A 144,179-nucleotide genomic window follows, 5' to 3' on the forward strand; every position below is an offset into this window, starting at 1 on the left:
AAAATTAATCACTTTAGTTGGGAAATTTTGTTCAAAAATTATTTTGGTCCTTAAAGTTTGAAGTTGGTCATTTTAGTCCATTTATTTTGCACAAAAATCATTTTAATCATTTAAAGACTCACTTAGTTCAGTAACTTTGTCCAATAATCACTCAAAACTACCAACTTATAGGATTAAAATGATTTTCGAGTAAAGTTACTAGACTAAAATGATCATTTTCAAAATTAAATGACTAAAATGATTTCGAGATAAAGTTATTAAACTAAAATGACCAATTTCAAACTTAAAGGATTAAAATGATTTTTGAGCAAAGTTTACAGTGAAAATTACATTTTTGCCTAAAATTTATTGTATTTTTCAATAATTAGCAACTAGTTATATATAATTCTAAAAACCAAATTGAAAAACACATTAAAGGATAACATGGGAAAAATTATTGTTTTTGAAAAGCTTACATGTCAATATTATAAGAATTTAATAAAAACATTTCTATAAATTTATATAATTGCATAAGATATAGATACATAAATTATTTATAAACATATATATATGTAAATAATGTTAATTTCAAAATATAATAATTTTTATTTCAATAACAATGTATTAAATAATATTTTTTGAAAATGGTAAACGTTTATTATATTTATTTATTTAAAATATTATAGGATATATATATAGTTCATTCCGTGGTGATTCATCCAACTTAAGTGACTTTGAAAAAAACCTTTTTTATAATTTAAATTTTTTTAGTAAATAAATAGCAATAATAGAAATATAAAATTTAAACAACATATATGAGACATCACAAAGATATCACTCTCAATTAATTACTTCTGAACTCAAACCATAAACACACTATATCTTACATTTTCCATTAAATGCAACCATTTAGTTATATGGTCATAACTCACATCCAAAAATTAGATTTTTCAAGTTGGACAAAGCCGCAAAGTAAAAAATTATAATTAAAAAAAAAAAAAAAAAAAAACCCAAAATCTTCTTTGCACAAAAAAGAAAAAACAGAATCATGAATTTACGAGATTTGGATATTTTTAAAACGCTTCTTTAAGATCGGCTTTTTTCGGGCGTGCCTTGCGCCGCTCTTCGAAATGCACGAAACGGTGAGGAACTTCTTTGGGTGTTAATATTTGCACCACGTTTCTAGGTATACACGGCTTCTGATTTTGACACTTGGCAAAAAGATCTAGAGGAATAGCCTTTTCTTTTAGTCAATGCCACGTGTTCGTACTGGATTTTTTTCAGACATTTTTTTTTTTTATCATTGGTCTTCGGTCAAAGAATAATGAAAGAGTTTTCTTTCTTTCCCTTTTTTTTTCATGCTCTTTATGATTTTTTTTTTTTTTTTTTTTTTTTAAATTTGCGAGGGGATGGTATGATGTGGTATGATGAGATGAGGGGACCAAAAATGTGCCCTTTTTTCTACTCTGTGTTGTAGAGACGAAGGGCCCACTAGGAGTTGGATGGAGATTTAAGTTTTATGGCTAACATCATTGACATTGTAGGGCAATAGGACCATGTGGGGTAGCCCCCCTAGCCCCAAATGCCCTAGCAGTACTATATGGATATGATTTTTTTTTTTTTTTTCTATCTTATAGGTTATAGGCTTATATCATTGAGTATCCAAACTCACCTAACCAAAAAGAATAGAGAGCAACCAAGGGGGAGTCTTTTGGCCTAATATTGTTAAATTGGGAGTTTATTTGCGTTATAGGCATTGTTTCAAGTTATTTAAGGAATTGAGGAAAGAGAGTGAATTTCGGCAATGGTGTTGCCGAAATTCAACAAAAGTATGAGAGAGAAAGAGAAAAAGCGGGAGAGAGAAAACTTTGAATTTCGATAATCACATTACTGAAATTCCTGTTGCCCAAACTTGCTAACCGAAAACCAATTGTGGCAATGCCATTGCCAAAATAGGGGAAAAAAATAATTTTGTGGCAACTGTGGCAATGCCATTGCCAAAAATGGGAGGAAAAAAAAATAATGGTTGCCGAAATCTACGGAGAAATTAAAAAAAAAAACGCTACGTCCATAATATTTTTACAATATTTTCACAACAAATCATAGGTAATTAGTTATTATTAGTTCAAATTTGAATTTAACACTGAGATTACTTTTTTAATCCAACAATAACAACCTGCCACTTAAAATTTGTTGTAAAAATATTGTAAAAATTTGTGCACATATCATTTCTTAAAATATTAAAAAAAAAAAAGTGAAATGGATTTGTGGCAATGGCATTCCCGAAATAGGAGGGAAAAAAAAATTTCCTATGATTTCGACAACACCACTTTTTCTCTTTCTCTCTCATACTTTTGTTGAATTTCGGCAACATCGTTGCCAAAATTCACTCTCTTTCCTCAATTCTCTAAATAACTTGGAACAGTACCTATAACACAAATAAATTCCGGATTTAGCAATATTCGGCCAAAAGACTCAACCAAGGGGTATCCTAATTATAGATAAAGAGATTTTTTTAATATTGCATTGCCTCCTTGAATCATAGATGCTCTACAACCTCTATTGTTTCTTCAACTACAAAATACAAAAGAGATAAAAGTTGGATAAACGCTTGGTTTTGGTGGTTTATTTGTTATAAAAGTAATATTGAGAAAGGTTGGATAAATGGTTGGTTTGGTTGTTTATTTGCTAGATAAAAGTAATATTGTATCTTTTTTTTTTTTTAACTTTAAAAATTTATAGATAAACAAATAAACATTTGGTCCTATTAACATGTGTCTTTAGACATTTGTTAATAAACTATTTTAAAAAATTTTAATACTGTTATTATGAGAAATATAAAAAGTTATTAAAAAATCAATTACCTTTTTATTTTTTTATAAAAAAATTTAATCAATATTCTTAAAATATCCGTTAACTTTTCTCATAAACAAAACGAGAGGAGAAAAATACCGAACCAAGCTAAAGAGGCTAATGCCTTAATGGGATTTTTTCTTAACCTCCCAAATAATTGCTTTTTTAATTTTTTTTGTCTTAAAATTAAGTAGACAACGGTCAAATGACAAAGTAATTCCACTTATGACTTATGGCTTATGACTTAAAAGTATCATCCCACTGACTTTGTGGCCTTTGACCTATGTTCGCAGCCTATGTGCAAATTTCTTTACATTTTTTTTTTTTTTTTTTACATGTAATTTTCAAAGAAGAGTACAATGAAAACGTATGAATCTTGCACTCAAAATAAATAAAATGAGTGATATATATATGATAGCGTTTCCATAAATTTTTTCTAGGGTGTCATTCAAATTCATGTTTAAGAAGTTAATAATTTTCTCAAAAAAAAAAAGTTAATAATGATCTTTGTGTAAATAATTTTTTTTTTTTAATTTCATCTTGATCATTAGGATAATAAAAAAAGATATTTTCTCGTAACCCATGATCCAAATGAAGAATTTTCGAGTTAACACAAGTTCTCTTAAAAGATGAATCTTGAACGGAAAATGAATCTTGTGATACACGTGATTTTCCTTGTCACAAAGTCCATAGTACTAGGAAGATAATAAAGTATAAATTATAAGTCCAATGGGCAAATTGTTTCTTAATATAACGAAGATGTCAATTATTGTTGTTAAGATTACATATTGGAGAGCTTTCTCAAAAAAAAAAATTACATATTGGAGATCATCTATTGTCTCTTACTATATATAATAAAGTTATTAATTATTGTTGTTAAGTGAACTTTCATTATTATTACTTAGAATACTTTAATTTATTATTTATTAGTTTTTTGTTTATACTTTTTTCAATATTTTTATTTAACAATTCAACTCAACTTTGACAACTTATTGGTCTTTGTAATTCATTAAAAAGAATTTTTATTGTGTCTTTTGCATTACTCTATTAAGAATTCAATACAATAATACAATCATTAAAAAAAAATCAACACATTAATTTTTATTGTGTCTTTTGCATTACTCTATTAAGAATTCAACACAATAATCTCTCAAAACCTCACAAGTACACCCTCTGACTTGGCCAAGGAGTATTAAGCCAAGCACTCCATTTGGCCAAGGAAACTTTTCAGAGTACTATCTCAGACCCTCACAAGTAAGATGGCAATTTGTGTTTGTGGATTGGGTTTATGTCATGTCGAGCCATAAATATTCAATTATATGGGTGGACCCAAACTCAACCTATTTAATTAATGCGTCAAGAATTCTCAACCCTAACTTGGTCTGTTTATTAAACAAATCAACCCAACCCAACACATTTAATTAACCCGGTTAATTAACAAGTCTTGTAAAAGTCAATACGAATGACCCATTTAATAACTTTTTTTTATTATTAGGTCATGCATGACCTGAATAACCTGTTATTAATTTCTATATATCTAAAATTAAAATACAATTGCAATTATAAATTAAGCAATAATAACAAAATAATAAATAAATAAATAAAAGTTAATACATTTAGAAGCTAAACAAGTCAAACAGATTCGTATGTTTAACATGAACACGACATATTTATTAAATGGATCAGCCGTGTTGACTCGAATATAACTTGAACCAATTTAGCCTTAACACATGACCTGTTTATAAATGGGTTAGTCATGTCGAGGTCGCAGGTCATGTCAGATTTTGCCACCCCTACTCATAGGTACACTTTCTGACTTGGCCGAGGAGCATTAGGCCAAGGACTCCATTTGACACTCTCAGGTGCACACTTTTTGACCCTCTCAAGTACACACTTTCTGATCCTTTCAAGTATCTTCTCTCGAGAACACCCTCCCAATAACTCATAATGTACTTTGCTTCACCAGAGCCTCCTTTAATTAACAAATTTATTGAAGGAAAGTCAACCAAATTAGATTTGAACCCACTACGACACTTTAGGATTAGCATAAGGTAAAATTTAGATACAATTCATTAAAATATTCGATTAAGTTCAAATATATAGTTATATTATTTGTATCTTATTGGTCAGTGTAACTATGTGTTTGAACCTAATGTATTGGATATACCTCAATTTTGTATATTTGCGTAAAAGTCGAACATATTGCAGAGATAAGAAGCTCCTGCCACTAACAAAAAATTGTTATCAATTATAAAAGAGAGAGTCGTGTTGATGCATATACAATGTTTACATAAATTTCCTACTAACGAAAAAAGAACAAACCTATGTTTAAACACTGGAACAACTAAATTCTAATTGGAGATTTCTAAAGTTGGGTAGTTTAGTTGGAAATCAAAAGCATAAACAGCAATAAGTCGGCTATTTATTGGTAAATATTGGACACTTAGAATATGACAATTACAAAAAGTCTAACAAGTAGGGATGCGATATCTTTCGGAATATTTTTTCTAATTATTAATATAGTTTGTTGTTTGTTACATAATAAAAATGGTGCCAATTTTTGAACTAAGGCGAAAGTAATGTTTCTTCGATCACAACAAATCTTATATTTACAATCTTTAAAAAATATGTTTCTAGCAATACTTTGACAATTAACCCACAACAAAAATAAAAGTTTTTTTTTTCTTTTCATTTTTTCATTTTTCCTTGAGAATAAGCCAAAAAAGTAGATGACATTTAACATTTCCTCTTGGCCGGCACAGGCCAGCTGATTGGTACTTACAAAATAAAACACCCAATCACCCATGCCAAAAGTCCAACTTTTGTGTGGACATGGATGATTGATCTAAAAATGAGAGCAATATATAGCTAGCAGCCAACAAAATGCAGCCCCTCCTTTCATACAGGCACCAACTACCATTACGACTGCCTCGTACTACCTATTTGACAAAATAATGGGCATCTTCTAAATTTTGATTTTTTTTAGTTGGATAATTAGGAGAAAGGAAATTTAAACTGAGCCAATGCTCCCCCGCCAGTGGCTAGTCAGAAATTTAAAAACATTGAGTGTGAGTTTGTTTGTGTTTTTTTCTTGGGTTCCGTGCACTGTTTATGAGACCCGCAAGTTTTTTAATAAAACAAACGTAACTTTAAAATTAGGTCCCACGGGCACTATTTATAATTTAAAAATTATTTTGTTACAGTGTTTTCAACAATAAGCAGTATCTAAACAAACCCTAAGAAGCATCAGTTAATTGGACTACAAATTTTTTGACAAAGCTAGTAGAGATTGAACTCTAATATCTGAGCCATCACAAAAAGATGCTAGAATCAGTGAATATCCATTCCTAAAATCCCAAATTGTATCGTCTAGTGTTTCTGTCATGGAAGTCATCATATATTTTTTTTTGAGAATTAATGCCACATTTAGTTGACCAAGTGGGGGGATATTAATATTATTATACTACGAAAGTTTCATTTCCGCCCACCTTTTTTGTCCACTTGTTGAATATGGGCACATGACCGGTCTTTGACTGTGACAGATAAGGATACGGTCAAATTTTATATAATCATAAAGGGGAATTATTGATGCTTACGGTATACTTATCTTCACAAACTAAAGGCTGGATTCCTCAAAAAAAAAAAAAAAAAACAAACAAACAAACTAAAGGCTGGAAAAATCTTATGGAATTTGTAAAACATCACGTCTAAGGCCCTCAAGTTTAATGGATTGGTGTTAAGACTTAAGACTTAAGACTTAAAGACTTAAGAGCTATAGAGCTAAATCGTACGACAATGGTTTTCTTTTTTAAAAATATTTATGTAGAGTAAAGGTTAAAATTTTTCATATCTTTACTTGAGATTAAGTCATACTATTTATAGAGGTTTTTTTTTTTTTTTTTTTTTTTTTTGTCTTTGCCTATTTTCTAAGATCAATATATATATATATATATATATATATATATATATATATATATTTTTAAATTAATCAAATTATTTTAAAAATAGACAAAATTTGGCTACAAGCTTAATTGTAATCTAAAACTACAACTTCCACTTAAAAAAAAGTAATTTATCTACATATGTTGGAAATCGAACAGCTGAATTGTATGTTTTTTATGTTTTTAACATATGTGTAAAATTTCTTATCAATAAGATTTTATTTACTATTCGATCTATAAACTTATTTTTATGCATAATTTTAGAGTACGAAAACTTAAAATTTAAACATTTGATTGATGATATAGTTATTGATCTTTGATCTTTAGAAATTTTGCAAACATGGATGATATAAGAAGAAAATGTAATCTAAAGGTAGATTTGTCAACGTTCACATCCAATAAAAATATATTGAGTAACTGACAAATTGTGTTTTCTAAAAATCTACCCCTAATTTTTCTAAAACCTATTTTAGTATTTCTCTTAAAAAAATGTAACTAATAAGTTGTGATTGTGATGCAACTCTAGAGAGTGAAATTTTTAACTAATCACAAATTGTTGCATCATATTACCATGTTTATATAGTACATTCGAAAAGGCCAAGTACAAAAATATCACGTGTTGTTTAATGGGTATTGCTATCATTATTCAAAGACCAATGGAGATTACAAAGTGTCGCTAAATAAAAATTACAAAGAATATTCAAGAGTCAATCACATGTAAATACATTGATATTTTAAATTTAAAGTGACATGGGCAATCTAATTAAATATTTCCATTTCTATATATATATATATATATTAAGCCAAAGTTAAGAGAAAATTCAATTAGATTTCAATTAGATTCTTAATTTTGCACGTGTCCAATCTAATTTTTAATTTTTATGCAAAGTGAGTTATCTATACATATATTAGTAGGCAAAACTCAGAGAAAGTTCAATTAGAATTTGAAATAAATATCCAATTTTATGTCATGAGTCTAAATTTATGTGGGAACCACACTATAATTATTCACTTAAGTCTATGCCATATATCCACTTAAGTTTTTTAATCTTTGTGCCAAACGAGTTAATAAATGCAAAATACTAAGAATCTAATATTAATAAATTACTCCCTCCGTCCCACTTTGTTTGTCCTGTTTGAAAAAGTCAAATTTTTTAAGGGAAAATCATTTATTGTCTTGTCTACTTTTTAAAAATGTATAAGTTTCCAAAACTACCCTTAAATAAATTTATCAAAAAATTGAATTAGTAAATTAATAGGGGTATAATAGGAACTGTGGGGGTAAAATCCGTCAGCCGATGTTCGGCCATAGTACATGTACCAAGCCCAACCACGACAAGAAGAAAAGGCATGGGCATAGGATATCTCATCCCAACCATGTTGGGCCGGGCCTGCTTAGGGGCGTCCGAGGAGGAGTACCTCCTCGGACTCGCCAAGTGGGTGTCCGATTCACACTCCATATATGGCGAAAAGTCACCCAATACGAAGGAATAGTGCGTGACGTTCAGGAAGGGGGGCAACCACAACTGCCGCATTAAATGCCAAGGAACTACTTTTCCAGCCGCATTAATGTGGAAAAGACAGGAACGCAGAATTATCTTGGCCAGTGCAACTCACAGAAAAGAGGAAGGATGACCTATGGGACAGGCACTCAAGTAGAGGGTCAGATGGTTGACAAGTGTAGGGTCATGATCTTAGGAAGGATGCTATATAAGAGAAGGAAATCCCCATGGAAAGGGGATCGCAAGCGGGAATAAGAAAAAGATAGAAAAAGAGAAAGGAGTTAGAGACAAGAAGCAGAAGATACAGCCCCAGGGACTGTTATTCCAAAAGTTTGGAGGAATATCCTTACGTCCAACTGGTTGCATGGCTTGTTCATAACTACGTTTCCTCTGTCAAAGACCTAGTTCTTTAACCTACTCTCTACAAATTCATTGTTGAGGGACTTTTGGGCCAGAACCACCCGCCTGTTGGGCCTGAGCCCCAAAACCGCCCCCTACAGGAACATTAGTAAATTAATGACTTTTATTTTTAGAAACAAGACAATATTTTGGGACATTTCAAAATAGAATAGAGGACAAACAAAGTGGGATGGAGGGAGTATAAAATTAAAATTAAAAATAAAATCACATATACTCAATAAAAATCATCACACAACAAAGATTACCTCATGTTCTATCTTATTAAAAATTAGGAAAAAATGATCACAAGTAGTATTAAATTTAGATAAGAATTTTAATAAGTAACTAATTACGTTTACTTAAAAAAAAAAAATCATTTAACTGATTATTTATATTTTTATGATAAAAATTTTGTTTAATTTTAAATGTATACATACGTATGCATGTGTTATATGCTTTATTTATTTATAATAATTAATTTGACTAACTATTTATATTTTTATAATAAAAATTGTATTTAATTTTAAATGCATCCATGCGGTTGCATGGATTACATGCTAGTTGAATGTAAAAATGAAAGAGTCCAAATCCAATTGGAGTCTAATTTGTGCCATGTGTCCATCTAATTTTTGTTACAAGTGAATTATTGGATGCAAAAATCAAAGAGTCTAAATTCAATTAAATTCTAAATCATATATATATATATATATATTTATATTTATATTTATATTTATATAATGAGAAACCATTACATATTTTAAAAAAGTATAGTTTAAAAAATGTGTAAGTTAATACTATATATAATTTGAACTATGTAATTGTGATTGTTTCTAATTGTACCCATACATATGCATAGGGTTACATACTAGTTTTACTTAAAATAAAAAAACTTCAGATAATTAAATGATGCAACGTGTCTCTTAAAGAACAAGACTTAAAGCCTCCCCATTAAAAAAAAAAACAATTAAACTCTCTCCATTCAAATCATGACACATGTCGCCAATCAAAATCAACAATGTGTCATTAACCTTCTTAAGAATCCTATAAATAAAGGCTATTACCAGTATTGTAGGAGAATATTCAGAAGTATCAAAACTCTATTGGTTTCAAGTTTCAAAACCTTCAAGTACTTCAACTATAGAAACTTTGTCAAATTCAAGCTTCAAAACTTCTAAGAACTTTTACATTATCTTCACATATAAAAAAATGTTCATCTCTCTAAGTTTTAAAGTTCTTTTGGAATAAATTTCCAAAATCTCCAAGAACTTCAAAAATTTATACCTTGAAAGCCATGTCAGATCAATATTCAAAACTTTGAAGAACTTCTACATCAAGATCTTCGAATATGAAGAACATTCATTCAAAGTCTTCGAGTTTTGTTGGAATCAAGTTCCAAGAGCTCCAAAAACTCTAAGGACTCTAATCATTCAAAGTTTCATCATATTCAAGCTCTAAAACCCCGAAAAACTTTCCCCACTAACCTTTGAGGACGAAGAACATTCAAAGAACATGAAGTCTCTAACGAGCGTACAACTAGATATTCATCACAATTCCATTGCAAAGACCTTTTAATCCATCTTCCAATCAATGTGGAGGACAATTGTATTCGAATCAAGACTACATCGAAATAATTCTTGAATCAAAGATTTTTCAAGGAAATTGAATAAGATATTTATTTTATTGCAATAGAATCTAAATACAAAGAATTGTACCTACTCATTCATAAATACAAATTTCATTTGCAAAACTATTTCAATTATTTGATGCTTGAAAATTTGTGTTTACGACAACATTGGTATGAAACATTAAGTGTCCATTTGAGATAGTTTATTTAGTTTTTTGCTAAAAACTTTTTGTTGAAAATGTACTAAAATATATTTGTACCTTGAAAAAATTTTAAAAAGTGAGAGAAAAGCCAGAAAAAAGTGAAGATTTAAAAAACTGTGCATAAAAGTTAAAAGCTAAAACTAATGCCAAACAGACTCTAAATACTTTTTCTCCTCAAAGAAATAAGACCGGATTGTCTTCTTTTATCAAACGAGAAAAATATGTGAACTTTCGACCTTTTTCCCTTGATTATTATTATTTTTGAAGAGAAGATATGTTAATGGTTCACTACAAAAAACGCGTTTTCAAGCTGCGTTTTTGAACGACCATTTGTTGGAAACATGGAATACATCAAGTGGGCTAAGCCCAACTGAACAGAGGCTGTAAGAGGTCATCAGCTTGTCCCATAACAATCAACCAATAAACATCAATACAAACTGTGTGTGAGATAGGAGTGCCAAAGTGACGAAGAAGCTCAATACGTAGGTGCTGTCAATTGCTAGACTTAGAAGAGGGAAAAATTCACCTGCAATCTTCTGCCTTTTCATGCTTTCCTCCCATTACTTGCATTCTGGGGGTGTGGGTGTGGGTGTGATTGTTGGTAGTAGGGGTGTGCAGAAAACCCACCGACCCGCTAAATCCGACCCTTGGGTCGGTTTTTAAGGCTTGGTGGGTTGGGTTGGGTTACCGAAAAAATTATTATAGTAGGTCGGGTTGGGTTTGGGTCATAAAATTACAAACTCGTCAAACCCGACCCGACCCACCCATATTTAATATATATTTTATATTTAATAATTTTTTTTTAAAAAAATCAATTGTAGGGCACTTATATATATATATACATATATATTTAAATATATATTATATATTTAATAATTTGCATTTCCTCAATTCCTTCTACTAATACTAATTTAATATATATATATATATATATATATATATATATAATATTATATAATTAATAAATTTTTTTAAATAACCAATTTTTCCTATCCTATATATAAAAGCCAATTAGTTCACACAAATTCTAATAAATTACTATTATTTTTTAGTCATTAGTGTTGAGCCTTCAAGGAGTTACATTGATACTAATCTTTAGGTTTTTTTAATATATTAATATTTATATTTTTTTTTCTACTCAATTTAATAATAAATAAAAAATTGTCAAACCTATGGGTTCAACTCGACCCAACCTGACCCACGTGGGTTGGGTTGGGTTGGGTTGAATTTATGTGATGGGTTAGGTTGGGTTGAATTTTTTTTGACCCACCATGGTGGGTTGGGTCAAAAAATTCCCTCAACCCGACCCAACCCGACCCATGCACACCCCTAGTTGGTAGTACTGCGCCAATTAATGATGACGTTGGCGTAAATTTTTAATTAAAAGGTAATAGGAAAAATAAAAAAACATACTAGACCAAAAAATTGATGCCAAACAAACGTAAATAGCTTTTTAAGTTGTGCCTTCTCAAAAAAAAAAAAAAAAAAAAAAAAAGTGAAAATGGGCTACCCATAAAATATACTAATTATAAAGTAAAATTTTTTCTAAGTAGTAATCACTATTTCAATATATAATTACACGAATGTAACTCGGTCATGTCACCCAAATGACCTCAAATAGTTAATATAATAAGGGTGGATTAAGTTTTCTAGTTTTGGAAATATTTTTTCGAGAATTAAAAAAATTATAATTATTTTTTAAATTTTCGAAAAAAATTTCTTAAAAATAAAAATTAATGTGTACCTTTACACACGAGTAAAATCCATATAATAAAAGCCTGTCAGCACAAGCCGGCGACAGAGAATGAGGATAACTGAAAAAACAAAACATTAAGGCAAGTTCTTCCTTGGTCCTAGATTCTGTTCTGGTTCTCAAATCTCAATCCTTCAAAACGGTCCAGTTTCGCATCTCAGAACGATGAGGGGTCAAGGTCAAAGACCTTGCCTTTACGTCTTCGCATGGAGCGAGGTGGCGCACCGATAGCACCGCCGTGTATGAGCGTGTCATCGGCCTGGTGGTGTGTCGAGAAGTCGAGGCCGTCGTCTGCGGCGGCGATGGTGAGTTTTTGGGGGAAGCAAGTGACGCGGGGCATGAAGAAGGTGCGTGTGCCGCAGAGGAAAGATATAAAGCAAAGGAAAGTGACCATGGTGAGGTAATAAAGGTTGGATCTTTTGGTTTTGAAAGGCAACAAATAGTACAGAGGATTTGGCCAAGCCATTGAAACCAAACTCTAAAAGCCCCCACAGAGAGAGAGAGAGAGAGAGAGAGGGGAAAGAGGGTGTGGCGTAATACGTACGTGTGGGTTGTGTGTATGTATGGTCCATGGAGTTTGGGTCCTTGACGGTATGGATTGCGCTGAAAGTCTATCTTATCCGTATGGATTGCGCTGCAAGTCGTCTGTCTGCGTCTGCGTTTTTTTTTTTTTTTTTTTTTTTTCACGTTTTGCTAAAAGGCAGGACAATACATAACAGTACTGTTTATTCACGGTAATAAACTAATAATACTGTTCATGAGACCCACAGTCATTTTATTAAAAAAAATTAAAAATGGGTCCCACAGTACTATTCACATTTAAAAATTATTTTGTTACAGTGTTTTCAATTTTCAGTTTTCAATTTTAGCAACAATAAGTTCAATCCAAACAGACTCTTAAGTGTTGGTTTGTTTGTCATCAATTCAATTGTTCCCGTAATAAGTTATGTAATCAAACCAAAGAAGAAAGAGAAGTTTATGATTAGAATAATAGCTCAATCATATCAATTAAAATTTATAAATAAAAGAAAGAAAACATTTTATTAGTATATAGAAATTATTTTATTGATTTCTTAGCAATATGAGTAAATTAACTATCTTACTAAATTAATTAGTTACATGATAATTCTCAAAAAAAAAAAAAAAGTTACATGATTAAAGTACATTAATTGTAAGTGTAAAACATAATTATGTTAAGCTACATGGCTTTTTTTTTTTTTTTTTTTGAGAATCAAGAACTTGAACTTCATTAACAAAAAACAAATCAGTCATAATCGGCACAGAGTACATGAGAAAGGTGTGGAGGAACATTCTTCGTCTAAATTGAGAAACCTCTAACATGTCTAGCATGTTGAGCTAGGTTATGTGCTACCATATTGCCCATTCGACCAACATGAGAGTACCTAATATTGCTATCTGCCACCATGGATTTCACTGAGCTGAGGATATGACCAAATGAGGACAATGATGCCTCTTCGGACTTCAAAGTTTTAATAATATTTGCGGAATCCCCCTCTAGTGTGAAAGAAGTGAAACCGAGCCCCTATGCAAAAGAAATAGCTCTAGCAGCAGCCATTACTTCTGTTATGTCTGGAGAAAAAGGAAGACTTGCTTGCTTTGATAGGGAAGCAAGTGCTTGTCCTTTATTGTTCCAGATAACAACTCCAAAACCTGTTTTGCCCATATCTCTAAATTGAGCTCCATTAAAGTTAACTTTGATTTCCCCTTTCGCTGGTGGTGACCATCGAATCCGGGATTGAGAAGGACCTCTGAGTTGTGCAGCATCATTGGTATTGGCTTGTTGAAAGACTGCCAATGCTTGAGTCGCTGTTGGTGCCACCTATGCAAGCAGAAAATCCTTTGGATAGGTTTGAACCCGGTTTCTACGATGCCAAAGCGTCCACATCACCGAGGCCAACAACTCTGGATTTTTCTATTCTTTGACTGTGTAAGTGAGCACTTCCTGAATGGATGAAAATACTCCCGTCTACCTGAACAAAAATGTAGGCATTGATCCCCACACCTGTGTGATCTGTGAGCATCCCCAGAGTGCGTAGAAAATAGATTCAGTCTCGAGCTTGCAAAGTTCACATGTGTCTTCATTTAAAATATGCCTTCGTCGCAGGTTTTGTTTCACCGGTAAAGCATTGTGACTGGTCCTCCATAAGAAATTTCGGACTTTGCTTTGCACATTAAGACTCCAGATTAACTTCCACACTTCATTATCCGGCTGCACTGACACATCTTGTGGATATGTTGCTTGGTCAGATGTGAGGAACCTTGAACCCGATCTCACTGTGTAATTTCCTGATGGAGTGAAAGGTCAAACAATGATATCCTCCACTGCATATGGACACAATGGAGTGCTTGAAATCAACTCTGCCTCCCATGGGGTGAAAAGTCCATTCAACATGTTGGAATCCCACTTCTTTGTGACTGGGTCTATGAGTGCAAAAACTTTCATATCCTTAAAAGTAGGTACCACTTGAGATTTAATTCTCGAATGAGCTTTAAAAGGTAGCCAAGCGTCATTCCACACACTAATGGCATCACCACAACCCACTCTCCACCGAGCTCTCTTCAACAATAGATCTCGCCCTTTTAATATGCTATGCCATGCATATGACCCCGAACTTGAGTGAGAAGCTTCTAGGATAGAGCAGTGTAGAAAGAACCTCGCCTTAAAAACTCTATAAAATAGAGAGTTTTTTTGGTGAAGTAATCGCCATGCTTGTTTAGCTAAGAGGGTATCATTGAAATTAGCCAAATTCTTTAAACCCCATACCCCCTTCTGACCTTGGCTTACAAAGGGTGTTCCACTTTGACTCAATGTACCTTCCTTCTATCACCTTTTTGGCCCCACCAAAACTTTCTCATGAGACTCTCAATATCTCTACAAAGTTCCAAAGAAAGTTTGAAGCATAAGTTACATGGCTTAAAAGTGACATGTAGTTCATAAAATTTACTATATTAAAACACAAAACTATGATAAATGTTCAAAATAAATTATCATAATGTTTAAATGGAGTAGTATTTAAATTTCTTGAAAATTAAGTAATTGAAATAAATTATGATAATCCTAATGTTTTGGTAATAGACTTTTATTTAAATTAAAATATCTCAAATATGTAACCACTTGTCATATAGATAAGATAACTAATTGACACAACTACAACTTTTGCACCTCATTTGTTTTGCTGTACATTTGAAAATATTTTTAGGTGTTTGGTGTGACATGTAAAAATTTTCAAATACAACTCACTAAAATCAGTGGCTCATTCATAAGAGTAGGCAGTCTAGCAACTAGATCACCGACCACTAAATATGAGAGAGCTACTGCGTGTTTTTATAGGCAACCAATAAACATCAATACAAAATGTGTGTGAGATAGGAGTGCCAATCATTCACATTACTACCTTACCACAAAATACATATATATATATATATATATATATATATACATAATCCAGTAGGACTTACCCAATTATTACTACTAATATTATCTGTTGTCTCTACCTAACCTTTTTTTTTTGTTTGCTTCAATTATATGACGTTACCTTTTTATCCAATCTATTTACAGCAAAATTAAGATAACTTCCAAAACTCGAATAATTATTCAGTGTACCCAAACCCAACCCATATTTTTGTATATTTCCATTCCTGCGCTAGATGAAGATTACGTGGAAGCACCATTATCTGAAGATTACAATTTACATCTAATAAGCATAGGTTAAAAATTATATTTTGTTAGACTTCTCAGCAAAAAAAAGAAAAAGAAAAAAAGAAGATGGTGTTTTTGAATACAAATGAATGTCAGTCGCATACTAATCGTTGATCACCCTCCAAACGTGACAAACTATTCTTGGGATTCTCTGCCTCGTAAAAGTTTAACATACTTGTCTTTCATTCTTCAATCGATTGCAAAATTCAAACACGGTTTGGAGTTTGGACTTTGAAGCATTGAAAAAGGTATGGTCCAACACAACTCATTTTATGTTGAAATACCACACGTGTTCGTTCGTTCTGCCTTCAAATAATTTAAAATGTGAACGACATGGGGAATCTACAAAATATAAAAATAAAAATGATAATTTTCTAACCATAATCACATGTATTGTAAATCTTTTATCACAATTATGAGTGACAAAGGTGCGGTTTGGATTGGACTGAAAATGACGTTTGCGTTTTGTCTGTGTTTTCCTTTTTTTTTTTCCTTCTTCTTCAGTCGCAGTTGTTGACTAAGTCAGCAGTGAACAGTGCATCCGTGCACTATTTACGGATCCACAAATTTCGCTTTTCAACAACTTTTTCATTAAAAATGGGTTCCACGGCACTATTTACATATTTAAAAATTATTTTGTTATAGTATTTTCAATTTCAATTTTCAATTTCAACAAAAATAAACTCAATTCAAACAGACCCAAAATATAAATATAATAGATTCATAGGAAAGTAATGCTTTAATTATGGAAAAGGTTAAAGTAATGGTTTATGTAAGGAGAATGTTAAACGGTATTTTTAGAAATTATTTTTAAAAATATTTTATTAAAAGAAGGATAAAACAATAAATATTATTAATAAATTTTTACATTTTTTTGAAAATAATATTTAAATTTTCATGATATAATTTATTAATAATTATTTTAACGATATATTTTTAATTATTAACAGATTATTTGTTGTTTTTATAAAGACAGCCATTCCATGTATCCAGCCAGGCAGCCACACGCTTATCACATGGTATTCCCTACCGACCAGTTGGTAAATACTAAAATGTCCAAAAACCCTTTATGATCAATAATTTTTATATAAAAGCTGCTGCCTCTCTCGTCTCGTGTCGTGGCTTTTCCGAGTTTCAATTCTTCGTCAGATCATCATCGATCGAGATTAACAGTGATAACAAATGGCGGAAAAATCAGCAACACTCTTCTCTCCCTACAAGATGGGCAACTTCAACCTCTCTCACAGGTCAGCTCACTACTATTTTCTGATTTACTTTTTTTTAATCTCTGGGTGTGTTTTGGAAAACAAATAAAATAAAATAAAATAATTTGAGATGCGGTTGCGCTTGGCAGGGTGGTACTTGCTCCAATGACCAGGTGCAGAGCTTTAAATGGGATTCCACAACCAGCGCTTGCGGAGTATTACCAGCAAAGGTCAACTCACGCCGGTTTTCTCATCACCGAAGGCACTTTGGTCTCCAACACAGCCGCCGGGTAATTTCGTCTATTCACTTTTTTCTCTTCTTTTTTTTCTTTAGTGCTATGCTATGTGTGCCCCACTAACCATCACATCAACCAATCACTTTTGGGTTATTTATTTATTTATAATAAAAGCCTTTTCAAAAGTAAATATGAAAAAACAATTTTTATAATAATTTTTATGATGATGATGGTTGGAGTGTGAGTGTAACATCTAATGACGCGTGTTAATTAAAAAGAAAAAAGAAAAAAAAAAGTAGTGGTTGTAAATTAATGTGAAAGTTTTAAAGTCATGAAATGTTTTGATCATAACTTGTAAGTTATGTTAATCATCAATCACATTATCAATTGTAAAAGGATTATAAATACTAATTAGTAGTATCACTTTTTTCCCTCAATTGGGAAATGATATTATGTGTAACAAAAATACATAACGTTTTTTTTTTTTTTTATTAAATGAAGATGGGTTTCATACTTGTGAATTCCACCGTCCACCTCTATGTGAGAACGGAAGTTGTGTGTAGTTATTATTCAATCCTCTTTTAATTTGGGCATGATAAGTAGTTTGGATCTTTGTGGATTTAGGACAGAGTGAGAGTGGTTTTGGATTTGGATGGCCATGGGCTTACAGTTACTATTTCAATGTCTGAAAGTTGAGTGAAAGGGGTTTTCCAAATGCAAGTGGTGTAAGAAGAAAATGCAGAAAGAAATCTGAACGCACCACATATTGAACATGAATAAGAATTTATATAAATAAATGAATAAAAGGACGATATCACTTGATTAAACTTTAACCATTTTGCTTAATAAATACGACAGAAATTAATGTGTCATTTTAATGAATTTTTGTTGTCCACAAACCTAAACATCTTGAAATCAAGCTTATCTTCTTTGGCTATTGCAAGTTAATGTCCTCGATCAATATGTCACAACAACACTAACTATATATAGGTTCAAATATATATGATCTTTTTTGTTTACGTACAGAAGATTATTTTGAAAGTTTTTAATAATGGATATTTTTTGTTGATGGAAGCAGGTTCCCACATGTTCCTGGGATATATAATGAAGAGCAGGTGGAAGCATGGAAGAAAGTGGTGGATGCAGTTCATGCCAAAGGTGCCATCATTTTCTGCCAATTGTGGCATGTCGGCCGTGCATCTCATCAAGGTGCCCATCTATCTATCTATCTGGAAATTGATGTTATATGATAATTGATCCAATTCTCATTAATCTCAAATGATGCTTCTTTCATAACTTACTTTGGATTCAAGATTCATTGCTTTCTTCCTAAAGACAAGATGATTGATGTTATTATTATTATTATTAGTAGACTGGTAATTTCGTTGTTGTTGTTGAAGCGAGCTGACCATTTTAGCTGGTGTCTTTGACCAATTGATTAGTTTATCAACCTGGTGGGGCGCCTCCAATTTCATCGACGAGCAAGCCCATATCAAATAGATGGAGAGTTCTCTTGCCAGACGGGTCCTATGGCATATACCCGAAGCCTAGAGCCCTGGAAACTTATGAAATATTGGATGTTGTGGAGCATTATCACAGGGCAGCATCGAATGCCATTCGAGCAGGTTTGTTAATTTAACTTATGTCTTTATCAGTTTGTGACTATGTCATGCGGTTGCTTTAGTTCTAAGCTTCTGATGACTTTAGCTTAATTACTTTACCTGCTTAATTCTTTTAATTGGGGTGAAGCCCGTTTTAAGTTTTAACTAAAAGGGTATTCAACCATCATAACTTTGTATGACTCTGCTTTGTAGTAACATGGGGCACGTTAATTGACTATGAGTGTGTCTCCTTCTAGTGGCTATTGAATAGATTACAAGTGAAATCATGATGCCAAATGTCAATGTCATACCCGTGCATATAGTTTTGGACTTGATACCTATTCGTGGTCCCCCAATTCTTTAGTTGCTCACAGGTGCATCAAAATATTAAAGATAAGAAGAGCTTAGGATTTCAGAAATTTTATAAATAGCAAATGGTTATTATTATTTTGAAAATTTAAGTATCACTTAGTAAGCGTTTTATTTTTCTTTAACCAGTTTGCAATGAGAATTCAAATTGTTTGTAAAAATTAATTATAATACAGGACATATAATTGCCTCAAGGTTATCTTTTCACACTGCACCTTTGATTGAAGTTTGATGCAATGGATTTGTTTGTCTTCCATGGTGCATCTTACTGACAAACAAGCAGTTGTTATTATGTTCAAGTATCATCATATATTCTTCATGTAATGCAATTTATCAAAAAAATATAAAAATAATCTTCATGTAATGCAGGTTTTGACGGAATTGAGATTCATGGGGCACATGGCTACCTCATTGACCAATTTTTGAAGGATGGGATCAATGATCGAACAGACGAGTATGGTGGCTCAATTGACAATCGATGCAAATTCTTATTGCAGGTGGTTAAAGCAGTAGTGGCAGCCATTGGCGCAGAACGAGTTGGAGTGAGAATTTCTCCAGCAATTGATCACCTGGATGCCACAGAGTCAGACCCACTTGGCCTAGGCTTGGCAGTGATTGATAGACTTAACAAACTCCAAGTAGAACTTGGCTCAAAACTCACTTATCTTCATGTGACTCAGCCTCGATACACAGCCTATGGGCAGACAGAATCTGGAAGACCTGGCACTGAAGAGGAGGAAACTCACCTAATTAGGGCCTTCAGAAAAGCTTATCAGGGAACCTTTATCTGTAGTGGTGGCTTCACTCGAGACCTAGGCATGCAAGCTTTGGCTCAAGATGAGGCTGATTTGATATCTTATGGTCGCCTTTTTATCTCAAACCCGGACTTGGTCATGAGGTTTAAGATCAATGCACCCCTAAATAAGTACATTAGAAAAACTTTCTATACACAGGATCCTGTTGTTGGGTACGTAGACTACCCGTTTCTGACTAAGGGAGGAAAAGAGGGATTGTCCCGTCTCTGAACTGAATAATTGCTTGTATGTTACTCTAATAATTGCCTATGTATGCTCTTTGCATGTCTTGTTTTGGGCTTAAACTTGATATACTTTCGTTATGGAGACTGAAGACTTAAGAGTGATAATAGTTAACGGAAGTAATTTTAAATATGCATTGTACACTACAAATTTCTGAAACAAATCTTCATTAGTTAGTGATATGGCATGGAGCTTTTATGCACTGTAAGTCTGTAACGTACAGGAGATTTAAATCATTTCATATTGCTGGCTAAAATGGGTTGCTATTGGCTGATATGCCCCGATTTTTTAGCGGTTAGTACAAATCCCTATGATATGTTATGGGGTTTTCAATTCTGTTCTAGAAATTATTTCAGTCTGTCCATTAATACGAGATCAAATTTGAGGGGGCCCAAACATAACCAAAAAAGAATTCATGAAAATCATAAAATAATGCTAAAGCATGGTAAACAAAAAGCAACATTTTTACTTGGTGAATATTCAAACCACGTGAAGGCATGAAGCAAAAAAAAAACGCAAACCACGAATATTGAAAAGCTAGCTACTTGTAGCTTGTTTGAATAGTTTTATATAGACCAAGCTTAATGTAGGCTAGTTGATTTTTATCAAGTTAATTAATATCATAATCCCATATTTCTTACACAATTCGGGATCACACTGCAAATGAACTATTATCAATATCATCTATACGTGATGATTTTTCAAAATTTTATTTGAGGATGTTTATAAATTGCTACATCAACACTAGAAATTAACATTAGCTTGACTAACATCATAATCCCATATATAACAATTAATGTTTTTAACTTTTCATTCCATTATTTATTTAATTCTAAAATTTGATTCTCTACTAATTTAGAGTTTATACAGAGGTTAAAATAAAATAATAAACATTACATCAGGACCTACCATAATTGAAAACAAGAGTATTATGAAAATATTATGTCATTTTGTGATATCCCAATACTTTCTCATAAAATGCTTTTACTTATAAGATTAAGTCATATTGTTGAGTTTTAGAGCATTTTTATACTATTAATTCTAACCGTACTCCCTCCTATCAAATTAAAAATGGGTCTCACTAAGGAAATTTGTGATGAAACTCATGATTAGTGTGAGTGGCAAGAGTATCACGTTGCTATATTTTAGGAGTCTTGAATATTTTGAATATAAAATGTATTATGTTTTAATGTTTTAATGAGTTAAGGTTTTAACATAACAAAATCCATTCAAAGAAAATATTCTTGTTCCTTTATTCCTCATAAAAAATAGGTAAAGTTCATGAGCCCATTTGGCCGCATAAAAAAAAAAAAGTAAAATACTATTTTGGAATCTAAACTCTATCAAAAATTTGTTTTTTGTCCTTAAACTTTAAAAAATTATGTTTTCATCTTTAAACTTTGTAATTAATTTTTTTTAGTAGTTTAGAGACAAAAATAGAGATGACAAAATAACTTTTTTCAATAATTTAGGAATGAAAAAAAAACTTTTGGTTTAAGGACATAAAGTAAACTATTTTCAATAGTTTGGAACGAAAAAAGAAATTTTCAATAGCTTAGGGACAAAGGAACCCATTAAAATTTAGGGATAAAAAATAAACTTTTGGTAAAGATTAAAGACCAAAAATAGTAGTTACTCTAATAAAATTAATATTCACTTTCTATTTTATTTCAAGATGCACTAGGATTCTTAAAAAATAGGGTTAAAATATTATTTTGGTTTCTAAATTTTATCAAAAGTTTGTTTTTCATCTATAAACTTTAAAAAATTTGTTTTTCGTTCCTTAAACTATTGAAAAGTTCATTTTTCATCCTTAAATTATTGAAAATTTTTACTTTTTTTCCTTAAAACTTTAAGAAATGTTTTTCTTTCATTCAGAATTATTAAAAAAATTATTTTTTATCCCTTATTTTTGTCTATAAACTATAAAAATAACTCTTAATAAAGTTTAGAAACGAAAAACAAGCTTTTAATAAAGTTTAGGAACTTATATAATATTTTACCTTATAAAATATGAAGGATTACTTTCTATAAAATTTTAATTCTTTTTATGATGTGCGAAACACATAGATAATAAAATTATTATTATTATTATATTAAAATTGTTTTTTTGGGGGGGGGGGGGGGGGGGATTACATGCTATTTTGTAAAATTTATATTGTACACAATTTATTTGGAAACTTGAGGAGTAAATACAGGATAAACAGGCGTTTTGTCGGGAAAGAAAAGCCCAAAGTTCTGCTCTACGCCGACTGGCTTTTGATTCTCATTGAACATGGCAAAAATGAAGCCTTCTATGTTAATGTTTGGTCTTTTTGGAGTCCCATTCTTGACAAGAATATGCTGTATGAAGTTTTTATTATATGTTGCTGCAAGTGATGGAGTTGTCAACTCACCATTCCCAGCTGAAGGCCATCCACTCTCAGACACTGCCACATTCACATCAGCTACACCAGCTCTCTCCATTGCTGAATAAAAAGCATCAATAATGGCATCAAAAAGGTTGGAATAGCCTAAGGCCCCATCCTGAACCACAATTCCGGTTGCTGTAAACTGTGCATAATCCAAGTGAACGCTTGCTGTGTCGGATGAATAGGTAAAGTAAGGATACACATTGATCATAAGTGGGGTTTTCTGAGCCGATAAAAATTTGAGAATGTCAACCATAACAGTGCTTGCCTCAGGTGTGAATGCACCTGCTGAAGGAGGATAAGAGGTTCCCAACACACTTGCTGGCACAACTGTGGTCACCTTGACATTAGCTAGATTCCTAGCAATGAGTATGTTTTGGAGAAATTGCATTACGGGCAAAACGTAATTGCCGAGGGATCCAGGAATAACCTCATTGCCAACAGAAATATACCCAAAAACAACATCATTACGGTAAGGTTGCACATTGATTGCAAACCATGATTCTACGGCTGCTTGGCTAGCTGCCAAGCCAGGTAAATCTTCATTTCGTATGCCCAATGTTACAACAATTTGGCTCCCTCTTAGTGCTTCAAGTGCTGCGGGATTGGGATCAAAGAGTCTCAATTTGCTAATACCATACTGTTTGTAGAGTTGAATTACTTCAGTAGGAGGGGGTAGGTTATCTCCTATCATTCCATAGCAAACACCAATATCAAGGAGGGTTTGTGCGTGAACAACTTGGTTTTGACTCTGAGTGGCTGCACACAGAATGAATGCAATCCAGAAGATCGAAATTGTTCTTATTTTCATCACGGAATGCTTGTCCTGTCATTAATGAGAATCAATAATCAAATAGAGGAATAAATAAAAAATATTAATTTTCAAAAGATTGCTTAGTTATTACATAATTATATACATATCAGAAATTGTTCTTGTTATATACTTTCATTTCCATATGGCCTATTAACAATTACATACAATATCGATCAGTTAAGAAAAACGTAGAAGATGCAACAATAAAGCTGGAGAGATTAGAAGACCTTTGATTCAAAGTCCTACCTTCGATCGTCTTATATATATCATTTTCAAATGTACCAAACCTCGGAATTTATATTATAATATAAATCTAATTAGATCTAGCACCTGTAGTATGTAGCATATATATATGGATGCCGTATACATAATGATTCAAACTTAAGGCAGTGTATTAATTATCTGCACGTCGTTGTTATCCACGCACTGACGCACACATTAATTTTTTTAGCACACCACGCACACATCAATTTGATTGCTTTGTTAAGCCATTTGCTTAATTTTAATTACTCGCAATTCATTCATATCTTTACTTAATGGAAGTTTTTTGCATGCAAATTAAAGATCCTTTAATACAATACAAATCCTTACAATTTTTTGTGTTTCACTTTATATTTTACCAATCACAATTTATCATATATTTCATATTTGTTAAACTTTTTTTATTTATTATTTTTATTATAAAATAGTCAGAGTTTAAAATAGAAAAATAAATAAATATATGACAAATTGTAATTAGTAGAACACAAAATGTGATACTGAAAATTTGTATTCCCTTTAATGAATAATTGTAATTGGACATTAATTTGTAATTTGTAAGTCTAGTAGTATATAACAAAATAATTTCTTCATCATATTAGGTATGTAGCATTCTTAATTAAGAAGAGACTTAAATTAATTGGATTTTTTTCCCTATTATTTACGGATCCCTGTATGGCACAACCACAACAATGGAAAAACATATATCCATAGTTCTGTTGGCAAACCTCTCGAAGTAAACTTCATACGTGGCTAATGTTTTGCATACCGACGAATATTGCACTTTGTGCATTCAAAATGGAAAACTATAGAAATATGAAGTACAACCAATATCCTTTATGAACTTTGATATTTAATTTTAAAATTTAAATGGATGCTAATTTTTAGTACCTTCTTTGTTGCCTTAATCTTTTTTTTTTTAATTAAAAAAAAAAGATAGTTTCAACTTACGATGTCCGTTCCAGATAATTATTTTTTTATCATTAGCTCAAGACACAAATTAGTTTTTTGATGTAGGTGGGACTCAAACCCCAGATCTCTTATCATAAGAGACTTTACTAGTTGAGTGCTAATTACTAGAACCCACAAATTATGGTCAATGACCCAATTGGTTTGATGGCACCTCCCTATGTACTAAGTATATATCTAGAGATTGAGGAGGCACATTGAAAAGAAATAAAGGAGAACCACAAGGAAAATGATGAACCTACTTCAAGCTATGGGCAATCCATGAATGAAAATGACAAAGAAATTACCATGCAAGAGAAGATGAGAGTAGCTCGAAGCTAAAGCAACTATGATGAGGAAAATGTGACAATAAATTAGGAACAAGTTGATTGGGGAGAATACAAGAAGAGAAAAATGAGATAAGTAAGGTGTGCATGCTTAAACAAGGACAATGATCGAGTTGACTAGAGATGATCAAATTTAAGTTCCTATTTGGGCTAATCAATGAATATGGTAGGTGATTCATGTAAAACTAGTTCAAAGATAATACACATTGATGTGCGAACTCATCTAGATCTTCTATGATCTCTTGCTTTTCCCTCCCTTCCTCAAATCCTCAAATTTTCTTCAAGTTTCTTTTTGTATTCGAATCATGTCCTGCTCTACTATCTCTAAGCTCTTGTCGAACTTGAAACTTCTTTGGACTAGTGTTTCTTCTATCTTGTTGTGCTCATAATTATTCATTTGTCTCAAAACTCTTGTTTGTGTTTGAAACTTCATTGATCTAGAGTCTTTTTCAACCATCTTTGATCTTTATATAGAGGTGTTAGGAATTCTAAAACATTGATGGTCATCCAAAGGCAAAAGGTGCATAATAAAAATGATAAAAGGAAGTGAATGAATGTTTTATTTGAATAAATATGTGCCTCCATAAGAAGAAAGAACGAAATGAACCCATGGCTTAATCAACTCTTCCTTGTTAAATTAAGATTAAAGCATGCTAGTGGATTATTTAAATTACTTGAATATGCTAGAATGTTCTTGATATGCTTGAATGTTGTTCATATCATTCTTTACTTATTCTTAGTTGTTCATCATATGTTCATGCATGATACTAGTTTTGATCTTAAATCCATATCCAAAATATGAAAAACATATTAATTTCATAATTTTTCCAAATACTTGAAAATAAGGTTTATTACATGCACACACATTAAATTCAAGCAAATCAATGAAGATGCAATTGATTGATAATATTGGATGATGTGACATAAATGTTGGTCACCATGATCTAGAAGACTAATTTCACTGGGTAAGGTGGGTGCCTAACACATTCCCATCTTATAATATAACCTTTGAGCTTAGATCAAGGATTAGTAGATTAATATTTATCCATGTAATTTTCAATCTCTAGATTGTAACTTGGAAACAAAGGCATGTACTCTATCTTAGATTATATCTAAGATCAAAGCCATGTAATTTCCTATTATGAATGTACATTCATTCTCAAATCAATAAAACGATGAATTTTTTAATTACGGTTTTCTTATTTATTCCAATAATTAAATATGTGACGACTCTATTGTAAAACCCTTAATCTAAAGGGAAAAATATAATTAGTTCAATCCCCATTTTAAGAGGCAATAACATGACTTCACCCATTTACATGAGTTTAGCCCAAACTAATCAATTACAAAATGGGCCGGGAGCACGGTCTCTCACAGTGGCAATTCCACTGGAGATATTGAGGGCTATAGGCTTCAATTAGGTTATGGTGGCCAACCATGTCATTGTTTGTTCATTACTTTTTTGTATATAATATGTCTAATATGTCGTTATATTGCATGTCATGCATCATTTATTGTTTAGTTACTGTTATTAGTTAGCACGTGTAATTGTTAGTTATAGAACCTGTACAGCACGTGTCAAAGTCAGTTAATTAGTTTGTTTGATAGTTTTGTTCTTCTCTGTACATATATATACAAAATTTGTATCTTGATTTGTAATTAATGGGAATTAGTTTTTCATCACAAGTTTCTGATATGATATTAGAGCAAGCTTTCTAGAATTCTCTCTAAGTTTCTAGACATTTTCCCAAATTCCAATCTAGGGTTTGGTTTTCTCTTCGAATTTTCTCTCAAATTTTCTTTTCCTTTCAACTTGTCAAAGCTTTTTCTTGTCATCAATGGCTTCCGTTGCTTCTTCATCTGTTCCCACAATAGAGAGTGCTCCTCCATCTGCTCAAGATTCTCCAATGGATGATCCCCTATTTTTGCACCATGGAGAGAGTCCAAGTACTGTGCTTATGACTCAACCTTTGTCAGGGAGTGAGAATTACTCAATTTGGGCACGAGTAGTGAGGAAAGCTTTGCTCACCAAAAACAAGCTAGGTTTCATAAATGGCACACTCACTTTGTCATCTCCATTGGTGTCCACGCCTTCAGCTATTCAAGCTTGGATCAGGTGTGATAATATGGTGGGAACTTGGTTGACAAACTCAGTTTCTCCTAAGCTTCAAGCTAGTATCATCTATGAAGACATTGCCTTGGCAATCTAGAATGATTTGAGAGATCGTCTTGATCAAAAGAATGTTCCTAAGATTTACAACCTTCAAAAGGAAATTGCAGAAGTCCATCAAGGTGAGACTTCCATTATTGATTTCTTCACTCAACTGAAGGTTCTTTGGGATCAATTGCAAAACAATAGTCCTTTTCCTTCTTGTACTTGTGCAAATGCACATATAATGTGAATAAGAGACTTAATGATTTGCAATCTAGAGAATCTATTATGAAGTATTTGATGGGGATAAATGACTCTTTTTCACAAGTAAGGACACAAATCTTGCTTATGGACCCTTTTTCCTCTCTCAATAAATGTATTCCTTGATGATTCAAGAAGAAGCACAAAGGTCTGCTACTTATTGTTCCAATCCAAGGGTTGAATCAGCTACCTTGGTTGCCAAATCACAGAATGTCAATGTCAATTCTAGGTCAATTATGTTGGAAACAATGGGAATAAAGGAAAAGATAAGCCAATTTGCACCCACTGTGGTAAGTTTGGTCACACCATTGATAAGTGCTATAAGTTACATGGATTCCACCTTGGTTACAAGTTCAAGGGCAAAATTCCAATGGCACATCAAGTAACTCTCTCACAGCCCTAGGATCTATCTTTTTTGACTTCTTCAGGACTTGTGACACCTGTTTTCACTCCAGAGCAATATCAACAACTTCTTGCTCTCATTGGCACTCCTAGTTCTCCATTGGATCCATCTATTCAAGGGAAAGACACACTCACTAATGCCATGGCTAATGTGGTATCATCTAATGCTCCTACTATGGCAGGTATGGATTTCAGACACTCAATTTTTTCTGCACAAGTAGTTAATAGAAGGGCATATGATTCCAATACTTGGGTCATTGACATTGGTGCCACTGACCATATAGTGTGTTCTGTCCACCTTTTGACCATTGTTACTGTTATTACTCAATCCATGGTTCAACTACCTAATGGAGAAACAACTTCAGTAACACACATTGGGATTGTTATTTTATCATCTTCTCTTACTCTTCATAATGTCCTATGTGTGCCTTCCTTTACTTTCAATCTTTTCTCAGTCAGTTCCTTTACTAAATTTCAACCAAATTGTCTTGTACTTTTGTCTACTTTTTGCTTCATATAGGACCTTATCTCTTGGAGAACGATTGGAGTGGGACATGCAATTGATGGACTGTACTTGCTATAGTGTGGCATTTCTCATCAACCTTCTTATACTGCACTTTCAGACTTACTTGTCCACCACAAATTGGGTGATGTTTTCCATCCTTTCACTGTTGCCATGTCTTCAGGCTCCCTTTCTGGCATGCAAGACTTGGACATCCATCAGATGTTAAACTTCAAGCTTTAGGTTAAGTTTTTCCTTTTTTGCAAAAATCTTGTAATGATCTTTGTAAGGTCTGTCCTCTAGCAAAACAAAAACGTTTGCCTTTTCCTTTCAATAATAAACTAAGTTCCTATGCTTTTGATTCGATTCACTTAGATGTTTGTGGTCCTTATGGTATTCCTACTTTGGATGGTTTTAAGTACTTTTTAACTGTGGTTGATGATGCAACTCGAGCAACTTGGGTGTAATTGATGAAATCCAAATCTGAAGTTAGACCTCTCATCTCTTCTTTTTATTCTATGATTCTTACACAATTTGGTTGCAAAATTAAATTTGTTAGAACTAATAATGCTATGGAATTTAACATGCCAGATTTCTATAGTTCTAATGGCATTGTGCATTAACATAGTTGTGTTTATACTCCACAACAAAATTCTATTGTGGAGAGAAAACATCAACATTTGTTGTCCATAGCTAGAGCTCTCCATTTTTAGCCTAATATTCCTATTCAGTTTTAGGGTGATTGCATTCTAACAGCTGCCTATTTGATTAACAGATTACCATCATCATTACTGAATAATAAAACACCTTATGAGCTTCTTTTTAAACAACCTCATTCTTATGATCATTTGAGAGTATTTGGTTGTGAATGTTATGCATCTACTATTGCTCACACTAGGACTAAGTTTTCTCCCAGAGCAAGGAGATGTGTTTTTCTTGGTTACCCTTTTAATGTGAAGGGTTATAAGGTGTTTGATCTCCATTCTCATTCTGTCTTCATCTCCAGGGATGTTGTATTTCATGAGTTTGTGTTTCCTTATAAATCTTATTCTTGTTCTTTTTTGCCTTCTCAGTCCATTCCTATACCCTGTTCTCCTTCTGTTTCTTCTGATTCTTTTGATCCTATTCTTCCTTCATCAACTTTACCTGTTGTTCCTCTTTCATCTGATCATGTTAGTGATTCTATTCTTCAAGTTCACACTAATCTTGATGATGAATTCTTACAAGATGTTCTTGTTGAACCACCTGAGCCTTTGGTTGATCCTATCCCCCTTAGAAGATTTGCTAGGATTCATAAACAACCTTTCTACCTCCAAGCCTATCACTATAATCAGGTATCTTCATTTCCCATTGCTGATGTTCTCCAGACAGGTACTTACCATCCTTTATCTTCTCATCTTTCTTATCACTCTCTTTCTCCTTCTTATAAGCATTTTTGTTGTTCCATATTTTCTATTGTTGAGCCCTTATACAATTATCAAGCTGTTTTTGATCCTAAATGGCAAAAGGCCATGGCTGTTGAAATAGCAGCTCTATAGGCCAATCACACTTGGACTTTGACACCTTTGCCTATCAATAAGAAGCTCATTGGTTGTAAATGGGTTTATAAAATCAATTACAAGTCTGATGGTTCCATTGAAAGGTATAAGGCTAGGTTAGTTGCCAAAAGTTTCACACAGAAGGAAGGGGTTGATTATAATGAAACTTTCTCACCTGTTGCCAAAATGGTTTCTGTTAAATGCCTTTTGGCTGTGGCTGCTATGAAGGGTTGGTATCTTGGGCAACTTGATGTTAATAATGCTTTTCTACATGGGGATTTGTCTGAGGAGGTTTATATGTCTCTTCGACCAGGGTTTCAGAGCCAGGGGGAGATGGCTTGTAAGTTGAACAAGTCTCTTTATGGGCTTAAGCAAGCTTCTAGGCAATGGTTTGCCAAATTTTCTACCACCTTGGTTTAGTTAGTATTTAAGCAGTCCAAAGCTGACTATTCCCTCTTTACTAGACAAAAGTGTCATTGTTTCATGGTTTTATTGATCTATGTGGATGATGTTTTGATAGCATGTAATGACAAAAGGGAGGTGGATCAGTTCAAGGTATTGTTGGATCAGAAGTTTAAATTGAAGGATTTAGGTGATTTGAGGTATTTCCTTGGTTTGGAGATTGCAAGGTCAAATAAGGGTATATCACTTTGTCAAAGGAAGTACACCTTAGAAGTGTTGAATGATGCTAGTTTGTTAGGGTGTAAACCAGCTAATATACCAATGGAGCAAAATGTGAAGTAAGTATGAAGGGGAAGAGCTCAAAGATCCAAGTGCTTACAGAAGGCTTATTGGAAGGCTATTGTACTTGACCATAACTAGACTAGACATCACTTATGCTGTCCATAGGTTGAGTCAATACATGGCCAAGCCAAGGAAGCCACATCTGGATGCAGTTCATAGAGTTCTACAGTATTTGAAGAATGAACCAGGGAAGGGTATCTTGTTTTCAGCTAGGACAGAGTTGAATGTAAAGGGTTTCATAGATTCTGATTGGGCTACTTGTCCTGACACTAGAAGGTTTGTCATAGGTTATAGCATTTTCATTAGGGATTCCTTGGTCTCATGGAAATCAAAGAAATAATATACAGTGTCTAGGTCCTCGACAAAAGTAGATTATAGAGCAATGACAGTGGCTACCTGTGAGATAATGTGGATACTGTATTTCCTTAAAGATGTTGGTGTTGAACAAAAAAGGGAAGGCTTGATGTTTTGTGATAGTGAGGCAGCCTTGCACATCGGATCAAATCTAGTGTTTCATGAAAGGACCAAGCATATTGAAATAGATTGCCATATAGTTAGAGACAAAGTGTTAGAGAAGGTCATTAAATTGAATCATGTTAGAACTCATTGTAAGCTTGCAGATTGATTGACTAAAGCATTGAATTTTAATATGTTTTCAAGTCTTATTTGCAAAATGGGAATGATTGATATACATTCAACAGTTACCCTTGAGGGGGAGTATCAGAATAAAGATAATAAGCTCAAGCAAGGGCAGATTGGCTTGACAGAATAAGATAGATGTAGCAAGGGTAACTGTAGAATAGAGATGAAGCTAAACGACAGTGATTGTAGCTTAAAGCACCAAAACAACCGGTAGTTAGTGTTAGTTACTGTTATTAGTTAGCACATGTAAATGTTAGTTATAGAACCTGTACAACACGTGTTAAAGTTAGTTTGTTTCTTTGATAGTTTTCTTCTTCTCTGTACATATATATACAAACTCTGTATCTTGATTTCTAATCAATCAAAATTAGTTTTTCATCACAAGTTTCTGATAATCCCGATTGGGATTGGTTTATTCTTCAATGAAGGGAAATGTGATTACAAGTAGGTATTTATAGAACCATAAAATTATTCTATTGGTCCACATAGCCTAATCTTAATGGTTTTATTATTCTACACACGTGCATTAATGATTCCAACATGTGTTAATTGTGATTAACATGCTTTGAATTATAACTAACTAACTATATTCCTAACTAACTAAATGTAATATTGCAACAATTATTATCTATATACCTATAGGGGTTCCTAACATTTCCCTCCCTTTAAAAACACCTTGTCAACATGGTGTTCTTGTGGTTGACATCTTCATCAAATGAGATCTTCCAATGAATTAATACCTTAGTGACATTTTGATCACCATATTCATGCACTTATCTTCGACAAGTGGTCCCATGTACATGAAGGTTCCTTCTTTGTTGATCTTCAAACTTCACTCAAATTCTTAAGTCTCTCATTGGTTCTTTGGACCTTGGAATGTTCTTGGAAATCAAGACCTCATTTGATTCTATAACCATTAGAATTGTTGACGCTTACATCTTCGATTTTTAGATCATTGACACTTGGATTGCCGATTCTTGAATCGTGGACTCTTGAGTGGGAGCCTCCATTGTTGTATCAAGAATTGGTTCTTGGTCCTCCAGCTTAAAATTTGTGGGCTCTTGCATTTTAGATTCTTGGGTGGTAGTCTTCATTGATGTATCAAGGATTGATGCTTGAAAGTGATCTTGTAGGGTGTATATGAAATGCATCCAATTTGTACATAAACCTGATGCCTCCGTATCTTGGAACCATTCTCATGCTTCTTCTTCCGTGTAATAAGAGGCAATGGAAACCATGCGATGTGGTGGTGTGTTGTCTAAAACAAAGAATTCATAGAGCTTGACAAGCCACCAAAAAGGATCTCGGCCTTTGAAATAAAACTCCACAAAAGCTTGATGAGTTGGAATCAGATAAGCAGATTATTTATCATAGTTTCTTGACTTCTTCAACTTTCACTCTGTTCCTGTATCATGTTGATTAAGAACACTGGTGAAAATTTCTCAGTTTGACCACATCCATTCCTATGTCATCCAAGTATGTGATTATTTTATCAGGTGGTGGGTGAGGGTGTTTTAATGTTATAGGTGGGGGGTAAGAAAATTTAAATAAGGAAAAAGTTAAGGATTTGGTCATCTCAAGATTGACAACTTTGATACCACTTGTTAGGAACCTAGAGGTTTCTAATCGGGATGGATATGAATTATAGAAAAATGTATGAGAATTGTAAATAAATTGACGTAATTCGAGATAGTCACCCTTAGGTTCCTAAGCACACTAGAATGTGGTTTCAAAACAAAATTATTAACGCTTTCCAAAGAATCACAAGATGAGGCTGTCTTGAGTAAAAAATCATGTGTTAGGCTACTGGATATATGCTAATTGATAACTAGATGCATTAGTTTACTTGTACATTTTTAGTTAGTTAGGCTTGGCTTAGTTGGGTAGTACTATTATCTTAACTGTCAAGTCCAACTACAATTCTGTTAGAATAGTATAGCTAAGTATAAAGGCTGATCTGATTGTAATCTGATGGTATGAGAATAATGATACAATTGATTAGTTTCTCATTGAGATTCTGATTAGGAGGTTGATTCCCTTGAAAGAATCATTGGAGGCCTAGTTCCCTCTAAGAACTACAATAACTGTGAGATTGTGAGTTGAAGTACAAGAAGGTTTTATCATTTTGGTATCAGAGCAAGGTGGAGCCCTGTTTCAGGAGACTCGTTATTCCCTTTTGAGTGACTTTGTTTCTTTGGTTTAATAGAGGTTGGATGATCATGTGACGGCCATGGAAATGATCTCTAGACGATTGGAGCAATTGGATTCTAGTATGAAGGCAATGCAAGTTGCAATGGAAGGAAGGTTACCAACCCAGCAGCAACCTGAGCAACAACAAGAAGAACATCTTCCTCCGATAGTAGAGATGGTGCAATCGCCAATACATCCACAGCGGCATAATCAAAGACCTGAGGTATGTGCATTGGTCTCTAGACCTATTAAGCTTGAATTCCCAAGGTTTAGTGGGGGGGATCCTTTAGCTTGGATTTTTAGAGCTATGCAATTCTTTAGCTATTATAATATTCGTGAAGAAGAGAGAATCTTGAATGCTTTTTACCATTTAGATGATGAGGCTCTAATTTGGTTCCAAGATTGTGAAAGAACTTTAGATTTTTGGGAAACTTTTGTTAGAGCTATTCAAACTAGATTTGGTCTTTCCCCATATGATGATTCTATGGAAGCCTTAACAAAATTGAAGCAAAGCACCACTGTTGCAGCTTACAAAAGCCAATTTGAGATGTTGAGCAATAGGATAAGAAATTTGCCGGAATCCCATAAGTTGAGTTGTTTTATGAGTGGTCTTAAGGATGAAGTGAGATTAGCTATAAAGATGCAGAATCCAAGATCTCTAAATACAGCTTTTGGGTTGGCCAAGATTCAAGAAGAATATTTGCAGTCTTGTAGGGAGACTTATAAACCTGTCTATGAGTTTAACAAGAACAATTGGCAATCATCGTCATCAGCTGTGGTTAAAATTGATAACAAGGGTGATATTAGATCAAGGATGCCTATAAAAAAGGTGTCTTCAGCTCAGATGGAGGAGAGAAGAAAGAAGGGGCTTTGTTACTATTATGATACTAAATGGCATCGAGGACACCAATGCAAAGAATTAAAGTTGTTTCTCATGGAAGGCATGGATGTTATTGGTGAAGGAGAAGTGCTAGCATTGGAGGAACAACCAGATTTTGAGCCTAAGCAATTTGAGATTACATTGTATGCTTTGCTGGGTGGTCCCTCTCCAGGAACTATGAGGGTTTTGGGGCAGATTAGGGGACATTGGGTTGTTATTCTCCTTGATACAGGAAGCTCCCATAATTTTCTGGATTTTACCTTCGTACAAACACTGAGTTTACCCTTAGATACCACAAGAATTCTTGAAGTTAGAGTAGCAAATGGTGCCCTAATCAAAACCAAAGGAGAGTGTAGAGATGTATCAATAAGCATACAAGGAAATGATTTTGGGTTGAATTTACATGTGCTGACTTTTGGGGGAGGGGGGGGGGGGTGTGATGTGGTGATGGGTACTCAATGGCTTAGTACTCTTGGTCTCATCAAATGAGATTTCAAGATCATGGAGATGTCTTTCTTCCATCAAGACAAGCAGGTTACATTACATGGTGTAAAGCCAATATGGTCCCTTATGCAAGATGGAGAGAAATTCTTCAAGAAACCAGCTAGAAAGGGTCTTTTATTACAGATTATGCAGCAAACTGGTGCAGATCAGATGCAACAACTTGTACCAGAGGTGCAGACTTTGTTAGATGAGTTTGCTACAGTTTTTGAAGATCCAAAGGGACTGCCTCCTTCTAGAGGTCATGAACATCAGATTATGCTTAAGCCAGGTACTCAGCCCATTTGTCAAAGACCATATAGGTATCCCTATTACCAAAAATCTAAAATTGAAGCTATTGTTAGAGATTTGCTTAAGTCAGGTTCAATTAGATGTAGCCAAAGTCAATTTGCATCTCCTGTTTTGTTAGTAAGAAAGGCTGATGGGAGTTAGAGGATGTGTGTGGATTATAGGGCTCTTAATAAGGATACTGTGAAGGATAAATTTCCCATTCCAATTGTTGATGAGTTATTGGATGAGTTGAGTGGAGCTTGGGTGTTTTCAAAATTGGACCTTAGGTCTGGTTATTATCAAATTCGAATGAAGGAAGAAGATATTGAAAAAACAGCTTTTAGGACTCATGAGGGCCATTATGAGTTCCTAGTTATGCCATTTGCCTTAACGAATGCCCCTTCCACTTTTCAATCCCTAATGAATGAAGTGTTTAGACCATTTCTTAGGAAGTTTGTGCTGGTTTTCTTTGATGACATTCTTGTGTACAGCAACAATTTGCATGATCATGTGGCACATTTGAAACAAGTTTTACATATCTTATTTGATAATAAATTGTTTGCCAAAAGAAGCAAATGTGCTTTTGCTTGTTCTGAAGTCGAGTATTTGGGGCATATTATTTCTGGTGAGGGAGTCAAAGCAAATCCTAAGAAGACAGTAGCTATGCTAGAATGGGCTGTTCCTAAAACAGTGAAAGCTCTAAGGGGTTTTCTTGGTTTGACTGGTTATTACATAAAATTTATCAGGCATTATGGTCAAATTGCTTCTCCACTTACTGACTTACTAAAAAAGGATGCATTTGAGTGGACTGACAAGGCAACTAAAGCTTTTGAGGATCTTAAACGAGCTGTCTCTCAACCTCCTGTGTTAGCATTGCCTGATTTCTCAAAACCATTTTTGATAGAATGTGATGCTTCTAGTTATGGACTTGGAGTTGTACTGCTGCAAGGCAATAGACCCTTGGCTTTTCATAGTCAAGTTTTAAAAGGGAAGAGTGTTCATTTGTCCACTTATGAAAAGGAGTTGTTAGCCTTGGTCCAAGCAGTTAAAAAATGGTGACTGTATTTGTTTGGCAGGCCCTTTGTAATCAAAACAGATCATCAAAGCCTTAAACACCAATTGGAGCAGCGAATTGGCACTCCTATGCAGCAAAAATGGGTCACTAAATTGTTGGGGTACTCATTTATTATTAAATACAAGAAAGGAAGAGAAAATGTAGTGGCTGATGCTTTATCTAGGCAAGGTGACAAGGAAGAATAGGAGGGTCAGTTGGGTATCTCATTGGTTCAACAACCAAATAGTTGCTTGTTTTTCATTTCTCACTGCAACTCAGCACTTGATCAGAATGTTGGAAGCATGTTTTTAATATCTTTACCCAGCCCCACTTGGATTGAGGAGCTTAAGGCTAGTTATGCAGATGATCCAGGAGTGCAAAAGATTTTTCAGTCTATTCAAGACGGGACTGCCATTATAGGGAAGTTTAGTGTGACAAATGGCTTATTATTGTACAAGGGATGGATTTACTTGGGTGATAGATGCAAGTTGAAGGATAAGGTACTTGAATTGGTCCATGATAGCCCTTTGGGTGGCCATTCCGGTTTTCTAAAAATATTACATAGAGCCAAGAAAGATTGGTTCTGGTGGGGTCTGAAGAAAGACCTGAAAGACTACATTAAGTGTTGTGAGGTGTGTCAACGAATCAAACATGAGACAACTAAACCAGCTGGGTTGTTGCAGCCTTTGGCTCTTCCTTATAAGCCTTGGATTGACATTAACATGGACTTTGTGGAAGGTTTGCCTAAGTCTCAGAAACAAGATGTTGTGTTGGTAGTAGTGGATAGGCTAACCAAGTTTGACCATTTTATTCCTCTCTCCCATCCTTATTTTGCAGCAAAAGTTGCAACTCTGTTTATGCAGCATGTGTTTAAGCTCCATGGCATGCCTATTTCTATTGTGAGTGATAGAGATCCAGTTTTTACCTCAACATTTTGGGGAGAGTTGTTCAAAAAACAAGGTGTTGAGTTATCTATGTCATCATCCTATCATCCACAATCTGATGGGCAAACAGAAGTGGTTAATAGAAGTCTAGAGCAATACTTGAGGGCATTTGCAGGTGATAAGCTTAAGCTGTGGGTTGAGTGGTTACCCTTGGCTAAGTTTTGGTTCAACACAAATTTCCATACATCAGCCAAAATGACTCCATTTGAAGCCCTCTATGGCTTTGAACCACCAAAATTACTGGATTATATCCCTAGCATCACTAAGGCAGCAACTGTGGATGAGTATTCGTTGAACAGACAGCATGTCCTGATCCTTCTAAGGAGTAATTTGATTGTTGCACAAGACCAAATGAAATTGCAAGCTGATAAGCACAGACAGGAGAGGTATTTTGAGGAGGGAGACTGGGTTTTCTTAAGGCTACAACCCTTCAAGCAGAAATCCCTTCAACTAAAGCAAGTTGGCAAGCTAGCACCTAAGTTCTTTGGCCTTTTCAAGGTTGTTACAGAAGATTGGAACAATAGCATACAAGCTGGAGTTACCACCTGAATCTAGCATACATCTAGTCTTCCATGTGTCATGTTTGAAAGCCAAACTTGGACAGCACATCACTCCAATTCCCACTCTACCACCAGTGGATGATTAAGGTCACCTTTCACCTGCACATAAAGGAATTCTGCAGCAAAGGACAGTCCAGCTGAGGAGGAGGCCGGTAACTGAAGTTCTAGTCCATTGGGATGGTTCATCATCAGAGGATGCTACTTGGGAGCTGTTACCTAAGCTGCAACAGCAGTACCCACACCTTGTGGGCAAGGTGCTTTAAAAGAGGGGTGCAATGTTAGGCTACTGGATATATGCTAATTGATAACTAGATGCATCAGTTTACTTGTACATTGTTAGTTAGTTAGGCTTGGCTTAGTTGGGTAGTACTATTATCTTAACTGTCAAGTCCAGCTGTAATTTTGTTAGAATAGTATAGCTAATTATAAAGGCTGATTTGATTGTAATTTGATGGTATGAGAATAATGATACAATTGATTAGTTTCTCATTGAGATTCTGATTAGGAGGTTGATTCCTAGAAAGAATCATGGAGGCCTAGTTCCCTTTAAGAACTACAATACCTATGAGATTATGAGTTGAAGTACAAGAAGGTTCTATCATCATGCAACGTCCAGCTTATATGGTGGCACAAAAGAGGGTTTCATCAAGTCTTTAAATTGCGCTTAATTGACTTCTACATAATTGATAATTTCACTTGAGCGAATGTCGAGCAAATAAAACTCAAAATTTCTCTTTGCATCAGTGTTTTGCTTGAGTGAAATTTCCAGAATTTGAATTTCTTCAACAGATAGTTATCAGAGTTGTAATCTAATCAAATAAAACAAATTCAAATTCTTTTGACTCTAAATTTTGTGATTGAAATTAGCCAACGTTAAAACCTAACATACATAACTTCTAAAATACTGACACAGGGAATAGATTATAGATACCAACCCGTACCCTTCTCTCTTCAAAATTGGATGTTTGCAATTGTCTTTTTTTTTTTTTAAATAAAAAATTTATTGAAAGAACATTTGTACGTTGATAAGATAGCATGCAACGGTGGAGCTAGATGATGAACTAGGGACAGAAATTGTGCATGCAATGGTAAAGATGATAATATTTTTTCAATAATTGCAATGTCATCTTCTTTTCCTGCTGCTAGCTTAGAGATGTACGTATACTGTTATGGTCCATCAGTCACTAATCACAACTTTATCTTCACTATAAATGTGAGAATAGGAAAACTTTTAGGGCCCGTTTGGATTAGCCTGTTTTCATCACTCAAATTGAGTTCTCATCACTCAAACTAAGAATTCTGTGGGACCCACTGAATGCTAGAGTGTTTGGCTTGATTTTCTCTCCTAGTTTTCATCACTCAAACTCAGTTTGGGTTAAGTGAAAAACATGAAAACCGAAAACAGCAAAATGCTGTTTTCTGTTTTCACCCTTCAAACTGAGTTTGAGTTCAGTGGCATTTTCATAAATCTTTTGACCTCGTGGAGCCCACCCGTATGACTTGTCCTAAGTAAAGTCTTTCTCTCCAACCCGTTCTCTGTCACTTCTCCTTCTTCATTTTTTTTTTCTTTCACCTAGAGCTCTCTCTTCTCACTGACCCAGAGAGAGAGCAAGACCAGAAAAGAAAAAGGACGTCAGCGAATCGGACTGAGCCAAGACCAGAGACCAGAGATCGGTTCAGCCCAGTTCCGCTGCCACCAGCCAATGACCCAGAAAAGGAAAACCACGAGACTATGATCGCCGGTGCTGGTTCAGCCCAGTTTCGTCGCCACCATCAAAGCGAGAGCCTCGAAACACCAAGACCATGATCGCTGGAGCTGGGTTTTGATTTTGTCGCCGGTGCTGAGTTTTATTTTTATTTTGATGAATGGGTTTTGATTTTGTCAATGGTTGATAAATGGGTTTTGTTGATAGTTGCTGGGTTTTGTTAATGAATGAGTTTTGTTGATGGTTGCTGGGTTTGTTGTGGTGGATCGGTTTGTAGTGGTTGATGGTGGCTAGTGGTTGGGTTAGTGGTGGTGGATTGGTAGTGGTTGATGGCGCCGGTGAGTGGCTGTGGGTTGAAGGGAGGGAGAAGATAGAGAGATAGAGATGGAGAGACACGGGTAGCAACAGACGCAACGGTGGGTAGTGTCAGTGGTGGGGTCCACGGGTTTTGGGAAAAGTGGTAGAGATATGTAACTGAGAACTCAACCCAAACATGTGATTTGCAATTTTTGAGTGAAACTGAGTTTGAGAATTGAGTTATGAGTTTTTGAGTTTGAGTTAAGAGAATTAAGGTATGAGAACTGAGTTTGAGTTAGCTCTAAACCAAACGGGGCCTTAATTCCTTCTTGCTTCGCTATCATGCATGTACTACCTCTCTCATACGAATATTCCTATTCTTATTCATCATTCCGTGTATGGGTGTTGTGCCTAAGCTAACCATAAAGTTGGTAAAAGATCCACTTGCTGTTAGCTCAAGCCAAAACCCATTCTAGGAAAAGGCATTAGCTAGCTAAGGAGGCTTCTGAATGTCCATTAAAATTTGAATCTGCGTCAAATTTACCTACATCCGTCACCAAAATCAAAATTAAAAGCATAAGCATGAGAATCTTGGGAAGAGCCATTTTAAGCACTTTTAAGATGCCAAAAGATTTATAACTCAACTAATTGACATTTTTAGTATTTTCAAATGGGAGATCCTTACTCTTCAACTTTTGAATTATATATATTAACATGTTCAATTTAGTTTTCAAATGCTAGTATATTTACTTATTGATTTATATACAGTTTTTTAAAGTTTCATTAATTTTTTTGAGGTAAAATTTTACTTTCACCTGCTTTTTGTAAATAAAATAATTATGAAAAAATAAATCTAATCGGGCATTATCTGTACTTGCTAAGATATATCGCTAATCAGGTTCAACAAATTAACAAACAATTTTGTAAACCAAATTATAGCAAGCAAGTATTATAGTGTACATACAATATTTGTAGTTATTGACTCATAGTTTAAAAAGTAATCTATAATATATCTTCCATGACCAAACATAAGGTACATACAATAATAATAATAAAAAAAGTCTTTTTGTTCCAAAATTTTGCAATTGTACAGGGGAATAAGAACAAAATTTATGTACACTATTTATGTTTTGTTTTTTAGATTTCTTTTTTAAAATTCAATCATATGTCTACTTAACTGAAAAATACAATTTTATCTCATAAGAAAAAAGTTATATAATAGAATTTTAAGATGAGAATCTAAAGAACGACACCTAACTACTAATATTTCCCTTTCAAAAAAAAAAAAAAAAAAACCTAATTACTATATTTAAGTCTTACCCGAGAAATAAGGATGATTCATAAAATAAAAGAACTTAGAAAATCAGTATTCACTGCAGAGTCCTACCCGTGGAAGAGGGGCATTCCTAATATCCACACAAAGTTTGCTTGGCTGCAATTCATCAAAGTCAGAAAGACTTGCGAAGAGACTTCTTTTTAGCTGTCAAAATGTCTTCTTATGCCGTCTTTTGCACCCTTTCCCACGTTCTCGTGGACCACATCTTGATATTTTCTCCAATCTCCACCGTTTATGGAAATTTCTTTGGGACTTCACTCCCTGACTAAGTAAGTTCCTACTTACTTAATCTTATCCGATAGACTATAAAATAACATGCTTTGGGTCAATTATATACTGTAGATATTCAAATAATACGTACTGAGGAGTCTTTTTATTTTTATTTATTTATTTTCTCCAATCGGACATTAATTAATTAATTAAGCTATTGTAAGGAAGAGTAATGCAAATTGATTTTGAGAATATTTCCAATTTGATGAATTGGATACATTATCTTTAATTACTCCAATTAAAGTTGTTGAGTGCAAGAGCTTTTTTATGTGGTAAAAGAACACAAACACACAGCTAATTCATTTCATGTGGAAAAGATGATGATTTTCTTCCCGCGCGAGGGATTATATGTGTATTTAGTTTAGCACTTTTTCTTAGTAGGCGTAAGTACATGGGCTTTTGCCTATTTTCACAAATTAATTAATTAAGCAAAAAACTAATCCAAACCTGCATGCTTCTTTGTTTCTGATGATCACGAATCTAAATTAATTTCACCCCCAAAATCCTAGTCCTGTGATCAGTTTTTCCCAATCACATTTTTCCACTTTCGATAATTAAGATATATATATATATATATATTTTTTTGCAGAAAAAAATGTTTTATATAATGCATATAATTAAGTGTTATTTGGTACAACTTATTTTTCAACATTTTGAAATTTTAGATTATTTTTAAAAGTAATACCTAAAAGAAATGAAATTTAGAAAACATGTACCATAGTAAATGCGAAAGATATTTCGAACAAAAAGGGACTTCTTGTTGTTTTGTGGAAAAAGATAACAACAGACATGGAACACAGCTAGCTCAATATCTGTCTGTTTCTTTCTGTAGTAATTGCCCGTGAAGTCCTGCATGGGCATATCAAAATCAACGAATTGCTACGCCAAAAAAAATATCCATATATCCAAAGTTCGGATGGTAAAGGAAGCTCAAACTCATTTGTCCGTTCAAACCCACCCACTCTAATTAAACCCAAACCTATCCAATTATTAGTTGGGTTAAATGGACACCAACCCAATTAGACCCAATAATTATTAGGTTTTAACTAAAAACCCATTGAACCCCATTTTAACTCAAAAACAATATACCCAAATTCAACCTAGCCTTTCCCATAATTAAAAAAAAAAAAAAAAAAAACACCCATTTGTTTCAGTGTTTCTTTTCAAACCTAGCCATCATCTTCTTCTCTACTCAAACCCTAGCCCTCTCTCTTTCCCTCACTCTATGTGCTTCTCTTTGAGCACGAAGCTCTTCAATGGAGGCGTTATTCTGTTGGCCAAACTCGTCGGAAGAATAAACTGGCGCCGGCAAGAGAAAACCGAAAGCGTTGGCGAGTGGAAAGCTGGGTTTACGAAATCCACAATGTCGTTTTTAGCTTCCAGTCATAGAAAGTCGCCGGTGGAGATTATGATGTGGCAAGTAGCGAGCAAGTGCTTCCTCTAGAGCTAGATGAAGACGACGACGGTTTCTTAGTAGCCAAGAATCCGAGCTTCGGGTTTCCTTCGTCCGATCAGAGAAGACACAATAGCGTCGATGTTCCGTCAGTAACGACGTCGCCGCGAAGGTCGGTTTCGATGGTGGCTCCGCTTTTTCTTGTATGGCTTTTGTGATCATGGATTTGGGGTGAAATTTGGCTTTCGTGATTTTTTGTTTTGTTTTTTTTTTTTTTTTGAGTAGATTTCAACTGTTTGGTAGGTGGGAAAATGTGAGAAAGTACCAGAAATTTGTTTAATATTTTGGTCATTTTTGAACATTTTAGAGTACTTTGGTCATTTTCACTTTAGTGGCATTTTAGTAATTTTGGTAATTGAGTGGGTTGGGGTTTATTCATAATAATTGAGTTGGATTAAATTTGGGTTAGAAACAATTAGTTAAATGAGTTTTAATGGGTAAATGGATTTTATATACCCAACCCAATTATATCTACCCTAAACCCACCCATTTGACACCCCTGGTTCTATATAATTGACACTAAGACCACCTTCCTTCAAACACACTCTAAAAGCTAAAAATAAACATAGGCTTATCTAATATTTGTGAGGATGATACTTCCCTTATTCTTCATTTTTTGTCTCTTCAGCAGCTCCCATGCTGCTGTGCAAGACTTCTGTGTCGGTGACCTCACGGCTCCTCAAGGCCCTGCAGGCTACTCTTGCAAGAATCCTTCAAAGGTCACAGTGAATGATTTTGTTTTCTCTGGCCTAGGCACTCCTGGTAACACCTCAAATCTTATTAAAGCCGCAGTGACACCAGCATTCGCTGCGCAATTTCCTGGTGTCAATGGCCTTGGAATTTCTTTTGCTCGTTTAGACTTGGCACCTGGCGGAGTTGTGCCATTTCACACACATCCTGGAGGTTCAGAAATCTTACTTGTTGTGCAAGGAACAATCCTTGCCGGGTTTGTTTCCTCAGCTAACACTGTATACTTTAAATCCCTTAAGAAGGGTGACATTATGGTTTTCCCTCAAGGATTACTTCACTTCCAAGTAAATGCAGGAGGGTCTGTGGCTATTGCATTTGTTAGCTTCAGTAGTTCGAGCCCAGGTCTCCAAATTCTGGACTATGCTTTGTTTGGGAACAATTTACCTACTGAATTGGTAGCAGCAACTACTTTCCTTGACACAGCTCAGATTAAAAAGCTTAAAGGTGTTCTTGGTGGAACTGGTTAAGGTCTTCGGAGATCATCTGCCAATAAAAATGTTTCCAGAGATTCTCTTAATTAATTTTTTTTTTTTTTGGTTTGTGTTCATTCCCATGGTTTCTTTGTCATGATTGAGAAGGCCTGTAAGAGTAGGATTCTTCAAGTCAGTAGCAGTTTCTAGCTAGCTAGGTTTATTAATAAAAAGAGTCTTGTGAGTGAGTGGCTTTTGTGTTGCTTTTGGAACTTTGATTGTAGATTTCTAATGAGTGCATTTATGACTAGTATGCGAGCCAACATTCCGTTGATGGCAAATGCAAATGCCTTTGACGAAGCAAGATAATGCTTGATATTTATTTTGTGTTTTAATTAAATGGGATATACTTATCCCACAAGCCCTAAGATAGTTGCAATTTCTATTCCAAATTGCTCACTAAGTATATTAACAATAAAATTCTGTAGGGAGAGACCATTAAAATCATCATAGTAGAAATGTGGCGATGATTATTCTACATATGAGGAATTGCATTTGAAATTTTAAATTATCCACCATCAAATTCGATAACCTTGTCAACTATTTTGTATGGTCCAAACTTCTTGATGGGTCATGTATTCCAAGAGTCATTCCCTTGCAACTTTTATTTAGAATCATATGTACTACTTCAACGAGCTCAAGAGTCAGGACTGCTCTATATATTTTGGAGTCTAAGGTGAGAACTAAAATGGGGTCTTCTTTATACTTAAGTATTAATTAAATTAATATTTATTTAATATTTTTATATTATAATATATTTCATTTAAAATCTATTTTCCTTGCCTTTTGAGATGTAAATTGACTAATTAAATTTTTGTATTCAAGTTCTTCTAATATCTTATTTTCAATCGATAATATAGCTAATCCACTTATTCTTTCATGGGACAATATCGATCTTAGATATAATTTTATTAATTTTAATTTTGATAAACTTTTTCTGCAAAAACAACTGAAACAAGTATTGTTAGTAAAAACCTATAGGCAACGCATGTATTTGGAAATGAATTTAATCTTTTTATATAATTTAGTATGTCAATTGGATTATAATCTTTTAATTGTAAAATTTCTTTTAAAACATTTAACTCTGAAAATAAATCTAAACCATCTATATCATAATAACCATCATGTTTGAGAAAATATTCAAGTTTAAGACAGTATTTTTGTATACTATTATCACCTAGTGATTTCAATTTTGTGAAGTTAAATAGAAAACCAAAAATATCTTCATATATTTGAAATTGTTCAAATCTATTCTCAATTGAACTAATTGCTTTATCTACTATATATAAGAAATAATCAATTCTAAAAGATTTTTTAGCAGAACGTGTTGTCTCATTATGAACATTTTCATCATTTCTTTCTATGAATTATATGTTTCTCACGAAATACAGGTTTTATTTCCATTTCCAATGCAATTTTTTTTTAGATGCATTCATTACAGATATAAATCCATTTTCTCTATATCCTTTAAAATAAGAAATGAGACTTTTTAATTGATCTATAGCAATATCAATGTGCATGTCTTTTAATTGTAAATTTTTACTAACAGAATTGACAGCAGATAATATGTCATACCAAATAAGAACTTAAAGCTTTCAATTTCATATGTTGCCAAACAATCAGCTTCACTTTTTATTTTAGGATCTTCACTTGTTTGTGCTAATTGTAACAAAGCATCTCTTATTTGTGGATCTTGGAATTTTATTGCTTTTACACTTTCAATATGACTTTCCCAACGTGTTAGTGATAGTGACTTAGGAGTTAAACCTAACACATTATTTTGTAAAATTTTCCATCTTTTTGTAGAAGAAGAAAACAATGTATATATTCGTTGTATAACTCCAAAAAATTATATAACTTTTGGACAAGAATTGGCCATATCACATAGTACAAGGTTAAGACTATGACAACCACATGGTGTGTAAAGTGCTCTAAGATTTATATCAAGAAGTCCTTTTTGTACCCTTGATGTTTTCCTTTCATATTAGACCCATTATCATATCCTTGTCTGCATATATCATTAATATCAAGCTCAAGAATATTTATTACATTTATAATTTCATCAAAAATACCTTTTTCAGTAGTCTCATCAACTTTTACAAATTCAACAAAATGTTTTACTATTTTTATTGGAATTGTTGAAATATCAATACATTGTAATATGAGAGACATTTGTTCTTGATGACTTGCATCTAGTGTACAATCAAGTATAATTGAAAAATATTTTGCTTCTTTGATCTTTTTGATAATTTTACATTTAATCTCATTTGCTAATAGTTGTATCAATTCATTTTTTATTTTATGTCCAAGATAATGATTATAGATTCCACCATTTTGAATACGTCTAATATGTTCTTGCATAACTAGATCAAATTCTGCAGTCATTTCAATTAGACTTAAAAAATTTCCATTATTTTCTTCATAAATCTTTTCATTTTTTCGTTGGACTGCCAAATTATTTTTGTTAGTTTTTAGACTCCTTAAAACCACAATCAAATTAACCTAGATAATTAGCCAAGTGATTACTTAGTCAAATTAACAAATCTAGGTTAGCACAAATATATCATATCAATGTATAGCAGCAGAAAATAAAAAACATAACGATATGATAACCTAGGAAAACCAAACCGGTAAAAAACTTGGGGAGGATTTAACCTAACTATCTTCAAGGTAAAAAGCAAATCCACTAGAAAGAATCAAAGTTTTACAATAGCGACTTAGACCACTAACATCCTATTGCTACCCACCAGTAGAAACTTATTGACACGACCACGTGCAAGCTCCGAGACCACGGACTCCTTCTTTCTTTGAACTTTGCAAAACACAAACACCCACGTTTGTGACTTTGAAATCTCACTCAAAGGTTTAGCAACACAAACTCTCCTGTTTGTGACTCCAAGACCACCCTTGAAGGTTTAGATCATCAGCACCTTTGATGACTAGAGAAGACAACAACTTTTACAACACCGGATCTTGAGATTCTTCAAGGAATAACACCGGTAGAAGATATGAGAGAGCTTTTTAGGAACAAAATCCTAAATTCAAAAGAGGCACACTCTTTTCTCTCCGAAAATCCTCATTTAAACGTGTTTAGGATTTCCTTTATATATTGGGTGAAGTAGATTAGAAATCCTAATCCTTAATGGGCTTGAACTGCTATTTGGTTTAATTAAAATTCTGCAGATACGACTTTCGATCGATCGAGCCTGTCTTTCGATCGATCGAACTAGACAGATTATGAAATCTTCTTCTTGCGACTTGTATGTTCTTGAATCTTGACTTGAATCACTTTGAGTATTGTCTAATAATACCTATAGACTCTAAGATCTATATCTAGACAAGTTTGTGTTCACGATTTGCCAATTGTTCTAAACTTTTAGAACCTAACAATTTTTACCAAGAATCTTTACTACAACAATAATTCTTAATAAAACCTTTTTCCAATGATCTTTCTCTTTGTTAATTTGTTCTTGGATATTTTTAGCCATTTTTTTATTTTTTGATAATCTCATTTTCATATCTAGCCAAGTGTTCATGTTAGTAATATGGTCTCTAGTTGTTTCATGATTTCTAATTTTAGAACTAATATTTTTCCAATCTCGAGTTCCTTCATTACATAGTTGGCCAATACATTTAGACTCAAACAACTTGCAACCAAAAAAAAAAAAAAAAAAAAAAAAAAATACTTGGTCCATATCTTTTGAATACACTAGCCATTTTCTATCATGCTTCTTCCCATTTGATAATATTCAAGTGTAATGAATAGTAGACAAATTTCTAGTGTCATCACCTCTAGGAAAAATTATATCATTGTCTCTAATTGGACATCTTTCTACTAATAAATCTCTTAATTTTCTGTCAATATTTTTCCAATTACCTAGATCATAGATATTTGAAGGAATATAATTCAACATGTCATTATTTTTTTCATTTTCTTCTAGTTGAACATCATTATGGTGAACTTGTTCATTTGTGACATTTTCATTTTCTTCTAAATTTTTTGAAGTTCATTATCAAGATTTGTTGTATTACAAATTGAACATCATTGTTATCTTGCAATTGTATCATTTCATTATCTTCTAACTCTTTTTGGTGAATTTCTTCATTTGTGATATTTTCGTCTAAATTTTGTGTTATATTTTGTTTATTACTAGTAACAAATTTATTCATTGATCTTTTTTGAGACTCAATTATTATTTTTTCTTTTTTAATTTTTTCATATCCAGATGCATATTTTCTAATAGACATTTCTAATCAAACAATATATTTATAAAGACTAAAATAAAAATTAACTTTCAAGTGTAGAGCAAATGAGAAATAGAACTTGATTTATATAAAAAGTACTGTTGTAATTTTACCAAACAATAACAAGTTTTTAGCAATCTCAATCTGCATAAATAAAGACTTATTCATTATATTACCAATAACTAAAATATATATATATATATATATATATATATATAAACACAATATTAAAATAAAAAAAAAATTCAAGCCCAGCCAAGAAGATGGCCACACAAGTCTTATTAATAAGACCCACCCACAAAAAACACAAAACAAATCATATTACACCTATAACCAAAAAAAAAAAAAAAAAAACTTGAAGGCCCAACAACCAGCCATAACTAAAGTAGAAACAAGCCCAGTCTTATACAAATAAAAGTAGAGAAAGCCTAAGCCTTATACCTCAAAAGTCAAAACGCCTCTGTAGAATCAAAATGCATCTGCAGCAAAAAAAACGCAGTCCTCAGTCCTTAGTTCAGAGTTTTCAGATCAGATGTGATCAGATGATTTAGATCGGAGAAGCTTGAGCCAACAACAGTGGAGAGAAAGAATGAGAGAGGCGGAGATCAAGAACTAAGAGAAAGAAGTAGAGCAAGAATGAGAAAGAGAAGCGGAAATTTTTTTAGGGATTTGAGATTTTTTATTTGTTTTGATTTGTGATTGTTTTGTGGTTAATTTCTCAGACCAAATTTGTAGTTTATCTTGTTGAATTTTGGTTTGTCTAGAGGATAATGATGTTATTTTTGGGACAATTGATTTTGTTTAGACCAAAGATTATTATTATTATTATTATTATTATTTTTTTTGTGCTACCAATGTTTAATCGGATATACCAGAAATTTTTTTTTTTTTTTGGTCAAAAGGATGTGCCGTGTTTTTTTAGATTCATCTGAAACTAATTTTTTTTTCCCTACTACCCCTTCTTTTCTAAAACTTTGGGACCCCCCTTCTATTTGGAGGCCTTAGGCAATTGCCTAATTGGCCTAGTGGAAGGGTCGACCTTGTCAAGAGTTAAGTAGGGACAAAATCCTATCATGATTAATTTGATCGCAATCCACCACTCTATTCCAAGTAACCTTAAACCACAACACAACTTCACTAAAACGACCCTCATCTTCTTTCTAACCAACTTTCTTATAGACACAATTTTTTGATAACTTATTAAGATGACAAGTCATGATTGAAATGATAGACAATTATTTTCACTTTGATCCTCTTTTTTCAAGGGTTTAACAAAAGTGTAGAAACAAACACTAATAAATCCGTCTACCCCTAATTTTAGGTAGCCTTATTTCAAGGTCACTAATAATAACCCCCAAATAAATAGAAATTTTGCTAAAGTGCAAGCTACACCTCTAAATTTGGGGTGTTTTTAGATCTAACACCTAAAGCATTAAATTTTCAATTTTACTCCTAAAGTTATATTATGTTTGCATCAGTAGTCATTTCATCCATTTTTTCTGTTAAGTGTTATATAAGTCAATCGCGTGTGTTTAATTTGTCTAATAAAATGATTTCATATCATTTTCATTATGCTACTTCATTTTTTAGCCTAAATTTTTTTAAATAATCAAATAAATTTTCTAAAAAAAACAAAAAAAAAATGAAATAATTAAAAAAATTCAACATTTTCCTACTTTTATTTTATTTTTTTTAAAAAAAACTTAAACTAAAATCATCATGACATTTTCTTGGCACCCAAACCAATGCTAAGCAAGGTCTAAAACTTATCTACAAACCCATAAAATTGATGTATATTGTCCAATTTACTATAAACATACATAATGACACCCTAACTTTTAACACTCCTATAAAAATCCTAAAAAGAAATAGCAAAATTAAAGAAGAATAAAATAGGCGAGGAGAGAACCCAAGTCGTCATCAACCTAGCTAATTAGGTGACATCATTGCAAATCCACTAATTGAGAAAATGTTTTCAACTTCATCATTCATCGATAATGAAACAGAAATGTTCTTTAGATTCCTCAACTTGGTATGTTGACAACCTAGATTTGCCAACAATGGTGGTTGTAAGTTCCGTGATCCATATCCCTTTTTATGACACATCAGCATGTTGATTTCTTCTCGCGAAGGCAGGGTGCTTCTACTCGAATATTGCTACTTTAATGACAAAAAATATTTATCAAAGTAGTACAAACCAAAATCATCAAACCGGCCCCACATTGCAGGTCCACTCATTGGATAGTCTCGACCCATCTAAGTGGATAGTCTCAGTCCATCTCGACCCACTAGCCAAATTGAGTGAAGCTAGCTGATCGAACACACAAGTCAAGTACCATTAGACATGCTGTGATCAAGAGATGATGCCTTGGGGGAATCCACTTGCCGAGTAATAACCAGCGTTAGGCACGAGTTACTAGAAGGTCATATCAACAACATAAAGTAGGTCTCCTCTAACTAGTGATATGATATGGAAGGACCCACTGACATAGGGAATATTCTCTCATCATGATGACCCTACTGAGAAAGGGGTATAAATAGAGGAGGAGATGTAGGAAAAAGGAATTGGAAAATTTAGGGAAGAGAAAGACATGAGAGTACTGAGGAAAAACACATCCCGGAGAGAAGGAAATACTACTCGGATTTTAGAACAGAGGCTCCGTTGCCTAATAGCCACCTTGGCTGAGCTAAAAACCAGAGAATTAGGTGCCAAAGTAACATTAAATCTTCATTAGTGACCTGAAGAAACACCTCATAAACCTCTCATTGTGGGATAAGCCCAAACCAAAGTATAAATAAATTGGGGATTTAGAACCAAAAGCCCAAGATTGTTGGGAATGAACCACCACAAAAGTGATTTCTTAATTAATCTTTTTTTGCAGTACTAGTAAACTACCCACAAGAATTTATTCTTATTCAAGCATGTGTTACAATACATTCCATCATCCAATCATCATGCATTTAAAAGTTCATATGCATAACAATATAATCACACTACATGTGATAGGGTACAGAATCATACAAATTTAATTATAAAAGATAAATTCTTAAATACTACATGAATTAATCTCACATAGAAATGCACCATATAAGTAAATTACTTTGTTATTTATCATGGATTTTCTTTATATATATATATATATATATTGAGAAATAAGAACTACATGAGTTATTATTACATAATTTTAGAACTCATTTCTAACTAAATGATTGATTATTATTATATAAAATTCATAATGTTATATATCTATCCTTATATATAACATTTCTAATTAAAATTATCAATAAAAACTTTTCTAATTTTTTTTATAATTCCTTATTTATTAATGAAGAGGGTGATTCGAATTCAAGGATTTAAATCTTTTAAAATACTTGCATTAATAAGGTTGTCCTAAAATAATTAATTCCAAATTTAAGATTAAAAAATCAATTGCATGTGTTTGTACACCTAAAAGAAATTTCATTTTCAAGTCTAATTTTGATATTTAAATCATCTGTTTTAGTGTTAATTTTATTCAAATGGTTAACACCCTAACTTATCCAACTTAAATAATGTCTCTAATTATATTGTGCTTTAAGTCTTATTTTGATATTTAAATCATCTGTTTTAGTGTTAATTTTTTTCAAATAATTAACACCCTAACATGTGTGGACACAACGGAAGGCCGGAGTCGCCACCTAGTTATATGGTCTAGGAACCATGAATATAGTGTCCTTTTGAGAAAGGACCTTTGATCTTACTATCAGGGTTTAGGTTTGGAGTTTAGTTATGCTTTTGGAAAGGTGTTAGGCGCCCAAGATCGCCTAACCCTAAGGTTGGCCTCCCATCGTTGTTTCCTTTGTCTTAACCTTATTAAAAACCATCTAAACACTTGTATTCTAAACTCACAGACACACACTAACATGCATCTAACAAACAACATGGTATCTTTCATTCCAAACAAAACATACTTATCCATTTATCCAAACAAAAGAGAGCTAAATACACAAAAGAAAACCCTAGCATCCATCTAACACAAAACCCTAGCATGCATTTAAACAAGGCAACAGCCCCAAACATGGCAACAAACATATCATCATACAAAACATATCAAAACAAAAAGAAACATTAACATATTAGAAACCCTAATCGAACATCTAAGAAGGCTCAACATAAATGCATGATCAATGTTAATGCATGACTTACCCTTTACCCACCTCTCAGCAACACAGCACCTATGGCATCAATGCATGAGTATGTGAATAAATGGCATGTCATCAAAACAAGGACAAAACTAAACAAACCCTAATTCTAACATGTGATAACAAAAAAGCATGTTAACAAGGTGAGCAAATATTTTACGAGGCTTAAAACATGTGAAAAAAAGGCCATGGTGACAAACATATAAAGACAGAAACAAAACAAACAAAAATTAGGGTTTTCTAAGTAACGACATCATGCATGCTAGAACAGGTCTGTGTATGCATGAGTTCATCCTGCGTATGTAGGCTAGATCATGTGTACGCAAATCCTTACCCATAAACCCTAATCAACACAGAAATAGAGTAACAACCAAAAACATAAAATCTAACAACCTAGCATGCTTAAAAACATAAGGAAAACCTAAAACTAACCTAAACAAACATAAATAAATGTAAACTAAACACAAAAGCAGATAAAACAAAGATTAAAGACAAAAAAGAAAAAGAAAAGTTTAAAAGAGTACTTTAAAGCAAAAGCTACTAGGCTTGATTTTTTATCATTCCCCTCAGTCAGATCTATCTCAATTCAATGAAAAAGTGATTAGTAATCTTAAACTCAAAAGACTGGGGCCAAAAAAGGTCTCAATCAAATAAAAATGACTTGAGGGTGTTTTGTGAAAAACTCCCTTTTGATTCACTCTTTTCTAGTGAATCTTAGGTTTTTCCCATAAGATTTTTCTGTGTTTTGAAAATATACCATGTAAAGCTTTATATAATGGGAAAAAATGGGGTTTGGAATAACTCCCAGATGATGTGGGATTTGTTCCAAACCTTAGCCATTATTACAGAAAACTTGTCTTTCTTATACTTCTAAAACCTTAACTGCGTGCGTAGGATCGTGCCTACGTACATATGCAATGGCTCACGTACGCAAGCCGAGGGTTACTTTGGTCAATTTATTTCCAAAAATAGATTTTTGCTCATTAAAAAGACTATATTTTCTATTTTAACACTCCTCAAGTCAATTTAATATCTGATTGGGCTCTAAACTGGCTTTAGGCCTTAGAGTTTAAGCATCATTGGGGAACGGGGGCTCGAGTTATAAGGAGTACAAAATGTGGTGTCTACAATATGAAAAACATGTTTTGAACTAAATTTTTTGTAGTGATAGTCAATCGAAAAAAATAAAAAAACTTACAAACTAATTACATAGAATAACCAAAACCTAGGGGTGTCAATTCGTGTTAGCGTGTCGAGTTCGTGTTGTGTCGAGATAGAGGTATTCGACTAAATGACTCAATCCTAACCTGACCCATTTAATAATCGTATTATGATCCTTCAACCCTAAACCGACTTGTTAATAAGGCGGGTTGACCTGACCCAATCCATTTGACACAGTTAACAAACGAGTCGTGTTGGGTTGACACGAATGTAACACAACCCATTTCAACCTGCATAATATTAAATATAATATCCATCTAGAAATAATTTTTTTACATCCTAAAAGCAGTGCATACACTTCAAGTCTTCAACTCACATTCAAAATAAAATAGTTTAACAAAAATGTAACATTCATCTAGAAATAAGTTCTTTACACTCCAAAAGAAGTGCATACACTTCAACTTAAATTCAAAATAGCATAGTTTAACAAAAGGGTCATGCTAATGAGTGCCCTTAGGGTATTGGTTAAAAATCCAGTTAAAGAAAGTTTTTATGGGAAAAGAAAAAAAAAAAACTATTAATGTTTTGACAGATTTTTTCATTTCCCATAAAAGTGATGTCAAAACTTTCCTAAAATGAATTCTTAATCAATGCCCTAAGGGAACTCGTTAGCATTTCCCTAACAAAAATAAAATAACATAGTTCAAAAAAAATATAATATCCTTGGAACTCACCAAATGCTAAATGTCAATATTGAAAGAATTGGAGCAAACAGTAGACTAAAGTTTATAGAACAAAAACATATATAGAAAAAATTACTGTAGAATTTTGAAACACCAAAAAACGGGTTTTCTTTAATTCTAAAACTCACTAAACATATGAGAGAGAGAGAGAGAGAGAGAGAGAGAGAGAGAGAGAGAGAGAGCAATAACCAGTTTGAGAATTTGAGTTTGAGAATTGGGCATGAGACTATAAGATAGTAGAGTGAGTATTACGGCTGAAATAAAAAAATAAAAAAAAATAGATATTTATAAGATGGTTTAGAGATTTAGGGTTTGAAGGGCTTAGAGATCCAGGATTTGTAAAGTTTCAATTTCCAATTATATCCCTTGTAAGTTTTTGTAATTATTCACTTTTCTTTTTAAATTTAAAATATATATGTTGGATATAAAAGGTATTTGACAAATCTAAAATAAAATGAATATTTATTTGTTATATGAGTTAAAGGGGTTGTGTTAAATGAGTTATTTCGGGTTGACACAAATAAATTGACGTATCAAACGTGTTTATTGCGGGTTACGCGGGTTGACCCGTCTATGACACATTTCTTATCATGTCGCTTTCAGGTCGACCCATTTATGACCCGAACCCATTAAGACCCAACTCTAACCCGCAAAAACCCATGTTGGGTTCATGTCATGTTTACGGGTTGAGTCGAACATTGACACCCCTACCAAAACCTAAAACACAAAAATAGTTCAAAAGTTGAGAATTTTAAAAAATAAATAAATAACGTACCTAAGAGAAACCTAGAACTTAAATGGGTGTCCTTTGTTTTGCTTCTTTATAGTAGACTTCTTTTAACATGATATCCATACATGAAATTTATTTAATCAAAATTATCATATACAAAATACATATGAGCAAGTTGCAACTTGAAAAAAAAAACAAAAACAAAAACGTGGGGTGCAAGAAGGATTTTTTGAAACGACCATTGGTGAATATGTATAAGTTTTTACATTTTGATAATCTATATATATATATAAAACCGAAGCCTCTGACCTCTCCACAATTTTACACATCAGCATTATCTATATATATATATAAAACCGAAGCCTCTGCTGGCACTACAATTTTCCACGTCAGCACAACACAATATTTAAAAAATAAAAAATAAAATTAAAAACACTATTTTTCTCTCCAAAACCCGATACTTATCTTCTTTTTTTCTTTTTCTTTTTTTGGATAAAATCTGATATTTTAAGCAGAGTTTAATCTAAAGATTATTATTTTTTGAATATAATTTGTTTATTTCAAAATCTTTTGATTAAGCTGAGTTTAACAACAAAAAATTAAATATATATCACCATATGCCACAAAGATGATTATTAAAAAAAAAAAAATCTGCAATAAAAGGATAAGTATCTGCTTTATTGCAATAAACCCAAAAACAAAGTTAACTAATTTTTTAAAAACCCTACAACCAAACTTCTTGAACCCTAAGTTATAGAATATAATTTGTTTATTTCAAAATCTTTTGATTATGCGTTAATTTATTTTTTGCTATTATATATTAGATAACAACAAAAAATTAAATATATATCACCATATGCCACACTCATACATAACATTATGTCCTGGTGCTATATATATACGTATTTCTATTGTTTCAATAATTTTTATGCTCTGAACCATTCGATTCTTTAATTTTATTTGTTGGCATTTTGAAAGTTTTAATATCTACATTTTTGCGTTAGTTATTGCAATATCTAAACATGTTTAGCAGATTTCAACGGTTATACCATGAATTATATATTCTTTTAAAGATAACATATTTTTCTCTTGTATTTCTCTATTGTGTAGTCATATATATATATATATACATATTTTGTTTCAAAATTTTCTAGGCAGTAAATCTTCTTATTCTTTAATATTTTTTGGCATTTCGAAAATTTTAATATCTGAAACCAATTGGTAGATTTTTCACAAGATATTGCACGTTCAAACAATGACTTTTTTATCAAATCGTAATAAAAATTGAAGTGAAACAGGAGAAATTCATGAAATAGTATAATTTCATAATCAATTTTAAATTTTATATAATTATTTTAGTCTATCACACAAACAAGTAGGTTCCCGTGCATAGCACGAGTTTGCGACTAGTAGATTTTAAGTTGGAGTAGGATTTAAATTTCTGAAACTTAGATGATAAAATTTTAGCTAAATTAAATTATAACTAAATCTTATCCCTTGATTTGAGAAAATATATCCTATAACAATTAATGAAATAATTTTTTAAATAATTAATAAAACGTAAGATGCAACTTGGGGGGGGGGGGGGGGGGAAGCATTAGTGTTGTGTGGAATTTTGGATTTTAGTTTAAAAATTCGTTTTTATTTTATTTTATTTTTTCTAGGGAAGGTAGTTAAAAAAATTTTATAATAAACTTTTAGTTTGAATAGAATTTAAATTTGTTAAAATTTAAATGATAAAGTTTTATGTAAATTAAACTATTATTAATTTTATCCCTTAATTTGAGGAAATATATCCTAATAATTAGTAAAAAATTAATTTAATAATTAATGAGAGTAGTTGTTTATTAGGAAAAAAATTTATTCCAAATAGAGAGAGAATATCATATAAATTTATCAACTCCTATGAATCTATACAACATGTATATCTTTCTAATACAAATACATATGTGTAAGTTTCAACTAAAAAAGAAAAAGAAAAAAAAGTGGGGTGCAAGAGAAATTCTAAGGAAATACCATTAGTAAATATATATATATATTGAAATTTTGATAATAGATTTTTAGTTGGAGTTGGGGCATGTTGTATGTTTTTTTAAAACACTTATTGTTACTTTACCTAAAGAAATTGATAAGAACAAATAAATTGTTGTCTCTATCAATTGAAACTTAGATGCATGTTGAACATTTTGTTAAAACACTTATTGTTATTTTATCTAAAGAAATTGATAAAAACAAATAAGTTGGTGTCTCTATCAACTGAAACATAGATGCATGTTGCATGTTTTATTAAAACACATTATTATTTTATCTAAAAAAATTGATAAGAACAAATAAGTTGAAATAATGTTGTAATTTGGTGAAGTTACTTGGCGCAACTATGACTTCTATGCTCAACTTTTATTATATAGTATATGATATGACATGATGTGAAACTAGGTTCCAATAGCATATAATTTTTATTTAACTTTTGGCATGTTATTTTGAAAAATTTTCAACAATAAATTTAATTAAATGATTTTCTAATAATCCCTTTTATGCCTCTAAACTCACTAAAAATATTAAAGTGCAACCAAAAATGTGGAAAATAGGAATTTCTTACTTTCTATTGTAGGAACAAACTAATGTGGCTTTCCATAGTTTTTCTAGATTATTATCATTTTTTTCAACATTTTTAGTCATTTATCAAAACCAATATATACACACACACAAGACTCATCACATGTGATTTGCATGTGCGATTAGGCTTTTTTTTTTGGATTTAGTGAAATAATGTTTAAAAATTCTCGAAATAGTGTTATAATTTTTAGGATCTTTATTTACGTGAGAATTGATAAAAGTTTGAAAGACTTAAAACCTAGGAACTTTTTTAAAAATAGTAAATTACTTTTTTAACCGGTTTTTATTTTTAAATTTAAAATTATTTAACTAAAAGATAAGGGTATTTTAGAGAGTTTAAGAATTTGAGTAAGAATATTTTAGTATACAAAACGATGAAACCCAAACAAGAAATCATGTTATATATATATATATATATATATGAAAATTTTGGTTCTCGTGATCTTTGTGTTTAAGAATAGATTAATGTGGCATCTCATAATTTTCTCTTAACTTTTCCAAATTTTTATAATTTTTAATCATTTGTCAAAAACCATAAAAATTATTTAAAAAAATTAGAGACAATAAAAAAATCTGGGAAAATGTGAGTTACATAATTTCTATGTAAGGTAACAAAGTAGTGTAGCTTCCCATACTTTTCTTCCATTTGTTTTAAATATTCTCAGTTTTTTGAATTAATTACCAAAACTAATAAAATTTACAACAACCTTCACAACTCATCTCATATATAAATGGATTGCCCTTAAGTCTCAGAGGAGGATGACCCAAACCAGATGGTGTGCGCCCCACGCCCATGAGTGAGCGACCCACCAATTTACTTGAGAAAATTTAAATAATATATATATATATGCTTAAAAAATTATTGAATATTTCAATAACGTATTTTAGTTATAAGGAGCAAAATAGTGCAAACAATAGGATTTGAATTAGGTCCAGTGTATCCAGTGCACTGGACCAGTTGATATGGTAACACATGTCACCATCTCAACGGGTTCAGTAGCACTTGACAATGGACCCAAACAATGTATTAAAATGAGTCATGGGTGAGCTCCACTGAAATCACTTTCTAGATTCTGTTTGGAAAATGCTTTTATTATTATTATTATTATTTTTCATTATTTTAGTCCTTTTGGATTTGGGTGTTTAACCCTATAATTTAATTTAAAGTTGTGACTTTGTTGGACTATAAAATTTGGTGGCCAATATTATATTTTTATTTTGTAACTAGTTGCTAATCTGTATGATGCACGGAAAAGCTCTTGATTCTGAAAAAAAAAATATTTAACTTTTTTTATAGTTTAGAAGTGTTGTCTAACATTGAACGTTATTGAGTTGCAAGTGCATAGTTACCGAAACCTACAAAGTAATTTATAATTCTTAAATTAATAAAGCAAAACTCCCGATAGTTATATATATACACACACACACACTCAAAACTAATATAAATTGCAAATATATAAATAAAGATCAAGATATAAGGAAGATACACCAAGTTTTAAATTTGAGTAGCAATATGACTTTCTCATAGTAATAACAATATAGACAATTCAAAACATGGAACAATATCAAAATTATAATACCTAATTCCATTATCTTTTATGTTGAATCCAAACAAATAATTAATCAACCAAAAATCATAACTTTTAATAAGAAAACAAAAAAATCACATGAACTTATATAAAAACCCCAAGACTTAAAATTTCAAAAATTATAGAATCCCCAAATTCTACATCAAAACCAAACCAAATTCAACAAATTTATATATAACATACCAAATAAAAATTTATCATTCCCTAGGCTGGAAGACATAGGTTGCAGCTTTAATTTTTCTCCAAAAAAATAAAAATGTTTTATCTACTATGTACAAAAAAATAAATAAATAATTAATAGAAATTTCAACCCAAAAACCAAAACCACGAAAACAATGTCAATATAAATATGGAGATTAACTTAAATACTCAAAAGAAAATCAATTTTAAACATAACAAAAGAATAAGATAGAAAGAAAATCTCAGGCACATATGAAAGCAAATAAAAAATTTGACATAAATGATAAAATTTATTAATAACAATATAAACAAATATCCACATATGTTGAATTGAAATTTTATTAATAATAAAAATATAAACAAATTCGACATAAAATTCATTAATCAAAGAAGAAAGTTAAATCAGATTCCTTGTGTTTTTATTTATTTATTTTTATGTTAGTCTTTTTTTTTTTAATCCTAAAGTGAAGTTAAGTTTAGGGTTTTAATGTGGTAATTGCTAAGGTTTTGAGGAGGGAAAAGCGACTCCTAACAGGAGTCCTTCTCTCTTTTTTTTCTTAATCCTAACTTCTTCTTTTTTTGTTACGTAAGTCTCTCTATTCATTTTCCTTTTTTTTTTTTTTTTTTTTTTTTTTTTTTTGGAATCCTAAAGTGAAGTTAAGTTTAAGGTTTTGAGGTGGTAATTGTCAGGATTTTGAGGAGGAGACATGAGTCTCTCTCTCTTTCTCTCTTTTTCTTAATCTAACGTGAGTCTTTTTTTTTTTTTTTTTTTTGAGTCCTATCAAAATTTTGTTTTTATATAAATTATCAACATTTAAGTTCGAGTATAAGTTGGACTTATTAAGAGGTAGAGTTTCACTCTTTGTTAAGTTTTTATTAAACAAAAAAATTTTGTTTAAAAACAATGATAATGATGAGTTTGAGTTTAAATTAAACTTGTTAGAGAGATAGAGTTTTACTCATTGTTAAGTTTGGACTAAAAAAAAAAAAAATTTTATTTAAATAAAATGATAATTTTATTTAAATATTGTGCTGATGTGGAAAATTTTGAGAGTTTTAGAGGTTTTGATTTTATATATATACTAGCATTATGCCCGTGCGATGCATGGTTTAATCAAAATTCATATGTAAATAGTTTTTTTTTTTTTTTTTTTTTATATTAATTTACTTAAAATTATATAATAGAATAGATAATAAAAATAAATAAACATTTTACTTTTAAGTTATATAATAAATTCATACCATGTGAAACTAAGGAATTACGAAATGCATATATATATATATATATATATATATATATATATATAAAAGTAATAACTTATTAAAAGAGTGCAATAAATATGTTTATTTTCAGAATGCATAAGATGATTTATTCTTTTTTTTGTATATTATTTTTTGTCAATAGCACAAAACAAAATTTGTATACTTTTCTTCAAACTTATGTGAATTTGAATTTGTCATTTATTTTTTTACAAAATTTGTCATTATTTAATATATATTAGTTTTTTTTGGGTTACTTTATCCTAATTTTTTTTTTGGGTTACATTAATGTTAATACATATTAGCTATTAAAAAAAAAACATATTAGCTATTATTTGATACTCTATCAACACACAAAAAAACAACAATTAATATTTAAATTAGGTTAAAAGTAAAATTGTTACTTTATTAAAAAATTGATACAATACTTATTGTTACTTTATCCAAACAAGTCGATAAAAACAAATAGAATTAGAGTTGATAGGATTAGATGGATTATATGAAAAATTTGGATTGTAATCAAATTAAGATTTTTATCAACTTAGAGATTATAGGTGAAGAAAAATTATATATGTTTTTTTTTGAATTTAAAAAAATTCTACAATTTGGTGAAGCCACTTGGCTCAATCACGGCATTGAGAGATTTTTATTTATGTTTTTTTTTATTTACTTCCCATTCCAGTGTGTCATTATAATAAAAGCCTTTTCAAAAGTAAATATGAAAAAACAATTTTTATTTTTTTATAATCTATATATATATATATATATATATATATATAAAATCGAAGCTTTTGAAGCTTCCACAATTTTCCACGTCAGCACTGCATTAAAAAAAATAATAATAAAACAAAAAACAATAAAACCAAAACCAAAAACAAAAACGTCATAAACCCATTCCCTACCCGACTCTGCCTTTTCTTTCCATGCTTTCCCTTCACCAATACTCTGCCATTACCTTCCTCCCAGCTTTCCCTTTCACGAATACTCTGCCATCAGCTCCTCCTCAATAACACCCACGGCAAGCCAATCAGACCCACGACAATTCAACACCCAACCCATCCGGCCTACCTTTCCCGATCCTCTGCCTCTCCCTCTTCACGGCAAGACCCAACAGACACCTTCTTCAGACCACCGATTTGCCATAAACTGACCACCGATTTGCCACAAACTTCTTCAGACCATCAATTTCGTGGCTTTCCTATTGTCTTTAATTAGTTTTTTTTTGTCAATTTAAGGATTTCGTCTTTAATTAGGTTTTTTTTTTGTCAATTTAGGGATTTCAATTCCTAACCCCTTTTTCTCTCTATTCTTTTTTGTTGAAGTCAGGGAAACACTCATAGAAATTAAAATTCTACAGGTTTTGTAAGAAAGTGGAGATGTATTGAAGAGCCTCCCATCCTTCAAAATCTGACAACAATCCGGTTTTGCTTTACCTTCAAGTTTTGTTTTATTTTGCTATCTAGGTTTTTTAGCACATCTGTATTCGTTTGCTTTATTTCTAACTGTTTTAGTGTTCTCTCAATTTGAATTGTAACGTTTGCCTCTGTGATTTTAGTGTAGTTATATCAGTTTGTGCAGAAAAAATACAGCTGGTAGGTTTATGTTTTGACTGTTTCAAGTTCAGACTTAGAATAGTTTGGATTACTTAGCTTTTTTTGAATTTTAGTTTAGTTATATCAGTTTTAGCAGAAAAAATACTTCAATTTGTAAAAAGAAGGTTGTGTTCCTAAACAATGCTATTTTATGCATAATTGTTAAAACCTAAAGAAATCAACTATGATCAATCTATTTCCAAGCAAAAAAAAAAAAAAAAAAAAAAAGAATTATTGAGGTTTTAAAGATTAGTGAGATTTTTGTTTTAGGGGATGGAGTAGTGTTCTGATTAAGTTTTTGTGGGTGTGCAGGATAAGAGAGTGAATTGGCACTCTACTCCATTTGAGGCAAGGTTGGAGAGAGCTTTGAAAAGTGGTTCTGCTGAGGCTTAACCTACTCATACTCTTGGTGTATGTTAGACAAGCTTATAAGTGGTTCTGTTGGATTGTTGTTTTATGTTCTCAGCATCTATATTTTTTTATTCTTTTGTAAAATTCGATTTGGTTGTTTGTGACATCTGCTTGCCTGTTGTAATTTCATGATTTAATATAATTGAATTTATTCTTTTTAATTGTATCCATAATTCTTTCTGCAATGCTGATTTATGATTTTATGAAGATCAGTTTGGTTTTTATATATTCTGGAAGACATTCCCTTCAGCTCCCAGGGAAAGTCCTACATTTTGTTTCTTGATTTACAGCTACCAAAACTTTGCCTCTCTCTCTCTGAGTTTCAGTCACTAGATCAGAATTTTATATAGTTTGATGACTTTTGGTCGGAGATTCCAGTAATGGTGGTACATTTTTGTCTAATCACAACTTGATTTCCAACATCACAACCTTTATTGGCTACTTTATGTAATATTAACAATTCTTATTGTTGGATTTTCCTTTACTTCTTCTGATGTTTCCAATTCGAGTCTAAAATTCATTGTTCCATGTGTCAAGACTTGGTATTTTCTAAAGCACTTTGTGTTCTGCCACTTTCATTATAAATATGATTATGCTAATGGAATTCTAATGTGCTGTTTTAGCTGTGTTTCTTTTGTATCTGTAATTGAGTTTGTGCACACACTTAGATAAGTCTTAGGTTTGGAACTTCAGCTTCAAGTAAGTCACCTCATTGTCATAGCAACTTATTCTCACTCTCACGCTTATTACATAAATCTCATACTTTGCTATTTCATTTGCCAATATATGTTTTTGTTCCATAGTTGAATAAAGAATTTGATGGAGTACTAAGTTATCCTAGATCTTTCTCATGTTCTCAACTCCAGTTTCAAGTCATTAGATTTTATGAGTCCGTGGATGACAGATGTGGTAGTGTGGACTATATATTATTGTAACTGAAAAATATGTGCCATATCAAATTATATGGCAATCAAAATTGCTTTTGTTTGATATACTGTCCATCGAAGTGAATGTAATTATCTTGTTGAGGGTTTGTACAATATTTTTTGAAGTGAGTTATATCTTCAATATTTTAAATAGATATTAAAATGGTGATAATCAATTTGAATTTTTTTGTGTGGAAATTGAGCTATGGGTTTGAATTTGTTTAGTGGAAACTGTGTGAGGTGGAGTTATTTAAATAATTTATATTTCCCCTGTGTATGTCTAATAATTGCAGCAAATATATGGTTGCTGTTTTAAATCTGCTTTTATTCTTGGAGTTTTAATATCATAGTATATTGTAGTGTTCTGTTCACAAATTTGGATTCTTTTTTCTTTCAATATGGTGCAATGGATTTTTTCTTCTTTTCGTTTTGCGTTTGTGATGAAGAAATTGCTGTATATATATGTTTCTTCTTTGGTATATTTTGTTGTTAGAAGTATGGCTTTGATTATGTGTGGTTTATATGTAAAATATGTATATTGACGTCTTGAATTGAGGTTGATTTTGGGTACAGTTGAGACTTTTTAAGGGGTTGGGGTTTCATCCAATATTTTCTCAGCTAACTTATTAAAGTCTTGGATCCCAATTCAATGGAAATCCTCCACTTGGGTTTTGCCCTGTTTATGGGTTGAAAATATATATATTTGGGTTTTTGGTAATGCTGGGATCTGACTTTGGTATGAGATATATATTATATATATATATATATATATATATATATGAAATTAATGGGCAGCAATGCATTGTTTTTTTTTTTTTTTTTTGAGAAACTGTAGCAATGCATTGTTTATTAGCTTACCAAAACATGTTTATTAGCTTACCAAAACAAGATCCCCCCCCCCCCCCCCCCCCCCCCCCCCCCCCACCCACAAAAAAAAGGGTGCTACTGTTTTCCCAATTAGGTAATAGTTAATAAGATGAACCTGTGGAAACATTGTGAATGTAGGTTTTTTTTTTTTTTTTTTTTTTTTTTTTTTTCTTCAGCTCACATGGTGAATGATGGGACCCATGTGAAAATTGATACATATTTATAAACGTGGATTAGGAAAAAGGAAATAAGGTGAACCAGGGGAAACATTATGAAAGAAATTGACAAAGCAAATCAGCTTGATAAAATGACAGAAGTAAGTATTCTTTAATTTAGCAAAATTACAAATATGATATTTAAGATGTATATGTTGTAATACATTCCTCAACCTGTTCTATTGCCAAGTTTACATCAGTGATACTTCAAATGAATGTAGCAACAACTTATTAATTGAAGAAGATGGTGATTGTACAAAATTTCAAAAACTTGATGTTCAAACCAATGTGCAACTCACTCCAACATTTGTACTCAAGGAAAACAAAAGGGCTTATTCAGGGACTACTACAAAGCAACAAAGGAAGAAGATACAAAAAACACTTTAAAGTTGTCTTTCAATCTCTAAGATTTTCTATGCACAATTTGGTTTTAATGAATTTGTGATTTTGGTACTAAAGACGTATTGGAACAAAGGAAATTTTTTTGCTTTTATGCACAATTTGGTTTTAAATTGAAACAGAGAGAAATTAAACTCTTATATTTAGTTATTTGAGGATACAACTTTACTTCAACGTTTTTTAAATATAATGAATGCATTGAATATTTTGTGGAAGATACGAAATAAATGAAATTGAAAAATAACAATCGATGCTGAATTCCAATAGCTAATGTCACATCATTTGGAAAAAATTGGTAGCTTTCCCATGCATCGCACGGGTTAGCGACTAGCAATTTTTATGATGATGGTTGGAGTGTGGGTGTAACATCTAATGACGCGTGGTAATTAAAAAAAAGAAAAGAAAAGAAAAGAGGTTGGTAATAAATTAATGTGAAAGTTTTAAAGTCATGAAATGTTTTGATCATAACTTGTACGTTATGTTAATCATCAATCACATTATCAATTGTAAAAAGATTATAAATTCTAATTCGTATCACTTTTTTCCCTCAATTGGGAAATGATATTATGTGTAACAAAAAATACATAATTTTTTTTTTTTTTTAAACATTGAAAGCTCGAAATTTTTTTCAATCACTTAATTTTAAGTGCGGAATAGTGTAAATGAGAGCGGATAAACAAACAAGCTACTCTAATCCATAATCAAGACAACATAGTAGTAAAAAGGAATGTAAAAGAGTAGGGAAGAGAGATGCAAACACAAGATAACACGTTGATGTGTTATCAAAGAGGAAACCAAAAAAATCGGCGAAAAACCTCTACGCCGCCCTCTAAGCGGTAATCTATCTCCTAGACAATCAGTTGGGATACATGGGTTAGCAAAAGACCCTCTAATCCTAATCTACCCGATGTACTTAAGCCCTCAAAACTCCTACTCCAACAAGGCTTCTCGGAATCGTGTCTTGTCTAGCTCTCCGGATTCCGCAACAAGCTCCATGTTGCATCTGCCATCCTTAGCTTCTTCCAATGCTTCCCAACAACACCAAAATCTCATTTGACACTCTAAAAGGGTGTGGTAAGTGTTTGGGCTATCAACCTCTCAATGGTATGGAAATGGAAAAGTAGGAGTTGAGGAAAATCCACAAGCAATTGTGTAGAGGATTGTGGGTATAACAATCTCTAACTCTCAAGGTGTTTGGCTAGGGTTTTCTCTTAAAAGCACTCCTCAACATTTATGGGTAATGTGGGTATAAATAGTATAGGCACAGAAAATGTGTATTAGAATTGACAGTCTGGCAAAACAGAATGTTTCGCGGGAAGGCCTTACCCGCGAGATACTTGCGAGGCACAGCTGTCTCCATCCTGTCTAGACTCTTCGCATTCCAACATGTGCAAGTCACATGGGTCACTTCGCGGGATGCTTAGTCGCGAGATACCCACAAAAACTCTTCAGTCTTCAATTGCTTGAGTCTTCACACTCCCTCTCTCTATCACACAACCCTTACAATCAAATCCCACAATAAATACTGGGTACAAAAGATTGAATAAAATTACAATAAAATTTGGCACGGAATTAAAGCTAACAAAACACATAGTTGTAAATTACAACTTTAAAATCTCCCTATTTGGCTATTCCGTGACAAAACCTCTAAAACAGACTCTAGACTTAAACGTGAGTTTGGGAACAGTGGCAAAACTCACTCACACCTAATCTAGAAGCTGTGAAACATTTGCACGTATGTACCTGTAACCTGAAACACTTGCACACAGACAAAACTTTCATTAAGCTTATGGCAAGTTGAATACATGGTACGTATATGAGCAAGTAAAATGCGATCAAGTTAGTAAACATAATAGAACATGTAAGCATATCTTGATCAAACAGGATCAGTCATTAAAGAATGACTACAGTAGTTACTATCTTCTCCCCCCCCCCCCCCTATCACTGCACTCCCCCTATCACTACACTCCCCCTAACACCAACACCATCTCCCCCTTTTTGTCATGGAATAGCTAGTCTTCATGTTCCTCTAGCTTCCTCTGAATTTGGTCCAATTGAGTCTGAAGAGATGTGAACTTGGTGTCGAAACGAATGTGTTGGGAGTGCATGATGGTAGCTAGTCTAGATATTTTGGTAGTAATCTCTTGGAGAGTAGCCATGATGTTGTCTAGCTGTTCATCATAAACATGGGATATAGAACTTGAGCTTCCCTGAGTAGCATGACTTTCTTGCTTGGTATTCTTCTTAGTGTGACTCATGCTTGCATGGAGAATGCGGATATTAATTGGACTTGGACTTGGATATGGGTGTTCATCTTCCGAAGGATGCACACCTTTAAGCTTCGAAATCCTTGAGATAAGGCGACAAAAAGGAATACAATTCCTTGAAGCTGTCCGGTCAACTGTTTTTGCCACAATGTGGAAAATATGAGAGCACACATCAATCTCCATGTCAGTGATCAGATCATGCAAGAATAATGCTCGACCAAGATTCATGTAACTGGTGCTGGACAGAGGGTAAAGGTTGCTAAACATGATCATCGTGAGCAACCTTAATTCAGGAGAAAGAGATGCCACACTTATTGACTTCCCATTGGAGGAGAATTCCAAATTAGCTCCTAAAGCTTCCTGAAGAATCTCCTCATCCGGATTCAGTTCATCATATATCGATGGGATATGTAATATTGGCCTGTTGATGTGTAGAATTTTGGCCAAGTAGACGGTGTAACTGAGAACCGCTTTCCTCTCACACAACACTTGATTTCCTCTCCTTCAACAATGGCATTTGCATAGAATTCTTTTACTAAGTTTTCATATGCATCCTCAAGATTTGAGAGAAGAAAATTCCAATCTTTGGTGGCAAACCATATTGGAATATTCGTGTCTAGGAGAGAGGGTTGATCAACGGCCCTTTCAACCAACAATGGAGCATCTCGAAAGTGGCTTGTGTAGGTCTAAAATGCAGCATAGGATCTGAACAAGTCAGGTTCATACACTCCTGTTGAAAAACGAGTCCTCTTGACCTCGGTGAAGGGTCATCAACATCAATCACTAGCTCTTTCCCTTTGTTGCAGCCTCCTTTCACAACTGAGCTTTTAAACGGAGACATCTACATATGAGAGCACAAAATAGAAAAGAAACAAGTGCAAAAACACAAACACAGAACACAAAACTTGATTAGATTCAAGTTAGTTCAAAACAAAAGTAAGACAACTTAAAAACAGAGCAAAAACAACTCAGAACAGAGCAAACAGACACAAAACAACATGCTATAAGTGTTTAACTACGTAAACAAAAGCAAAATGCATAAAGTGAATCACTATGCATGTGTGTGTCTATGTTGAGCATGTGCTGATGCATGTGTGTGTAGCATGTGGAGCATGGGGATGCAGCATGAGATGCATGAGATATGTCTAGTGATGCATGGCATGGCATTGAGGCACAAAATGGACATAGTAAAACACACAAACATTGACCAAAACATGATAAACATGATCAATCAAGATAAAAACCAAGCATTGGAACTCAGTTGAGTCCAATTCAACACAAGAATGTCACTAGGACATTCTGTCAAACACCTAGCATGCAACAGTGAATTTTAACTATGAACAATGCATGAACATGGAGAAATCTGCCTCAACACAAGCTTAGAATGCCTCAAGGGGCCAACACAGATACACAAATATCAAATGGGACTCAACCCAATCAAAGATTTTGAAAAATTTTCACAAAAACTCAGAACCCCAACCTATTTTCGAAAAATCCCCAATTTTTGAACCCTAACTTAAATTTCTGCATAATCTCAAAAAAACATGAAGAAATGTTTTAGAAAACATACCTTGAAGTTGGAAATGCAAAAAATAAACTTGAGAATGATGGAGTTTGAGTAAAAAATGGTTTTGGGTTGAAGGGGGTTCGAGAGAGTCTAAGCGAGGGAAATGAGAGTGGTTTGAAAACCTGTCACATCTGCCTTATAAATTGAAAACACGCATTTTTCGCGGGTTAGAAAGTCACGAGATTAGACGCGAGACACATTGAAGCTTTCGCGAGAAGCTCTTAGTCGCGAAACAGTCGTGATACAGTCGCGATAGCCTCTGTATGAACTTTGAAAATTTCCAGTTTTTGCCTAAAAACATTTAGCGAGAAGAGTTTAGTCGCGAAATACTCGCGAGGCAGTAGCAAGACTTTCTGTATGAAAATGTGACTTAGTAATTTCCCTTAAGCACATTTCACGGGAAGCTCTAAGTCGCAAGCTTCTCACGAAAAGACCTCTGAACTAGTTTTTGAAGAAAAACACAAAAATGCATTTTGAACAAAAACTGAAAGCATGAAAGTATAAAATCACTTTCAAAAACATATAAAACACTCAAAAATCTTTTTAGGTTTGATCCACAAGTACTTAAGCATACACATCACATTTGAACATGTACAAACACACAAATGAGATAAGCATTAATTGAATCGAAGTCTTGTGTGTTGTGGGTGAGTATCAAATGTGGAATAGTCCTTAGACCAGAGTGAAGCTTCAATGATCAATTCAATTAAGTCATACACAACTGGTACGAAATCAAGTGGACTATTTCAATTATAGAAATGAGCATATATGACCTCCCACAAGAGAATGATTTCAAATCATAGAAGTTTTTCAGTTGGCTTTTGCATAAATCATAACATTTGGTCCTTTTTGAATAATACATCTCTTTTTGAGATTGGTGCTTGAAATTTTTGATATTTCAACTTTTAGATTTAGCCTTTGGCTTTTTTAAGCACCATATATTTTGATACAAAAGTCGCTTTCCCTTTTTCCTAGTCAAATACTAGTATGTGAGATAGACTTTTGCAGCTCATTATCACTTTTTCATTTGGAGATTTACATTTGGTGAACTCTATAGCAAAAACATAAAAATAAAGTAGGAAGAGATATAGGCTCAAGTCTATGCAAGTATCAAGACCATCAAGACTATTGACCAATCATTCATGATAAGCTTGAAGATCTATTTACAACAATCATACATAGTTTTCAAGATTTCTCCTACAAAGATATATGTGCATACATAACAAGCTAAGCTTGTAAATGCACTACGCCATTAGTACGAAGGTACTAGACCAAACTCACATATGATATACACAACACAAGCAATCAAACTTTTTGAAGATTTTTCAATTTTTATGGGTTTTTGAAATTTTTTTTTAACACACTCAAAAACAGAACAAGAAAAGTAAGATCAACAAAAACAGATATAAACCAAAACCAAAACCAAAAAAAAATGCTAATAACTAAGCATGTGAAACCTAAACACCAAATGTGCAATAATGAACAGAATAGGTTCACATAAGAGATAGAGTTCAAGGAATGATACCGACACCAATGGTCTTACGCAAAGACTCAAACCTTAGACCATTAAGAGGTTTAGTAGGAATGTCTGCCTTCTGGTTGTCAATGTTGATAACTCTAAATACACAGTCTTTTCCTCCACCAAATCTCGAATGAAGTGGTACTGGATCTTGATATGCTTTGATTTTGAGTGTTGAACTGGATTTTTGGACAAATTTATGGCACTCGAATTGTCATAGAACACACACATAGTGTCTTAAGTGATTCCATAATCATGTAGAAGCTTCTTCATCCATAATAATTGTGCACAACAACTTGCCGCTGCAATGTATTCAGCTTCAGTCGTTGATAGAGAAATTGAATTTTGCTTTTTGCTCATCCATGACACTAAGTTATTTCCAAGATAGAAGCAACCACCGGAAGTCCTTTTCTTGTCATCAATGCACCCGGCCTAGTCAGCATCAGAATATCCAGCTAGGCACTCATTCGAGTCTCTTGAATACCAAATTCCATAATCAGATGTGCCATTTATGTAGCGGATAATTCGTTTGACTGCTGTCAAGTGTGACTCTTTGGGTGCTGCCTGAAATCGAGCACATACTCCTACACTAAAAGCGATGTCTAGTCTGTTAGTAGTAAGATAGAGAAGACTACCGATCATGCTTCAATAAAGTGTAGGATCCACTTCTACACCTGCTGCATCACGACTCAGTTTTGCTGAAGAACTCATGGGAGTAGAAGTGTGTTTCTTAGAGTCTAGGTCGAATATCTTTACAAGATTTTTGGCATATTTCTCTTGAGAGATAAATATCTCATTTTCCCGTTGTTTCACTTGAAACCCTAGGAAGTAGTTTAGCTCTCCCACCATGCTCATCTCAAACTCCCTTTTCATTTCTTCTAAGAATTCATGAGCTAGGTGATCAATTGTGGATCCGAAGACAATGTCATCCACATATACTTGAGCAAAAAGGAGAGATTTCTCATCTCTTTTGACAAACAAAGTTCGATCGGCTTGACCTCTCTTGAAACCATGATCCAAGAGGTATGTGGTGAGGCGATTATACCAAGCCCTTGGTGCTTGTTTCAGCCCATATAATGCCTTCTTCAGCCTTAACACATGATCCATAAAGTAAGGGTCTTGAAACCCCTTTGGTTGCTCAACAAACACTTCTTCGTTTAAAAACCCGTTCAAGAAAGCACTCTTTATGTCCATTTGATATAACTTGAAGTTCATAATGCATGCTATGGAGAGAAGAATTCGGATTGACTCTAGTCTTGCAATTGGAGCAAAAGATTCATCAAAGTCTATGGCTTCAACTTGAGTATATCCTTGAGCCACCAATCTAGACTTGTTTCGGACAATTTCACCATCTTCATCAGTCTTGTTCTTGAAGATCCACTTGGTGCCGATTACATGTGTATCCTTGGGCCTTGGTACCAACTCCCATATATCATTTCTAACAAATTGATGCAACTCTTGGTGCATGGAATCTACCCAATTCTCATCCTTCAAAGCTTCCTCCACTTTCATTGGTTCAAATTGAGCAAGATAGCAGTTGTATGTCACATGATTCGCACTATAGGGTGGTCCTTTTCTCAACCGAATTCCTTCATCTAAATCACCAATGATATTGCTTGAGGGATGATTGAGAGTTACCCTTGACGATGGTCTCTTAGAAGTGAAAGGTTCCTCATCACGAGAGATTGGAGGTTGAACTTCAGGAGGCGTGAGTGGACTAGAAGATCCTTGAGTTGATCTAGTCTCCCTTCTTGATATAGGAGGTGTAAACTCCTTTTCCAGTGATTCTTTCTCAGTATCCTCATCTTGAGACATGTTGTCATCACCCTCATTCTTCTTAAGATTCGGTCCTTCACCATCATCATCAATATCCTTTTCAGAGATAGTGTCATCGATGACCACATTTATCGATTCCATCACTGTCTTAGTGCGCTTATTGTACACTCTATATGCTTGGCTATTTGTTGAGTAGCCTAGGAATATCCCTTCATCACTCTTAGCATCAAAATTTTCCAAGATTCTCCCTATCATTGAGAATATAACACTTGCTTCCAAATACTCAGAAATATTTCACCTTCGGCTTCTTTTCTCTCCAAATTTCATACGATGTCTTCTTTGTTCCTGCCCGGAAGTAAATCCTATTCCCAATGTGACACAAAGTATTCACTGCTTCAGCCCAAAACTTCTATGGAATGCTTTTGTTTAGTAACATTACTCTTGCCATTTCTTGGATCACCCGGTTATTTCTTTCAACCACCCCATTCTGTTGTGGAGTTTTTAGAGCTGAAAATTCCTTCTTGATGTCGTGTTCATTGCAGAATGCTTCAAACTTTGCATTTTCAAACTCCTTCCCATGATCACTTCTGATTTTAACTATGGGAACTCCCTTCTCATTCTGTAGCCTCTTGCATAGCCTTTCCATCTTGTCACATGCTTTTGACTTCTCTCTAAGAAATTCCACCCAAGAATATCTTGAGAAATCATCAACCACCATAATATAGCGCTTTCCACCCATGCTTTCTGTTCTTGTTGGACCCATTAGATCCACATGTAGTAACTCCAAAGGGCGAGAAGTAGCAACCACATTTACTTTCGGATGGCTTGACTTTGTTTTCCCAATTGACATGGACCACAAACATTTTTCTCAATTTTTCCAAACTTTGGTAAACCAACCACAGCTTCAAGCTTTGAGACTTTTGTCACTTGTTTGTAATTAGCATGTCCACGTCTTTGATGCCACAACTCCAAAAGATTCACTCGAGCACTTTGACATGCTATGCTTGGTTTGGGAATGACCCCAAAATAATTGTTGGTGGTCCTAAGTCCCTTCAAAACCTAAACACCTTCTTCATTTAGGATTAGACATCCTTTCTTTGAAAATTGGACTAAGAAGTCTTCATCACAAATCTGAGTGATACTCAGCAAGTTCACTTTCAATCCCTTAATGTACAACACATTAGTTAACAAAGGCAGTCCTGGAATATCCACGGTTCCCTTTCCAAGAACTTATGAGTGACTACCATCTCCAAATGTCACAAAGCCATCTTCCTTCTCTTTAAGAGTTTTGAACAAAGATTTATCTCCAGTCATATGTCTTGAACAACCGTTGTCTAGATACCACAAACATGAATTAAATACTTTCAATGCGATATGAAAAAAAGACAATCACGAGATAGGCATTCTTGACCATCAAAGCAGGACTCATCTTTCTTTACTTCATTCATAGATGAGTGAATCTTTCTTTTCAAACTGTCTAGTTTGTCACACAAACGTCTATTCCTTTTCTTATATTTGTCAATTAAGGAATTTGACTCACATAAGCTTTTATGAATATCATGATTCCTATGAACTAGTGATTTCAGCATGTGTATAAAGATTCTAGCATGTTTCTTTGATTTGAATAACTCTAAAAGTTCATTACTAGAACAATCTCCAAATATGCTCATAAAGCCATTTTCACAAACACCTTTACTATGCTTTATGTTGGCCTTTACCATATCCCTTTCCATGGCAAACCAAGAGAGTCTAGGATCACACTCAGGTATTAAAACCACAGCGAGTGTACCCGCTCTGATACCAATTGAAAGCTTGAAAATGTGTTAAAAACACAAGAGCTGTTTAGACCCCCAAATTAAAGTTACGGCTCAATAGATTTTACACTAACTTAATTCTAAGTGCGAAATAGTGTAAATTGAGTAGATAAAAAAACAAGCTACTCTAATCCATAATCAAGACAACACAGCAGTAAAAAAGAATGTAAAAGAGTAGGAAAGAGAGATGCAAACACAAGATAACACGCCGATGTGTTATCAAAGAGGAAATTGAAGAACTAGGCGAAAAACCTCTCCGCCGCCCTTCAAGCGGTAATCGATCCACTCGACAATCAGTTGGGATACATGGGTTAGCAAGAGACCCTCCAAGCCTAATCTACCCGATGTACCTAAGCCCTCCAAACTCCTACTCTAACAAGGCTTCTCGGAACCGTGTCTTGTCTAACTCTCCGGATCCCGTAACAAGCTCCATGTTGCATCTGCCATCCTTGGCTTCTTCCAATATTTCCCAGCAACACCAAAACTTCACTTGACACTTTGAAAGGGTGTGGTAAGTGTTTGAGCTATCAACCTCTCAATGGTATAGAAATGGAGATGTAGGAGTTGAGGAAAATCCACAAGCAATTGTGTAGAGGATTATGGGTATAACAATCTCTAACTCTCAAGGTGTTTGGCTAGGGTTTTCTCTCAGAATCACTCCTCAACATTTGTGGGTAATGTGGGTATAAATAGTATATGCACAAAAAGTGTGTATTAGAATTGACAGTCAGAGTCTGGCAAAACAGAATGTCTCGCGGGAAGGCCTTACTCGCGAGATACTCACGAGACACAGTTGTCTCCATCCTGTCCTGACTCTTCACATTCCAGCATGTGCAAGTCATATGGGTCACTTCGCGGGATGCTTAGTCGCGAGATATCCGCGAAAACTCTTCAATCTTCAATTGCTTGAGTCTTCACACTCTCTCTCTCTCTCTCTCTATCACACAACCCTTACAATCAAATCCCATAATAAATACAAGGCACAAAAGATTGAATAAAATTACAATCAAATTTGGCACGGAATTAAAGCCAACAAAACACATAGTTGTAAATTACAACTTTACGAACATGAAGATGGGTTTCATACTTATGAGGTCCACCGTCCACCTCTATGTGAGAATGGAAGTTGTATGTAGTTATTATTCAAAGTATAATAAATCCTCTTTTAATTTGGGCATGATAAGTAATTTGGATCTTTGTGGATTTAGGACAGAGTGGTTTTGGATTTGGATGGCCATGGGCTTACAGTTACTATTTCAATGTCTGAAAGTTGAGTGAAAGGGGTTTTCCAAATGCAGGTGGTGTAAGAAGAAAATGCAGAAAGAAATATGAACGCACCACATATTGAACATGAATAAGAATTTATACAAATAAATAAATAAAAGGACTATATCACTTGATTAAACTTTAACCATTTTGTTTAATAAATACGACAGAAATTAATGTGTCATTTTAATGAATTTTTATTGTCCATAAACCTAAACATCGTGAAATCAAGCTTATCTTCTTTGGCTGTTGCAAGGTAATGTCCTCAATCAATATGTCAGAACAACACAAACTATAGGTTCAAATATATATGATATTTTTGTTTACGTACAGAAGATTACTTTGAAAGTTTTAGTAATGAATATTTTTGTTGATGGAAGCAGGTTCCCACATGTTCCTGGGAATCTGGGATATATAATGAAGTGCAGGTGGAAGCATGGAAGAAATTGGTGGATGCAGTTCATGCCAAAGGTGCCATCATTTTCTGCCAATTGTGGCTTGTCGGCTGTGCATCTCATCAAGGTGCCTATCTATCTATCTGGAAATTGAAGTTATATAATTGTAAATTGATCAAATTCTCATTAATCTCAAATGATGCTTCTTTCATAACTTATTTTGGATTCAAGATTCATTGCTTTCTTCCTGAAGACAAGATGATCGATGTTATTATTATTATTATTATTAGTAGTAGTAGAAGCGAGCTGACCATTTTAGCTGGTGTCTTTGACCAATTGATTAGTTTATCAATCCGGTGGGGCGCCTCCAATTTCATCGACGAGCAAGCCCATATCAAATAGATGGAGAGTTCTCTTGCCAGACGGGTCCTATGGCATATACCCGAAGCCTAGAGCCCTGGAAACTTATGAAATATTGGATATTGTGGAGCATTATCGCAGGGCAGCATTGAATGCCATTCGAGCAGGTTTGTTAATTTGTCTTTATCAGTTTGTGACTATGTCATGCGGTTGCTTTAGTTCTAAGCTTCTGATGACTTTAGCTTAATTACTTTAACTGCTAATTGGGGTGAAGCCCGTTTTAAGTTTTAACTAAAAGGCCATCATAACTTTGTACGACTCTGCTTTGTAGTAACATGGGGCACGTTAAGTGACTATGAGTGTGTCTCCTTCTAGTGGCTATTGAATAGATTACAAGTGGAAAGGCTGCATATATGTGAAATGCCAAATGTCAATGTCATACCCGTGCATATAGTTTTGGACTTGATTGGTCCCCCAATTCTTTAGTTGCTCACAGGTGCATCAAAATATTAAAGATAAGAAGAGCTTAGGATTTCAGAAATTTTATAAATAGCAAATGGTTATTATAATTTTGAAAATTTAAGCATCACTTAGTAAGCATTTTATTTTTCTTTAACCAGTTTGCAATGAGAATTCAAATTGTTTGTAAAAATTAATTATAATACAGGACATATAATTGCCTCAAGGTTATCTTCTCACACTGCACCTTTGATTGAAGTTTGATGCAATGGATTTGTTTGTCTTCCATGGTGCATCGTACTGACAAACAAGCAGTTGTTATTATGTTCAAGTGTCATCATATATAATCTTCATGTAATGCAATTTATCAAAAAAATATAAAAATAATCTTCATGTAATGCAGGTTTTGACGGAATTGAGATTCATGGGGCACATGGCTACCTCATCGACCAATTTTTGAAGGATGGGATCAATGATCGAACAGACGAGTATGGTGGCTCAATTGACAATCGATGCAAATTCTTATTGCAGGTGGTTAAAGCAGTAGTGGCAGCCATTGGTGCAGAACGAGTTGGAGTGAGAATTTCTCCAGCAATTGATCACCTTGATGCCACAGACTCAGACCCACTTGGCCTAGGCTTGGCAGTGATTGATAGACTTAACAAAATCCAAGTAGAACTTGGCTCAAAACTCACTTATCTTCATGTGACTCAGCCTCGATACACAGCTTATGGGCAGACAGAATCTGGAAGACCTGGCACTGAAGAGGAGGAAACTCACCTAATTAGGGCCTTCAGAAAAGCTTATCAGGGAACCTTTATCTGTAGTGGTGGCTTCACTCGAGACCTAGGCATGCAAGCTTTGGCTCAAGATGAGGCTGATTTGATATCTTATGGTCGCCTTTTTATCTCAAACCCGGACTTGGTCATGAGGTTTAAGATCAATGCACCCCTAAATAAGTACATTAGAAAAACTTTCTATACACAGGATCCTGTTGTTGGGTACGTAGACTACCCTTTTCTGACTAAGGGAGGAAAGGAGGGATTGTCCCGTCTCTGAACTGAATAATTGCTTGTATGTTACTCTAATAATTGCCTATGTATGCTCTTTGCATGTCTTGTTTTGGGCTTAAACTTGATATACTTTCGTTGTGGAGACTGGAGACTTAAGAGTGATAATAGTTAACGGAAGTAATTTTAAATATGCATTGTACACTACAAATTTCTGAAACAAATCTTCATTAGTTAGTGATATGGCATGGAGCTTTTATGCACTGTAAGTCTGTAACGTACAGGAGATTTAAATCATTTCATATTGCTGGCTAAAATGGGTTGCTATTGGCTGATATGCCCCGATTTTTTAGCGGTTAGTACAAATCCCTATGATATGTTATGGGGTTGTCAATTCTGTTCTAGAAATTATTTCAGTCTGTCCATTAGCACAAGATCAAATTTGAGGGGGCCCAAACATAACCAAAAAAGAATTCATGAAAATCATAAAATAATGCTAAAGCATGGTAAACAAAAAGCAACATTTTTACTTGGTGAATATTCAAACCACGTGAAGGCATGAAGCAAAAAAAAACGCAAACCACGAATATTGAAAAGCTAGCTACTTGTAGCTTGTTTGAATAGTTTTATATAGACCAAGCTTAATGTAGGCTAGTTGATTTTTATCTAGTTAATTAATATCATAATCCCATATTTCTTACACAATTCGGGATCACACTGCAAATGAACTATTATCAATATCATCTATACGTGATAATTTTTCAAAATTTTATTTGAGGATGTTTATAAATTGCTACATCAACACTAGAAATTAACATTAGCTTGACTAACATCATAATCCCATATATAACAATTAATGTTTTTAACTTTTCATTCCATTATTTATTTAATTCTAAAATTTGATTCTCTACTAATTTAGAGTTTATACAGAGGTTAAAATAAAATAATAAACATTACATCAGGACCTACCATAATTGAAAACAAGAGTATTATGAAAATATTATGTCATTTTGTGATATCCCAATACTTTCTCATAAAATGCTTTTACTTATAAGATTAAGTCATATTGTTGAGTTTTAGAGCATTTTTATACTATTAATTCTAACCGTACTCCCTCCTATCAAATTAAAAATGGGTCTCACTAAGGAAATTTGTGGTGAAACTCATGATTAGTGTGAGTGGCAAGAGTATCACGTTGCTATATTTTAGGAGTCTTGAATATTTTGAATATAAAATGTATTATGTTTTAATGTTTTAATGAGTTAAGGTTTTAACATAACAAAGTCCATTCAAAGAAAATATTCTTGTTCCTTTATTCCTCATAAAAAATAGGTAAAGTTCATGAGCCCATTTGGCCACATAAAAAAAAAAGAAAGTAAAATACTATTTTGGAATCTAAACTCTATGCAAAAATTTGTTTTTTGTCCTTAAACTTTAAAAAATTATGTTTTCATCTTTAAACTTCGTAATTAATTTTTTTTAGTAGTTTACAGACAAAAATAGAGATGACAAAATAACTTTTTTCAATAATTTAGGAATGAAAAACAAACTTTTGGTTTAAGGACATAAAGTAAAATATTTTCAATAGTTTGGAACGAAAAAAGAAATTTTCAATAGCTTAGGGACAAAGGAACCCATTAAAATTTAGGGATGAAAAATAAACTTTTGGTAAAGATTAAAGACCAAAAATAGTAGTTACTCTAATAAAATTAATATTCACTTTCTATTTTATTTCAAGATGCACTAGGATTCTTAAAAAATAGGGTTAAAATATTATTTTGGTTTCTAAATTTTATCAAAAGTTTGTTTTTCATCTATAAACTTTAAAAAATTTGTTTTTCGTTCCTTAAACTATTGAAAAGTTCATTTTTCATCCTTAAATTATTGAAATTTTTTACTTTTTTTCCTTAAAACTTTAAGAAATGTTTTTCTTTCATTCAGAATTATTAAAAAAATTATTTTTTATCCCTTATTTTTGTCTATAAACTATAAAAATAACTCTTAATAAAGTTTAGAAACGAAAACAAGCTTTTAATAAAGTTTAGGAACTTATATAATATTTTACCTTATAAAATATGAAGGATTACTTTCTATAAAATTTTAATTCTTTTTATGATGTGCGAAACACATAGATAATAAAATTATTATTATTATTATATTAAAATTGTTTTTTTGGGGGGGGGGGGGGGGGGATTACATGCTATTTTGTAAAATTTATATTGTACACAATTTATTTGGAAACTTGAGGAGTAAATACAGGATAAACAGGCGTTTTGTCGGGAAAGGAAAGCCCAAAGTTCTGCTCTACGCCGACTGGCTTTTGATTCTCATTGAACATGGCAAAAATGAAGCCTTCTATGTTAATGTTTGGTCTTTTTGGAGTCCCATTCTTGACAAGAATATGCTGTATGAAGTTCTTATTATATGTTGCTGCAAGTGATGGAGTTGTCAACTCACCATTCCCAGCTGAAGGCCATCCACTCTCAGACACTGCCACATTCACATCAGCTACACCAGCTCTCTCCATTGCTGAATAAAAAGCATCAATAATGGCATCAAAAAGGTTGGAATAGCCTAAGGCCCCATCCTGAACCACAATTCCGGTTGCTGTAAACTGTGCATAATCCAAGTGAACGCTTGCTGTGTCGGATGAATAGGTAAAGTAAGGATACACATTGATCATAAGTGGGGTTTTCTGAGCTGATAAATTTGAGAATGTCAACCATAACAGTGCTTGCCTCAGGTGTGAATGCACCTGCTGAAGGAGGATAAGAGGTTCCCAACACACTTGTTGGCACAACTGTGGTCACCTTGACATTAGCTAGATTCCTAGCAATGAGTATGTTTTGGAGAAATTGCATTACGGGCAAAACGTAATTGCCGAGGGATCCAGGAATAACCTCATTGCCAACAGAAATATACCCAAAAACAACATCATTAAGGTAAGGTTGCACATTGATTGCAAACCATGATTCTACGGCTGCTTGGCTAGCTGCCAAGCCAGGTAAATCTTCATTTCGTATGCCCAATGTTACAACAATTTGGCTCCCTCTTGGTGCTTCAAGTGCTGCGGGATTGGGATCAAAGAGTCTCAATTTGCTGATACCATATTGTTTGTAGAGTTGAATTACTTCAGTAGGAGGAGGTAGGTTATCTCCTATCATTCCATAGCAAACACCAATATCTAGGGGGGTTTGTGCGTGAACAACTTGGTTTTGACTCTGAGTGGCTGCAATGACACACACAATTAATGCAATCCAGAAGATCGAAATTGTTCTTGTTTTCATCACGGAATGCTTGTCCTGTCATAATGAGAATCAATAATCAAATAGAGGAATAAATAAAAAATATTAATTTTCAAAGGATTGCTTAGTGTTATTACATAATTATATACATATCAGAAATTGTTCATGTTAATATACTTTCATTTCCATATGACCTATTAACAATTACATACAATATCAGTTAAGAAAAACGTAGAAGATGCAACAATAAAGCTGGAGAGTTTAGAAGACCTTTGATTCAAAGTCCTACCTTCGATCGTCTTATATATATCATTTTCAAATCTACCAAACCTCGCAATATATTATATATATTAGATCGAGGGTTGTATGTTCGTAGCTCCTGTAGTATGTAGCATGGATGTCATATATATAGTGATTCAAACTTAAGGCAATGTATTAATTATCTGCACGTCGTTATCCACGCACTGACGCACACATTAATTTTTGTTAGCACACCACGCATACATTAGTTTGATTGCTTTGTTAAGCCATTTGCTTAATTTTAATTACTCAGAAATTCATTCATAGCTTTACTTGATGGAAGTTTTTCGCATGCAAATTAAAGATCCTTTAATACAATACAATTTATTACCATTTTTTGGATTCCACTTTATATTCAATCATCACATATTTTATCAGTTACGCTAACTGGAACCCACTTGTAATATATTTGTTTAACTTCCCTTATACTATAGGCAAAGTTTAAAATGGAAAAAAAAAAAAAAAAACACATGACAAGTTATAATTGATGAAACACAAAATGTGATACAAAGGATTTATATTCTCTTTAATGGACAATTGTGCTTGGACATGTGTAATTTGTAAGTCTAGTATTTACCAAAATAATTTCTTCATCATATTAGGTATATGGCATTCTTAATTAAGAAGAGACTTAAATTAATTGGCTTTTTTTTTTACCTCTTATTTACCGATCCCTGAATGGCACAACCACAAGAATGGAAAAACAAATATCCATAGTTCTGTTGGCAAACCTCTGGAAGTAAACTTCATATGTGGCTAATGTTTTTTGCATACCGACGAATACTGCATTTTGTGCATGCAAAAAGGAAAATTATAGAAATATGAAGTACAACCAATATCCTTTATGAACTTTGATATTTCTTTCTCAAAAAAAAACTTTGATATTTAATTTTAAAATTTAAATGGATGCTAGTTTTCAGTACCTTCTTTGTTGCCTTAACCATTTTTTTTAATATAAAAAAAAGATTTTCAACTTACAATGTCCGTTTCTAATAATTACTCTTTTATCATTAGCTCAAGACACAAATTAGTTTTTTGATGTAGGCGGGACTCAAACCCCAAATATCTTATTGTAAGAAACTTTACCAGTTGAGTGCTATTTATTGGAACCCGCAAATTATGGTCAATGACTCAACTGGTCTGATGGCACCTCTATAAGTACTAAGTATATATCTAGGGATTGAGATTTGAGGGGGCACCATGAAAAGAAAAAAAAAAAGGGAGAACCACAAGGAAAATGGTGAACCGACTCTAAGTTAGGGGCAATCCATGAACGAAAATGACAAAGAAATGACCATACGAGAGAAGATGAGACTAGCTTTAAGCTAAAGCAACTGTGATGAGGAAAATGTGACAATAAATTAGGGACAAGTTGATTGGAGAGAATACAAGAAGAGAGAAATGAGATAAGTGAGGTGTGTATGCTCAAACAAGAAGGTGTGTATGCTCAAACAAGAACGATGATCAAGTTGACTAGAGATGATCAAATTTAAGTTCCTATTTGGGCTAATCAATGAATATGGTAGGTGATTCATGTAAAACTAGTTCAAAGATAATACACATTGATGTTCGAACTCATCTAGATCTTCTATGATCTCTTGTTTTTCCCTCCCTTCCTCAAATCCTCAAATTTTCTTCAAGTTTCTTTTTGTATTCGAATCATGTCTTGCTCTACTATCTCTAAGCTCTTGTCGAACTTCAAACTTCTTTGGACTAGAGTTTCTTCTATCTTGTTGTGCTCATAATTATTCATTTGTCTCAAAACTCTTGTTTGTGTTTGAAACTTGATTGATCTAGAGTCTTTTTCAACCATCTTTGATCTTTATATAGAGGTGTTAGGAATTCTAAAACATTGATGGTCATCCAAAGGCAAAAGGTGCATAATAAAAATGATAAAAGGAAGTGAATGAATGTTTTATTTGAATAAATATGTGCCTCCATAAGAAGAAAGAATGAAATGAACCCATGGCCTAATCAACTCTTCCTTGTTAAATTAAGATTAAAGCATGCTAGTGGATTATTTAAATTACTTGAATATGCTAGAATGTTCTTGATATGCTTGAATGTTGTTCATATCATTCTTTACTTGTTCTTGGTTGTTCATCATATGTTCATGCATGATACTAGTTTTGATCTTAAATCCATATCCAAAATATGAAAAACATATTAATTTCATAATTTTTCCAAATACTTGAAAATAAGGTTTATTACATGCACACACTTTAAATTCAAGCAAATCAATGAACATGCAATTGATTGATAATATTGGATGATGTAACATAAATGTTGGTCACCATAATCTAGAAGACTAATTTCACTGGGCAAGGTGGGTGCCTAATACATTTCCATCTTATAATATAGCCTTTGAGCTTAGATCAAAGATTAGTAAATTAATGTTTATCCATGTAATTTTCAATATCTAGATTGTAACTTGGAAACAAAGGCATGTACTCTATCTTAGATTATATCTAAGATCAAAGCCATGTAATTTCCTATTATGAATGTGCATTCATTCTCAAATCAATAAAATGATGAATTTTTTAATTACGGTTTTCTTATTTATTCCAATAATTAAATATGTGACGACTCTATTGTAAAATCCTTAATCTAAAGGGAAAAATATAATTAGTTCAACCCCCATTTTAAGAGGCAATAACATGACTTTACCCATTTACATGAGTTTAGCCCAAACTAGTCAATTACAAAATGGGTCGGGAGCACGGTCTCTCACAATGGCAACTCCACTGGAGATATTGAGGGCTATAGGCTTCAATTAGGTTATGGTGGCCAACCATGTCATTGTTTGTTTATTGCTTTTTTGTATATAATATGTCTAATATGTCGTTATATTCCATGTCATGCATCATTTATTGTTTAGTTACTGTTATTAGTTAGCACGTGTAATTGTTAGTTATAGAACCTGTACAGCACTTCTTAAAGTTAGTTAGTTAGTTTGTTTGATAGTTTTGTTCTTCTCTATACATATATATACAAACTTTGTATCTTGATTTGTAATTAATGGGAATTAGTTTTTCATCACAAGTTTCTGATATGATATTAGAGCAAGCTTTCTAGAATTCTCTCCAAGTTTCTAGACATTTTCCCAAATTCCAATCTAGGGTTTGGTTTTCTCTTCGAATTTTCTCTCAAATTTTCTTTTCCTTTCAACTTGTCAAAGCTTTTTCTTGTCATCAATGGCTTTCGTTGCTTCTTCATCTATTCCCACAATAGAGAGTGCTTCTCCATCTGCTCAAGATTCTCCAATGGATGATCTCCTGTTTTTGCACCATAGAGAGAGTCCAAGTACTGTGCTTATGACTCAACCTTTGACAGGGAGTGAGAATTACTTAGTTTGGGCACGAGTAGTGAGGAAAGCTTTACTCATCAAAAACAAGCTAGGTTTCATAAATAACACACTCACTTTGTCATCTCCATTGGTGTCCATGCCTTCAGCTGTTCAAGCTTGGATCAGGTGTGATAATATGGTGGGAACTTGGTTGACAAACTCAGTTTCTCCTAAGCTTCAAGCTAGTATCATCTATGAAGACATTGCCTTGGCAATCTAGAATGATTTGAGAGACCGTCTTGATCAAAAGAATGTTCCTAAGATTTACAACCTTCAAAAGGAAATTGCAGAACTCCATCAAGGTGAGACTTCCATTGTTGGTTTCTTCACTCAATTGAAGGTTCTTTGGGATCAATTGCAAAACAATAGTCCTTTTCCTTCTTGTACTTATGGCAAATGCACATGTAATATGAATAAGAGACTTAATGATTTGCAATCTAGAGAATTTGTTATGAAGTTTTTGACGGGGATAAATGACTCTTTTTCACAAGTAAGGGGACAAATCTTGCTTATGGACCCTTTTTCCTCTCTCAATAAATGTATTCCTTGATGATTCAAGAAGCACAAAGGTCTGCTACTTATTATTCCAATCCAAGGGTTGAATCAGCTACCTTAGTTGCCAAATCACAGAATGTCAATGTCAATTCTAGGTCAATTATGTTGGAAACAATGGGAATAAAGGAAAAGATTAGCCAATTTGCACCCACTATGGTAAGTTTGGTCACACCATTGATAAGTGCTATAAGTTACATGGATTCCACCTTGGTTACAAGTTCAAGGGCAAAATTCCAATGTCACATCAAGTAACTCTCTCACAGCCCTAGTATCTATCTTTTTTGACTTCTTCAAGGCTTGTGACACTTGTTTTCACTCCAGAGCAATATCAACAACTTCTTGCTCTCATTGGCACTCCTAGTTCTCCATTAGATCCATCTATTCAAGGGAAAGACACACTCACTAATGCCATGGCTAATGTGGTATCATCTAATGCTCCTACTATGGCAGGTATGGATTTTAGACACTCAATTTTTTCTGCACAAGTAGTTAATAGAAGGGCATATGATTCCAATACTTGGGTCATTGACATTGGTGCCACTGACCATATAGTGTGTCCTGTCCACCTTTTGACCATTGTTACTGTTATTACTCAATCCATGGCTCAACTACCTAATGGAGAATCAGCTTCAGTAACACACATTGGGATTGTTATTTTATCATCTTCTCTTACTCTTCATAATGTCCTATGTGTGCCTTCCTTTACTTTCAATCTTTTCTCAGTCAGTTCCTTTACCAAATTTCAACCAAATTGTCTTGTACTTTTGTCTACTTTTTGCTTCATATAGGACCTTACCTCTTGGAGAATGATGGAGTAGGATATGCAATTGATGGACTGTACTTTCTATAGTGTGGCATTTCTCATCAACCTTCTTATACTGCACTTTTAGACTTACTTATCCACCATAAATTGGGTGATGTTTTCCATCCTTTCACTGTTGCCATGTCTTCAGGCTCTCTTTCTTCTCTCTGGCATGCAAGACTTGGACATCCATCAGATGTTAAACATCAAGCTTTAGGTCAAGTTTTTCCTTTTTTGCAAAAATCTTGTAATGATCTTTGTAAGGTCTGTCCTCTAGCCAAACAAAAACATTTGCCTTTTCCTTTCAATAATAAACTAAGTTCCTATGCTTTTGATTTGATTCACTTAGATGTTTGTGGTCCTTATGGTATTCCTACTTTGGATGGTTTTAAGTACTTTTTAATTGTGGTTGATGATGCAACTCGAGCAACTTGGGTGTAATTGATGAAATCCAAATCTGAAGTTAGACCTCTCATCTCTTCTTTTTATTCTATGATTCTTACACAATTTGGCTGCAAAATTAAATCTGTTAGAATTGATAATGCTATGGAATTTAACATGCCAGATTGCTATAGTTCTAATGGCATTGTGCATCAACATAGTTGTGTTTATACTCCATAATAAAATTCTGTTGTGGAGAGAAAATATCAACATTTGTTGTCTATATCTAGAGCTCTCCATTTTTAGCCTAATATTCCTATTCAGTTTTAGGGTGATTGCATTCTAACAGCTGCCTATTTGATTAACAGATTACCATCATCATTACTGAATAATAAAACACCTTATGAGCTTCTTTTTAAACAACCTCATTTTTATGATCATTTGAGAGTATTTGGTTGTGAATGTTATGCATCTACTATTGCTCACACTAGGATTAAGTTTTCTCCCAAAGCAAGGAGATGTGTTTTTCTTAGTTACCCTTTTAATGTGAAAGGTTATAAGGTGTTTGATCTCCATTCTCATTCTGTCTTCATCTCCAGGGATGTTGTATTTCATGAGTTTGTGTTTCCTTATAAATCTGATTCTTGTTCTTTTTTGCCTTCTCAGTCCATTCCTTTACCTTGTTCTCCTTCTGTTTCTTCTAATTCTTTTGATCCTATTCTTCCCTTATCCACTTTACCTGTTGTTCCTCTTTCATCTGATCATGTTAGTGATTCTATTCTTCAAGTTCACACTAATCTTGATGATGAATTCTTACAAGATGTTCTTGTTGAACCACCTGAGCCTTTGGTTGATCCTATCCCCCTTAGAAGATCTGCTAGGATTCATAAACAACCTTTGTACCTCCAAGCCTATCACTATAATCAGGTATCCTTATTTCCCACTGCTGATGTTCTCCAGACAGGTACTTCCCATCCTTTATCTTCTCATGTTTCTTATCACTCTCTTTCTCCTTCTTATAAGCATTTTTGTTGTTCCAGATTTTCTATTGTTGAGCCCTTATACAATTATCAAGCTGTTTTTGATCCTAAATGGCAAAAGGCCATGGCTGCTGAAATAGCAGCTCTATAGGCCAATCACACTTGGACTTTGACACCTTTGCCTACCAGTAAGAAGTTCATTGGTTGTAAATGGGTTTATAAAATCAAGTACAAGTTTGATGGTTCCATTGAAAGGTACAAGACTAGGTTAGTTGCCAAAAGTTTCACACAGAAGGAAGGGGTTGATTATAATGAAACTTTCTCACCAGTTGCCAAAATGGTTTCTGTTAAATGCTTTTTGGCTGTGGCTGCTATGAAGGGTTGGTATCTTGGGAAACTTGATGTCAATAATGCTTTTCTACATAGGGATTTTTTTGAGGAGGTTTATATGTCTCTTCGACCAGGGTTTCAGAGCCAGGGGGAGATGACTTGTAAGTTGAACAAGTCTCTTTATGGGCTTAAGCAAGCTTCTAGGCAATGGTTTGCCAAATTTTCTACCACCTTGGTTCAGTTAGGCTTTAAGCAGTCCAAAGCAGACTATTCCCTCTTTACTAGACAAAAGTGTCATTGTGTCATGGTTTTATTGATCTATGTGGATGATGTTTTGATAGCATGTAATGACAAAAGGGAGGTGGATCAGTTCAAGGTATTGTTGGATCAGAAGTTTAAATTGAAGGATTTAGGTGATTTGAGGTATTTCCTTGGTTTGGAGATTGCAATGTCAAATAAGGGTATATCACTTTGTTAAAGGAAGTACACCTTAGAAGTGTTGAATGATGCTGGTTTGTTAGGGTGTAAACCAGCTAATACACCAATGGAGCAAAATGTGAAGTAAGTATGAAGGGGAAGAGCTCAAAGATCCAAGTGCTTATATAAGGCTTATTGGAGGGCTATTGTACTTGACCATAACTAGGCTAGACATCACTTATGCTGTCCATAGGTTGAGTCAATACATGGCCAAGCCAAGGAAGCCACATCTGGATGCAGTTCATAGAGTTCTACAGTATTTGAAGAATGAACCAGGGAAGGGTATCTTGTTTTCAGCTAGGACAGAGTTGCATGTGAAGGGTTTCATAGATTTTGATTGGGCTACTTGTCCTGACACTAGAAGGTCTGTCGTAGGTAATAGCATTTTCATTGGGGATTCCTTGGTCTCATGGAAATCAAAGAAACAATATACAGTGTCTAGGTTCTCGGTAAAAGCAGATTATAGAGCAATGGCAGTGGCTACTTGTAAGATAGTGTGGATATTGTATTTCCTTAAAGATGTTGGTGTTGAACAAAAAAGTGAAGCCTTGCTGTTTTGTGATAGTGAGGCAGCCTTGCACATTGGATCAAATCTAGTGTTTCATGAAAGGACCAAGCATATTGAAATAGAGTGTCATGTAGTTAGAGACAAAGTGTTAGAAAAGGCCATTAAATTGAATCATGTTAGAACTCATTGTCAACTTGCAGATTGGTTGACTAAAACATTGAATTTTAATATATTTTCAAGTCTTATTTGCAAAATGGTAATGATTGATATACATTCAATAGTTACCCTTGAGGAGGAGTATCAGAATGAAGATAATAAGCTCAAGCAAGGGCAGATTTTCTTGACAGAATAAGATAGATGTAGCAAGAGTAACTATAGAATAGAGATGAAGCTAAACGACAATGATTGTAGCTTAAAGCACCAAAACAACTGGTACTTAGTGTTAGTTACTGTTATTAGTTAGCACATGTAAATGTTAGTTATAGAACTTGTACAACACGTGTTAAAGTTAGTTTGTTTCTTTGGTAGTATTCTTCTTCTCTGTACATATATATACAAACTCTATATCTTGATTTCTAATAAATGAGAATTAGTTTTTCATCACAAGTTTCTGATAATCTTGATTGGGATTGGTTTATTCTTCAATGAAGGGAAATGTGATTACAAGTAGGTACTTAGAACCATAAAATTATTCTATTGGTCCACATAGCCTAATCTTAATGAATTTATTATTCTCCACACGTGCATTAATGATTCCAACATATGTTAAATGTGATTAACATGCTTTGAATTATAACTAACTAACTAAATTCCTAACTAACTAAGTGTTATATTACAACAATTATTATCTATATACCTATAGGGGTTCCTAACATTTCCCTCCCCTTAAAAACACCTTGTCAACATGGTGTTCTTGTGGTTGACATCTTCATCAAATGAGATCTTCCAATGGACTAATAACTTAGTGATATTTTGATCACCATATTCATGTATTTATCTTCGACAAATGGTCCCATGTACATGACGTTTCCTTCTTCATTGATCTTCAAACTTCACTCAAATTCTTAAGTCTCTCATTGGTTCTTTGGACCTTGGAATGTTCTCGGAAATCAAGACCTCATTTGATTCTATAACCATTAATCATAAAATTATTCTATTGGTCCACATAGCCTAATCTTAATGGTTTTATTATTCTCCACACGTGCATTAATGATTCCAACATGTGTTAAATGTGATTAACATGCTTTGAATTATAACTAACTAACTGAATTCCTAATTAACTAAATGTAATATTACAACAATTATTATCTATATACCTATAGGGGTTCCTAACATTTCCTTCCCTTTAAAAACACCTTGTCAACATGGTGTTCTTGTGGTTGACATCTTCATCAAATGAGATCTTCCAATGAACTAATACCTTAGTGACATTTTGATCACCATATTCATGCACTTATCTTCGACAAGTGGTCCCATGTACATGAAGGTTCCTTCTTCGTTGATCTTGAAACTTCACTCAAATTCTTAAGTCTCTCATTGGTTCTTTGGACCTTGGAATGTTCTTGAAAATCAAGACCTCATTTGATCTATAACCATTAGAATTGTTGATGCTTACATCGATTTTTAGATCATTGACACTTGGATTGCTGATGCTTGAATCGTGGACTCTTGAGTGGGAACCTCCGTTGTTGTATCAAGAATTGGTTCTTGGTCCTCTAGCATAAAATTTGTAGGCTCTTGCATTTTAGATTCTTGGGTGGTAGTCTTCATTGATGCATCAAGGATTGATGCTTGAAAGTGATCTTGTAGGGTGTATATGAAATGCATCCAATTTGTGCATAAACCCGATGCCTCCGTATCTTGGAACCATTCTCACGCTTCTTCTTCCGTGTAATAAGAGGCAATGGAAACCATGCGATGTGGTGGTGTGTTGTCTAAAACAAAGAATTCATATAGCTTGACAAGCCACCAAAAAGGATCTCAGCCTTTGAAATAAAACTCCACAAAAGCTTGATGAGTTGGAATCAGATAAGTAGATTATCTATCATAGTTTCTTGACTTCTTCAACTCTCACTCTGTTTCTGTATTATGTTGATTAAGAACATTGGTGAAAATTTCTCAGTTTGACCACATCCATTCCTATGTCATCCAAGTATGTGATTATTTTATCAGGTGGTGGGTGAGGGTGTTTTAATGTTATAGGTGGGAGGTAAGAAAATTTAAATAAGGAAAAAGTTAAGGATTTGGTCATGTCAAGATTGACGACTTTGATACCACTTGTTAGGAACCTAGAGGTTTCTAATCGAGATGGATATGAATTATAGAAAAATGTATGAGAATTGTAAATAAATTGACATAATTCAAGATAGTCACCCTTAGGTTCCTAAGCACACTAAAATGTGGTTTCAAAACAAAATTATTAACACTTTCCAAAGAATCAAAAGATGAGGCTGTCTTGAGTCAAAAGTCATGTGTTAGGCTACTGGATATATGCTAATTGATAACTAGATGCATTAGCTTACTTGTACATTGTTAGTTAGTTAGGTTTGGCTTAGTTGGGTAGTACAATTATCTTAACTGTCAAGTCCAGCTGCAATTCTGTTAGAATAGTATAGCTAAGTATAAAGGCTGATTTGATTGTAATCTGATGGAATGAGAATAATGATACAATTGATTAGTTTCTCATTGAGATTCTGATTAGGAGGTTGATTCCCTTGAAAGAATCATTGGAGGCCTAGTTCCCTCTAAAAACTACAATAACTGTGAGATTGTGAGTTGAAGTACAAGAAGGTTCTATCATTTTGGTATCAAAGCAAGGTGGAGCCATGGTTCAGAAGACGCGTTATTCCCTTTTGAGCGACTCTGTTTCTTTGGTTCAACAGAGGTTGGATGATCATGTGACGGCCATGGAAATGATCTCTAGATGATTGGAGCAATTAGATTCTAGTATGAAGGCAATGCAAGTTGTAATGGAAGGAAGGTTACCAACCCAACAGCAACCTGAGCAACAGCAAGAAGAACATCTTCCTCAGTAGCAGAGATGGTGCGACTGCCAATACATCCACAGCAGCATAATCAAAGACCTGAGGTATGTGCATTGGTCTCTAGACCTATTAAGCTTGAGTTCCCAAGGTTTAGTGGGGGGGATCCTTTAACTTGGATTTTTAGAGCTATGCAGTTCTTTAGCTATTATAATATTCCTGAAGAAGAGAGAATCTTGAACGCTTTTTACCATTTAGATGATGAGGCTCTAATTTGGTTCCAAGATTGTGAAAGAACTTTAGATTTCTAGGAAACTTTTGTTAGAGCTATTCAAACTAGATTTGGTCTTTCCCCATATGATGATTCTATGGAAGCCTTAATAAAATTGAAGCAAAGCACCACTGTTGCAGCTTACAAAAGCCAATTTGAGATGTTGAGCAATAGGATAAGAAATTTGCCAGAATGCCATAAGTTGAGTTGTTTCATGAGTGGTCTTAAGGATGAAGTGAGACTAGCTGTGAAGATACAGAATCCAAGATCTCTAAATGCAGCTTTTGGGTTGACCAAGATTCAAAAAGAATATTTGCAGTCTTGTAGGGAGACTTATAAACCTGTCTATGAGTTCAACAAGAACAATTGGCAATCATCATCATCAGTTGTGGTTAAAATTGATAACAAGGGTGATATTATATCAAGGATGCCTATAAAAAAGGTGTCATCAGCTCAGATGGAGGAGAGAAGAAAGAAGGGGCTTTGTTACTATTATGATACTAAATGGCATCGAGGACACCAATGCAAAGAATTAAAGTTGTTTCTCATGGAAGGCATGGATGTTATTGGTGAAGAAAAAGTGCTAGCAGTGGAGGAACAACCAAATTTTGAGCCTGAGCAATCTGAGATTACACTGTATGCTTTGCTGGGTAGTCCCTCTCCAGGAACTATGAGGGTTTTGGGGCAGATTAGGGGACATTGGGTTGTTATTCTCCTTGATACAGGAAGCTCCCATAATTTTCTGGATTTTACCTTGGTACAAACATTGAGTTTACCCTTAGATACCACAAGAATTCTTGAAGTTAGAGTAGCAAATGGTGCCCTAATCAAAACCAAAGGAGAGTGTAGAGATGTATCAATAAGCATACAAGGAAATGATTTTGGGTTGAATTTACATGTGCTAACTTTGGGGGGGGGGGGTGTGATGTGGTGATGGGTACTCAATGGCTTAGTACTCTTGGTCTCATTAAATGAGATTTCAAGATCATGGAGATGTCTTTCTTCCATCAAGACAAGTAGGTTACATTACATGGTGTAAAGCCAACAGGGTCCCTTATGCAAGATGGAGAGAAATTCTTCAAGAAACCAGCTAGAAAGGGTCTTTTATTGCAGATTATGCAGCAAACTTGTGCAGATCAGATGCAACAACTTGTACCAGAGGTGCAGACTTTGTTAGATGAGTTTGCTACAGTTTTTGAAGATCCAAAGGGACTGCCTCCTTCTAGAGGTCATGAACATCAGATTATGCTTAAGCCAGGTACTCAGCCCATTTGTCAAAGACCTTACAGGTATCCCTATTACCAAAAATCTGAAATTGAAGTTATTGTTAGAGATTTGCTTAAGTCAGGTTCAATTAGATGTAGCCAAAGTCCATTTGCATCTCCTGTTTTGTTAGTAAGAAAGGCTGATGGGAGTTAGAGGATGTGTGTGGATTATAGGGCTCTTAATAAGAATACTGTGAAGGATAAATTTCCCATTCCAATTGTTGATGACTTATTGGATGAGTTGAGTGGAGCTTGGGTGTTTTCAAAATTGGACCTTAGGTCTAGTTATTATCAAATTTGAATGAAGGAAGAGGATATTGAAAAAACAGCTTTTAGGACTCATGAGGGCCATTATGAGTTCCTAGTAATGCCATTTGCCTTAACGAATGCCCCTTCCACTTTTCAATCCCTAATGAATGAAGTGTTTAGACCATTTCTTAGGAAGTTTGTGTTGATTTTCTTTGATAACATTCTTGTGTACAGCAACAATTTGCATGATCATGTGGCACATTTGAAACAAGTTTTACATATCTTATTTGATAATAAATTGTTTGCCAAAAGAAGCAAATGTGCTTTTGCTTGTTCTGAAGTCGAGTATTTGGGGCATATTATTTCTAGTGAAGGAGTCATAGCAGATCCTAAGAAGACAGTAGCTATGCTAGAATGGGCTGTTCCTAAAACAGTGAAAGCTCTAAGGGGTTTCCTTGGCTTGACTGGTTATTACATAAAATTTATCAGGCATTATGGTCAAATTGCTTCTCCACTTACTGACTTACTCAAAAAGGATGCATTTGAGTGGACTGACAAGGCAACTAAAGCATTTGAGGATCTTAAAAGAGCTATCTCTCAACCTCTTGTGTTAGCACTGCCGGATTTCTCAAAACCATTTTTGATAGAATGTGATACTTCTAGTTATGGACTTGGAGTTGTACTGCTGCAAGGCAATAGACCCTTGGCTTTTCATAGTCAAGTTTTAAAAGGGAAGAGTGTTCATTTGTCCACTTATGAAAAGGAGTTGTTAGCCTTGGTCCAAGCAGTTAAAAAATGGTGACCGTATTTGTTTGGCATGCCCTTTGTAATCAAAACATATCATCAAAGCCTTAAACACCTATTGGAGCAGCGAATTGGCACTCTTATGCAGCAAAAATTGGTCACTAAATTGTTGCGGTACTCATTTATTATTAAATACAAGAAAGGAAGAGAAAATGCAGTGGCTGATGCTTTATCTAGGCAAGGTGACAAGGAGGGTCAGTTGGGTATCTCATTGGTTCAACAACCAGATAGTTGCTTGTTTTTCATTTCTCACTGCAACTTAGCACTTGATTAGAATGTTGGAAGCATGTTTTTAATATCTTTACCCAGCCCCACTTGGATTGAGGAGCTTAAGGCTAGTTATGCAAATGATCTAGGAGTGCAAAAGATTTTTCAGTCTATTCAAGACGGGACTGCCAGTACAGGGAAGTTTAGTGTGACAAATGGCTTATTATTGTACAAGGGATGGATTTACTTGGGTGATAGATGCAAGTTGAAGGGTAAGGTACTTGAATTGGTCCATGATAGCCCTTTGGGTTGCCATTCCGGTTTTCTAAAAACATTACATAGAGCCAAGAAAGATTGGTTTTGGTGGGGTATGAAGAAAGACCTGAAAGACTACATTAAGTGTTGTGAGGTATGTCAACGAATCAAACATGAGACAACTAAACCAGCTGGGTTGTTGCAGCCTTTGGCTATTCCTTATAAGCCTTGGATTGACATTAGCATGGACTTTATGGAAGGTTTGCCCAAGTCTCAGAAACAAGATGTTGTGTTCGTAGTAATGGATAGGCTAACCAGGTTTGACCATTTTATTCCTCTCTCCCATCCTTATTTTGCAGCAAAAGTTGCAACTCTGTTTATGCAGCATGTGTTCAAGCTCCATGGCATGCCTATTTCTATTGTGAGTGATAGGGATCCAATTTTTACCTCAACATTTTGGGGAGAGTTGTTCAAAAAACAAGGTGTTGAGTTATCTATGTCATCATCCTATCATCCACAATCTGATAGGCAGACATAAGTGGTTAATAGAAGTCCAGAGCAATACTTGAGGGCATTTGCAGGTGATAAGCTTAAGCTGTGGTTTGAGGGGTTACCCTTGGCTAGGTTTTGGTTCAACACAAATTTCCATACATCAGCCAAAATAACTCCATTTGAAGCCTTCTATGGCTTTGAACCACCAAAATTATTGGATTATATCCCTGGCATCACTAAGGCAGCAACTATGGATGAGTATTCGTTGAACAGACAGCATGTCCTGAGCCTTTGAAGGAGTAATTTGATTGTTGCACCAGACCAAATGAAATTGCAAGCTGATAAGCACAGACAGGAGAGGTATTTTGAGGAGGGAGACTGGGTTTTCTTAAGGCTACAACCCTTCAAGCAGATATCCCTTCTACTAAAGCAAGTTCGCAAGCTAGCATCTAAGTTCTTTGGCCCTTTCAAGGTTGTTACAGAAGATTGGAACAATAGCATACAAGCTGGAGTTACCACTTGAATCTGGCATACATCCAGTCTTCCATGTGTCATGTTTGAAAGCCAAACTTGGACAGCACATCACTCCAATTCCCACTTTACCACTAGTGGATGATTAAGGTCACCTTTCACCTGCACCCAAAGGAATTTTGCAGCAAAGGATAGTCCAGTAGAGGAGGAGGCCGGTAACTGAAGTTCTAGTCCATTGGGATGGTTCATCATCAGAGGATGCTACTTGGGAGCTGTTACCTTAGCTGCAACAACAGTACCCACACCTTGTGGGCAAGGTGCTTTAAAAGAGGGGTGCAATGTTAGGTTACTGGATATATGCTAATTGATAACTAGGTGCATTAGTTTACTCGTACATTGTTAGTTAGTTAGGCTTGGCTTAGTTGGGTAGTACTATTATCTTAACTGTCAAGTCCAATTGTAATTCTGTTAGAATAGTATAGCTAATTATAAAGGCTGATCTGATTGTAATCTGATGGTATGAGAATAATGATAAATTGATTAGTTTCTCATTGAGATTCTGATTAGGAGGTTGATTCCTCGAAAGAATCATTGGAGGCCTAGTTCCCTGTAAGAACTACAATAACTGTGAGATTGTGAGTTGAAGTACAAGAAGGTTCTATCATCATGCAACGTCCAGCTTATATGGTGGCACAAAAGAGGGTTTCATCAAGTCTTTAAATTGTGCTTAATTGACTTCTACATAATTGATAATTTCACTTGAGCGAATGTCGAGCAAATAACACTCAAAATTTCTCTTTACATCAGTGTTTTGCTTGAGTGAAATTTCCAGAATTTGAATTTCTTCAACAGATAGATATCGGAGTTGTAATCTAATCAAATAAAACAAATTCAAATTCTTTTGACTCTAAATTTTGTGATTGAAATTAGCCAACATTAAAACCTTACATACATAACTTCTAAAATACTGACACAGGGAATAGATTATAGATAGCAGCCCGTACCCTTCTCTCTTCAAAATTGGATGTTTGCAATTTTTTTTTCTAAATAAAAAATTTATTGAAAGAAAATTTGTACATTGATAAGATAGCATACAACGGTGGAGCTAGATGATGAACTAGGGACAGAAATTATGCATGCAATGATAAAGATGATAATATTTTTTCAATAATTGCAATGTCATCTTCTTTCCTGCTGCTAGCCTAGAGATGTACGTATACTGTTATGGTCCATCAGTCACTAATCACAACCTTATCTTCACTACAAATGTGAGAATATGAAAACTTTTAGGGCCCGTTTGGATTAGCTTGTTTTCATCACTCAAACTGAGTTTTCATCACTTAAACTAAGATTTTTGTGGGACATATTGAATGCTGGAGTGTTTGGCTTGATTTTCTCTCCTAGTTTTCATCACTCAAACTCAGTTTGGGTTGAGTGAAAAATTGAAAACCGAAAACAGCAAAATGCTGTTTTCTGTTTTCACCCCTCAAACAGCAAAATGCTGTTTTCTGTTTTCACCCCTCAAACTGAGTTTGAGTTTAGTGGCATTTCCGTAAATCTTTTGACCTCGTGGAGCCCACCCGTATGACTTGTCCTAAGTAAGGTCTCTCTCTCCAACCCGTTCTCTGTCACTTCTCCTTCTTCATTTTTTTTTTCTTTCACCTAGAGCTCTCTCTTCTCACTAACCCAGAGAGAGAGGAAGACTAGAAAAGAAAAAGGATGCCGGCGAATCGGACTGAGCCAAGACCAGAGACCAGAGATCGGTTTAGCCCAGTTTCGCCGCCACCAGCCCATGACCCAGAAAAGGAAAACCACGAGACTATGATAGCCAGTGCTGTTTCAGCCCAGTTCCGTTGCCACCATCAAAGTGAGAGCCTCGAAACACCAAGACCATGATCGTCGGAGCTGGGTTTTGATTTTGTCGCCGTGATTTTGTCGTCGGTGCTGAGTTTTATTTTTATTTTGATGAATGGGTTTTGATTTTGTCGTGGTTGATGAATGTGTTTTGTTGATGGTTGATGGGTTATGTTGATGGGTTTTATTTTGATTTTGATGAATGGGTTTTGATTTTGTCAATGGCTGATAAATGGGTTTTGTTGATGTTTGCTGGGTTTTGTTAATGAATGAGTTTTGTTGATGGTTGCTGGGTTTGTGGTGGTGGATCTGTTTGTAGTGGTTGATGGTGGCTAGTGGTTGGGTTAGTGGTGGTGGATTGGTAGTGGTTGATGGCGCCAGTGAGCGGCTGTGGGTTAAAGGGAGGGAGAAAATAGAGAGATAGAGATGGAGAGACGCGGGTAGTAACAGACGTAATGGTGGGTAGTGTCAGTGGTGGGGTCCACGGGTTTTGGGAAAAGTGGTAGAGATATGTAACTGAGAACTCAACCCGAACATGTGATTTGCAATTTTTGAGTGAACTTGAGTTTGAGAATTGAGTTATGAGTTTTTGAGTTTGAGTTAAGAGAATTAAGGTATGAGAACTGAGTTTGAGTTAGCTCTAAACCAAACGGGGCCTTAATTCCTTCTTGCTTTGCTATCATGCATGTACTACCTCTCTCTTACGAATATTCCTATTCTTATTCATCATTCTGTGTATGGGTGTTGTGCCTAGGCTAACCATAAAGTTGGTAAAAGATCCACTTGCTGTTAGCTCAAGCCAAAACCCATTCTAGGAAAAGGCATTAGCTAGCTAAGGAGGCTTCTGAATGTCCATTAAAATTTGAATCTGCGTCAAATTTACCTACATCCGTCACCAAAATCAAAATTAAAAGCATAAGCATGAGAATATTGGGAAGAGCCATTTTAAGCACTTTTAAGATGCTAGTATATTTACCTATTGATTGATATACAGTTTTTTAAAGTTTCATTAATTTTTTTGAGGTAAAATTTTACTTTCACCTGCTTTTAGTAAATAAAATAATTATGAAAAAATAAATCTAATCGGGCATTATCTGTACTTACTAACATATATCGCTAATCAGGTTCAACAAATTAACAAACAATTTTGTAAACCAAATTATAGCAAGCAAGTATTATAGTGTACATACAATATTTGTAGTTATTGACTCATAGTTTAAAAAGTAATCTATAATATATCTTCCATGACCAAACGTAAGGTACATACAATAATAATAATAAAAAAAGTCTTTTCGTTCCAAAATTTTGCAATTGTACAGGGGAATAAGAACAAAATTTATGTACAGTATTTAGGTACTATTTTTAGATTTTTTTTTTTTAAATTTAATCATATGTCTACTTAACTGAAAAATACACTTTTATCTCATGAGAAAAAAATTATATAATAGAATTTTAAGATGAGAATTTAAAGAACGACACCTAACTACTATATTTCCCTTTCAAAAAAAAAAAAAAAAAAAAAAACACCTAACTACTATATTTAAGTCTTACCCGAGAAATAAGGATGATTCATAAAATGAAAAAACTTAGAAAATCAGTATTCACTGCAGAGTCTTACCCGTGGAAGAGGGGCATTCCTAATATCCACACAAAGTTTGCTTGGCTGCAATTCATCAAAGTCAGAAAGACTTGCGAAGAGACTTCTTTTTAGCTGTCAAAATGTCTTCTTATGCCGTCTTTTGCACCCTTCCCCACGTTCTCCTGGACCACATCTTGATATTTTCTCCAATCTCCACCGTTTATGGAAATTTCTTAGGGACTTCACTCCCTGACTAAGTAAGTTCCTACTTAATCTAATCCGATAGACTATAAAATAACATGCTTTGGGTCAATTATATACTGTAGATATTCAAATAATACGTACTGAGGAGTCTTTTTATTTTTATTTATTTATTTTCTCCAATCGGACATTAATTAATTAAGCTATTGTAAGGAAGGAAGAGTAATGCAAATTGATTTTGAGAAAATTTCCAATTTGATGAATTGGATACATTATCTTTAATTACTCCAATTAAAGTTGTTGAGTGCAAGAGCTTTTTTATGTGGTAAAAGAACACAAGTACACAGCTAATTCATTTCATGTGGAAAAGTTGATGATTTTCCTCTCGCGCGAGGGATTATATGTGTATTTAGTTTAGCACTTTTTCTTAGTAGGCGTAAGTACGTGGGCTTTTGCCTACTTTCACAAATTAATTAATTAAGCAAAAAACTAATCCAAATGCTTCTTTGTTTCCGGTGATCACGAATCTAAATTAATTTCACCCCCAAAATCCTAGTCCTGTGATCAGTTTTTCCCAATCACATTTTTCCACTTTCGATAATTAAGATATATATATTTTTTGCAGAAAAAAATGTTTTATATAATGCATATAATTAAGTGTTATTTGGTACAACTTATTTTTCAACATTTTGAAAATTTAGATTATTTTTAAAAGTAATACCTAAAAGAAGTGAAATTTAGAAAACATGTACCATAGTAAATGCGAAAGATATTTCGAACAAAAAGGGACTTCTTGTTGTTTTGTGGAAAAAGATAACAGACATGGAACACAGCTAGCTCAATATCTGTCTGTTTCTTCCTGTAGTAATTGCCCGTGAAGTCCTGCATGGGCGTATCCAAATCAACGAATATCCATATATCCAAAGTTCTATATAATTGACACTAAGACCACCTTCCTTCAAACACACTCTAAAAGCTAAAAATAAACATAGGCTTATCTAATATTTGTGAGGATGATACTTCCCTTATTCTTCATTTTTTGTCTCTTCAGCAGCTCCCATGCTGCTGTGCAAGACTTCTGTGTCGGTGACCTCACGGCTCCTCAAGGCCCTGCAGGCTACTCTTGCAAGAATCCTTCAAAGGTCACAGTGAATGATTTTGTTTTCTCTGGCCTAGGCACTCCTGGTAACACCTCAAATCTTATTAAAGCCGCAGTGACACCAGCATTCGCTGCGCAATTTCCTGGTGTCAATGGCCTTGGAATTTCTTTTGCTCGTTTAGACTTGGCACCTGGCGGAGTTGTGCCATTTCACACACATCCTGGAGGTTCAGAAATCTTACTTGTTGTGCAAGGAACAATCCTTGCCGGGTTTGTTTCCTCAGCTAACACTGTATACTTTAAATCCCTTAAGAAGGGTGACATTATGGTTTTCCCTCAAGGATTACTTCACTTCCAAGTAAATGCAGGAGGGTCTGTGGCTATTGCATTTGTTAGCTTCAGTAGTTCGAGCCCAGGTCTCCAAATTCTGGACTATGCTTTGTTTGGGAACAATTTACCTACTGAATTGGTAGCAGCAACTACTTTCCTTGACACAGCTCAGATTAAAAAGCTTAAAGGTGTTCTTGGTGGAACCGGTTAAGGTCTTCGGAGATCATCTGCCAATAAAAATGTTTCCAGAGATTCTCTTAATTAATTTTTTTTTTTTTTTGGTTTGTGTTCATTCCCATGGTTTCTTTGTCATGATTGAGAAGGCCTGTAAGAGTAGGATTCTTCAAGTCAGTAGCAGTTTCTAGCTAGCTAGGTTTATTAATAAAAAGAGTCTTGTGAGTGAGTGGCTTTTGTGTTGCTTTTGGAACTTTGATTGTAGATTTCTAATGAGTGCATTTATGACTAGTATGCGAGCCAACATTCCGTTGATGGCAAATGCAAATGCCTTTGACGAAGCAAGATAATGCTTGATATTTATTTTGTGTTTTAATTAAATGGGATATACTTATCCCACAAGCCCTAAGATAGTTGCAATTTCTATTCCAAATTGCTCACTAAGTATATTAACAATAAAATTCTGTAGGGAGAGACCATTAAAATCATCATAGTAGAAATGTGGCGATGATTATTCTACATATGAGGAATTGCATTTGAAATTTTAAATTATCCACCATCAAATTCGATAACCTTGTCAACTATTTTGTATGGTCCAAACTTCTTGATGGGTCATGTATTCCAAGAGTCATTCCCTTGCAACTTTTATTTAGAATCATATGTACTACTTCAACGAGCTCAAGAGTCAGGACTGCTCTATATATTTTGGAGTCTAAGGTGAGAACTAAAATGGGGTCTTCTTTATACTTAAGTATTAATTAAATTAATATTTATTTAATATTTTTATATTATAATATATTTCATTTAAAATCTATTTTCCTTGCCTTTTGAGATGTAAATTGACTAATTAAATTTTTGTATTCAAGTTCTTCTAATATCTTATTTTCAATCGATAATATAGCTAATCCACTTATTCTTTCATGGGACAATATCGATCTTAGGTATGATTTTATTAATTTTAATTTTGAAAAACTTTTTTATGCAAAAACAACTGTAACAAGTATTGTTAGTAAAAACCTATAAGCAATGCATGTATCTGGAAATGAATTTAATCTTTTTATTTAATTTAGTATGTCAATTGAAGTATAATCTTTTAATTGTAATTTAAAACGTTTAACTCTAAAAATAAATCTAAACCATCAATATCATAATAAACATCATGTTTGAGAAAAGATTAAAGTTTAAGACAGTATTTTTGTAAACTATCATTATCTAGTGATTTCAATTTTGTGAAGTTAAATAGAAAACCAAAAATATTTGAAATTGTTCAAATCTATTCTCAATTAAACTAATTGCTTTATCTACTATATATAAGAAATAATTAACTCTAAAAGATTTTTCAGCAGAACGTGTTACTTCATTATGAACATTATCATCAAATTGTTTCTTTCTATGAATTATACTTTTCTCATGAAATACAGGTTCTATTTTCATTTCCAATGCAATTTCTTTTAGAATTCATTGCAGATATAAATCCATTTTGAAAGTTCAAAAACGTGTATAAACACCTTTGAACGTTTAGACCCCCAAATACAAAATAACCAATTCAAGCTTTATGACAAACAACTAGTGTGCGGAAAATGAACATAAGCTATAAACAGAATTGGAAATCAATCTAAGCCAATTATAAATCACATCCACAGCAGAAAATAAAAGGCAAAGATAAAGGGAAGAGAGATGCAAACACAAGGACAACACACGATGTGTTATCGAAAAGGAAACCGAAGCCCTCGGCGTAAAACCTCTCCGCCGCCCTCCAAGCGGTCAATAATCCACTAGAAAATGTAGTTGGGATACAAGGACAGCAATAGACCCTCCAAGCCTAATCTACCCAGTGTACCTAAGCCCTCCAAGCTTCTTGCTCCAACGAGGTTGCACCGAACCTTTTTCTTTTCTAGCTTACCGGATTCCGCTACTAGACGTAGCATCCGCCATCCTTGGCATCCTCCAATGCTTCCCAAAGCTTCAAAAACACTCAACACTCTAAATTGGTGTGGGTAGTGTTTGGATAGAAATCTCCTCTCAATAGGTATGACAATGAGAGAGGGAATGAGAAGAGACTACAAAGGTTTCTCTCTAAGAATGAGTAGCTCTCTCTAATTGGGTGGGTGTTTTGAAGAAACCTCTCTTAGGGTTTTTCTTTCTGAATAGCCACACATATCTTGTGGGAATGAGGGGTATTTATACTGGTGTGAGAATGGAATACGAAGAGTCAGTTTTTCCAAAAACAGGGCTGGCTGGCGACTTGACCTCACGACTTGACTGAGTCGCGAGTTCAAGTCGCGAGCTAACTTAATGGCCAGTCTGGATTTTTGTCGTGTAGTGCTCCAGGTGGCGTGACTGTTCAGCTCCCCTGCATGCTCTGCACGTGAGCAACTTTTGGCGGCTTGCAAGCCGCGAGCCACCCGCGAGTCCTAGCCGCGAGTCTCTGCTTCATTGCACTGTCTTGAGCATTTCTTCACACTCTCTCACACACTACCCTTACATGATTCCCACCTAAATACAAGGTTTCTAAGTGCTATATTACAAGCAAATTTGTCATGGAATAAAGCCAACACATGGTTGATTAAATTCAACCTTACAATCTCCCCCTTTGGCTATTCCATGACAAAACACCCTAAAACAGACTCTAGACTTAAACGTGAGTTTGGGAACAATGGCAAAACTCACTCACACCTAAATCTAGAAATTGTGCAGCTCTTGAATCATATGAACATGAATCTCCTGAAACACAACAATACACCATGATCATTGTATGTAGAAAAGCATGAAATACATATGAAGCAAGCAATATGTGATCAAGCAAAGATGGAGTTAAGAAACAAACCATGGCTTGATCAACCAAGTGAACACCACAAGGTAGTGATCACAGTGCTCATTCACACTTGGAATGAACACAAGGACATACAAGTTAACAAGCACAAGGCAAGTCACTTGTATGTTCAACACTTAACCAATGCATAGTACACAAGGTATATGCATCTAGGAACAATCCTACAAGGGCACAAGAGTGACAGTACATAACCAGAAAATGCATGACATTTGGATAGAAGTACTGATTTAACAAAATCATAGAGGCTGCATAAAGCATGGTACAAACCATAAAGCCTACAAACATAAACCCTAAAAGCTTACAAAAGCAACATGGGTACAAAACACATTATATTGAATAAAAACTTAAACAATATAAACTAAAAGTGCTTAAAGTTTCTCCCCTTCAAAATGATGAGAAGCTGTGATGCACTTGGAACATATATACTTGTAACCTGAAACACTTGCACAAAACACATTAGACCCTCAAGGTAAAGCAAGTAATAAAAGGACAAGTATAATGTAACAGGCAAATTGCGATCAAGTAAACATGATGTAAAACATATGAGCAACTTGATCAAACACCAAAACAGTCATATAGAAATGACTACAATGATCACATAGCAAAGCAAATGATCATTCGAACATGCATTCAATGAAGCACAATAGCATAGGGATATATGCATGTCCAAAACACAAACACGATGCAATACAAGAAAACAAACACGATAAAGTTTTATTGTTAACACAATATCTTCTCCCCCTTGGTATATGCATCTCCCCTATGGAATATCTCTCCCCCTACAAATGTGCACGAGAAATAGAATTTCTCCCCCTAAGGATGTGCACAAGAGTCATAACAAGAGTCATATAGAAATGACAAAATACTCCGGAATACTCTCTAGAGTATACTCTCCCCCTTTTTGTCAGGAATAGACAAAGGGTCAAGGAGAAAAGAGGGCAAGAGATGAAGGTACGAACAATGCTAATGATGCATGAGGGGTGCAAGATGAATGAGAAAATGAAGCTCAAACCCATGACAAAGTAAAATGCTACAAAGCATAAGACAGACATGACATACTAGGATGAAGAAGCAAGGTCTATACCAATGCATGACAAGGGTAGCAAATGTGTGTGCAAGAGGTGGCTAAGTGCAATGCATGACCAATGCATGAAAAAAGCACATGTGGGGCAAGGTGTGTTAAATACACAACCAATGAACCAAACATGTTCCTAAAGAGGAAACATGAGAAACCCCAAAGTTTGGTACTCATCGGAGTCCAAACAAGCGAGAAAATATCTAAGAGGCATTTTATCAAACACCTAACATGCACACTATGAACAATAATGTGAAACAATGCATGAACATCATGAAATCTACCCTTAATACATGTTCTTTCTGCCACAAGGGGCCAACATCCAATGCAAATCAACAAAAGAAACCAATCCCATGAAGAAATTTGACAAAAATTAAGTTTTCCCAACTCCTATGATAAAAATCCCAACCAAGAGCACAAAACTCTCCAAAACATAATCTAAGGATCAAAATCAATGAAAAGAGTTTATAATTACCTTAGAGATGTTAATGGATTGAAAAACCATTCAAATTGGTTGGGTTTTGATGTAAAAATATTGAAAGAGAGGTTTTAGAGAGGATGGGAGAGGTTTAAAACAAGTTTCCCACAAAAAGCCCTTTAAAAAACTGTTTCTGGGCGTTTCGCGACTGGGCGAGTCGCGAGGTTCAGTCGCGAGCCGCGAGTTTCAGTCGCGAGCTGCGAGTTTCAGTCGCGAAAATTTTCGCGAGTCGCGAGTGAGCCGCGAGAAAGCCGCGAGTGAGCCGCCAAAAGCTTCTGGATGAACTCGCGACTGGGGTTTCGCGACTGGCGAGTCGCCAGCTGAGCCGCGAAAAACTCTGACACCTGTTTTTCAATTCAGAACTTGTTTAAACATTGAAAAACAAAGTAAGCACTAAACATAAACACAAAAAGTGATAAAAATCACTTCCAAAAACATATAAAATGATCAAAAATCTTTTTGGATTAATCCATATAAGATTGAGCACACACACATCACATTTAGACAAGTACAATCTAACAAATGAATAAGACATTCATTGAACATTAGGCATGTGTGTTGTGTGTGTGTATCAAATGTGGAATAGTCCTTAGTCTAGAGTGAAGCTTCAATGATCAATTCAATCAAGTCATACACAACTAGTGCTAAGTCAAGTGGTCTATCTCAATTATAGAAATGAGCATATATGACCTCCCACAAGAAAATGATTACATATGATGAAGCTTTTCATTTGACTTCTTTACAATTCATAACATTTGATCATTTTGAATCAAAACATCTCACTTTGAGATCGATGCCTGAAATTTGTGATATTTCAATTTGATGAACAAGCCTTTGGCTTTTTGGGCATCATACAATTTCATTTAAGTCGCTTTCCCTTTTTCCTAGTCGAATACTAGTATGTGCGACGGCTTTTGCAGCTCATTATCTCTTTTCATTTTGAGATTTACATTTATTGAGCTCTTTAAGCAATAAAAATAAAAGAGTGGGAAGAGATATAAGCACAAGTCTACGCATGTATCAAAACCAACATGACTATTGACAAATCATTCATGACAAGCTAGAAGATCGATTTACAACAATCACACAAAGATGTCAAGATTTTTCCCACAAGGATATAAGTGCAAAAACTAACAAGCTAAGCTCGTAAATGCACAAAGCCATTTGTACAAAGGTACAAGGCCAAACTCACATGTGATATGTGCTCAAACATATACGATCAAACTTTTTAAATTTTTCACTTTTTATGTGGTTTTGGATTTTTACTCACACAAAACGAAAACATAAAAGTAAGATAAAAAACGAAACAATGCATACAAATAAATGCAAGATGCACAAAATGCATGAAGTTATGACATTTAATGCATGAAGGGTCCTACAAAGATCGAAAGAATTAGATCAAGGACCAAAAGAGCAAAGGCTCAACCATAGGAACCCTTCCTCATCCAAACGGAACGATTGTTTGGAATGAGTGTCTCAAGAGAAGTGAGACGAGGGTTGGAAGAATGAGAACCGGAGATGCACATAGTCAAGGAGTTAAGAGCATCAAACATTTTCTTTAACAACATGCTATTTTCACTCAAAACTGGTTTACTCTTTTTAGCACAACTTCCAAAAAGCTCAAGTTTTTCTTTTCTTTTGATTCTTTTAGAAGCATGAAACTTAGAGCATTGAGGTCTTACATGACCAAAGACACCACAATGGTGATACACAATGTGTTTAGGTCTACTAGGCTTTTTGGGAAGAGATCTGGCAACATTATTTTGTTCTCTTTTCAACTTGGAGCATTGAGGTCTTATATGACCAATCACACCGCAATGGTGGCAAGTTGGAACAAACTTAGATCCATTCAAAACCTTAGGTTGAGACCTCAACGGAGGCTTTGACTTAACAGCCTTTCTCTCCACCTTTTGATTTCTTTTATGTGGAGGAATATACACCGATTTGTCCTTTAAGGTAGAACACACACTAGGCACAAAATCAGGTACCACAACACGATTGCAACAAATATTATCATCCTTTTTAACAATAGGTTCAGCAATCAAACACTTGGCATGCATCTTAAGAGATTCATTTTCACATTTTAACTCATCAACAAGTTTGTTAGACAAAACAAGTTTAGCATCCAAGTCCATATTCAAACATTCAAACTCTTTCAGCTTTTCATGAGAAATTTCAGCAAGTTTTTTATATTTCTCAACCAATTTGTTGGATTCATTGAGCTTAGCAATCAAATCATCCTTTTCACAAAATAACTTGCTCAAATTCTTTTGAAACTTCTTAGCATTTTTCTTTAAGAGTTTGTCAACACCACCCATAGATTCAAATAACATGTCATCACACTTATGAGGATTAACACTCATAGAGGCAATTTCACAAACACGTGGCATGTTACATTCATTACCAACCAAATCATGCAAAGAGTCATACAAAGCACAATCCATGGCAAATAAACACAAGGGGTCAAGGATCACACTTAGGTATTTAAACCACAACAAGTGTACCCGCTCTGATACCAATTGAAAGTTCAAAAACGTGTATAAACACCTTTGAACGTTTAGACCCCCAAATACAAAATAACCAATTCAAGCTTTATGACAAACAACTAGTGTGCGGAAAATGAACATAAGCTATAAACAGAATTGGAAATCAATCTAAGCCAATTATAAATCACATCCACAGCAGAAAATAAAAGGCAAAGATAAAGGGAAGAGAGATGCAAACACAAGGACAACACACGATGTGTTATCGAAGAGGAAACCGAAGCCCTCGGCATAAAACCTCTCCGCCGCCTTCCAAGCGGTCAATAATCCACTAGAAAATGTAGTTGGGATACAAGGACAGCAATAGACCCTCCAAGCCTAATCTACCCAGTGTACCTAAGCCCTCCAAGCTTCTTGCTCCAACGAGGTTGCATCGAACCTTTTTCTTTTCTAGCTTACCGGATTCCGCTACTAGACGTAGCATCCGCCATCCTTGGCATCCTCCAATGCTTCCCAAAGCTCCAAAAACACTCAACACTCTAAATTGGTGTGGGTAGTGTTTGGATAGAAATCTCCTCTCAATAGGTATGACAATGAGAGAGGGAATGAGAAGAGACTACAAAGGTTTCTCTCTAAGAATGAGTAGCTCTCTCTAATTGGGTGGGTGTTTTGAAGAAACCTCTCTTAGGGTTTTTCTTTCTGAATAGCCACACATATCTTGTGGGAATGAGGGGTATTTATACTGGTGTGAGAATGGAATACGAAGAGTCAGTTTTTCCAAAAACAGGGCTGGCTGGCGACTTGACCTCGCGACTTGACTGAGTCGTGAGTTCAAGTCGCGAGCTAACTTAATGGCCAGTCTGGATTTTTGTCGTGTAGTGCTCCAGGTGGCGTGACTGTTCAGCTCCCCTGCATGCTCTGCACGTGAGCAACTTTTGGCGGCTTGCAAGCCGCGAGCCACCCACGAGTCCTAGCCGCGAGTCTCTGCTTCACTGCACTGTCTTGAGCATTTCTTCACACTCTCTCACACACTACCCTTACATGATTCCCACCTAAATACAAGGTTTCTAAGTGCTATATTACAAGCAAATTTGTCATGGAATAAAGCCAACACATGGTTGATTAAATTCAACCTTACACATTTTCTCTATATCCTTTAAAATAAGAAATGAGACCTTTTAATTGATCTATAGCAACATCAATTTGCATGTCTTTTAATTGTAAATTTTTACTAACAGAATTGACAGCAAATAATATGTCATACCAAATAGTCATACCTAATAAGAACTCAAACCTTTCAATTTCATATGTTGCTAAACAGTCAGCTTCACATTTTATTTTAGGATCTTCACTTGTTTGTGCTAATTGTAACAAAGCATCTCTTATTTGTGGATCTTGGAATTTTATTGCTTCTATACTTTCAATGTGACTTTCCCAGCGTGTTTGTGATAATGACTTAGGAGTTAAACCTAACATATTATTTTGTAAAATTTTCCATCTTTTTGTAGAAGAAGAAAACAATGTATATATTTGTTGTATAACTCCAAAAAATGATATAGCTTTTGGACAAGAATTGGCCATATCACATAGTACAAGTTTAAGACTATGACAACCACATGGTGTGTAAAGTGCTCTAGGATTTATATCAAGAAGTCTTTTTTGTACCCCTTGATGTTTTCCTTTCATACTAGACCCATTGTCATATCCTTGTCCATGTATATGATTAATATCAAGCTCAAGAATATTTATTATATTTATAATTTCATCAAAAATACCTTTTTCGGTAGTATCATCAACTTTTACAAATTCAACAAAATGTTCTACTATTTTTATTGGAATTGTTGAAATATCAACACATTGTAATATGAGAGACATTTGTTCTTGATGACTTGCATCTGGTGTACAATCAAGTATAATTGAAAAATATTTTGTTTCTTTGATCTTTTTGATAATTTTTTCATTTAATCTCCTTTGCTAACAGTTGTATCAATTCATTTTTTATTATTTAATTTTATGTCCAAGATAATGATTATGGATTCCACCATTTTGAATATGTCTAATATGTTCTTGCATAACTAGATCAAATTCTGCAATTATTTCAATTAGACTTAAAAAATTTCCATTATTTTCTTCATAAATCTTTTCATTATTTCCTCGGACTGCCAAATTACTTTTACCAAGAATCTATACTACAACAATAATTCTTAATAAAACCTTTTTCCGATGATCTTTCTCTTTGTTAATTTGTTCTTGGATTTTTTAGCTATTGTTTTATTTTTTGACAATCTCATTTTCAAATCTAGCCAAGTGTTCATGTTAGTAATATGCTCTCTAGTTGTTTCATGATTTCTAATTTTAGAACTAATATTTTTCCAATCTTGAGTTCCTTCATTACATAGTTGGCCAATACATTTAGACTCAAACAACTTGCAACAAAAACAAAATACTTGGTCCATATCTTTTGAATATACTAGCCATTTTCTATCATGCTTCTCCCCATTTGATAATATTCGAGTGTAATGAATAGTAGACAAATTTCTAGTGTCATCACCCTAGGAAAAGTTATATCATTGTCTCTAATTGGACATCTTTCTACTAATAAATCTCTTAATTTTGTGTCAATATTTTTCCAATTACCTGGATCATAGATATTTGAAGGAATATAATTCAACATGTCATTATTATTTTCATTTTCTTCTAGTTGAACATCATTATGGCGAACTTGTTCATTTGTGACATTTTCATCATTATTTTCATTTTCTTCTAAATCTTTTGAAGTTCATTATCAAGATTTGTTATATTGCAAAATTGAACATCATTGTTATCTTGCAATTGTCTTTTTGGTGAATTTCTTTGTTTGTGATATTTTTGTCTAAATTCGTGTTATATTTTGTTTATTACTAATAACGAATTTATTCATTGATCCTTTTTGAAATTCAATTATTATTATTTTTTAAAGTTTTTGATATCCTGATGCATATTTTCTAGTAGACATTTCTAATCAAATAATATATTTATAAAGACTAAAATAAAAATTAACTTACGCAGGCCGAGGGTTACTTTGGTCAATTTATTTCCAAAAATAGATTTTTACTCATTAAAAAAATTATATTTTCTATTTTAACACTCTTTAAGTCAATTTAATATCTGATTGGGCTCTAAATTGACCTTAGGCCTAAGAGTTCGAGCATCATTGGAGAACGGGGGCTCGAGTCATAAAGAGTACAAAATGTGGTGTCTACAATATGAAAAACATGTTTTGAACTAAATTTTTCATAGTGATAGTCAATTGAAAAAAATCAAAAAACTTACAAACTAAATACATAGAATACCCAAAACCTAAAACATAAAAATAGTTCAAAAGTTGAGAATTTTAGAAAATAAATAAATAACATACCTAAGAGAAACCTAGAACTTAAATGGGTGTCCTTTGTTTTGCTTCTTTATAGTAGACTTCTTTTAACATAATATCCACACATGAAATTTATCTAATCAAAATTATCATATACAAAATACATATGAGCAAGTTGCAACTTGAAAAAAAAGCAAAAACAAAAATGTGGGGTGCAAGAAGAATTTTATGAAACGACCATTGGTGAATATGTATAAGTTTTTAAATTTTGATAATAGATTTTAAGTTGGAATAGGATTTAAATTTTTGAAACTTAGATGATAAAATTTTAGCTAAATTAAATTATAACTAAATCTTATCCCTTGATTCGAGAAAATATATCCTATAAAAATTAATTAAATAATTTTTTAAATAATTAATAAAACGTAAGATGTAACTTGGGGGGGGGAGGGGGAGGGGAAGCATGAGGTTTTGTGTGGGATTTTGGATTTTAGTTTAAAATTTATTTTTTTATTTTATTTTTTCTAGGGAAGGTAGTTAAAAAATATTTTATTATAAACTTTTACTTTGAATAGAATTTAAATTTGTTAAAATTTAAATGATAAAGTTTTACGTAAATTAAACTATTATTAATTTTATCCCTTAATTTGAGGAAATATATCCTAATAATTAGTAAAAAATTAATTTAATAATTAATGAGAGTAGTTGTTTATTAGGAAAAAAATTATTCCAAATAGAGAGAGAATATCATATAAATTTATCAACTCCTATGAATCTATACAACATGTATATCATTCTAATACAAATATATATGTGTAAGTTTCAACTCAAAAAAAAAAAAAAAAACAAAAAAAAAAAGTGGGGTGCAAGAGAAATTCTATGGAAATACCATTAGTATATATATATATATATATATATTGAAATTTTAATAATAGATTTTTAGTTGGAGTTGGGGCATGTTGCATGTTTTGTTAAAACATTTATTGTTACTCTACCTAAAGAAATTGATAAGAACAAATAAATTGTTGTCTCTATCAATTGAAACTTAGATGCATGTTGAATGTTTTGTTAAAACATTTATTGTTATTTTATCTAAAGAAATTGATAAAAACAAATAAGTTGGTGTTTTTATCAACTGAAACTTAGATGCATGTTGCATGTTTTATTAAAACACATTATTGTTTTATCTAAAAAAATTGATAAGAACAAATAAGTTGAAATAATATTGTAATTTGCTAAAACTACTTGGTGCAACCATGACTTCTATGCTCAACTTTTATTATATAGTATATGATATGACATGATGTGAAACTAGGTTTCAATAGCATATAATTTTTATTTAACTTTTGGCATGTTATTTTGAAAAAATTTCAACAATAAATTTAATTAAATGATTTTCTAATAATCCCTTTTATGCCTCTAAACTCACTAAAAATATTAAAGTGCAACCAAAAATGTGGAAAATAGGAATTTCCTACTTTCTATTGTAGGAACAAACTAATGTGGCTTTCCATAATTTTTTCTAGATTAATATCATTTTTTTCAACATTTTTAGTCATTTATCAAAACCAATATACACTCGCACACACAAAAGACTCATCACATGTGATTTGCACGTGCGATTAGCTTTTTTTTTTTTTTTTTTTTAATCTTTTATTTTGGATTTAGTGAAATAATGTTTAAAAATGAGATAGAAATAGTGTTATAATTTTTAGGATCTTTATCTACGTGAGAATTGATAAAAGTTTGAAAGACTTAAAACCTATGAACTTTTTTAAAAATAATAAATTACTTTTTTAACTGGTTTTTATTTTTAGATTTAAAACTATTTAAATAAAAGATAAGGGTATTTTAGAGAGTTTAAGAATTTGTATAAGGATATTTTAGTATACAAAACGATGAAGCCCAAACAAGAAATCATGTTATATATATATATATATATATATGAAAATTTTGGTTCTCATGATCTTTGTGTTTTAGAATAGATTAATATGGCATCTCATAATTTTCTTTTAACTTTTCCAAATTTTTATAATTTTTAGTCATTTGTCAAAAACCATAAAAATTATTTAAAAAAGTTAGAGACAATAAAAAAATCTAGGAAAATGTGAGTTACATAATTTCTATTTAAGGTAGCAGAGTAGTGTAGCTTCCCATACTTTTCTTCCATTTGTATTAAATATTCTCAGTTTTCTGAATTAATTACCAAAACTAATAAATTTTACAACAACCTTCACAACTCATCTCATATATAAATGGATTGCCCTCAAGTCTCAGAGGAGGATGACCCAAACCAGAGGGTGTGCGCCCCACACCCATGAGTGTGGGACCCACCAATTTACTTGAGAAAATTTAAATAATACATATATATATATATATATATATATATGCTTACAAAATTATTAAAAATTTCAATAATGTATTTTAGTTATAAGGAGCAAAATGGTGCAAACAATAGGATTTGAATTAAGTTCATTGTATCCAGTGCACTGGACCAGTTGATATGGTAAGTGGTAACACATGTCACCAGTTCAACGGGTTCAGTATCACTGAACAATGGACCCAAACAATGTATTAAAATGAGTCATGGGTGAGCTCCACTAAAATCGCTTTCTAAATTCTGTTTGAAAAATACTTTTTTTATTATTATTATTTTTTTCATTATTTTAGTCCTTTTGGAATTGGGTGTTTAACCCTATAATTTAATTTAAAGTTTTGACTTTGTTGTACTATAAAATTTGGTGGCCAATATTATATTTTTATTTTGTAACTAGTCGCTAACCTGTACGATGCACGGAAAAACTATTGATTTTGAAAAATTTTTTTTTTTTAACTTTTTTATAGTTTAGAAGTGTTGTCTAACATTGAACGTTATTGAATTGCAAATGCATAGTTACCAAAACCTACAAAGTAATTTATAATTCTTAAATTAATAAAGCAAAACTCCCAATAGTTATATACACACACATATTTAAAACTAATATAAACTATAAATATATAAACAAAGATCGAGATATAAGGAAGATATACCAAGTTTTAAATTTGAGAAGCAATATGACTTTCTCGTAGTAATAACAAAATATAAAATTCAAATCATGGAACAATATCAAAATTATAATACCTAATTCCATTCTCTTTTATGTTGAATCCAAACAAATAATTAATTGAAATTAATCCAAACAAATAATTAATCAACCAAAAATCATAACTTTTAATAAGAAAACAAAAAATCACATGAACTTAAATAAAAACCCCAAGACTTAAAATTTCAAAATTTATAGAATCCCCAAATTCTACATCAAAACAAAACCAAATTCAACAAATTTATATATAGCATACCAAATAAAAATTTATTATTCCCTAGGCTGGAAGATATAGGTTGCAGCTTTAATTTTTCTCCAAAAAAATAAAGATGTTTTATCTACTATGTACAAAAAAAAAAAAAAAAAAAAAAAAAATAGAAATTTCAACCCAAAAACCAAAACCACAAAAACAATGTCAATATAAATTGGGAGATTAACTCAAATACTCAAAAGAAAATCAATTCTAAACATAACAAAAGAATAAGATAGAAAGAAAATCTCAGGCACATATGAAAGTAAATAAAATATTCGACATAAATGATAAAATTTATTAATAACAGTATAAAAAAAATATCCACATATGTTGAATTGAAATTTTATTAATAATAACAATATAAACAAATTCGACATAACATTCATTAATAAAAAAGGAAAGTTAAATCAAATTGCTTGTGTTTTTATTTATTTATTTTAATGTTAGTCTTTTTTTTTTTTTTAATCCTAAAGTGAAGTTAAGTTTATGGTTTTAAGGTGGTAATTGCTAAGGTTTTGAGAAGGGAAAAGAGACTCCTAACAGGAGTCCTCTTTTTTTTTTTTTTTTTTTCTTAATCCTAACTTCTTTTTTTTGTTGTGTGAGTCTCTCTTTTCATTTTCATTTTTTCCTTTTTTTTTTTTTGAATCCTAAAGTGAAGTTAAATTTAAAGTTTTGAGGTGGTAATTGTTAAGATTTTAAGGAGGAGACATGAGTCTCTCTCTCTTTCTCTCTTTCTCTCTTTTTCTTAATCTAACATGAGTCTTTTTTTTTTTTTTTTTTTTTTTTGAGTCCTATCAAATTTTTTGTTTTTATATAAATTATCAACATTTAAGTTGGACTTATTAAGAGATAGAGTTTCTCCCTTTGTTAAGTTTTTATTAAACAAAAATAATTTTGTTTAAAAACAATGATAATGATGAGTTTGAGTTTGAGTTTAAATTGAACTTGTTAGAGAGATAGAGTTTTACTCCTTGTTAAGTTTGGACTATACAAAAAAATAATTTTATTTAAATAAAATGATAATTTTATTTAAATATTGTGCTAATGTGGAAAATTCTGAGAGTTTCAGAGGTTTCGATTTTACATATATACTAGCATTATGCTCATGCAATGCATGGTTTAATCAAAATTCATATGTAAGTACTTTTTATATATATTAATTTACTTAAAATTATATAATAGAATAGATAATAAAAATAAATAAACATTTTACTTTTAAGTTATAGAATAAATTCATACTGTGTGAAACTAAGGAATTAAGAAACACACATATATATATATATATACACATATATATATATATATATATATATATATATATATATATATATATATATAAATTTAACTGTGCATTGTTCCAAATGCCTGAATAGAAACGAACAATTTGTTCAGGTGACTCAGGAGAAACTTTTTGTTTTAGAATACCACCATAACCAACATCAGAGGCATCGGTCTCAACAATTTTGAAAGCACCAACAGTAGGAATACCAAGACAAGGCAATGTCTTAACATGAGTTTTGATTTGTTTAACAATAGAAGTATGAACATCAGACCAAGGGGGAGGATTACTTTTTAACCGATCAAACAGAGGTTTGCATTGTTTCCTGATATCTTTGTAAAAATCTGCAACATAGTTTAATGACCCAAGAAATCTTTGGAGCTGTGTCTTGTCAATGATAACATCAGGAAACTTATCGGCAAACTGGATGGCTCTATCTATAGGACGAATCTGTCCTTCAGAGATATCGTAGCCAAGAAAACGAACTTTGGTTTGGAATAGTTTAACCTTCTTGGCTGAGACAACAAGACCATTTCTTTTGATAGTATCTAGAAACGAATTCAAGTGTTTCCAGTGTTCATCAATAGAGCTAGAGTAAACAAGAACATCATCAATATAAACAATGGTGAAATGACTGAAGGAGTTAAAAATATCATTCATAATATTTTGAAACTCACTTGGGGCATTTTTAAGACCAAATGGCATAACATTCCACTCATAATGTCCAAAAGGAGTGGTGAAAGCAGTTTTGTACCTATCATTCTCATTAATCTGAATTTGCCAAAACCCAGATTTCATATCAAACTTGGAGAACACAACAGCTTCATTCAGCCTATGGACAAGGTCATTCTTGTTGGGAATGGGATACCAAATCCATTCTAAAACCTTATTCAAGAGTTTGTAGTTAATGACTAATCTTGGGGTTCCTCTCTCAATCTCAGCATTTTTTTGGACATAAAAGGCTGAACAAGACCAGGGAGACTTGCTATTCCTAATCAATTTTTTTTGCAACAAATCCTGGATTTCTTTTTTGCAAAATTCAACAGTTTCAACATTCATTTGGATAGGACGAGCTTTAGTGGGAATATTTTTCTCATCAAAATCTTTGACATATGGCAAATCAACAATATGTTTCTTCCTATGCCAGAAAGCATTAGGAACATCGGAGCAAACATCATCAATCAACATTTTCTGAAAATTATCAATTTTGGATTGCAACAATTTATCAGAAATTTGTTCAGCAATTTTCTTGTATCTAACTTCTTGCTGAAGAAATTGAAGATGTTTAATTTTAGCATGAATCATGTTTGAAGCAGTATTAGTATCTGTAAGGTTGAATTTATTCAACCATCTAATTGGCTTTATTCCGTGCCAAATTTGCTTGTAATTCAGCATTTAGTAACCCTGTATTTAGGTGGGATTGTTGTAAGGGTAGTGAGTGAGATAGTGTGAAGATTGCTCAAGAGTGTGCAAGAAAACAGAGTGTCGCGGCTGGGACTCGCGGGTGGACTCGCGGCTTCAATCCGCCAGAAGATGCACACGTGCCAAGCATGCTGGAAGATGAACAGTCATGCTAGCTGGAGCACTACAGGACAAAACAGGACAACTGGCCATACGGTTAACTCGCGACTGGAACTCGCGACTTAGTCAAGCCGCGAGGTCAAGCCGCGAGCCACCCCTGTTTTGGAAAAACCTGACGTTTCGCATTCCTCTTCACTCCAGTATAAATACCCTTTTAACCCACGATTGAAAGAGAGCTTCCAGAGAGAATTTTGAGAGAGAAACCCTAAAGAAAAACCAGATTGTTTTACCCACAATCTCTACCTTAGAGTCTCATCAAAATCCCTCACTCTCTTCCTCTCCATTGTCAAATCCTTGAGAGGCTTTATACCAAACCTGGTTCTCACCATTATCATCTCTGTGAGACAGTCGTTTGGAGTTCTGGGAAGCAGTTAGGAAGGAGCCAATATTCATTGGTTGATGCTACGGTGTAGTAGCGAAATCCGGAAAGCTAGAAAAGAAAAAGGTTCGGCGCAACCTCGTTGGAGCAAGAAGCTTGGAGGGCTTAGGTGCATTGGGTAGATTAGGCTTGGAGGGTCTATTGCTGTCCTTGTATCCCAACTGTATTTTCTAGTGGATTGATTACCGCTTGGAGGGCGGCGGAGAGGTTTTTCGCCGAGGTCTTCGGTTTCCTCTTCGATAACATATCTGGTGTTATCTCTGTGTTTGCATCTTCCTTCCTCTCTATCTCTGCCTTTACATTATCTGCTGTGGTTTATTTTGTTGTGGCTTAGATAGTTGTTTAATCAATTCCATATTATAGCATATGTTAAGTTTCCGCACACTAGTTGTTTGACATATTGCTTGGGTTGGTTAAGTTGGTTTTTGGGGGTCTAAACGTTCAAAAGTGTTTTTATACACGTTTTTGAACTTTCAGTATCAATATCAAACTTCGAAGCAAATTTGAACTTTACTTTTTGTCCAAAAGGATCAGTAGTAATTCCATCATGTTCAACAAGGAAAGGATATAAAGCATTTATAAAAGGCAAACCAAGAATCACTTTATCAGTCATATTTAATAGACTCTCTGGATTCTTCAGTGATATATGAATCCCACCATCCACGAAGAGCACCAGAAAAACCAGTAACAAGTAAGTTAATAATATCAGGTTGATCAAGATGATGGTTATTTTGATAAGCAATACTAACCATAGACATGTGAATCATTTTAGTAACGATTTCCAGTTCAGACAAACCATCAATATTCCATTCATAAAGTTCATCAGCAGGAACATAAGAAACAGAAGACACAGTATCAGAATCTGTATTTTCTTCAGAAACAATTTCTTTGTTGGAAATAATTCGAGCAGTCGGGGTACTTGTAGAGGTAAATTTGATTTCTTTATCACATTTAAATGTTGTTTTGAAACCTCATTATTTGGAACATAATGGTTTTCAAGAAAATCAAAAAACAAAATATGTTTCTTCAATTGATTCATCATTTCCAACTATTTTCTTTTAACACGGTCTTTATCAAACTGAGCAAAATTATTTTGGAAATATTTTCTCTTGGTTTTGTTTGTTGCAAGCATAAACTCATTGTACAAAGAATCCCAATCAATTTCAAACTCATTTAGTAAAACTGCTAATGAAGATTGAGTCTTAAGACCCAATCCATGTTAAGAAGTGCTGTTGCCAACTTGCCTTCAGATTTACAATCTCGTATTCTGGATAGCAAGGCTATGTCTAGGTCTTTTGACCTATGGTCCAAGTATTTCAGAAAACTTGTTACTGCTACTATTCCTGACCCTAATGAAATAGACGAAGGTGATAATGTCTTTATTCAGCTTGAATGGGAAGATCACTTTGGGAGCAGTTTCAGAGTATATGAAAAGAAACATCCATTTCCTGGTCTCCTTATTAATTTTGATGATGGTTCATATTTCACTGATGAAGATTCAGATGATAGTGATGATGATGATCCTAATTCTAGCTGGCTTTCCCAAATGTTTGAATATGGCTTTGTCAGGTTTGTAAAGTTGACAAGTCATAAACAGGCTAGCCAACTTCCACAGATCATTCAGAATGCTATTAAAGGGTTTGAAAACTCTTCCACTAGACCTTTTGTTACTATTAGATGCTGGAGCACTCTACCAAAATGGGAGAAAAATAACTGGATGAATGTTAACCCCTCAAAGCATCTCATTCTCATTAATGGCTATACTCACCAAGGGCCATGGTTCAAGGGAAATTCTCAATTGTCCTTTAAAGATCCTTTTGGTCTTGCAAAATGCTGGAGAAATTATTTTAATAATCAAATTCGTGAAGTTGCTCATGATCTATGGAAAAATTATCATTTCATAGGAAGCACAGGTAGAATTGCTGTTTTTGGCCCCAAACCCTATGCTGATGCCTTTGTTCACCTACAAACAAAAGATCATCCTAATCTAAACAGTCTTCTTATCCCAGGAAAAACTCCAAAGTTTGAGCCAATTTTATATTGTGGATTCTGTAACAAGTATGCTATTTACCATGAGCATGTATGTGATTCTCCACAAGGTCCTTTTGATCCTTTTGATGGTTATCCCTCCGATGCTCCCTCTACTGATTGATGAGGTCACTACTGCTACAAGACTGGTGTTACTTTATTTGCTTGGCTTGCACAACAGCCAAAATATTAAAAACTGATACTCCGGATTCTGTGGAGGATTTTGATTCTCTTATTTGTCTAGCCTACACAATGGCCAATGCTCCAATATTTACTACTACTAGAAGCTGGTTTTTCACCATTATGATGCTTCTAAAGGATCCCAAAGAATGATGTTCACGTGAAGACAACAAAGTGCATGCCTATTAGTGACTTCTTTCTTATTGGCTTCTTTTTGTCTCTTAAGGACACTAATAATGAGGCCTTGTTCCTACACTTATAGGCCTATTGCTGATGTCTAAGAGGGATTTCCATAATCTTGTGGATCTTTTCAAACACAGTTTTCTGTCTCTGCTGATAAGCTCTATGAATGGAATATTGATGGTTTGTCTGAACAGGAAATCATTAATAAAATGAGTCACATGTCTATGGTTGGTATTGCTTATCAAAACAACCATGATCTTGATCAACCTGAAATTGTTAACTTGCTTCTTACTGGTTTTTCTGGTACTCTTCGTGGATGGTGGGATTCATATATCACTGAAGAATCCAAAGAGTCTATTAAACATGCTGTTAAAAAGAATGAAGAAGGTTTGCCTATTTTTGATGAAAGTATTGGTCGTGGTATTCCTGATGGTGTTAATACCATAAAGGGGGAAGGGGACGCATTGCTGAAGAGAAGGAGACGGAAGCACAGTAATATTGTAAATGGAAATAAAGTAAAGAACTTGAAAAGTAAATAGCTTGAAAATAAGTAACTTGAATGTAAGAACAATAATAAGGCGGTAGAACCAGCCAAGCAGTATATATCAAAATAATTCAAAGTAAATAAGAACAATAGTTCAAAATAAATGAAAGCAATTTAGAACCATCCGGTATGGTGGTAATCCGTCCAAGGTGGTGGTAGCAACAAGTAAAGTAATAAACATAGAACTGAAAATACTTCTTATTGAAAGTAGGATAAACACTTACAGTAGTAGTAGTGAATACAAGATCTCAACAGTTACAAAGCTTGAACTAGTCCTAGTTACAAGGTTTGTAGGATTACAAGGCTTGTAGTGAACAAGGATGAACAAGGTTGTAAACAAGGTAGTAGTAGTAGAAGCAAGTGGGTTCTCTCTCTAAGAAGGCTAGTTCTAAGGGAAGAGAAATCAGAACTAAAACTTTGCTTCTAACTTTGCTTAGAAAAACCCCCAAAACATAAGGGACAACCCCCCTTAAATAGGCAAAATTCGGAGTGAACAGTGTCATGAATAGTAACGGATGAACAGTAACAGTGAATAGTGACAGATGAATAGTAAAATGGAATTTTTCTTCTCTTTTTGACCCAATCTTGTGAGGAATCCTCTCCTTTCAAAATTGCTGATGACCAAACTCCTATTGTTAGCCTTATTGAACAAAACAATTTTACTAATCAATCTTTGCATATTATTGGTCAACAGCTTGACCGTATTGAAGAAAAATTTGTTGAAAAAACTGTTTCTGTTTCTGAAAAATCTGTTCCTATTAAAACTGAGAAACCTTTGATTGATTTACCCAGTCAAAGAGAAAAAGTTATGTTTAAAACTTCTCAGTCCAAGACTCTTGAAATTGTTGACAAAATGCTTTCTAATCTAAAGATTAAAACTGAGGGTACTAGTACTTCTACAAGTACTCCAACTGCTCGAACTATTTCCAAAAAAGAAATTGTTTCTGAAGAAAATACAGATTCTGATACTGTTTCTTCTGTTTCTTCTGTTCCTGCAAAAAGAATCTTTGATGATGATTTCCCAGAAATTAAAAGATTTGTTGGGAACTCCAAACCCATGTCTTTTACAAAAAATTGGTATCCGACTAATGTAGGCTTTAAGACGGCTCACAAGAGCCTCATTTTTTGAAACTAGGTTATTTTCTGGAACAAAGTCAATATTTGAAGCAAGGTCATTATCTGGAATAAGGTTACCATAATGGCTCATATAAATCTCGTTTTGAGCAGTAAGGTTAACAAGGTGGATTTCAAGGGCTCTAAGGGTTTTGTGAAAAACATTACTGTGGTTTTTGGTAAAAGCAAACTGAAGGTTATCAAGAATGAATTTAATAGAATCTGGTAATTCTGAATAGGTACCATTGTGGAATTGTAGATTTTTTGACAAAACTTCCTGTAAAGCAATTAATATATCACCATTGGAGTATGTTACCTCCGCCGGGACATCTCCTTGAAGGGATGTTGATCCACTGGGTTTTACACCAGAAGATGCGCCTTCATGCATTTTAAAAGGTCGTCCCGCTGGGAACCCTTTGCTTTGGGAATAGTCCTGTGCAGGAGCTTTTCCCTTGTTTTTCCTTTCCATAATAATCCACTTACTAGTGGTATAAATATGAATATTATTATTGTCCCACTTATTAGTGGTATTTATCCACGCATCATTATCCGATTCCTGCAAAGAATCATTAATATTGTTAGGATAATGGATAGTTTTTAACATTTTGGTGTTATGAAAATTACCTTTAAAATCATCAGAATTCATTATCAGTTCTTGAACAAGTTCATTCATGGGAGAGTCTTTCTTATAAGACAGATTATCAATATCAATTTCAAACTTTGAAGCAAATTTGAATTTTACTTTCTGTCCAAATGGATCAGTAGTAATTCCATCATGTTCAACAAGAAAGGGATACAAAGCATTAATAAATGGAAGACCAAGAATCACTTTATCAGTCATATTTTTGACAAGAACAGAAGGAATCTTGAAACAAACATTATCATGGCACACCTGAGCATTATTCAATTCATACTTAATTTTCATTTGAGAACCATTACCAGAAACCAATCTTTCAGTAGATTTCTCAAAATATTTTGAGGGAATTAATCCTTCTTGGATACAGTTCATATCTGCACCAAAATCAATCATAGCAATAGCAGTGAAATGATAATCAGGAGAAACAACAATTTTAACTTTTGTAAACCATTTTGGAGGAAATAATTTATTAACAAAAGCAAGTTGGGGATTAGTGAAAGTATCAGGAGTACCTTTATCAGAAAGAAGAGTCTGTTGACTGGAATCATTTCCATCACTGTACTCATTTTGTTCGTTACTGGATTTATTAAGATCTTTATCAAGTTTTAGCATTGTCAATTCTTGTTTGAGATTATGGTTATCACTTTTCATGCTTTTAAATTCATGTTTTAATTCATTTATCTCTTGTTTAACAATATGAATTTCATTTTGGAGATCATTAACAGTTAGTTCTTTAGATTTCTTTTTATTAAATCTTTCCAAAGTTTCTTCAAAACTTATGGTTGATTTTGGTTTTTTACCAATTTCATCTCTTATCAAGTTTTTCTTAAACCTATCCAAATATTCTTTCTGGAGTTCAGGGTTTTGAATTTGATTTATTAGCTGAATTATCAATTTTTCATCTTCTTCACTTTTGGTGAGAGCATTAATAACATTGCAACATGAATCTCTACAACCAATTTTAATATTAGGAGAATCAGAAGAATCATCAGCAGATTGATAGCAAGAATCAGATGAAGAAGGAAAATCATCTTCCAAAGAATCAGACGGGGTGTTTGATTCAAGGATTCTGAATAATTCTTCTTGCACATTATCATCAATGTTTAACATGTTGAACTTGTTTTTTAACTTACCAGGTTTTTCTTTACAGTCTTTACTAAAGTGTCCAGGTTTACCACATTTAAAGCATTTACCTTTACCTGGTCTTTGTTTAACATGTTTTTTAGAAACATTTTTCTTCTTAGCATAGAAATCATTAGGTTTAATAAAGTTATTTCTGTATTTTTTATGGCTTTTATCATTTTTTTACTTTTTTGCCTAGAAGGAGCAATAGGAGGCAGACCATATTGTTCACAGAAATTTCCCATTTCATATTTAGCTTTTCTTTTATTCTTTAATTGGTGTTTTAACAATTTTTCATCATTGCACATATTAATACCAAGTTTTTTAATAGTACTGAAAATATCACCATAAGTTAAATTATCATAATCAATAGAATCATTTTTACCCATTAATTCTTGTTTTACCTTATGAGCAAAGATAGGAGGCAGACCGTCAATAAACTTTTCTTTCCAATAAGGCTTATGGCAATCTTTCCGGAGCATCACCCTGGAATTCAGTTCTATGTTCATTACTTTACTTTTTGCTACCACCACCTTGGACGGATTACCGCCATACCGGATGGTTCTAAATTGCTTTCATTTATTTTGAACTATTGTTCTTATTTACTTTGAATTATTTTGATCTATACTGCTTGGCTAGTTCTACCGCCTTATTATTGTTCTTACATTCAAGTTACTTATTTTCAAGCTATTTACTTTTCAAGTTCTTTACTTTATTTCCATTTACAATATTACTGTGCTTCCGTCTCCTTCTCTTCAGCAGTGCGTCCCCTTCCCCCTTTATGGTATCAGAGCCACTCTTTTCTGGCCGGTGGTAGTGTGGTTGTGTTCTTTGTCTCTTGTCCGTGTCTACCCGAACGCTTGATATTCCGTTGTTGTGTTCCCTTCTTATCGTCGTTGGCGCCACCCTAGTCGTAAAGTGAAGTCCTAGAACCTAGCTGTAAGGCCCGTTTAAGCCAAGAGAGGGCGTGTAGGGCATGAGAGGTATAAGGTTGGTTAGGGTATGTGTTACGAAATGCAATGGTTGTGAGAAAAACATGATAACTGAGTGTTGAACCTAGGTTAGTATGGATAAGTTGTGGAGATCCAACTCCTCTATCAGCTCCAGGACTAGTTGTCCTCCTGATATTGTAAATGAAGAAGATCACACTATTGATGATAATGAGGTGATCCCTGATTTTCGTAAATGGACTATTCCTAAAGTTGATACTAAAACTATTTATAAAACTAATTTTGTTGAAAGTGCTTTTCATTCTGCTTACAAAGCTAGAACGGTTGAACAAATTTTCTCTATTTCGAGAATTCATGAAAATGCTGTTTGTTTACTAAAAAGAATATTAATGACTTCCTTGCTACTAAGAAATTCAGTTATTTGCATATTGGTATGGTTCAAGTTGCTATTAAACCACTTACCCGAAAGGGTATTAATGCTTCTGTTCTCATGTGTTTAAGAGATGCTAGATTTAAGATTTTTAAAGATAGCATTCTTGGTATGATCACTGCTTCTATGTATGATGGTCCTGTTTATTTTAACTGTTATCCTGATCTTACTCTTACTTTGGATGATCCTAATATTGTTAAAGCTTTGACTTTGAATATTGCTTCATCTGGTTATCACATGGAAGAGGGTAGTAAGCCTTTTGCTTTGATCTACCGCATTTATTATAAACTTATGGGTACTCAAATGAATCCTTGTGCTATGATTCCTAGAGAACCTTCAAGTAAAACCATGTTAATTCAATGTTCAACTCCTGATGCTAAAATCCAAGTTCCAAAAATGATTCAATGGCAAGATGTTAAACTTCCTAATGATTGGTTGTTAGAACAAGAAACCCCTCCTGCTAAACCCATTTTTGATGAGCTTGATCTCACCCATATTCAACAATATCTTGATGGTACTGTTAAAATAAGTTTTCAAAACAATCCACCTTTGAGGATCAAAGAAGGAAGACATTCCTTTGCTGGATCTGAAAGCATTTCAAAAAGAGGTCGCGAGATCAATGAATTTTTGAAAAAGAATTTGGAAACATCCTCTGATTTAAAGCTAAAAGGTATTTCAAGTGATAAATCCCAATTTAGCTCTGTTTACTATTCAACTAAACCTGAAACTTCCACTCCATTTAGTAAAACTGCTAATGAAGATGAGGAAGATTGAGTCTTAAAAGAGTGGAAGTTTATTTTCAGAATGCATAAGATGCTTATTAAAAGAGTGCAATAAATATGTTTATTTTCAGAATGCATAAGATGATTTATTCTTTTTTTTGTATATTATTTTTTGTCAATATCACAAAACAAAATTTGTATGCTTTTCTTCAAACTTATGTGAATTTGAATTTGTCATTTATCTTTTACAAAATTTGTCATTATTTAATATATATTAGTTTTTTTGGGGTTACTTTATCCTAAATTTTTTTTTTGGGTTACGTTAATGTTAATATATATTAGCTATTATTTGATACTCTATCAACACACAAAAAAAAAAAAACAACAATTAACATTTAAATTAGGCTAAAAGTAAAATTGTTACTTTATTAAAAAATTGATACAATACTTATTGTTACTTTATCCAAATAAGTCGATAAAAACAAATAGAATTAGAGTTGATAGGATTAGATGGATTATATGAAGAATTTGGATTATAATCAAATTAAGATTTTTATCAACTTAGAAATTATAGGTGAAGAACAATTATATATGTTTTTTTAAAATCTAAAAATCTAAAAAAATTCTACAATTTGGTGAGCCACTAATTGGCTCAACCACGGCATTGAGAGATTTTTATTTATGTTTTTTTATTTACTCCCATTCCATTCTAGTGTGGCTCATTATAATAAAAGCCTTTTCAAAAGTAAATATGAAAAAAAAAATTTAATTTTTTATAATAATTTTTATGATGATGGTTGGAGTGTGGGTGTAACATCTAATGACGCGTGTTAATTAAAAAAAGAAAAAGAAAAAGAAAAGAAAAAAGGTTGGTAATAAATTAATGTGAAAGTTTTAAAGTCATGAAATGTTTTGATCATAACTTGTACGTTATGTTAATCATCAATCACATTATCAATTGTAAAAAGATAATAAATACTAATTAGTATCACTTTTTTTCCCTCAATTGGGAAATGATATTATGTTTAACAAAAAATACATAATGTTTTTTTTTTTAACATGAAGATGGGTTTCATACTTGTGAGGTCCGCCGTCCACCTCTATGTGAGAATGGAAATTGTATGTAGTTATTATTCAAAATATAATAAATCCTCTTTTAATTTGGGCATGATAAGTAATTTGGATCTTTGTGGATTTAGGACAGAGTGGTTTTGGATTTGGATGGCCATGGGCTTACAGTTACTATTTCAATGTCTGAAAGTTGAGTGAAAGGGGTTTTCCAAATGCAGGCAGCAGGTGGTGTAAGAAGAAAATGCAGAAAGAAATATGAACGCACCATATATTGAACATCAATAAGAATTTATACAAATAAATAAATAAAAGGACGATATCACTTGATTAAACTTTAACCATTTTGTATAATAAATACAACAGAAATTAATGTGTCATTTTAATGAATTTTTATTGTCCATAAACCTAAACATCGTGAAATCAAGCTTATCTTCTTTGGCTGTTTCAAGGTAATGTCCTCGATCAGTCTGTCACAACAACACAAACTACAGGTTCAAATATATATGATATTTTTGTTTACGTACAGAAGATTACTTTGAAAGTTTTAGTAATGAATATTTTTGTTGATGGAAGCAGGTTCCCACATGTTCCTGGGATATATAATGAAGTGCAGGTGGAAGCAGGGGCGGAGTTAGGATTTTTTGTTTGGGGGGCCAAAGTTTGGTATTAATATATTAGTTTCGAGTCAAGATAAACCATCGTTCACATGTCTAAACATACATATGTTGGGTTTTGTGGAGTCTGGTTTTGTTTGATCCGGTTTGACGACCCGAATAATATTGCGTGGTTTTTAATGGGAGATTTAATGTTGCCGTGTTTTTTATAGAGAGAAAAAATTGTAGCCACACTTTGTACTTTTCCCTGATAATAATGAAATCCCTACAACTCCGTGGATGTAGGCAAATTGCTGAACCACATAAATATTATCTTGTGCGTGTGATTGTTTTCTTTGGTGTGTGTTTTCTCCATTTTTTGTTTCTCACAGGTTGGGAATTTGGGTTAATTCCTTATAACTGGTATCAGAGCTTAGGGTTAGGTTTGAGTGGGAAGAATGGCAGAGGAAGTAGGAAAGGTGAAAGTTCAAAAACGTGTATAAACACCTTTGAACGTTTAGACCCCCAAATTACAAATTACCAATTCAAGCTTTATATCAAACAATTAATGTGCGGAACATGAACAAAAGCTTAATACAGAATTGATAAACAATCTAAGCCAATTAAAATCACATTCACAGCAGAAAATAAAAGACAAAGATAAAGGGAAGAGAGATGCAAACACAAGGACAACACACGATGTGTTATCGAAGAGGAAACCGAAGCCCTCGGCGTAAAACCTCTCCGCCGCCCTCCAAGCGGTCAATAATCCACTAGAAAATGTAGTTGGGATACATGAATAGCAATAGACCCTCCAAGCCTAATCTACCCGATGTACCTAAGCCCTCCAAGCTTCTTGCTCCAACGAGGTTGCGCCGAACCTTTTTCTTTTCTAGCTTACCGGATTCCGCTACTAGACCGTAGCATCCGCCATCCTTGGCATCTTCCAATGCTTCCCAAAGCTCCAAAAACACTCAACACTCTAAATTGGTGTGGGTAGTGTTTGGATAGAAATCTCCTCTCAATAGGTATGACAATGAGAGAGGGAATGAGAAGAGACTACAAAGGTTTCTCTCTAAGAATGAGTAGCTCTCTCTAATTGGGTGGGTGTTTTGAAGAAACCTCTCTTAGGGTTTTTCTTTCTGAATAGCCACCCATATCTTGTGGGAATGAGGGGTATTTATACTGGTGTGAGAATGGAATACGAAGAGTCAGTTTTTTCAAAAACAGGGCTGGCTGGCGACTTGACCTCGCGACTTGACTGAGTCGCGAGTTCAAGTTGCGAGCTAACTTAATGGCCAGTCTGGATTTTTGTCGTGTAGTGCTCCAGGTGGCGTGACTGTTCAGCTCCCCTGCATGCTCTGCACGTGAGCAACTTTTGGCGGCTTGCAAGCCGCGAGCCACCCGCGAGTCCTAGCCGCGAGTCTTTGCTTCACTGCACTATCTTGAGCATTTTTTCACACACTCTCACACACTACCCTTACATGATTCCCACCTAAATACAAGGTTTCTAAGTGCTATATTACAAGCAAATTTGTCATGGAATAAAGCCAACACATGGTTGATTAAATTCAACCTTACAATCTCCCCCTTTGGCTATTCCATGACAAAACACCCTAAAACAGACTCTAGACTTAAACGTGAGTTTGGGAACAATGGAAAAACTCACTCACACCTAAATCTAGAAGCTGTGCAGCTCTTGAATCATATGAACATGAATCTCCTGAAACACAACAATACACCATGATCATTGTAAGTAGAAAATCATAAAATGCATATGAAATAGACAATATGTGATCAAGCAAAGATGGAGTTAAGAAACAAATCATGGCTTGATCAACCAGGTGAACACCACAAGGTAGTGATCACAGTGCTCATTCACACTTGGAATGAACACAAGGACATACAAGTTAACAAGCACAAGGCAAGATACTTGTATGCTCAACACTCAACCAATGCATAACACACAAGGTATATGCATCTAGGAACAATCCTACAAGGGCACAAGAGTGACAGTACATAACCAGAAAATGCATGACATTTGAATAGAAGTACTGATTTAACAAAATCATAGAGGCTGCATAAAGCATGGTACAAACCATAAAGCCTACAAACATAAACCCTAAAAGCTTACAAAAGCAACATGGGTACAAAGCACATTATATTGAATAAAAACTTAAACAATATAAACTAAAAGTGCTTAAAGTTTCTCCCCTTCAAAATGATGAGAAGCTGTGATGCACTTGGAACATATATACTTGTAACCTGAAACACTTGCACAAAACACATTAGACCCTCAAGGTAAAGCAAGTAATAAAAGGACAAGTATAATGTAACAAGCAAATTGCGATCAAGTAAACATGATGTAAAACATATGAGCAACTTGATCAAACACCAAAACAGTCATATAGAAATGACTACAATGATCACATAGCAAAGCAATTGATCATCCAAACATGCATTCAATGAAGCACAATAGCATAAGGAAGTATGCATGTCCAAAACAAAAACATGATGCGAAGAGAACCACAAAACATAACTCAAAGCACCATAAAGCCTGTGCTTGATCAAAACAAAGTTTTCTTATTATCTCAATGTCTTCTCCCCCTTGGTATATGCATCTCCCCTATGGAATATCTCTCCCCCTATAAATGTGCATGAGAAATAGAATTTCTCCCCCTAAGGATGTGCACAAGAGTCATATAGAAATGACAAAATACTCCGAAATATTCTCTAGAGTATACTCTCCCCCTTTTTGTCAGGAATAGACAAAGGGTCAAGAAGAAACGAGGGCAAGAGATGAAGTAATGAACAATGATAATGATGCATGAGGGATGTGAGATGAATGAGAAAATGAAGCTCAAACCTAAGACAAAGTAACATGCTACAAAGCATAAGGTAGACATGACAAGCTAGGATGAAACAGCAAGGTCAAGACCAATGCTTGACAAGGGTAGCAAAGGTATGTGCAAGAGGTGGCTAAGTGCAATGCATGACCAATGCATGAAAAAATGCACATGTGGGGCAAGGTGTGTTAAATACACAACCAATGAACCAAACATGTTCCTAATGAGGAAACATGAGAAACCCCAAAGTTTGGTACTCATCGGAGTCCAAACAAGCGAGAAAATGCCTAAGAGACATTTTATCAAACACCTAGCATGCACACTATGAACAATAATGTGAAACAATGCATGAACATCATGAAATTCACCCTTAATACATGTTCTAATTGCCACTAGGGGCCAACATCCAATGCAAATCAACAAAATAAACCAATCCCATGAAAAAAATTTGACAAAAATTAAGTTTTCCCAACCCCTATGATAAAAATCCCAACCAAGAGCATAAAACTCTCCAAAACATAATCCAAGGATCAACAATAATGAAAAGAATTTATAATTACCTTAGAAATGTTAATGGAATGAAAAACCATTCAAATTGGTTGGGTTTTGATGTAAAAATATTGAAAGAGGGGTTTTAGAGAGGATGGGAGAGGTTTAAAACAAGTTTCCCACGAAAAAGCTCTTTGAAAAGCTGATTCTGGGCGACTCGCGACTGGCGAGTCGCGAGCCAAGTCGCGAGTGAGCCGCGAAACCTCTCTGTATGAACTCGCGGCTTAAACTCGCGGCTTGCAAGCCGCCAAACCGAGTAGCCAAAACTGGCAGCTTGCTGGCAGCTCACGCAAGTAGCCAAAATGAGTGGCCAAAAATTCTGACACTTGTTTTTCAAACCAGAACATGTTTAAACATTGAAAAACAAAGTAAGCACTAAACATAAACACAAAAAGTGATAAAAATCACTTCCAAAAACATATAAAATGATCAAAAATATTTTTGGATTAATCCATATAAGATTGAGCACACACACATCACATTTAGACAAGTACAATCTAACAAATGAATAAGACATTCATTGAACATAAGGCAAGTGTGTTATGTGTGTGTATCAAATGTGGAATAGTCCTTAGTCTAGAGTGAAGCTTCAATGATCAATTCAATCAAGTCATACACAACTAGTACTAAGTCAAGTGGTCTATCTCAATTATAGAAGTGAACATATATGACCTCCCACAAGAAAATGATTACATAAGATTGAAGCTTTTCATTTGGCTTCTTACAATTCATATCATTTGATCATTTTGAATCAATACAACTCATTTTGAGCAATACATCTCATTTTTGAGATTGATGCCTGAAATTTTTGATATTTCACTTTGAAGAACAAGCCTTTGGCTTTTTGGGCATCATACATTTTCATATAAGTCGCTTTCCCTTTTTCCTAGTCGAATACTAGTATGTGCGACGGCTTTTGCAACTCATTATCTCTTTTCATTTTGAGATTTACATTTATTGAGCTCTTTAAGCAATAAAAATAAAAGAGTGGGAAGAGATATAAGCACAAGTCTACGCATGTATCAAAACCAACATGACTATTGACAAATCATTCATGACAAGCTTGAAGATCGATTTACAACAATCACACAAAGATGTCAAGATTTTTCCCACAAAGATATAAGTGCAAAAACTAACAAGCTAAGCTCGTAAATGCACAAAGCCATTTGTACAAAGGTACAACGCCAAACTCACATGTGATATGTGCTCAAACATATACGATCAAACTTTTTGAATTTTTCACTTTTTATGTGGTTTTGGATTTTTACTCACACAAAATAGAAACATAAAAGTAAGATCAAAAACGAAACAATGCATACAAATAAATGCAAGATGCACAAAATGCATGAAGATATGACATTTAATGCATGAAGGGTCCTACAAAGATCGAAAGAATTAGATCAAGGACCAAAAGAGCAAAAGCTCAACCATAGGAACCCTTCCTCATCCAAATGGAACGATTGTTTGGAATGAGTGTCTCAAGAGAAGCGAGACGAGGGTTGGAAGAATGAGAACCGGAGATGCACATAGTCAAGGAGTTAAGAGCATTAAACATTTTCTTTAACAGCATGCTATTTTCACTCAAATTCAGTTTACTCTTTTTAGCACAACTTCCAAAAAGCTCAAGTTTCTCTTTTCTTTTGATTCTCTTAAGAGTTTGAAACTTAGAGCAATGAGGTCTTAGATGACCAAAGACACCACAATGGTGACAAACAATGTGTTTAGGTCCACTAGGCTTTTTGGGAATGGATCTAGCAACATGGTTTTGTTCCCTCTTCAACTTATGACATTGAGGTTTTAGATGACCAATCACACCACAATGGTGGCAAGTTGGAACAAACTTAGATCCATCCAAAGTCTTAGGTTGAGACCTAAACGAAGGTTTTGACTTAACAGCCTTTCTCTCCACCTTTTGATTTCTTTTATGTGGAGGAATGTACACCGATTTGTCCTTTAAGGTAGAACACACACTAGGCACAAAATCGGGTACCACAACATGATTGCAACAAATATTATCATCCATTTTATCAATGGGTTCAGCAATCAAACACTTGGCATGCATCTTAAGAGATTCATTTTCACATTTAAGATCATCAACAAGTTTGTTAGACAAAACAAGTTTAGCATCCAAGTCCATATTCAAACATTCAAACTCTTTCAGCTTTTCAAGAGAAATTTCAGCAAGTTTTTTATATTTCTCAACCAATTTGTTGGATTCATTGAGCTTAGCAATCAAATCATCATTTTCACAAAATAACTTGCTCAAATTCTTTTGAAACTTCTTAGCATTTTTCTTCAAGAGTTTGTCAACAACACCCATGGATTCAAATAACATGTCATCACTCTTATGAGGATTAACACTCATAGAGGCATTTTCACAAACATGTGGCATGTTACATTCATCACCAACCAAATCATGCAAAGAGGCATACAAAGCACAATCCATGGCAAATAAACACAAGGGGTCAAGGATCACACTTAGGTATTTAAACCACAACAAGTGAACCCGCTCTGATACCAAATGAAAGTTCAAAAACGTGTATAAACACCTTTGAACGTTTAGACCCCCAAATTACAAATTACCAATTCAAGCTTTATATCAAACAATTAATGTGCGGAACATGAACAAAAGCTTAATACAGAATTGATAAACAATCTAAGCCAATTAAAATCACATTCACAGCAGAAAATAAAAGGCAAAGATAAAGGGAAGAGAGATGCAAACACAAGGACAACACACGATGTGTTATCGAAGAGGAAACCGAAGCCCTCGGCGTAAAACCTCTCCGCCGCCCTCCAAGCGGTCAATAATCCACTAGAAAATGTAGTTGGGATACATGAACAACAATAGACCCTCCAAGCCTAATCTACCCGATGTACCTAAGCCCTCCAAGCTTCTTGCTCCAACGAGGTTGCGCCGAACCTTTTTCTTTTCTAGCTTACCGAATTCTGCTACTAGACCGTAGCATCCGCCATCCTTGGCATCTTCCAATGCTTCCCAAAGCTCCAAAAACACTCAACACTCTAAATTGGTGTGGGTAGTGTTTGGATAGAAATCTCCTCTCAATAGGTATGACAATGAGAGAGGGAATGAGAAGAGACTACAAAGGTTTCTCTCTAAGAATGAGTAGCTCTCTCTAATTGGGTGGGTGTTTTGAAGAAACCTCTCTTAGGGTTTTTCTTTCTGAATAGCCACCCATATCTTGTGGGAATGAGGGGTATTTATACTGGTGTGAGAATGGAATACGAAGAGTCAGTTTTTCCAAAAACAGGGCTGGCTAGCGACTTGACCTCGCGACTTGACTGAGTCGCGAGTTCAAGTCGCGAGCTAACTTAATGGCCAGTCTGGATTTTTGTCGTGTAGTGCTCTAGGTGGCGTGACTGTTCAGCTCCCCTGCATGCTCTGCACGTGAGCAACTTTTGGCGGCTTGCATGCCGCGAGCTACCCGCGAGTCCTAGCCGCGAGTCTCTGCTTCACTGCACTGTCTTGAGCATTTCTTCACACTCTCTCACACACTACCCTTACATGATTCCCACCTAAATACAAGGTTTCTAAGTGCTATATTACAAGCAAATTTGTCATGGAATAAAGCCAACACATGGTTGATTAAATTCAACCTTACAAAAGGCGTTTGGAATAGAAGAGTTTGATGGCATAGACTTCGCGTATTGGAGGATGCAGATTGAAGATTATCTTTATGGGAGTAAATTGCATCTGCCACTTTTGGGGACAAAACCTGAGACTATGAAGGTTGAGGAATGGACGCTTCTTGACAGATAGGTTTTGGGAGTTATTAGGTTAACTCTGTCTAGGTCTGTTGCACACAATGTTGTAAAGGACAAGACCATAGCAGATCTTATGAAGGCTTTGTCCAGTATGCATGAAAAGCCATCCGCAAACAACGAGGTGCATTTGATGAAGAAATTGTTCAATTTGAAAATGGCAGAGAATGCATTAGTAGCACAACATCTGAACAAATTTAACACTATCACAAATCAATTGTCGTTTGTAGAAATTGATTTTGAAGATGAGATTCATGCTCTAATTGTCTTGACTTCTTTGCCAAATAGTTGGGAGGCAATGAGGATGGCAGTAAACAATTCTATAGGAAAGGAAAAGTTCAAGTACAATAATATACGAGATTTAATTTTGGCTGAGGAGATTCACAGAAGAGATGCAGGTGAAACATCAAGATTTGGTTCTGTCCTAAACCTTGAGACAAGAAGTAGAGGTAATGACAGAAATTCAAATCGGGGTAGATCAAAATCTAGAAATTCTAATCGGAACAGAAGTAAATCTAGATCAAGCCATCAAGTACAATGCTAGAACTGTGGGAAAACAGGTCACTTTAGGAGGCAATGCAAAAGACCTAAGAAGAAGAATAAAGATGACTCCGCTAATGTTGTAACAGAGGAGGTACAGGATGCATTACTTCTTACAGTAGACAGTCCACTTGATGATTAGGTTTTGGACTCAGGAGCTTCATTTAATACCACTCCACACCGAGAAATCATACAAAATTATGTCGTAGGTAATTTTGGTAAGGTGTATTTGGCTGATGGTTTAGCCTTGGATGTTGTGGATATAGGAGACGTCCGGATATTGTTACCCAATGGGTCTGTTTGGTTACTAGAGAAGGTTCAACATATCCCTAACCTGAGAAGGAATCTGATTTATGTTGGACAACTTGATGATGAAAGACATGCAATACTATTTGTTGGTAGTACTTGGAAGGTTATAAAGGGAGTTAGGGTATTGGCTCGTGGAAAGAAGACTGATACTCTATATATAACCTCAAGTCCAAGAGATACAATTGCAGTTGCTGATGCAAGTACTGATACAAGTTTATGGCACTGTAGACTTGGTCACATGAGTGAGAAAGGGATGAAGATACTACTGTTAAAAGGAAAAGTACCAGAATTGAAGTCCATTGATTTTGACATGTGTGAAAGTTGCATTTTAGGAAAGCAGAAAAAGGTGAGTTTCTTGAAAACTGGTAGGACACCAAAGGCTGAAAAATTGGAATTAGTACATACTGATTTGGTGGGGCCTTCTTGGGTTGCATCTCTTGGAGGTTCAAGGTACTACATCACTTTCATTGATGACTCAAGCAGAAAGGTTGGATTTATTTTCTGAAAAATAAATATGATGTATTTGAAACTTTTAAGAAGTGGAAAGCCATGGTTGAGACAAAAATAGGTTTGAAAATAAAATGTTTAAGGTCAGATATAGAGGAGAGTACATAGATGGAGGGTTCAGTGAGTATTGTGTTGCACAGGTAATTAGGATGGAGAAGACCATTCCTGGGACACCACAGCAGAATAGTGTGGTTGAGCGCATGAATAGAACTCTCAATGAGCATGTTAGGAGTATGAGGTTGCATGTTGGACTATCAAAAACTTTCTAGGCTGATACTGTTAGCACTGCAGTTTACCTGATAAACCGAGGACCATCAGTTCCCATGGAGTTCAAACTTCCTGAGGAGGTTTGGAGGGGTAAAGAGGTAAAGTTTTCACATTTAAAAGTTTTTGATTGTGTTTCTTATATTCATATTGATTCTGATACTCGAAGTAAACTTGATGCAAAGTCAAAAATATGTTTTTTCATTAGCTATGGTGATGAGAAATTTGGCTATAGGTTTTGGGATGAACAAAATAGGAAAATCATCAAAAGTAGAAATGTGATATTTAATGAATAGGTTATGTACAAGGACATGTCAACTATAGTGTTAGATGTTACAGAGATTGATCAAAAGAAATCTGAATTTATCAACTTAGATGAATTGACTAAAAGACTGTCCAGAAAAGGGGTGAAGAAGATAAAGAGAATGTAAATTCACAGGTAGATCTGAGTATACCTATAGCTGAAGTTCACAAATCTTCTAGGAATATTAGACCTCCACAGCGTTATTCACCTATTTTAAATTATCTCCTGTTGATTGATGGTGGTGAGTCAGAGTGTTATGATGAAGCGTTGCAAGATGAGAATTCAAGCAAGTGGGAGTTAGCTATGAAGGATGGAATGGATTCCTTGTTGGGGAATCAGACATGGGAACTAACTGAATTGCCAGTAGGAAAGAAAGCTTTGCACAACAAGTGGGTATATAGAATAAAGAATGAGCATGATGGAAGCAAACGTTATAAGGCTAGATTAGTTGTTAAAGGGTTCTAGCAAAAAGAGGGCATTGACTATACAGAGATATTTTCTCCAGTTGTGAAGATGTCAACAATTAGACTGGTACTGGGAATGGTGGCTGCAAAAAACTTACATCTTGAGTAGTTAGATGTGAAGACAACATTCCTTCATGGTGACTTGGAGGTAGACCTTTATATGATTTAGCCAGAAGGGTTCATTGTTCAGGGACAAGAGAATCTAGTTTGCAAACTAAGAAAGAGCTTATATGGCCTAAAACAAGCTCCTAGACAATGGTACAAGAAATTTGACAGTTTTATGCATAGAATTAGGTTCAAGAGATGTGAAGCTGATTACTGTTACTATGTTAAGTTTTTTGATAATTCTTACATCATATTACTATTGTATGTAGATGATATGCTTATTGCAGGGTCTAGCATTGAGAAGATTAATAATCTGAAGAAGCAATTGTCCAAACAGTTTGCAATGAAGGATTTGGGAGCTGCAAGGCAAATCCTTGGTATGAGAATCATTAGAGACAAAGCTAATGGTATATTGTAGCTTTCACAGTCAAAGTATGTGAAGAAAGTTTTCAGCAAGTTCAACATGAATGAAGCTAAACCAGTGAGCACACCCTTGAGTAGTCATTTCAAACTAAGCAAAGAACAGTTACCGAAAATAGAAGAAGAAAGGGACCATATGAGCAAGGTGCCCTATGCCTCAGCTATTGGTAGCTTGATGTATGCTATGCTGTGTACAAGGCCAGACATTGCACATGCAGTGGGAGTTGTGAGCAGATTCATGAGTAGGCCAGGAAAGCAGTATTGGGAGGCAGTCAAGTGGATTCTGAGATATCTGAAGGGTTCATCAGATACATGTCTTTGCTTCACAGGTGTAAGTTTGAAACTGCAGGATTATGTAGATGCTGATTTTGCTGGTGATATTGATAGTAGAAAGAGTACTATTGGATTTGTTTTTACTCTGGGTGGTACAGCTATATCATGGGCTTCAAATCTACAGAAGATTGTTACTTTGTCTACTATAGAAGTTGAGTATGTTGCAACAACTGAAGTTGGAAAGGAGATGATTTGGCTATGTGGTTTCTTAGATGAATAGGGTAAGAAGCAGGAGATGGGCATTTTACACATTAACAGTCAGAGTGCAATTTTTCTTGTCAAAAATTCGGCTTTTCATTCAAAGTTGAAGCATATACAGACAAAATACTACTTTACCCGTTACCTTGTTGAAGATAAGTTGGTAATACTTGAGAAGATTTGTGGATCTAAAAACCCAGCAGACATGTTGACTAAAGGTGTCACTATTGAGAAGCTGAAGCTGTGTGCAGCTTCAGTTGGCCTTCAAGCTTAAGGACAGGAGGATGAGGGGATTGTGTGTTTGGAGGATTGCGGTTGAGGTTGGTGATTGAACTAGTTTCCAAGTGGGAGATTTGTTGGGTTTTGTGGAGCCTAGTTTTGTTTGATTTGGTTCGACGACTTGAATAATATTGCGTGATTTTTAATGGGAGATTTATTGAGGCTTAGTTCATGGAGCGGAGGCTTGGGTCGATAGGCCTAAGTCGAAGTGCTCATGGACAAGCCTTCTAGGGGTTCGGGGGCAACACCCCCAAGAAATTTTTTTTGGCCCGTTTTGTATATAGAAACCAACTTTGATGATTAGGGTTTAATTGTGGGTGCTGTTGCCGTGTTTTTTATAGAGAGAAAAAATTCTAGCCGCACTTTGTATTTTTTCCTGATAATAGTGAAATCCTTGCAACTCCGTGAATGTAGGCAAATTGCCGAACCACTTAAATATTCTCTTATGCGTGTGATTATTTTCTTTGGTGTGTGTTTTCTCTATTTTTTGTTTTTCACAGGTTGAGAATTCAGGTTAATTCCCTACAACATACACAAATATAAACATTAATATTTTGATATAAAATAATTCATAATTTATAAATATATTGTATATAAACTTAACAACTTTCAAATATATATATTCGAAAGATAATTTTTTAGGGGAACTTATCATCTTTTAAACTCCAATGAGTATACAAAAAATGTCTAGTTTGATATTAAACACAAGGTTTTCAAACTCGGACCATTCATTGAACCGTAAAAGTGAGAGGTTCAAGGTTTTTGAGGTGGAACCAGGGTCGAACCTTGATGACGTCATAATTAATTTAATAATTAATTAAAGCCTAAATATAGATATTAAATTTATAAAACTAGCAAAATTGACAATATATCTATATATGTGAGGGAAATTTAATGATTTTCAAATATATATTTAATAATTAAATAAGAAAATTAATAAAATAAAATAATAACCATAAAAACATTAAAATTTATGATTAATTTTTGAAGTAAAGTTGAATATCTTTGAAGGATTTTAATTATAATTTTTTTTTATTCCTTGTAAGAGATGGATAATTTAATTAAGTAGAATAAAATTGTGTTAAGTTGTTTTTTTTACAAAAAAAAAAAAAAAAAAAAAAATTGCTAAGGGGTTGGACTGCACGGTTCTCACCGGTTCATACAGTCCAACCTCGGTTTTAGTGGTTTACGGAATTAACAAAAAATCCAATTCTTTAGGCTTAAAAAACGGGTTTTCATTCCGGTTCCTGATTTTCACGGTCCGACCTCCCGGTCTGGTCCGGTTCTAAAAACCTTTATTAAACATGTACAAAAACAAATTAGAGAAAACAAAAACTACCTTGTCTCTATAACTACTAGACCAATTGATAAATTCTATTGGTTTTTAAGAACATTATTGGACTAACTTAAACATTTGGGAGGACCAACTTCTATTTTTGTAGTTAAACATTTAAAGTTCTAATACTTATACATAATATAAAATATTTTTTTTAAAATTTTGGGGGGCCAAGCCATGCTATAGCTCCGCCCGTGGGTGGAAGCATGGAAGAAATTGGTGGATGCAGTTCATACAAGGTGCCATCATTTTCTGCCAATTGTGGCATGTCGGCCGTGCATCTCATCAAGGTGCCTATCTATCTATCTGGAAATTGATGTTATATAATTATAAATTAATCAAATTCTCATTAATCTCAAATGGTGCTTCTTTCATAACTTATTTTGGACTCAAGATTCATTGCTTTCTTCCTGAAGACAAGATGATCGATGTTATTATGATTATTCTTATTATTAGTAGAAGCGAGCTGACCATTTTAGCTGATGTCTTTGACCAATTGATTAGTTTATCAACCCGGTGGGGCGCCTCCAATTTCATCGACAAGCAAGCCCATATCAAATAGATGGAGAGTTCTCTTGCCAGATGGGTCCTATGGCATATACCCGAAGCCTAGAGCCCTGGAAACTTATGAAATATTGGATGTTGTGGTGCATTATCGCAGGGCAGCATCGAATGCCATTCGAGCAGGTTTGTTAATTTAACTTATGTCTTTATCAGTTTGTGACTATGTCATGCGGTTGCTTTAGTTCTAAGCTTCTGATGACTTTAGCTTAATTACTTTACCTGCTTAATTCTTTTAATTGGAGTGAAGCCCATCTTAAGTTTTGTTAGAGATATATATTAGACATATTAGCCCAATGTAATAGGCCCAAGCCCATTCCTGCTTGTACTAGTAGTCTAGGATTTAGTCGCCTATATATACTCATGTTAGGGTTCATTGTAACACAGGTTATTGTACTACACCCTCATATAATAAAGATGTAGCCCTTAAGGGATTCCTCCGTGGATGTAGGCCGTAAGGCTGAACCACGTAACCCTTGTGTTCTCAGTGTTCCTCCTCTATGCTTCCTCTTCCGCATCTACTCTAGCATACACAACATGATATAACACATCGCGTTGCTAATATCTAACAAGTTTTAACTAAAAGGATATTCAACCATCATAACTTTGTATGACTCTGCTTTGTAGTAACATGGGGCACGTTAAGTGACTATGAGTGTGTCTCCTTCTAGTGGCTATTGAATAGATTACAAGTGAAATCATGGTGCCAAATGTCAATGTCATACCCGTGCATATAGTTTTGGACTTGATTGGTCCCCCAATTCTATAGTTGCTCACAGCTGCATCAAAATATTAAAGATAAGAAGAGCTTAGGATTTCAGAAATTTTATAAAAAGCAAATGGTTATTATTATTTTGAAAATTTAAGCATCACTTAGTAAGCATTTTATTTTTCTTTAACCAGTTTGCAATGAGAATTCAAATTGTTTGCAAAAATTAACTATAATACAGGACATACAATTGCCTCAAGGTTATCTTTTCACCCTGCACCTTTGATTGAAGTTTGATGCAATGGATTTGTTTGTCTTCCATGGTGCATCATACTGAAGCAGTTATTATGTTCAAGCAGACCCGGCTCAATGAATTTGGGGGCCCTAGGCAAAAGCTTGAAACAGGACATTTTATTATATCTAATTATAAATTCATATATTTTTTTAATTAAAATTTATTTTTCTTGCATTTTGAGAGGCAAAATTACTAATTAAATTTTTGCATTCAAGTTCTGCTAACATTTCCTTTTCAATTGATAATATGGTTAAGCCACTTAATCTTTCTTGTGACATAGTTGATCTTAAATAGGATTTTATTAATTTTAATTTTGAAAAACTTCTTTCTGCGGAAGCAACTGTAATAGGTATAATTAGTAATATTCTGAAAGTAATACATGCATTTGGAAAAGATTCTACCCTCTTTATTATAATTTAGTATATTAATTGGAGAGTTTTCATTTATTTGCAAAACTTATTTTAAAACTTTTAGTTCTGAAAATAAATCTAAGCCATCAATATCAGAATAGGTTTCATGTGTGAGAAAACATTCAAGATTAAGACAAATTTTTTTCAAACTATCCTCATCTAGTGATTTTAGTTTTTCAAAATTAAATAAAAAACCAAAAATATTTTCATATATTTGAAACTGTTCAAACCTACTTTCAATTGAAGAAATAGCTTGATCTACTATATATAAAAAATAATTAATTCTAAAATATTCTTTAGCGGATTGTGTTGTCTTATCATTGACATTCTCATCAAACTGTTTCTTCCTATGAATTATACGTTTTTCACAAAATATAGGCTTTATTTCCATTTTGGTTGCAATTTCTTTAGATGAATTCATAGCAGATGTAAATCCATATTCTCTATATTTTTTTAAAAAAAGACATGAGACCTTTTAATTGATCTATAGCAACATCAATATGCATGTCTTTCGATTGTAAATTTTTATTAACAGAGTTAACAGCAAATAATATGTCATATCAAATAGTCATAGCTAGCAAAAACTCAAAACTTTCAATCTCATATGTTGCTAAACAATCAGCTTCACTTTTTGTTTTGGGATCTTCACTTGTTTTTGCCAATTGTAACAAAGCAACTCTTATTTCTAGAACTTGAAATTTTATTGCTTTCACATTTTCAATTCGACTTTCCCAACGTGTTTGTGACAATGGCTTAAGAGTTAAACCTGTCACATTATCTTGTAAAATTTTCCATCGCTTTGTGGAAGAAGAAAATAGTGTGTATATACATTGTACTACTCTTAAAAAAGATATAGCTTTAGGACAAGAATTAGCCATATCACATAGGACAAGGTTGAGATTATGACAACCACATGGTGTGTAAAATGCCATAGGATTTATATCAAGAATTCTTTTTTGTACTCCTTGTTTTTTCCCTTTCATATTAGACCCATTATCATATCCTTGTCCATGTACATCATTAATATCAAGTTCAAGATTTTTTATTGCATTTGTAATTTCATTGAAAAGACATTTTCCAGAAGTATTATCTACCTTTAAAAATTCCACAAAATGTTCATCTATTTTTATTGGACTTATTGAAATATCCACACATTTTAGTATGAGAGTCATTTGTTTTTGATGACTTACATCAGGGGTACAATCAAGTATAATTGAAAAGTATTTTGCTTCTTTAATCTTTTTTATAATTTTACTTTTAATTTCATTTGCTAATAATTGTATCACTTCATTTTGTATATTATGTCCAAGATAATGATTATGGATTGCACCATGTTGAATACATTGAACATTTTCTTGCATTACTGGATCAAATTTTGCAATCATTTCAATTATACTTAAAAAATTTCCGTTATTTTCTTGATATATCTTTTCATTTTTTCCTCGGAATGCCAAATTATTTTTACCAAGATTTTTTACCACTGCTATTATTCTTAATAACACTTTTTTCCAATGATATTTCTCTTTCTTAATTTGTTCTTGGACATTTTTATCAATTGTTTTATTCTTCAATAATCTTAGTTCTAAATCAATCCAAGTATTCATATTAGTAATGTAAGGACTAAAATGGGATTAGGCCCAAAGTAGGATTGGGTTCTAGCCCAAACGGCCCAAACAATAAATTTGTAGAGCGTGGATGAAAGAACTAGATCTACTCTAGAAGAAAAACGATTAAATTTGGTAATTTAAGATTGTTAGACACACGTAAGATGAGAAAATCTGTTCTTTGAGTAACTCGAGGGGTTCATATTATATTGTACTTGTTTAAACAATAACATCATACTAGAGTTCACAGTCTTCTTCTCAAATTACTTGATTTTTTCCAATCCCCTTTTTTGGTGCATCTTCCTATGTTATATACTACAATCTTGGTACCATCCCTACCACACATGTGTAGGTTAGATTCAGGGAACTCCTCTCTATCCTATCCAATACCTCCCAGAACTATCAACTAGTAGCTGTAAGGCTACTTGATCACTATTCAGGCATCACTTCCACATTAATGCAGCCAGAGAGTTGGTTGGGAGGTATTTAATACAAAGGTAGCAGCCTCTAAAGATATTTGTTTGCCCCTTTTCTTTTTTCTACCCCTTGTCCAACAACTTTTATTTGTGATGTAACTTTGAAGAAGGTCCATGATGATATGACACTCTTACTAACCTCGGACACTAGATACCAAGATGGCTTTTCTCCTTGGACATTCATTGGACTTAGCTCTTATTATCCCTACTCTTCTCTTTATTCTGTTCCCCTTATAATTTCATTTGAACATCCTCGGATGGTGCAATGTCCTCGGATTGGGCCATAAGCCCAATTAGTACATTCTTAACAGTACCTCTTAATCAAATGGCCCCCACAATAGCCCTTCAAAATCTTGCTTTCCGACTTCTCGGGAGAAAAGGATGATTTTGATGTCATCAGCCCTTCTTGTTTGAGGTCCTATTTTGTATTGCTGACCTCCTATACATCTTTTTACCTGCTCAAGGCATGCTCCTGACGCTTTGGCGTCTAGAGTGTGCCATCATTAAAGTTCGACGGCACCCTTGTCTCCCACGTTCAACGGTAAGATGTAAATCGTACAGCGGGAGATTTTTCTCGTTTTACAAGCGGGAACTTTCCCGCTTATAACTTCTGTGCCACTATAAATAGCTTTTCAAATCAATTCTTTTTCTTACTTTCTACAATCACACAGTTCTAGAGCTCATACACTG

At 33.8% G+C, this 144,179-nt stretch overlaps 5 protein-coding genes and 1 pseudogene across 7 annotated transcripts; 4 read left to right on the forward strand and 2 right to left on the reverse strand.

Annotated features, from left to right (window-relative positions):
* Positions 1-16,992: 16,992 nt before the first annotated feature.
* On the forward strand, positions 16,993-77,865 carry LOC126707365 (12-oxophytodienoate reductase 3-like). 3 transcript variants are annotated; one of them, XM_050406974.1, is made up of 5 exons: positions 16,993-17,222; positions 17,330-17,470; positions 18,495-18,625; positions 76,188-76,370; positions 77,066-77,865. In XM_050406974.1, the coding sequence occupies exons 1-5, from the start codon at positions 17,158-17,160 to the stop codon at positions 77,719-77,721; spliced, it is 1,176 nt and encodes a 391-aa protein (XP_050262931.1). In that variant the 5' UTR covers positions 16,993-17,157; the 3' UTR covers positions 77,722-77,865. The 3 variants fall into 3 exon arrangements, with proteins under 3 accessions (XP_050262931.1, XP_050262930.1, XP_050262929.1); XM_050406973.1 differs by lacking the exon at positions 76,188-76,370 and adding an exon at positions 18,859-19,041 and having other exon boundaries at positions 17,001-17,222; XM_050406972.1 differs by lacking the exons at positions 76,188-76,370; positions 77,066-77,865 and adding exons at positions 18,859-19,041; positions 19,756-20,470 and having other exon boundaries at positions 17,020-17,222.
* Positions 22,593-23,645, reverse strand: LOC126705602 (probable glucan endo-1,3-beta-glucosidase BG4). The gene has a single exon (XM_050404688.1). The coding sequence runs from the start codon at positions 23,643-23,645 to the stop codon at positions 22,593-22,595; it is 1,053 nt and encodes a 350-aa protein (XP_050260645.1).
* On the forward strand, positions 43,426-101,057 carry LOC126707372 (auxin-binding protein ABP19a-like). The gene is made up of 2 exons (XM_050406983.1): positions 43,426-44,121; positions 100,867-101,057. Exon 1 carries the CDS (start codon positions 43,494-43,496, stop codon positions 44,118-44,120), a length of 627 nt encoding a protein of 208 aa, XP_050262940.1. The 5' UTR covers positions 43,426-43,493; the 3' UTR covers position 44,121; positions 100,867-101,057.
* Positions 79,903-82,161, reverse strand: LOC126706996 (probable glucan endo-1,3-beta-glucosidase BG4; annotated as a pseudogene).
* On the forward strand, positions 91,946-95,166 carry LOC126706998 (uncharacterized). Its single transcript, XM_050406585.1, has 4 exons — positions 91,946-92,605; positions 92,962-93,137; positions 93,597-94,160; positions 94,476-95,166. The coding sequence occupies exons 1-4, from the start codon at positions 91,946-91,948 to the stop codon at positions 95,164-95,166; spliced, it is 2,091 nt and encodes a 696-aa protein (XP_050262542.1).
* Positions 100,172-100,865, forward strand: LOC126707370 (auxin-binding protein ABP19a-like). Its single transcript, XM_050406981.1, has one exon. It carries the CDS (start codon positions 100,239-100,241, stop codon positions 100,863-100,865), a length of 627 nt encoding a protein of 208 aa, XP_050262938.1. The 5' UTR covers positions 100,172-100,238.
* Positions 101,058-144,179: the final 43,122 nt, after the last annotated feature.

The sequence above is a fragment of the Quercus robur genome, chromosome 11, assembly GCF_932294415.1.
Source record: "Quercus robur chromosome 11, dhQueRobu3.1, whole genome shotgun sequence".
Taxonomy (NCBI): Eukaryota; Viridiplantae; Streptophyta; class Magnoliopsida; order Fagales; family Fagaceae; genus Quercus; species Quercus robur.

Coding starts and splice junctions, on each gene's coding strand:
- LOC126707370 (XM_050406981.1), top strand. CDS start 100,239: ATGATACTTCCCTTATTCTTCATTTTTTGTCTCTTCAGCAGCTCCCAT.
- LOC126707365 (XM_050406974.1), top strand. CDS start 17,158: ATGGCGGAAAAATCAGCAACACTCTTCTCTCCCTACAAGATGGGCAAC. Junction 18,626..76,187: donor CGGCCGTGCATCTCATCAAG/GTGCCCATCTAT, acceptor CCAATTGATTAG/TTTATCAATCCGGTGGGGCG. Junction 76,371..77,065: donor ATTGAATGCCATTCGAGCAG/GTTTGTTAATTT, acceptor CATGTAATGCAG/GTTTTGACGGAATTGAGATT.
- LOC126707372 (XM_050406983.1), top strand. CDS start 43,494: ATGATACTTCCCTTATTCTTCATTTTTTGTCTCTTCAGCAGCTCCCAT.
- LOC126706998 (XM_050406585.1), top strand. CDS start 91,946: ATGGAAGCCTTAATAAAATTGAAGCAAAGCACCACTGTTGCAGCTTAC. Junction 93,138..93,596: donor ATTTGTCAAAGACCTTACAG/GTATCCCTATTA, acceptor TCTTGTGTACAG/CAACAATTTGCATGATCATG. Junction 94,161..94,475: donor GTCCAAGCAGTTAAAAAATG/GTGACCGTATTT, acceptor ATCTTTACCCAG/CCCCACTTGGATTGAGGAGC.
- LOC126705602 (XM_050404688.1), bottom strand. CDS start 23,645: ATGAAAATAAGAACAATTTCGATCTTCTGGATTGCATTCATTCTGTGT.